Genomic DNA, 140,415 nt, shown 5'->3' with positions numbered 1-140,415 from the left:
CCGGCTCAGGTGCGCAGGGCTGTACCAGGAGATGTGAGGTCCTCCAACGGTTTATGGTGCCTCCTTTCTGTGGAAACGTGGGTCTTTGCAGCCACACTGGAGCATGGGTTTGCCACATCCCAGCTTGTCCCCGGGTGGAAGCTGTGGCCGGTGTTTAGCTGCTGGTTGACGCTGGCCACAGCGTGCCATGAGGGAGGGGGAAGGTGTGCACAGGGTTATTTCTGTGTACGTACACGGGTTTCCCTCGTGTGCATATGCAGAGGGATCTGTGTGGGTGCAAAATGCCCCTAAAATGTCTCCTAGGGCAAGTATTAACTGCCAGGCTGGGCTTAGCTCCAGCAGGCAGGAACAGATGAATCAGACACTTAATGGTAAAATCAAACCTCTCAAAGTATTAAAAACAACCCAGCTCCAGCGGGCTCCTCTCTGCCATCCAGGGAGCCCCAGCAAGAGGGAGCGAGGAGGGATTTTAAACCAAACTGGGATTTTTTTGGGGGGCCCCCCCCCCCCGCCATATCTCTTGGCTGCCAGCCTCTCCGAAGGGGAAGTTTTACCCCGCCTCCCGCGGTCTCGGATGTCAGGTTGGCAAGAAAAATCCCATCTGTTTTCAATCTGGATCCGCACTTCCATCCACCCAGCCTTTCTCCTCCCCGCGCTCCCCCGCTCCCAGCCCCCAGAGCTGGCGTGTGCGCCAGGCAGGCCTCGGTGACGCTTTTTTTTTTTTTTTTTCATTTTTAAAGTTTTTTTATTTTTCCTTCTAAAAATGTATGTGGCCTCCTTTGCCCCCCATATCCCCCTCTTCTCCCAGGCACATGCTCCAGCGCAGCCCTCTCCGTGCTGGGGCCTGCCAAGAGCCACTCTGCACTCAGCCCCTCTATGGTTGCTGGCTCCGAGAATTCCCAAATGACCGAGGATTTTCAATCCTGAGCTTTCAACAAAAAAAAAAAAAAAAAAAAAAAAGGAAAATATCTCTGTGTGAAAAAAAAAAAACAAATAGGCGAAATCGAGAGGGGAGGGAAGGAATTTTGTTGTGTTGGTTTTTTGTTTTTTTTTTTTTTTTTTTTTTGTTTGGAGGTTTTGTTTGGTTCCAGCTTCTTGGTGTGATTTGGAAAAGAGCAAGTACAGGGTGTTTTGTTCCTGCCCAGAGATAACAGAGCTACTCTGAAATCCTATATAGAGTCAATGCAAAGATGTATGCGTAGCAATCGTGATATCCTAATCTGTCTCTGAAGAAACCCTTTCATTGCGCACCCCCCCTCGCCTTTCTCTTCACTGTCCTCTCTTGCTGCGTTATGTCTTATTTAAACTGTAAAGTCCTCAGGCTAGGAATTACCTTCTCTCTTTACAGATGGCTGCAAGAGCTTTGCATGTCTGTGGAGCTCCATGAAAAATAAATGAAGAAGGTTGCGGTTTTTGTTGTTGGGTTTTCTTTTATTTTTTTTTTTTTTAAGTGTTTTGAGGTGAGAGTTTATCTGATCTTAGAGGCAGGCCCAAGGTAGCAAGGGCCCCATGAGTGGTGTTGGGTTTTATATTGCCGAAAATCTCAAGTTGGGGGTTATCCCAGCTGCACCCCATCCCTTTCAGCTCTCTGCGCCGGGCTGCCCTGGGACCACTCAAAGTGCCCCACGTCTGGGGTTTTGCTCTCTGGCTGGGGTTTGGGGGGCTCAGGGAGCCCCGACTCCTGCTCAGATGGGATCTGCTGAGGGAAGAGCCCAGGTGCTGCTGGCTGAAGGGGATGGGGCATGTGTGCCAGCTGCAGTGCCTCGGTTTTCCCTTCGGGCAAGCACTGCCAGCCAGCGGCTGCCCCATGGGGGCGAGTTCATGGTGGTGTGGCCGGGGGTGCAGGGGGGAGCAGCGGTGCTCCCCTGGCATGGGAGGGCTAGGGGGGGCTTTTGCTTTTTATTTTGGGGAGTACTGTGTGAGTTGTGGGGACAGCGCTGTGCGTGAGGGGACCCCCAGGGCCCGGCAGGACGCCAAGGGCGGGCTCGAGGAGACCCTGAATGACCAGGCTAGGGTGATCCCAGGGCCAGGATAGAGTGGGGGGGGACCCGAAGGTCAGGCAAGGGGGCACCCCAAAGGCTCAGCTCCAGGGGTACCGGGGGGAGGGATCCCGGACCAGACGGGCAACTCGTGGCCGGGCGCCCTGAGGGGGCGCAGGCGAGGCCTGGCGGGCCGCGGCGCTCCCCCGCCCCGGGCCTCCCGCCCCCCTCGGGCGCGCTGCCCCCCTGAGCCTCCCCCCCGCCCCGCTCCCCCGATCGGGTTGGGCCCCGCGGCCCCGCGGCCCGGCCCCGCCCCGGCTCCGCCTCCCTCCGCCCGGGCCGCGGCGGGCTCCTCGGCGGGGTCGCGGCGCCCGTGGGCCCGTAGGCGCCGCGGGCCGCCGTGCCGAGGGCGGCGCGGGTGGGACGGCCGCTCCCCTCCCGGTAAGTGCCTGCCCCAGCCCCGCGCCCCGACAAGCCCCCTCGTCCCCGGGGACGCCGAGGGGCTCCTCTCGCCCCACACCCTTCCCGCAGCCTCTCCGGCACCGAAACGAGACGCGAGACAGTCGGTTTGATTTGAATTTTTTTTTTTTTTTAACCCATTTTTAAGACGGAAAACGCCACCCCCACCGCCCTCCCGCCCCGGTAGCACCTTTCTGTGGGCAGCATCCAGCGCGGCCGGGTCCTCCCGGCGTCGTGTGTGGGACGGGCGGGCCCGCGGCTTGAGGGAGCAGCGAGGAGGAACGGGGGCCGCGGGGTGCTGGGGTGACGGCGGGCTGCCTGCCGCCCTGTGGGCTCCGGCTGATGGCTGAGCGTTAAAACACCCGTTTCTGTCCAGCTCTTCTCGGCCGGGCTTTATCTGCGAGCTGCGGAGCGATGGGGAGGGTTGCCGAGATGGAGGGGGAGCGCTGGCTGGGGCTGGGGCGGCGTTTGGGAGTTGGGAAGGGGACAACCCCCCCCGCCTCGCCTCTTTCTCCCCCTTTTTCTCCAGCCAATGGCTCGTGGGAGCGTTTTGCTGCAAAATAAGAGACAAAGTATAAAACCCACATCCAGCACCCCCCGATTGTGCTGGGGGTGCTCAGCTGCGTTACAAAGGGCTCTGCTTTCCAGCTCACCCGTTTCTCAAAATTACCCCTTTTACTACGTGGGGTTTTTTTTGTACTGGAAATGCCTTTTGTTTTTTAATGAGTAAAAGGCAGACCAGGTCCTCAGCCATCACCTCCTCGATGCTCTCCAGAGCTTGGGGCAGGACACGGGCTTCAAGCGTTTGAGTAACGTACAAAATTTATTCACTGTAAACATTGCACAACTTCTGTGCTCGGTTCCCAGGATTAAATATAATTCGCTTTTTCGGTCTTATATGACTTGCTTTCTAGCCATTATACTACTGCTCAAGCTCGAGATGCAGATTTGTCTGAAATGTGTAATTTTAGAAACATAAGAGGGGAAAAAAAATGCTCCATTTTGTTACAGGAACTGTATAGCTGGAACTTTCTTGAGAAATGGCCTTATTTTATCCCTTTATGATTTCTTTCTTAGTTTGGCAAAGGCAAAATACTTTTATGTTATAGGTAACTTTTACGTCAAGGCTCTAACTTTGAATTCACAGCAGCTGGTCTGACTGGAGGCAGTTAAAGGAACACTTGAAATTAAATTTAAATTTATATTGTTCGTTGGCGGAGAACTCTCCTGCAGTTAAGGAAAAAAATGTAAAGATTAAGCTGATCATTGCTGTATATGAAAAGCAGTTTCAAACATTAACATTATGGTCCCTCTCTTGAAAAAAAAAAAAGGATTCTCTAGTCTGTGCTTTGTATAGCCGCATCTCGCTATCCTTTCATTTTCCTTTTCCTGAAAACGTCACTTAGTGGAGGAGAAATCACAAATTCAAGCGCGCTGGGATCGCCACACACAGAAGAGAGGAACATCTGCTGAAAAGAGACTTTCTGAGAATAACAAACCACCTGCACTGAGAAATTTTTCTTCTGTCGTAACGAGCTCAGCGTTCATCGGGTGCACGTCTATAATCCACCACTGCTCTGTTTCTGGCTGCAGAGGTGCTTGTCAGCCCTGTTATTTTACAAGGCTAATATTTGTTATTTACAGACTTACACTGTTGGTTGGGGCTTGTTTGTTTTTTGTTTTTGTTTTTGTTTTTTCACCAAAAAGGAGGAAGTGAAAAATCTGCATTTGAGCTAATTGAGCTATTTTAACAGTTTCTTCCTGATTTGCATTTTCTATAACGTGAGGAGCGTCTGGAGTTGATTGGTTCCTTTCGGGCCGCCCTCTCCTTTCTTGTGGAGGAATGTGTTGGGATGTGGGCTTGAAGATGGTGAGCAAGGCTCACTCAGTCAGCAGCTCTGGCCAAATGAGGTGGAGCTGCACCTGAGACTGAGCTGGAGGAGGGGTCTGCACAGGGCTGTGCTTCCCTCTTTCGCTTTTCATCCCTGGAGTAAAAACCATAGCGCTCGCCATCCTTTCATGTTATTGCACCAAGAACCCGCCAAGTAGAAGGGAAGGTATTGGTGTCTTTTATCATCTTGGGAGCGTGTCCCGCGTTGATCCCTAGTGCAGAAAGAAGTACGTCACCTCCAGAAGTGCGGATGCTTGTTCCAAGTCTTTCTGCTGGTCAGAGTAGAAACGCAGGAGTGGGGGAGCGATGAGGCTCCTGCTCTGCGGTCCAGCTGTTCTGCAGCCTCCTGCAGCCAAAAGGCAAAGCAGTGATTTTTCAAAGGCATTGAGACCAGAGAAGGCCCAGTTATGCGTCTGACTTGGAGGAGATGCGTGTCATTTTTTTTGGAGGTGGAGGTACCAGAACAAACCGTCTGAAGATTCAGTGTGCAGGCAGAGAGCGAACTTACTGTTAGGTACTAAATTCCTGCAGAGGTGACAGTTGCAGCAGGTATATGAGGAAATCCCTCATTACCCTGCAGAGCTGGAAAAGCAGGATATGGTGTTTTATTATGTTTCTTAACCTTGATCACAGCAAGTTTCAAACACCCTCTTTACCCTAGCTGTTGAATCTGGCCTGTGGGCACAGATTCTTGTACAGCAAAGCTATTTCACTAGATTTAATCTCTAAGGAGCGTGCCAGAAAAACAGCCTTGGGGAAATGGCAATCTGCTGGCTTCCTTGTCTGTAAAATGGGAATAGCGATGCGTAACTCCTTTCTGCAAAGCGTTTTAGGGTCGACCAGTGAAAAGCGCTGAAGTGACACTGGTTGAATCATTCGGCCAAAAAGAGATGAGGCAGAAGCTGTAGCGAGGCTTGCCCAGGCTCCCGCGGCAGGTCGGCAGCGATGCCAGGAATAGACCCAGTATCTCTGATTTCTGCTCGAGCGTCCCTGTCTGCTGCGTGTGGGCTCAGGCCAAAAAACAGCAGCAGTGCCAGTGTCACCCGGCTACGTGCGAAGGAGAAAATTGAGGTTGCATGATCCCGTCCTGGGTGCCTTTTCAGGGGCTGGCCCGTGGTGCCAGGTGTAGGAGTGACAAGTTGTCTGACACTGGTCCGCAAAGAGCTGGATTGAAGCCACTTGCTCATTTCATGCTGGCTTCTGTGCAGCCCTTGTGTAGTAACGACTTTGTAGATGCTGCTCACCTGGGCTGAATTTTTAACGAGTCACCTAAAGATGAAAGGTGCTTGACCCCATTACCACTCCCCCCAAGCCATCCTCTGCCCTCTGTTTGAAGAGATTTTGAACCCTGGGTGTATTTTATTCCCGTGCGAGGCTTTGCTGTTGAACTCGATGGAGGTTGCAGCGCATCCTGTGGGACCGGGGAAGTGTGATCTTGTTACATTTGAATTTGTTTCAGGCTGCGTTTGTGTGCGTGAAGAATGAACTGGTAAAATTAGGGACTGTGGAAGGTGTGAGGCGCTGTGTTTGTTCAAATGCTGGTGGTGGGAGAACATCTGTTGGAAGCTCCCTTTGAAAGAGTAGCTGCCCTTCCAGAACTGTTTCGTAGGAGTAATAACTATTGCGGTAGGTGAAACCTTCTGAATCAGGAGGCACCTGGGAGCTGTGAACGTGCACGGGCTGATGCAGGGATGGAGATCTATCAGACTGAACCCTACAACACCTTTATTTTTCCTACGCATCTTGTGTCATTTTCGAAGTGACTGCTGCCTTAATTTTGCATGAGCTCCTATGTGCTTGGGTGAGTTTGGGTTTTTGAAGAAGCTGTTCTGCCCTTCCTTTTTGTTTATGGATAACTCTTTTACGGGTTTGTGAAGGTGTGTTTCAATTTCTCCGTGTATTGATTAATGCTCTCGTTAGCACTTAGTAAGTGCGTTGCAAAAATTCTTTATTAAAATTTGTGCAGAAGTAGGTTTTATTCGTGTGAGGAAGCCACACGGTGCTCGGTTTCATCATCAGCTCCCAAGTCACAGGATGACTTACCTGCTAATTTTGACTTGCTATCTATTTACGATAAGGCAAGAAGCAGCGCCTTGCAGCTAAGGGAATTGCAGCTAGCCCCCTGTTTATGGTAATTCTTAAATAGTTCATTTGGGCGTAATGCCTCTTTTTACAGTTGATTCTCTATTACAAACAGATTTTCTGATAATGGCACCTGTGCCATTCAGATGGGATCATTATTATAATAGCAGCAAGTATTGTTATGGAATTGGTATGTGGAATTTATGTAGGATCGTTATAATGACAGAAGTAATACCATAAATAAAATGATGCTGTAACGGCAGCACTAAACCCGGGTGTAATAGGGAAAATGACAGTTCAGATTGCCCCCAAGCCTCGGCATCTCGAGCCTTGCGAGGATTTGTCGCCTATGGTCCCTGCCTGCAGAGGAGGTGGGAGCCTGGGCGGGTGGGGAGGGCAGGGGCTGTTCCTGGGGCACAGGGGTGCGGGAGGGAGGAGAGGGGCTCATCCTGCGGTGCCCGTACAGGTCAAGGAAACCGTTAACTGGAGCTTTTTCAAAAGCCAACCGGGGAGATTGTTGCAATCAATTAGTTGTAGAAACGGGGTGTTGCTCTTGTTCAACAGGGCGCTGGGTTCTGCTCTGGGGCTGGCTCTGTCAACACAAGTTTTTTTGGGATGGTTTTCGGGCAGGGCTTTTGCACGCGCAGCCTGTCCCTTCTGCGCGGTGTTGGGACGGTTGTGCCTGCCAGCACGTTGCTTCTCCCGTTTCTCTGCGGGAAATGTGGGAAAGCTCAAAATTACATTTGTGAGATAAGGATGGGGCTTGAGACTATAAAGTGCCCAGTGGGACTTGACAGAGGAGGCTGATGTAAGTAGCGTGCCCTAATACCAGAAGCAATAGTACCAACCCCCCACAAACAGAAGAAAAAGGGAAGAAAGGGTAAAAAATCAGTGCATTTGAAAAGTTACTGGGGATGTGAAGTGGAGATTATCGCTCCCTCCACTTTTCTTTCTATGAACAAATCCCTGGAGATGGGTGTGTTGTCTTAAAGGCCAGTCTTGCGGTCGGGTTTAGCAAATACAGATAATCCAGATGGCTAATCTGGAGCGTGGTTTGGCTAGCAAAATCCTTCTGGCAGGCGATGAGGGGGATGCCGGGAAGAGGTTTGCAACAGTCATATCTAAACAGAGTCGTTGCTAATGCTGCTTCAGCCGTCGTGTGGACAGAGCACAGATGTCTTGCTTGGGTTTTGGTGATTTTTTTTTTCTTTTTTAAATAAAATCCCTTTTATTTTCCATCAGTGACCCCTGTTTTAAATCCCTCATCCAAGAGGGGCAATTGTAACCCCTCGTCGGACTCAGATGCCGTTTGAATTTTGTCCCCATGTCCCCAGCGAGGGATGTCACCCCTCTCTGGTGCACTAGTGCCCAGGGTGTGCAGCAGCAGGAGGATGCTTGGCTGCACAGGCAGGTTGTTGCGCTTTGAACTCGCTTTTTGCCCAGGGGCCCCGTCGGGACAGGGGTGATGGGGCGACTGCTTTTTGATGCTTGGTGCTGCCTTTGTCAGTGGACATCTGGTGCCAGGATTGCTGCTGTCGGGGCTGGGGGTGGGCTGCAAGGCCAGGGAATTTGATGGATTAGTGCGGTTGGAGAGCTGGGGGAGGGGATGGGTAGGGTTTCGGCTCTTGCTGCAGGTAGAGAGAGAATTTGGGGATTAGGGGCACTTTTCTGCAAGCTGCAAAGGGGGGAGGATTTGGAGAGGGGGAAGGGTTGGGAAGAAAATAGTCTTTCCAGTTTTCCCAAAGAAGTGACATTTGTTTGTTCTGTAAGGCAGCACAAGGGAAATGTGTGTGTGTCCTGAGCAGGGGATGAAAAAAATCCACAGCAAATCTGGTGCCGGTCTGTCCCCTCCCAGCTTTGGAACCCTTGGGAATCCCGGTTGCTTGTGCCTGGCCTCAGGGTCACTTAGTTCATTCCCTGCTGCTTCCTATGGGTTCAATAACCTCCTTCTCTCCCCAGAGATCAGCTTAAATTAAAACTTTATCCTTTACTTAAGGAAGCAAGCGACAGCCTCTCCCCATGCTCTGTTACAGGATCTGGGTAGTTTGCATGTCCCTGTCCGTGCGTCTTTCCCCGTGGTCACCAGATGGGCTGCGCCTGGAATCGGCAGCTTTTGAGCCGCTGGAGCCGGAGGGGGGGGAGATGTGGGATGTCTTCTGCCCCTGATCTCCTTGAATGAAGGAGTAGGAAGGGAAATCCTGATTTTTAAAAGCCTCCCCTGAGGGCAGATATTTCAATATGCTCCTGTCTGGAAAGGGAAGAATTGCTATTTTTCTTGGGGTAGGACCAACCTCCTGGGGATGTTGCCAGGATGCATCACACGGTCCTTCCCTGGAGCTCTCTATGCCAGCAAGTGTCTGTGCATGGGTGGAAATACCCTGTCCCTTGTCTGCCTGCAAGAGCAGGAGGGTTTGCATAGTGGTGAGGGCCCCTGGGAACTGGCCGAAATGGGGACCTCGAGGAATAGCCGCAGTGAAATCCAATCTCTGACCAACGCCGTGTTTGAGGATCAAATCCACATGTAAAAACTGCCCAGAAGATCTAATGTCTGCTGGCTTTGCCTCCTGGAAACACTACTGCAAGGAGGTCGGCTCTCCAGGAGGCACGCCTGGGCCTTTGATTCGTATTTTGGGGCTACATGTGCACATGTGTGTGTCATAAACATCGTTTTTGTTCAGGACCGGATTTGTTTTGTGCGGGGAGGGATGTACAGCCGCCCTGCATGCAGCTCCTTTCCATCTGAAAGACGTGGGCAATGTGCAGCAGAGATACAGCCCCGGCCAGGAAGGGAGCTCCGTGCTCGTGCTGTAAAATAAGCGCTCGTGGGTGATTTTTTTCCCCCCCCTTTCCAGCAGAAATCAAGAAAATTGGAGGTGGGGAGGAGCAGAAAATTCGTGTGTAATGAAGGAAACTTTGGGACTGAGATGAGTGAGATACTGCAAAACATGAGAGATACCTCAGGGGTGCTGCAGGGTTTGGACTGTGGGATCTTTTGTCTTCCGTTGTGTTGCTGTAGCCATAATGTCAAGGCTATTGAACTGCCTTTTGAGTTTTGATTTCTTCTCTGTGTTGAACAAAGTGGTGGCTAAGGGCCGTGGCAATGCAGCAAGTCTTGTGTCTGCAAGGCTTCTGAAGTCGGAAAGCCTTAAAACACTGGTCTGGAAAAAGGAAAGTGAAAAATAAGGGATAAAGTTACAACTACCATCCTGAAAATATGTTTATTTGAACTTTAGGAGCAAAAGGCAGAAGAATTTGGGGAAGGGGGAGAGAAGGGAAGCCCTCACTGTAAAAAATGTGTGCAGGGAGGTGAACAGCTGTAGTGTTCTGTGAAATGGGAGCTGCTCGAATTCAAAGGATTATTTCACTAACCAAGACCTGGTGTTTGCGCTGGGGCTGAAGGCTGCAGCCCTGAGCATGCAGACAGAAGGACACCTTGCAGAAGTTCAGGCTCCTTCAGGCTTTTCCCAGGTGGATTAACTCCTGCTGGAGGTCGGCCCCTGTAGTCAGGAAGGCTCTGGTTTCCCCAGCCCCTATACTGCAGTATCGTACGGGTCCTGGTCTCCTTGGAGTGCCTTCATGCCATACATGCCTCGTGCCCGGTGCAGTGAGTATGCATCAAGGAGTGAAAACTTGGGATTTTGCCGCTGTTTCTCCAGCGTTAATGGATTTGGTGTCTTGGATGCCGCAGGATGCCATAGGTGGCAAGCGCTCCTCTGTGGTCCCTGGCCCACCGGACTGATCCAGTCCTGCTTCAGGTCCTCTGCCAAGCGGTGGTGGCTTGGAGCTAGGAAAAAACTTCACCCAGACAGTAATTCCTCTGAAGCGTCTGCTTTTGGGTGCTGCCGGCGATGGTGTGCTGGACTAGATGAATCACCATTGCCTCCAGCCTGACGTGTTTGATGGTTGCAGCGCTGCCTTCCTGGAGGGGAAGGAATTGTAGTCCATTACCAGGAGTCCATTTCTCTTTCCGAAGGTGGAGCATCGCACGAAGCACTGAGTGCTGCTTGCTGAGTCCTCCCGGTTCCTCGCAGCGAGCCTTGCTCGTGTGCCATGAAACACTCGCTTGACAGCGCGTTCCAGAGCAATATCCTGAACTGAATGATGGGCCCACGCTGTACTTTATGCACTGCCCTGAGAGGTGGGAATGTGTAAATCGCACCATCCGAATGATTTAGCCCCAGGTATAGTTGTGATTCAAAATGAATTTCTATCCCTGCTTCTCCCTTGTGCCAGCACTGGACTAACTGCTTGCTATAAACCAGTAGAAAATTGCAACAGCCCTTGTGCAGGGGAGGTTGTACAGGGCTGGGCTGGGAGGATGCGTGGCTGTACCCTCCCGTGCCCCTGCAGCCGTGGTCTTGATGTGCAAGCGCAGGGAGGGCTGCAGGGTGTCGGTTTGATACCAGTCCCTCTCTGTGTCTGGGCGGCTCGTCCGAATCCATGTCTGTCCCTGAGCGGGGAGCCGCGCGGCACAGTTTCCATTAGGCTTAATAGGGAAGATGAGTGACATGTTAAAAGTGGCTTTAGGTTTTATGCAAAGCCAGTGATGCTTAAGCTGGCTGGTGGATTTTAGGGTTTTCAGCAAGTTTCATTGGGCAAAAAAATTTCCTTTGGAAAGTGTCTCAAGTCCGGTGTGAAATTTTGGTGGAGATCAAGGCGATGGGAGTTGTGGGTGGCTCATGTGGTGCTTCACAGCTCACCCCTTTGGGAAGTTGATTGTCTTCCCTCCTGCTTTGGGGGAAAAAACGGCAAAATCCTGAGAAAGAGACGGTTTTCTTTGTCGTGAGGAATGAACATTAATATTAAAACATTTGGGGATTTTATTTAAAGATTAGTTTTGCTTCTTGGCTGGTACACTGGTTTAGATCTCCTGGAATAGCTTTGGCGATGCAAGTCTAGGCAAATACATAGAAAAGACGAAGTGTGGACTCCACTCTGCTGTTTTCCTCACGATTTGCAGAGACCTTCCAGTGCTTCACTGCTCTTCTGGCACTGCCTGATGTCCAGGAGTCGATTGTTTCTCAAAATATAAAAGTCAGAAATACTGGAGGAGGGATGAACCCCAAAGACTTGATGACTGTTTAAGGCTTCAGCTGTCCTTCTAAAGCAGACACAGCTTGGGTTCTTTCTTCTCAGGGGATTCTTAAATCTACCTGTATTAATTTCACAGTTTTGAACTCTAGAAATTAAAGCATGCCTGTAATTTCTAGAGAAAAATACGGATTTGCTGCTCTTTGCCTGTTATGAAGCACAGTTTTGTGGATAGCCAAATAAAATTCTTGGTTTGAAGTGTTTCAGCAATGTATTAAAGTTTATGGAGCATTTAACAAACTTTTTTAGTGTGCAATAGTTTATAGTGCCAGCAAACAGCCGAGTGTCACATCAAAGTTGTAGTCTTTTCTCACTTAATGGCACAATGTTTAGTGCTTCTTCGGTTTATCTTGGGTGGCTTTTCAGTGCACAGCTCAACATGGCTTTTTTTTCCTTTTTTCCCCCCAAAAACTCTAAAAGACAGATTATGAGTACTCATTTAGGGCCCACAATTCAAGCAGAGTGGTTGGATTTATTTTTATCTTTAAAGGAAAAAAAAAACCAAACAAAACGACAAAACCAAACAAAAACCCAAAGGCAAATAATCACAGTGACTTCGGTGGTGTTCTCCCTGAGCAGTTCCCTGCTGGGCTGGGAGAGCAGAGCAGTGAGATGAAATCCCCTCTTGTTGAAGGCAAGGGGAGTTTTGCCATCAACTCTTACAAATCTGTAAGGGTTTTCATTTTAACACAGGAGCTGGGCTGTGTCTCAGGGATGGTCTCTGCAGGTATGGTCGAGTCAGAGCCCACTGACGCCGGCATCAGTGAGGCTGCAAGTCTGGCGTGTTTTGCCCAGATTTTGGAATTTGCTTCTCTTCTGGACTGGAAGAAGATGATCTTTGGGGAACTCTGGAAGCGCTCTCCTCTGTCCCGGTGCTTGGGATCGCAGTCACATAGGAGAGGAATGAGGAGGGAATGTACAGGGAGTTAAACCTCCAAAAGCGTCTGCTTCCGTCAGGAACGTCCTAGAGTTCAGGGTTGTCATTTCTACTAAATTTGAACTAAATAGGTGTAAAAACTCCGTAACAGTGTCTGGATAATGCATCATAAACTGTCTTATTTACTTTATTGTGGATTTAATTATGGTAATGCCTATACATATAATTATGTCCGCACACAAGATTTATTCAGTAGTAAAGGTTTTATATAACGTTATAAATACTGAAACCTGAGCTGTATCAAGGGCTCCCTGTAGCATCCTTCATCATATCCCAGCTGAAAGTGGGAAGTCTCCTCTTCCGTGTGAACTACGCATGGTTGGGATTATTGAGCTTCAGCCGTTTCGAAGGGGTTGGGTTATATGGCACGGGGTGTGATTTTCAGCACAGTGCCAGCGTTTCAGTCGTAGTTTGCTTTGGAAATTTCCTGTAGAGTGGAAGACAGCATAAAATGTCTCGTTACTGTTGATGTGATCTGTCATCAGCATTAACCAGTGAATTGGTATATGAGAGGCATGTAAACAAATTTGAAACCAAAATAATGTGACTGTGTATTATTAAAAAACAAGCCAATATGAAGCAATATAATATGAGGAAATTCCATTTTGAGTTTCTAACAACAAACCTTTTGCATGTTCCTCCAATGATTTATATAATTGCCGAATCACTTTGATGGCTTGATGGAATTATAGCTCTGCGCTACACGATGGATAATCAATCAAAATAAACTGTGTTTACCCCTTTGCTGCAGCATGTGTATGAAACTGATACGTTAGAGTGTGAATTATTCTTTAACACTGGTATTCGTACTGAGTTTCGGGTGTGATTTCAGGATCTGATATCTGCATGAACCTGACCTCACCTTGCAGGCTTCAAAATCGTGCTGGCTTAAGCAGGGGCTGTAGTAACTTGCTCTTTCTATAGTGCATGTAGGAACATTTCTGCCTAAATATGCAGTGGGCTTGTTTGTTTAAATATCATAGAAAATAAAACCGCAGCAAGGAGGCAAAAGGTGCCAATGCCGGCGCTCTTTGTAGGGGCTAGGTAAGGCTTGTAGGTTGAAATTCTGCCTTTCTAGGCAAGCTTGGGGTTGGTCGTGTCTGGTATTTTATAGGCTATTCCCTGCCTCATTTGCTGCACAAGTTATTTGAGTTTTAGGCTATGGCTTTAGAGGAATTTCTTACCCTATTTACCAAATGTGCTGCTGTGAAATGTGGGAACCCTTTTTCTGAGGGAGTTGCTGGAGTAAAAATTAAAACCAGTCTTTGTAGCAAGCGATAGCTGGGGTAATGTATTAAGTGGTTAATGGTTGTAGTTCAAGAGATGACTTTGGCAGGAGATGATCCCGTTTCCTATAGCATAGAGCACGGTCGTATCCTTCGGTGGGCCTTTTGCTATTGCCTACCCCCGTTTTTAGTCCGTTTACCTAATGGCAGGGCTTTTTTAGGGAGGTTATGAAGCACAGAGTTTGCTTAAATGGCTTCTGTGGTATTGCAGACCCGGGGCTGTGTGTATGCAGCGTCCCTTCGGGCTCTCCTCTGCGTGTAAAACCTGCCAGATTCTGATGAAAGGGAGATAAAATGGACGGACTTGGGCAGGGCTGCAGGCACAGCGCCTCGGCGCTCGCCCCGCTCTCTTGTTCCTTGCTGCAGCATCTCCATCTCCGGCTGGGGTTTATTTTTGGGTCTTTCTCCTGCAGGAAAGCAGCTCTCCCCATCGCGTCTCCCCGGAGAATCCCTTCTCCTCTCCCTCCTCGCCTCGCTGTAAGGGGATCACAGCTGCTGAGTAAATGTTAAGATAATAGTGTTATTACGGAGTAATTATACTGCAAGTTATTGAATTAAAAGTGATGAGACTGCCTGTAATGCTGAATGGGGAGAGGAGGGAGAGGCTGGGTGGGAGAGCGCGGAGCCGGGAAGGTGGAGAATAGAGAAAACCTAATAAATTTCCTCTTGTCGAGAGCCCCTCGCTGCCGGGACTGGGACTGAGAGTGAATGAAAGGGAAGCTCAAAGAGCTAATAAATAAACCATTTCCCTGAGAATAGAGGGTATAATTAGAAACCATGGCCCTGTGGTTTTGTGTCTGCCCTGGGGTGGAATCTGCTCAGCGCTGTACTGTGGCGATAAAACAGGGAGACAATGCAGAGATGATGTCGCACAGTTGTTAACTTTTCAGGAAGGAGATGCGTTGTTCCTCTCCTTCTCTAGAAAAATAAAAATAATAATAAATAATTTAAGCTTTATGTTGCAAAACTTCAATAACTGACTATACCCTGGAGCCTCTCCATCAGTAACTTTGGCTGATCTTGCATTTTTCTTTCTGTGTATTTTCTTGGGGGGAGGGTAGTTTTTGGTGTAGGCCTCAAAAGACTTTACTCTTTTTTTTTTTTTTTTTTTTCCCCCCCATTTTTCTTTTTCTTCCCCCAAGAGGGCCAAGTAAGACTGTTTCTTTTTTTTCTTTTCCTCCTATCTCAGGCTGAGATTTACCTACACATTTAACATCGCTCATTTCTCTCCTGCTCTAGCATTGGTGTCGCTGTGCTTTTCAGGATGGTTTGCTAATGGATGGTTCGCTAGCTTTTGTTTTGCCCTTACTAGCTCAGCCTGTCTCTGCCCTGGAAGATCCCACCATCACAGCTGTCGTGTATTGGCCATGGGGCCTCCCAGCTTGCAAGTACGAAGAGCTAAAATTTGCCCCAAAAGGAGGATAACAGTGTGTTAAACTGAGGTTTGCTCTCGAGCCTCCGTCTCCCCCTTATGCCACAGGGATGCTCTGTGAGCTTGGACAAGCTGCTGCCTCCTCTGGTCCTTCTGTTCTGCGTCTTTGGGGTGGGGATAACGAGTGCAATGGCAGATGCCTAAACCATCGTGGAGCTCTGCAGTAAATGCAGCGGGAGGTGTGTGGCAGGGATGCTTAGGTGGAGAGCCACAGGACCATCGCAGACCTTCCAGTCGCAGGGAGCGGAAGGAAAGGGGGATGCGTACCGTGCTCTCTTTGGGTCCGTACAGCCTTTAACAGCCACAGGATTTTCATAGGTTTGACAGAGAAATTGCTGTCTCCTTCCTCTCCCGACAGAAGATGTGTCACTGTCTGCCCATGGCTGGTTCCTCGGCAGCCGTCTGCGAGGGGGTCAGGGGTTGGTACCCTGCTCGCGCTGTCGGGCGAGAGGCAGCCCCTGCCCTGAGCGCTGGAGCCGGCGTAGCTGCAGAGCCGTGGGCTGGTGGGAGGGTGCCTGCATGAGGGCCTGGGAAGCTGCTCCTTTTGTTTGTCATAATTTGTGGATCTTTAAAGAGAGGAGACAATAACTAGTAATGAAGGTCTGGGGGAGGAGGGAGGAGAGTGCGTTTTGCTGCTGTTCAACCTCAGAATGTCTTGGGTGGCTTTGGATGAAAAGGGGGATGATGCACTCGTATCAAAATAGGAAGGGTCCCCCCACGCGGGTGTTCGTGAAGCTTAAGTAATTATTTCTGAGCAGTGCTTTGGTAGGTGCTGGAGAAATGTGGAGTGTTTACCTTACTTTACAATCTAAAAAGCCGTAATAAAATACACAACAGGAGTATTAACAATGAAACTATTTTGAGGATTATTAAGCTATTATAAGAGAATGGAAGAAAATCTGCCTGGCATTATGTTCTATGCCACTAGATATTTAAATTAATGCCTTCCCTATAGCAGCTCCTTCAGAAATCTCAAGGCACTTAAACATCTTCAGTGAATTATATACTTGGTATTGTTAAATAGCTCTTCAGCATTCTCTGTTCATGTAGTACAGAGGGGAAACTAAGGCAGAATGATTTGGCCAGTGCTTTCACCATGGGAAGGGTAAAGTGGGGATCTGATTCATGTGGGTTTCCATGACCTTTTGGCATGATGTATGATGGAAAATGTCCTTGCCCAGCAGCACTTCCCGCTGCCTGGGGATGCCAGACTGTATTTCTTTCCTCTTCCCCATCTCGCCCGGCTGTTGTAGAGCCATGCTACGCTGTGGGCACCAAGAAAATCCTTATGGTTTTGGCTTTTGCCTAATCAATGCCGTTGCAGTATTTACAGCGCTGCCTGTGCCCATCTCAGGGAAGCCCATAAACCCTGATATAATGTTATTTACTTGTAAAAGGCAATTTGTAAAGATCTGTCTGGGGGCTGCTGTCACCATATCCATGGGATTTATTTCCTGTTTATTTATGGTTTATGCTCATGTATATGCGGTTCTTCTTTCCCATCATAATCCGAAACTTGATTGTCCCTTGGACTTTTCTGTCACTTGCAGTGTCAGCTGCGCAGGTCCCAGGGCTGCCTCTCTCACGCAGGTTGATTTTTTTAAAATTTTTTTTTCTTTTTCTGAGGATGGAGAGGAAGATCTGTAGGCATTACATCAACCTTGGTCTTGAAATCTCATTCAGGAGGAGAGAGAAGGGTGTGGAGCTCCTGGTGCAGTCATGCAGGGAGTGAAACAAACCTTTTTCTTTCTTGCTTTCCTTGGTCTGGCTGCTGGGTGATTTGCCCCAGTCTCTTTTATTTTCCACAGAGTCCCAAATCCTGGGCTTAGCAAACCTTTTTCCTTCCCCTTTTCGGACTTAGTTTTCTGTTGGAGGTGGGGAAACATAGTGAGCAAAGGATGGGAGATAGCACCTCCAGGGCAACGTGGGTCCTTCAGACAGCGGCTTTTCTGTGGCAGTTACCCCTGCCCAGAGCTGTCTGTGCTGCACAGTAGCTAGAATTATGGGCTGCTTGCTTCCTGCAAGGAGGGAGGATGGTGGCATCAACCGAGCATTGCTTAGCACAGGGGCATGTGTGCTACGGCAGCTCATTTCCAAGTGGTCTTGAACTGCATCTGGCTGGGTCGGGTGAGGCTGCAGCTGCCAGGCTGCTGTCAGTGGGATGAAGCCATTAACACGGAGTGGACCCCCCCCCCCCCCGCACCACAAAGATGGTGTGTAAAATTCTTGGCTTTAGCTTTGGGTTAATAAATGAAGGATTTCCTGGCTTTGGTGCACAGGCTGTTTGGTTCAGGAGTGGATGACTGATTTTAAGGAGTGATTTCTCCCCGATGTCTGCAATCTGCTCGTGATGGGGTTTGGGGACTCTGCTTTCTTTACCTATCCTTACAAGCACTGAGTGTGGTAGGTCAATACCTCGAGATGATAATTTAAAAATAAGGTTATAGCATCCAGTAAAAGGCTCTGATGCCTTAAATGTCTTTAATTGTCAAAGTTTGGTACATGCTCAAGATCTCTACTTGCTTTCACTCCTAATGATCCCACCCAAAAGAAAGGCTCAGCTCTTATCCATGCTGGATATCCTTGGTGGAAGACAACCTCTGCCTTGAAGGGAAACAGCCACTGCAGTGCTGCGGCTGAGCTGGGAATAGCTCCTGGATCTTCAGCATCAATGTGCAATCCCTCGTCCGTTGAGCAAACCTTGAAATAGATCCTGGCACAGCCACGGTCCTGGGCAGACATCTGAAGCAGTTGTTGTGGTAGCTGCTGACCCAGGGGTGCCTTCTTCAAGGAACAGTTCAGAAAAGGGACCTGAACTGGAGGAATCATTTGGTACATGGAGGAACACGCTGTAGATATTCTGAAAAAACAAAATCAAATAGGAAAGCTAGTAGTGGAGCTCTTTGAAAATTGTTCAAAGGTACCCTGTCAATGCGAAACTCCTATTTATGGTTTTTCTTCCTCCTCCTTTCTTCTGTTGATACAATCTTGGAAGTGGGAGGATTTACAAAAATGCACGTGTTTTTAAGCTGCTTCTTCAGACACCTTTTTTCCCTTGTAAATACTGTGTAAGAGGCTGAAATGAAAAGCACAGAAAACGAACACAGAAATTTCTTTATCAGACCCCTCCTCTAATCACTTCAGAACCTGAAAATCAGATTTATTGCTGGATGTGTTGTAAATGTATCCCCACAGCTTTGCACGTGTGCCAAGGGATAGACCTGTAATACCCATCGCTCGGACCCACCTTTAAGCCAAACTAATGACTCCTTTAAAGGTCTGGTCTGCCAGAGCAGGGATGCTCAGCACCACGGGAGCTCTCAAGAGAAGCACCTCCAGACTCATCAGCCTGAGGATCCTGCCTGCAGGAGCTTTGGTGCTTCTTCTGGTGGACCCATCCAGTCTCTGACTGGGAAGGATTACTTTGGTGTGTTCAAGGGCATCTAAAATAACCCTGAAGTTGAAGGAAGAGGAGCATCCTTCCGCCTGCCCTGTGCTGGAGGAACTTTTGGACCTCCCCTCTCGACGTTGGACCCCATCAGGGCATCTCCAGGGATGGCGATGAGGACTGCTTCAATGGAGAGAGAGCTGATGGCACTTCAAGCAATAAAAGTGAGTTTTCAGAAGGTTTTCTGCTGCTGGTTGCAGCAGCAGGACTAGGGTGGCATGAGTGATGTACAGACCTGGCACACAAAGCCAAGGGGAGCTGAGGAAACTGTGTTTACTGAAGTTAGGACCGAAGGCTCTGGGGATGCTGCTTTTTTCTCCTCCAGGTGGCTTACTGGTTGTTTGGAGGCTGTGTATGGGCTGAGCAATCTCAGGAGAAGGTTATATCACAGCAGACTTATATTTTCATGCGAATTAACAAGTGAAGGCAAAACTTGTGGGGTCCCTTGGCTTTTCACTCACCACCTAGCTCATGGGAACTCTGTATGTACTTTGGCTTCTGGGCAGTGCTCTAACAAGCTCATGCTAAAACTGTGCCAGCCCTGAGTTTGTGAGAAGCAGGTTTCTTAAATCAAAGTAAGTGTTTTTATTGGGGATTTGCATTGGTTTGGCTGAACTGTTTGCAAAGGTGTGTGTGAATGGGGGAGAGGGGATGGCAGAGCTTTCCTCCCTGGCCGGGGCTATGTGGCTTTGTGCTGGCAGGGCAGTCCGTGCGGCACACGCAGGCAGAGAACAAGAGCAGGCGATGAAGGGCATAATTACAGGGAAGGATGTGGAAACCAGTGCGCTGAAAGGCAAAATGATTTGCCCAAGGACATGGGGTGATGGAGCTGGCATTGGAGCTCAGCAGCTCCGTTTTTGTGTGCTGGAGTGCTCTGTCCAGGCTGGTGCTTCTGCTGGGAAGTGGTTTTGGGGTAGATTGCCAATACCTTTACCTTGATTTTTCTGGCTGTCGAAAAAACCGTAAAGGCCTGGAGGACTTGAGTTCAGATGACTGGTCTGAATGCCTCTCCCTGGAAGCTATGGAAAGCAATACCTGCAGTCCTGTTTGAACTTGTTAGTTGACAAGTTAAAAGGTTGTTTTGACCCTTCAGGATATTTTTTAAAAAAATATTTTTTTCACCATCCTTCTCCCAGTTTTATGAGCGGGTTGAGCCAAGGGCTTTGTATTCTGCAGTAGGAGTGTAATTACAGCAAGCCCGGGCGAGCGATTCTCCCCCAGGGCTGTTTCATAGTTGGTTTTTACTCCTCTTCCCCCCCACCCCCCCCATGTTATTGCTCTTACTCCTCCACCTCCCCACACACGTGCGATGCCGCAGCAGCTGCGAGACCCCCACTCCTTCCCCCAGAGCCCTGGTGGGAGCGGTCCAGTGTTACTGGGGGATGTGGCCCTTGCACGCAGGAAGCAGATGAAACAAATTGGAGCTGGAAAGGAGCAGCAGCCAGCGGGGTCTGCCGCCAACCGACCCCAAGCCATCGCAGAGGAACGGCTGGACGGGACCCAGCGCAGCTGCTCTGGCCGGGGGAGCCGGGCCCAGCTTTCAGCCCGCGTGTCTGTGCAGACTTGAGCAGGGCAGGACCAGCGGGCAGATGGAGCGCTGCCCACCCGGGAAGTGGCTCCCAGCTCCCCCTGCCCATGGCACAGCTCGGTGGGGTGGGCACGCTGGGTGCATGCGGCCGGCGGGGCTTTGTGAGCTCTTGCTTTGCTCGTTTGTGCCGTGTTTAATGAGCAGAGAGGGTTTCTTTTTGCTTCTCGCCTCTTGGAAAGAGCCTGACTCCTGCAGAGGCTGTGCTGCCTCGGTGTCTTGTTGGCCTGTGCATCCTCCGTGTGTGGGGCTCTCCCCTGGGAGCACGAGGGCAGGGGAGGCCCAGAGAGCAGCCGGTCTCGTGGCGTGTCTCCGTCTTCCTGCTCTGAGCAGGCGTGGGTCTGGTTATACCCGGCTGCTGGGTGCCCCGCTGCGATGCTGCTTGCGTTTTTGGGGGTGGAAAGAAGCACTCACCGTTTTTGTGGGTGGGAGCAAGTGCAATCAGCTCCATCTCCTTTGCCGCTTCTGCCAGCGGGATCTGAGAGGACTGGGGAAACTGGGGGGAAGGTGGTTGCATGGCTCTGCCACTTGCATGCTGCGTGACCTTGGTCATGCTCAGCTTTGGGTAGGATGTGAAATCATTATTCCATGGCATGCACCCTGCTGTTCATGCGTGGTACTCTGGCCCCCCCAGCTGCCCCATGGTTGCTGGCTCCTGCCCACGTGGCCACCTCTGGCACGTGTCTGTACGGCACTTCCCTGGGGTGCACGGGCACTTGTGGGTGCACATGCTGTGTCTGAGGGGGTTTTCTTTGGGGATGACTGCATCAACCCACCTGAGCGTGTTTTCAGTCAAAATGAGCCTGTGAGCAGGAGCATGGGGAGGGTTGGCGATGCTCCTGCCTCCGCTGCGTGGTCTGGCCTGGGCTTTGTGAATGTGAATTGAGCTTTGTGATGCTCCATTACAAGGCAGGATATTATCCCATGTGTAAAGGTGGTGAGGGGTGAGTGTGCGAGTCCCTGAGGTGCAGATGTAGAGCTGGGTGGCCGAGGGCTGCTTTCTGCCGCTGGCTGCTCGGGGTGGGTCAGGCTTGGGCTGGAGCGACACGGTGGCTGCGAACAGAGGAAGATGCCAAAAGAAATCATGAGTGCTTTGCTTCTCCAGGGGAGCTTGATTGGGCTGAAATGGGTGGCTGAGAGTCCCTTGCTGTGCTTGCTGCCTTTTGCCCGCTTTATTTAATCGCCCGCCTAACTGAGCCCTCTCCAGCCAAATAACAAAGCCGCTTGGGTGTCGTTGCCAGCCAGGTGCACGCAGCAGCACGTGGGGAGGTCGGAGGCGTGTGTGGATGTGCCGAGCTGTGAGTGCATTTGTGGAGCCGGGGTTCCTCCCATTCCCCAGCCGTGTCTCTCACCCTGGGTTTCCTTCACCTCAAGAGCTGTGCTTTGAGCTCTGTTGGCTGGTGGTGGTGGCTGGAGGGGCAGCAAGCTGTGCCCGAGACCCGCGGCATCGGCACCTCCTCCTGCACCTGGGAAGCTCCCTGGTTGGAAAAGGTCCTGAATGCTCTGCTCCACCTGGGGCCAGACTGCAGCCACGGCTTGATTTGTTGTTGTCGTCCAGGGAAAAGCTGGTGTCTTTGGGTCCGATATTCCCTTGTGCAGATGTGCCTTTGCATCTCATTTGGAAGGCTGGATTTATCCTGGAATAAACTGAATGCAACCCCAGATTGATTCTGATGCAAAAGCAATGATCATCAAAGTCCCTTTAATTCTCAATTAGTCTGTCTGCCCAAGGCTTTAAAATTGGTTAGATAAACCGCATTAAAAGTTAAATCTGAGTTACTCTTTCCTTGCATAGGCAACCCCTCGGAGCCCTGACTGCAGCAAAGCAGGGCTGGGTGCAGAGCACAGTGTTCCTGTTGGGGCAGCTCCTTTCTGGGGCCAAAGTGGGTGCTTTTGGATGCATTCGCCTCACAGGACACCCATCACAGCAGGGCTGCTCCTCTTTCCATGGCTCAGCCCTGCTGTGAGCTGACCCTTGGCACAGGGCTGCCATGCCAGGGTATTTTTAGAGAAGATAAGAGCAATGGCAGGAGAGAGGGCTCTGTTCCAGGGAGCTCCGACTCTTTAATTATGTTTTTGGTCTAGAAAATTATATGGTTCCTAGAGCGTAAATAGAGAACGTATGGAAGGTAATTGCACCTCCGGGTGCAGATTAGCTGGTAGCAGGGAGAGGCTGTGTGCAGGCTGGGATCAGGGGGAAGAGCTGGGTGGAGGGAGAGGGAGAGGGAGACACCGGCTCCTCGGGGCTGCTGGGCGTTGCTCTGCTGCGGGGTGGCTGCACCCTGCCTCGCCCTGGGCTCCTTGCACCCCCGTCCTCTCTGCAGTGCTTATGGGGGACCCCGCAGCAGGTGCCTGGGCAGCCCCCGGCCCCATAAAGGTGAGAACCAGCCCTGTGAGCCACCCCACTGCCATTAGTCCCTGTGTTTTGGGAGGCGGCTTCTGTCAAACCTGCCTCTGGGGGTACCTCGTTGGGACCTCCCTGGGCACGAGGCTGGGACGGGTTTACTGGAGAGGCTGGAAATCTGCCCCCTGCCTCTCGCTTGTGTGTGCCATGACCTGCATTTGACTCCATAGGGAGGAAAGGAATTTAAAATGTGTTTTCATGCTTGTGCCTTCTACCCTGTTCTGGAGTGGGGTACATGCAAGGAGACCCTCAATTTTCTCTGCGTTTTCTTTTTCTTCAGAGCAGCCCTGATTTCAGATGTGTAATCCAGAAGTTCATGGGTGTGGGGTATGGGGCGCGGCATGCATCCCTCGCCGCTGCGTGCTGCCAAAAATGATGCTCTCATTCTGCAGCAGAAAGGGCAAAAGCAGGAGCTTTTTCTTTTAAGTGCCTTTTTTTATATGGACAAGCTTAATTTTTGGTGCGTCCTTTTCTTTTAAGGAAAGCATTAAATTAAAAAACACCCAAAGCTGTGCGTTGGCGGCGGTGATTTTCTGCGTGGTTCCCTCTCCCCTCCTTCCACGAAGCGTGAGCAATTTGGATGGAGGATCCTGCAAACAAAAGAGAAGGGTGTGAGCTTGGGTTGCTGCCGTGCGCGCCCGGGAGGATGGCGAAGGGCAGCGCTTTGAATCTGCCCCACGCTGCTGAACGTGACTGGTCTTGCAGAGCTGAGTACCTGCAGCAGCGAGAGCTGAAACCTTCATTAGGTGCAGAAACGTGAGCAGGGACCTGCAGTAACCCTGTCCCTGCGGTTCCGCGGTTCCCTGCCAACAGAGGTAAAGAGGTTTTTCCAGGTGGGACCTCATTGTCCAGGAACCTCCCACCCCATCCCTGGAGTCCTGATATTCTTGGGATCTAGAGCCTGTATTCGGGGCGAGTCCAACAAACTCTTTGCTTGAGAGGAAAATCAGCGGTCTTGATGATGGGAGGAAGCCTGGCTGCTGGTGCTGGGAGATAGGAAGGGGACTCTGGAGAAAACAACTGGGATTGGGTAAGGAAATTTGGGCTTCAGTGTCAAATCCATCTCCGGCTGCAGTTTATGAGGCAGTTTTGCAGAGCCTTCCCCCAGCCTCCGTCCTCAAGTTTAACCCTCCACCTGGCCCAAGTGCTGGAGATGTGGGATTTTCCCCCACCTCCCTTCTTCCTCATAGTTCCCAGCATAAACACAGGGAGCAAAGCTGCCAGCTCTGTTTATTGAACACAAATAGAAGATAAAATAGTGGAAAACTAATTTTTTCATGCTCATTGGTGGGAAAGATTAAAATTATGCAAATCCTCGGCAGCGAGCTTGGTGCAGAGATAAGGGGATGTTCAAGTCAGCTGGCTGCCTGCTAATTCAGTCATTGAAAAAGAAATGAGCAGGAAAGCTGTGATCAGCGTCACCGGCCCCTCATGGCGCTCACGGGGCTGGGAGTGCTGTGCTGTGCTGGGAGGAAGCTGAACAAAGGAAACGTTTTTTTGGAGGCGTGCAGGATCCGTGCCGGGATGCTCACCCCGAAATCACGTGTCTGCCGAGTGCTGGCTGCAATTGCTGCCTGATGAGGTCTGGGATGCAGCACCTAGACCTTGTCCAGGATGTTTCTGCTGACCTCCAGCCAGTTTGCAATGAACTGAAAACCCTGTAAGTGGTGGGTTTTCTTTCCCCTAGCATGATGATTCTGGGGTGAATCAGGTGAAATCTGCCACCTTGATCGCTTCCTTGGATGCCATGAGCAGAGCGAGGCTGGGAGTTGAGTGGGAAACCACCGAAGGCAAATGATGCTGGTGCTTGGTGCTTTTTGCTGCACCGGTGTGGCTCTTGGGGGGCTGCAAGAGGCAAAGTGGGTTCAGCAGGAGGTTCGCTAACCCGATATGAAGGGTTGCGCAAGGCACGGGAGGGGCAGGTCTGTGCTGTGCGCTGGGTCTGGACTTTACCCCACGCTGCCGTTGATGAAACGGTGCCCATCTCTCCTCTGGAGACACCCACTTTGTAGTGGAAAGCAAGTCTTTAAATTCCTTGTATGGGCACATGAATTAATTTTTGCAAAGCAACAGTGCTGTGGGGGTTTTCCCGGGATGAAAGGCCTGTGTGTGTGTCCGTGAAGGATCAGGGTATGCGCAGATGTGTTTGTGGTCAGGAAAAAAGCGAGCGTGAAGCAGCATCCCATCGCCCCCCTGACGCTGGGTGTCTGACTCAGCCCTGCGCTTCGGCTGAAGGGAAGATTTAACTCCTTTAGACCAAACTGAGCCTGTAGTGCCAGCCAGCAGTGGCTGACCACCTCTCCCCTCCCAGAGAGAGGTTAGGGCAAACAGTGGGTCTTTTGGTCGTTGTGCTGCCCCCTTTTCCCAGCGTGGGCTTCCAGGCCGTCTGGCCCCTGCATTTATTTCTTGAAATCTCTCAAGACGATGCTGGTGTGCGATGCCCAGCGCAGGGGAGACCAGTACTGCCTGGAAACTGAAACCCTGCGAAGCAGCTCAAACTGCCGACCGTGCAAAGGCACCCATAAAATGATGACGGCTGCTCATCATGCTGGGAGAGGGACACGGTGCCAGCGTGTGTTTTTGGAAGGGTTTGCCTGACTTCCTGTCAAATCAATATTTATTCACAAATCTATTTGTTTGCTTTTGTCACTGAAAACTCTTGTGGATTGGGTTTTTTTGTGTGTGTGCGTTGTTTTGTTCCCCTTGTGTATTTTTGGCTGCGCAGTGCTGGCGAGAGGGGCTGCTACAGCTTTTGCTGGCTCCGGTCGTTCCAGCTGCTTCTCCTAACCCATGGTTTTGAGCTGCTTTTGTAAGGAGGGACTCGGCTGGCGGCTCTCCTCCAGCTGGGCACATCTTTCTCCATGCTCCCCCCACACGCCCTTGGGCTGGAGGTGACCATGCTGCTGAGATCCGAAGGGGTTGACCTTAGCGAACGTGGACTGCCTTTTCCCACGACTGTGTTATGTGTCGCGGTGGGTGAGGGATGTGGAAGAGATCAGCTGCCCCCCCCAGTTGCAGTGACAGTATCAGTGCTGGCTCTGGACCTGTGCGTTTGGTTTTCCTCCGTCTCCATAGCCATATCCAAAGCCATTGCTGGTTTATGGGCACGATGGGTCCTGGGGGGTGCAGGACAGCCCCTGCATCCATGCGAGCCCAGCGGTTGCAGGAGCTGCCTGGATCGCAGCGTGCCAGGCTGCACCCCCTGAGCCGTCCCTCCCGGTGTGCCTGCCCTGGCAGCCTGCCTGGCACCGGGGGAGAGGGCGTGCGCGAGCGTTTCCCTCCAGGCCTGCAGTCGCACTCAAGTTTCACCAGCACCGCTAACCTTCCCGTTCATTTATTTTTCCATTTTACTGTGAGTGAAACAAATAAACGGCTTCAGCTTCGCCCTCCCTCCGGCCACTCTCCCCCTTCCCTGTGCCTCCATCCCCTGACTCATTCCTCACTGCCTGAGCCCATCCTACTGGTGTTTGTTTTCCTCCTTACCCGTGCTCTTACTTTCTTGCTGGTTTATTTGCCCTACCGTAGTGCTTAGCGTGCAGACAGGGACCGTGGATGTAGCACCTCTCTTTTGCTTCCAGCTGGCGCAGGTCCAGCTGTTTGCAGAGCTCTTTACACCTGCTAAAAGCTGTGTCTGATGGAGATGGTGCCGTTGATGGAGGCACAGCCCTGGATCAGGGGGGCTGGAGCTGCACGTGGAATAAAAAAGAGGTTTTTTTAGCAGCCAGCTGAGGACCTACGGTGCTTCAGAGCACCTTGGGCATGGGGAGAGCATTGCCTCCTCCTGGGGTTGTCTGCAGAACCCCGTAGCTGGAATATTATTTATCTCCCCCTAGCCAAATCACGCAAAGCTAAATTGAGCTGTGGCAGGCAAAAGTGTGAAGCATATTATTAGGAACAGGGAGCTCTTGTTCCACAGCTGCTGCTGCTGCTGCCGTTGGTAATTAATGTTTGAGGAATTGCAGATCTTCATTAGGAGAACAATTAGATTAACGAGAGACCCGAGCTGAGACTGTAGTGGGAAGGGGTTGGGGGGAGGCTTTAAAAACAAAATAAATCCCACCCTGGCACCCTGCCTTGCTTCTCCAGAGACATGCCGATGCTCTTGGAGGTGTGCTGGGAGGAGACCAGTCATTTCTGCCTGAGCACTGACAGGCACTCACGGACTTGGGAGGGGGGCGGTGGTGGTGGTGCGTGTGCATGCAGGGGGATCATTATGGAGAGGAAAGAAGCCATCTATGATGGTCATAAATATTTAAGGCAGCACAGCACCCATCATTCAGCCACGGCACCAGGTTATTAGCAGAGAGAGCATTGGGCGAAGGCTGCTCGGGGCTTAGCAAGGTCCTGGGCTTGTATCGTTAAAAGCTTTAATTGGTGTCCTTGTTGCTGGAAACACTGACCCCTCCAAGGCAAGAGCCACCCTGGCCACAAGGTACCGCCTTCAGGGTCTGGGCTTTAATTCAGGCCAATGAACAGGCCTAAAGTTGAGGGATTTAAGATGCTTCTTAACACTTTTTCAGCAGGAGGTGTTTGGGGTTCCCCCCACCCCGTATTTTCTTCCCGGTGGGCTGCCCCCATGCTGGGTCGGTCCATGCACCTGCAGTGGGTTTGCCCTACACTGTGTTCTGGAGTAAGGTGCTGCACAACTGGCTGACGAGCGGGATGCAGCAGGAATTCGCTCAGGATAAATGAACCGTTTAGAGAGGTTGTAAAATCATAGAAAGTAATGACAGAAGGGAGGTTGGAAGGTCAATTAGTCCCTCTCGCTGGCCCAAGGCAGCATCGCGCGTTTGGAAGTCGTTTGAGGCAGATGCGTGCCTGGCCTCCTTAAAAACCTGCAGCGGTGGTGTTCCTGTCCCTGGGCTGTGCTCCCCGTCTGCCTGCGCTGCCTGGCTGTGGCCCCGCTGCTGCTCAGCCCCCTGTGGCCTCTCCCGTGGGGCACCAGTGATGTGCTCCCCTTGGGAAATGCTCCACGTCACCCCAGTGATGTGCTCCCCTTGGGAAATGCTCCACGTCGCCCCTCTGGACTGGCCACACTGTCCCCCACTTCTGGTGAAAGGGTTAGGGTGGGGGATTCTCATTTCTTTTTGTTTTAGGGAATTTAAGCGCAAGGAACTCTGTTTTCTAGCAAGGTGGAACCCCTGAGTGGTGCAGACAGGTCTGAGCTGGGATCGGGGAGGCGGTGGATCAGCTCCCAAAAGCAGAGTGTGTGGGCGCTCAGGGGGATATAAAACCCGAATGTGTTGCTGAGGGGGTTCAGCCCCGTTTCGCCCATCTCTGCTCCCCTTGTGCGGGAGCAAGCAGAAAGTTTTGTTTTCAGAGGACGGCAGATTTCTCCCTTCAGTAATTGATGGGGACAAGAAAGTTGCATTTCCCAGCGACTCCAGATGGTGCAGCGAGAATAAAAGCATTTTCTGCAATATGGTGGCTTCTGCACGTCCAAAGGAGAGATTTGTTGTTGGACCCGTTCCTGTTTGGCTTGGTGCCTCTGAAGATGGACAAGTCATTACCGAGTGCTCGTGCTGGCCAGGCGGGCAGGGGGGTCGTGGGCTCTGGAAAGCTTTCTGCAGCCGTGCTCATCAAGAGTGAAAGAATCTGCTTTTATGAAGCGGCGCTCTTCCTTGCCCTGCTGAAAATGGAGGACAAAAAGCATCCTTCTCGCTGGCCAGGCTTAGCCCGTTGCATGCTGATGGTCTTCACCTGCTGAGTAAATGTTATTGCATGTTTAATTCATTGCCCACTTCTCACGGAGGGGGGTGTGCGTGCGTGTGCCTATGTGCTGTTTGGCATTACAAAAACATTGTCATGAATACTCAGCCAGCCTCCTCGGAAAAATCGCTTTGCCTGGTTTCTGTGATGATTGACTGTTAACAAAGACACCTAGATGATCTCACCAGCCTGTCAAAAACCCCCTTATGTTGGTTTAAAGTAAAATACAAAATGACGTGCCTACCAGGTGGAGTCTTTTTGAATCCTGGGTAATGGGTAGGTTCTCCCAGGGTCCTCTCGCGAGCTCCTTCCCTACAGCCTGCTGTAGGAGGGATATTATCAATCTCCGAATGCTTATAAATGTTTTAAGCCGCCTCTGATGCATCCCTGGTGTGGGCAGGCTGCGTATGGGTTGCTTTATCTTAACCAATGAAACGCAGCTACCTCTGGGGTGGGATGTCTCTGAGCCCGGCAGGACTGTGCTGCTACAGCTGCTCAGAGCAGAAAGGGAGGAAAATCATATTTAATAGAAGTAAGCCAGCAGGGCGAGCTCAGGCTGTCAGGCAGGAGCTGGAGTACTGCGAGGATGATGTTACTCCCAGTTTCTGCTTATTTAGCAGCCTCTTAATTTTGCATCTCGTATGGAAGATGGAAATTGCAGCAAAGCCCTGCCTGACCGAGCTGCTCAGCTCAGGAGCGTTCCTGGCTTGCACCACTCGAGCGTTGCTGCTGATGTGTGTTGTAGGGCTTTGCTCAATGTATTAAGGGAACTCCTGGAGGCACCCACTAGAGCTGGGGCTCTCTACAAGTATGAGACAAGAGCCAGAGGCCGGAATTAAATCAGAGGGAAAGCAAGCACGGAGCATGGACGCAGCTTCCTAGCCCTGTTGCTGACCTTGAGCAGTGCAGCCTAAGACTGTCCAGTCTGCTGTGGTGTCTGCCGGTCTGCAGGGCTCCACCAGCCCAAGCAGTGACCTAGCATCCTCCCAGCTTAGCTCTTAAATTCAGATGAGATCGTGGCAGTGAGTGATGGATGGGGTTTTTTTCTTTCTCTCCTCCTTTCTTAATCTCCCCTGGCTGGTGGGCCTAAGACACAGGATTCCTGCCAGAGCAAGGGAAGGGATTTGCTCATCTTCTGTCTTGCAAGCTCAAAACCAAATCCTCTTTATGGAGTTTAACCCCCTGTGTTGGTTGGCAGGGCTGGAGCTCCTGGCAAGGAAATGATGGGGGGAGAGATACCGAAGGAAAAGACGGATTGAACTAGAGAGAGCGGAAGGACCAGGACCAGCATCCCTGTGCCCGCCGTGCCCAACGTGTGCACTCTGCCTTTGTGGTGGTTTTAGTGGCGGCACGCTTGATCCTGGGTGGAAAAATCATATATGGAGGGGTTGATGGGCCTGTGGCTGTGGGAGCCACATTGCCCTGTGTGCTGGCCAGCGGTGGGTCCTTGTGGCAGGGTGGAGCATCCCCGGTGCGCAGAGGCTGGGTGAACGTCCTCCCGAGCAGGCTGCCGCAAAACCCAGGGAAGACAGCACTTACTAATAACCTTGATTAGCTTTACTTGCTGGTCGCTAATCAGCAAGATGCAAGCTGTGGCAGCAAAGCCAGCTCTACGGTATAGACAAAGAAAGACAAGCCTCTATCCTTCTTACTGCGGATCAGGATCTCCATCCTCACTTGCTGGGGGATTTGCTGGTACAGTTGTGCTGTGCAGAGCATGGAGCAGCCAGACTCACCCTCCTGTTTCTGCTGCTGCTTCTAACCCTCCTAATTGAAGCACAACTGTACCTTTTTCGTGGGGTATGAGGAAACAGAACAGATCATCAGCTGCACTGTTGCTGCAATGATTTTCATTTACCACCAAGCAGTAATTAGGCTAAACTTTGCGCGTTTGCTTCACTACTTTTATTTCCTGTCATTTGTTTTTTTGCTGATAAGGGGAGTGTGTGCAGGTGGCTCCGTCCTTGCACGGGGACCACAGCAGACCTGTGTCATCTCCCAGCCTGGCTCCCAGGGATGTGCAGACAAGAGTGGCCAGGTCGCATACAGGCCATAGAAGGAAATGTATTTCTTTCCTTTTTTGTTTCCCAAGGCTCTTGGCTTGCCTGTATGTGGGCTTGAGCTGTTCCAGCCTCTGGGGTTTAATTGCCTCTTCCAGAATGAGAAAGCAAGGGCAGTCCCTCTGCAACTCTTGGCCATGAGGGACCTGAAAAATGATAAGCAGGGGGTTAAGTTTTCCTCTGTCTTGGTGTAAATCTAGGCCAACTTCATGTTACTCAACGGGAGCTTCTCTGGGTTTGGTGGGGTATGAGGGCGCAGGGTCCTTGCCTGGGTCTGTAGTGGTTAGCTGAACTTCTCCAGGGTGTTGTGTTTGGAGAGAGTTCTGTTTTTTGGTTTTGGCCTGAAGTGTGTGTGGTTTGGGGATTTTTTGGGTTATTTTTGTTGTAGCTCGTATTATTGGGGACGGTGTCTACCTGGGGAAAAAAAAAGGAGTCATGCAAAATCCCAATGAAGCCGGTGGTGTTAGCACTCCCCTCCCTGGGGCGATGCTGGTGGCAGAGGGCTGCCTGCACCGGCTGGTGAGCTCCTGTGGGAGCACCAGGAGGGTCCCACCACCACCCTTCCATGGGGCCCATCAAGCCGTGTGCTTGGCGTCGGGTTCAATGGAGAGCTCCGAGGAGCCTGAGCTCTGATGAAGATAACAAATGGAGGCAATCGATCAGCAATTGCCTGTAATGAGAAGGTGGTTCTTGTGAGAGGGCTGGTGACATCCTACACCCGTCCAGCACTCTGAGCTGGAACTGATAAAGTACCCCCACGTTCCTAATTAACTTTCTTCAATTATTTTTTTTTCCTTTCGATTTTTCATCTCTTTTCTGTCTTTTGCTTGGGCTGAAGGCTGGTGAGAGGTGCTTCGCTTGGACACAAACTCCTAGCAGCAGAGGTGGGCAGCATGCATCACCTGGCTGCGGTTCTGTCCTGGAGCGATGGACCTCTGTGGGGCAGTGACTGACCTCCCACGCTCCTGGCCCAGCTGCTGGGGCTGGGAACCCACCGGTTATCCTCAGGAGAGGGTTTGCACGAGGTTCTTTGGTCACAACCACCTATTTTGTGATAAAGCAGCTTAAGTTGCCCTCAGGGGGCAGCAAAAAACTGTAGGAACTGGAGGAAGGCCAGGCAGGTTTCTATCAGCAGCTGAGCTGCCGTCAGGGAGGAGCAGCGTTGTCAGCCCCAGGAACGGGGTTTGCGCGCCCACCCCCCCCCCAGCTTGCACCGGGTTTTTGGGGTGAAAGAGGGGGCTGTCACTCTCTTCTGCTGCTATAATGGCAAAGGGAGTCCCCGTACAGACCTGGCAGAGGGGCTGAGCAGTTTGGAGGGCGGAGAAGGATGCAAGATACAGCAGTGTCCAAGTTGCTATGTGAAGGGAGCAGTAAGCCAAAGCTGGAGGGATTAGCCTGCTCAGAGGGACAGAGGCCATCTGGATGGGCTCTTCCCAGTACGGGTCATCTTCATGCCATGCTGCAAGTCAGAAAAGCACCAGTTCCTCGTTGTTCAGTGTTTTTCTTATATGTTCTTAGTTGGACACACACAGAAGTCCAGGAAGACTTTCCTCCCCAGGAAGGTGCGGCATTGGTCTGAACCTTCATTTGATCTGGGGTGGAAAAATGCTTGTTCTTAGCTTTGAGAAAAGCTGTTTTAGTTTTGCTGGTGTTGGGCTGTTTGGTCGGACTCTTTGTTGAATTCTTTTTCTTTTTTTCTCTGCTTTGTCTGAGTGGTGCTTGATCTCTCCAATTTGGAAAAGGGCTGATTGATGATTATAGCTGTGTTGCCCAGGTCGGAGAAGGGATGGCTGTGTTGGGGAGAGGGGTTAGTGCTCCTGCAAGAACTTCAGAGCGAGGACTTGTGTAAAGGGACACAGACCTGCAGGTTGCTGGTGGCCAACATGACCATAAATGCTGTCAAGTCCCTTGTGAGGGATGTCGTGTATATGCTGGAACTGCAGTTTGGTGCATTTGCTGTAGGTCAGAAGTGGGCATATATCCATTTTCTGCAGACTTGTTCAGGAATCCCTGCCTGCTGAAAACATTTAGGCCAAAGAAAAAAAAAAAAAAAGATTTTGGTATTTTTTTAAAAATCCTATGTCATCTTAGTTGACAGTGTGCCTAATGTCCCAAAGGCCAAAGCTGTTTGGTGCTGGATGTGTGCTCCTTCGCTAACCTGTGCTTCCCCACCGGTCTTGAGCGTGTTGCAATAACCCAGCATCACCCATCTGCCCGGCTTGGGGTGCGGGTGCTTTGGGGGGAGGATGTCGGTGCTTTGCTCTTTAGCTTTGTTTTCTCACAGAAGATCATGTTCGTTCCCCTTGCGGAGGCTGGCTGGTGCGCTGTGCTGAGGGTCCTGTGAGATGAGGCTGACGGACGGTTATTTACCCAGCGCTGTCGGCGTGCGCGTGGCGAGCGCGGAGACGAGATGCAGTCTGTGCCCCAAGGAACTCCCAGTCTGTCAGGCAGCTAAGCTGGGGCTAATGATGAATGACTTCCTAAATAAATAAAAAAAGCTCCGAAGGCCTGAAGAAAGAAACGCAAAGTATTACCGTGAACCACAAGGAAATGTAGTTGTCGACAATCGCTGATGCTGTCAGGCGCTCAGCGGAGATCTGCGACGGCTTGTTGGTAAATGCTGAAGGATGGGGTGTGTTTGTGTGCCAGCGAAGGGAAAGGGATGGGGCAGAGGGGAACGTCGTCCTGGGTCCGATTCTTCCCTGCCTTGCACCTTCATGCATCCCAGAGGAGAGCCCAGCTCCTGCCCTGTGTGCACAGAGGCAGAGGAGAAGCCACATCTTCAGCCCGGCTCTGTGCTGGGCCCAGGATGATGCTTGTGGGATTTCTGGTCCCTCCAGCATTGCCTCCCTCTCGCTGGCGGTGCTGTGGTGCTGGCACTAGCACAGGCTTTTAGCTCTGCCTTCGCTGCAGCAGGAGTGGTCCTTCAGGATCCTCCCGGGGCTGCGACCGCAGCACCCCACGGCATGGGTGGGCTTGGGCTTAACAGGGGTGCAGCCCAGCCGGGAGAACTGTGCTTCCTCCTTCTCCTCCTCCTTGTCCCCTTGCTGCCGGTTGCCTCTGGCTGCGGCAACGTCCCCTCTGCCCCTGCCCGTGCTGTGCTGCACCTGCTGAACGCTTCCCGGCCGCCACAGATACATCACCTCTTGTCAGAGCTGTCACTGCAGGGAACATGGTGGGGGGAAATTAATTTCTCCTGACGATTGGAACCCAACTCAGAGCTCTTCTGTCTCATTTCTCCTGCAGTGACCACAGCTTAACCCTCACCGTGCCATCGTGCCCCTGGGCGGGGAGTAGCATCTCTTGCAACACCCACACAGCCCAAAATGCCCATTGTGCCTATTGCCTGGGGACGGTGCTGGACACTTTGCGTGCATGGGAGGACCAGAAATGCCGCAGGAAGAAAGAAAAAGAGTGTGTGTGCGTGCGTGCAAACACAGCGAGAGGCAGTATGACTTCATGCTCGGAGCGCTGTCTTAGTGTGCAGTTTCTTCTGGTTTCCCACATTGTAAAAAGGGATAATACTGTCATATCAAAGCACTTGGAGATCTGGGGATGAAAAGCAGCGCATAGGACCGAGGCAGACCTGATCAAAGCTCTTCTTTCTCCATCTGTGTTTGTTTCCCCATTGAAGATAGTACTCTGCCTCTTTCTTGTAAATATTTTTTTTAAGATCTAAGTAATTCCATGATAGATAAACAGTCATGCTTAGCTCTGAAGGATCTCTACTGGCTGCTCTAATTGTGTTTGCCAAGACCACGGCCTGTGTTTTGAAGTGGGTTGGGGAGTTATGTTCAAGTGTAGAGGAGGAACAGCGTCCGGCAGCTTTGGAGGGGAAGGGGCTGCTTTGGAAATACTCGGACACCTCATTTTTCAGGCAGGATCGTGTGTCTTTTGAGATCAGTTTTTTCTGCACAGCCCTTGAAGCTGAGCACCTAAAGGCACCAGTTAGCCTTGAGGTGAGCCTTGCTGGTGGACAGGGGTTGTATTTGTTTTAATAAGATGTATTAGAGCACTGGGGGGGGGGAGGTGGGTTGTGTGGGAGGCAGGAGCACGGCAGTCCCGTGTGCCCCAGCAGAGAGTGGTCCTCTGAGCAGCAACAGGCTCCCACGTATCTGGGGCGTCTTTGCTGAGATGAAATGGCCCAGAAGGCAAAATCATTTTGGGGGTTTTGCTGGTCTGAGGAGCATGATTCAGCAGGCGCAGGGAGGTCTGCAGAGTGTTAGGAGAGTCTCCCTGTTGTGGGGGGAGGATGTGCGTGGTTCTGGCACTGGGTTTCACTGGGACTTTCAGCATTTTGCTTTTGTGGCTGGCAGGTTTGTTTTGTTTTTTCTGTCCCCTGAGCTAACCCTCTGAGCAGCAGCAACAATGCTGTTGCTTGCAGACCCGGCTCTCTGGGTGAGCTTCCTCAGGGGGTCTCCTGTCTAACCAAGGTTTGAGGTTGAGTGGCTGCTTTTCGAGCAGAGGCATCAGCAGTATCTCCCTCTCTGCCCTGACACTGACTTTCAAGTGTTCGATAGGGAGCTACGGTGGCTGCGGTCTCTCCCCCAGTATTAAATAGGGCTTAGCTGGTCAGCACGTTGGTGGGTGGGAGGGGGAAATGCGTGTCAGAAACACATACTTTGAAACTCATGTCTTCACGCTCTGTTTCCCCAGGAAAAGAGACTAATACTTGCCAGCAAAGCAACCTGAGTGTGGAGACGTGGGCCACGTGGGCTTCCAGGGACAGCGTGTTGGCATCTCCTTGCTCCCCGGCACCCACAGGGAACGTCCCACAGCGGGGTCCTGGACCAGGTCCAAGCAGGCAGCTGCCCACACTGCACGAACCACCAGTGCTGACATCCCCGTCCCAGCGCTGGTGGGGTTGGGTTTGCCGAGGGCAGGGTGTTAGACAGGAGCGAGATAGAAACGTGGGGTGGCGAATTTAAATTTCATATCTCCCCTCCCCAGGGGAGGTGACAAATGAGGTAGTGGTTGTGCTAAAAGCTTTTCTTTCTTTCTTTAAAGAGGTTGCTGGGAGGAAATGAAGTGACCCACTGACCTTTGTTAATACGCAGCACAAACTGAGCCGGTGCTGCTGGAAGGAAAAGAGACCTCAGTGCAGCCCTCTGCCTGCAAGGTGTTTGCTTCGATTGATATGTCTAATGGGAGTAATTCTCCCACAGCAGCAGCTGAAAATGAAGATGTTTAATCATCTGCTAGATCTGTGCGGAACTTTTTGCAGAGAATTTCTTTAAAATTGCCCTTCTCCTTTTCACGTGCAGGTGAAACAGAAGAGAAGCCCAAATGCTTTTTTTCTGAAATTTTTTTCAAGTTGTTTTATTGTAATGAATCTGAAATGAAGGCATGATCCCTCTCTCCTGGATTTTTTTTTAAATGCAGAGCAAATGCTTTGATCACTGGCTCCATGGGGCTAAGAAAAAGTAACATATGGTAAAATACCTGCATAGCTCTGACCCATCCCAATGTCTGTAACTGTGCAGACACTTGTTCTTAGCAGCATTTCCCACAGGCTCCCTCTTTAAGCAGCAGGGACCAAGCTAGCCAAACTGGCCTGTAGATAAAGCCCCCTCCTCCTATATCCCCTCGGATACCCAAAGTAGCTTAAGGGAGTTAGGTGTCCAGCACCCTCTGAAATGGGAGTTGCTGGGAGGAAAATCTTCAAAAGCATCTTAGCAGCTTAGGTTAAGTCCCTTTGACTCTCAATGGAACTTAAGCTCTTAAGAAATGTAGGTGCTTCTGAGCATTTCACCCTTTGTGCCTCGCACCCATGGGTCCCTGGAGAGCCCTAGCCTGGTACTGGCTGGAGGAGCTGCAGTGGGAAGCTGCTTCTTGCAAACGCTTCTCAGTTTTATTATTCTTAATAATACTCTTCAAGCTCCTGTGCTCAGCGCTTACAAGATGCACACATGTACATGCTTAGAGCTAGAGATCAGGCAGTGCACAAGAATGAATGCCTTACAGGAGCTCTTTTACTGTAAGAATTAATCTTATTCCTGAAATGTGACCATATCTAGCACAAATCTGACCCCACTGGGGGCCACGGCTTCATTTAATTGCATTCTTTAGCAAGGATTGAGGTCTATTAGGTGATTTGCTTGGGTTGCAGGAGATCTTGTGCCAGAGAATTTAGTGAGGGTTTGCAGGTCTGTGGAGCAGCGCGGGAAAACTGCCATTATGTTTACTTGTATGGTGCCAGGAGCTTGGCTGGGTGCTCATCAGACAGGCAGGAGTGATGCAAGCCTGCTTCAAAGAGCATAGACAAGGTAAGGTGTGCCCATGCAGAGGAGGGGAGAGGATGGGTGATAGAGCCCTTGTGATTTGAGCATTCATCAAAACAATTCCCACTTGAATTCAGCACCACTGGGAGGGCAGGAGAGCCTTGTTGCACAGTAGCTGGTTTTCCAAATGTGTGTTCTGCACCGTAGGCAGGAATCGTGCAGTGGATCAGAGACTGTTTCCAGTCTCCCTATTGCCAGGGTGCTACTGAGAAAGCAGAGCAAACTCCTGTCCCAGTCTCTCCTTGATATCTGCAGGGGATCCAGGTGGGTGCAGGTCTTGCTGTCCTGAAAATCCCGTATCCAGGGGGAGACAGCCCGTGATGTACCTGCTCTGAAGGATGAGTTGCTGGATTGAAGTTGACGTGTCCTAATATCTCTGCCAGCACTTTCTGTCTCTGTCAAGGGCTCGGGAAGCACATTAGCACCGGAGCGGAAGTGTCACCCTCTGGCATCTCCTTCTCTAATCTTGGAGCTGCTGCTCTATCCCCTTTACCAGACTTTCTCTATCGGAGCCCATTATACGGCATGAAAAGCCGTGCCAGATGTGGGAGCGTGGAGCTGCCAGGCTCCTCTCGTTGTAGGAGGCAGAACATTTCCCTGACATGCCTGCATTCATCGGGGGGACTCTGGGGGCGTGCTGCATGGGGCAGCGCAGCCTCTTGGCTGCTCTGAGCTGTGGAAGGTCGCTGGTGGTGCTTTTGGAGAGCAGACAAGGCTCAAGGAGATGTTTGGTGGCATTTACTGGGACTGTGGGGAGGATATTGCTCTGATAAAGGCAAACAAGTGTTTCTGAAATGCTGGCTGAGTTAGCCCTGGTTTTATTTTTTTAATATAGAGAACTAAAATGGTTGGGAGGATGCTTGCTGTTGCCGGCTCCTGCCTTCTCCCCCTCCAGCCTTGCTGGTGGGAACTAGGAGCTGCATGACTGAAGCAGGGAGAAGGGGGAGCCAGCGAACAGCAACTCGGTTCCATTTGTTGTGCTGGCATTGATGCCACATCCCCAGTTTAATTAACAGTTACCATCGCAGCTATTCATAATGTTCCCGGTCTCTGCTTGCCTCTGACAACAACAAAAGAAACCCCAACGTGTTGTTCTGCGCCCTGGAACCCTGCAAACCCCACGTTAAGTCTGGCTGAAGCCTCTGTATGTTTCTCTAAGTGCGTCTAGAACAAACATTTGAAGAGATTCCCAGTGGTATAATCTGGATTTTTTCTCTTTTTTCTGTGATAGCGGTATTTTTGCTTGCTTGTCACAAGCCAGCACTGAAGCACGGTGGATCTAGACTAGCACAGAGCACACAGCAGAGTCTTTGTGATTCTCAAAGTGCAAGTCCAAAGCTTCACCCTGAAAAGTTGCTCTTTAGGGCTGAGTACACATGGGGACTTCTTGTTTATCCTGGCTTTTCTTTTAATTCTGTACAGTTCAGCCTTGGACAGTTAATGGGACAGAAAGATTAAAATGCCCCTTCACACTGCTTGTCCCGATGGTCTCATACCCTGATGTGTATCAGAAAGCTTAAACAACCTCACTATCCCCTTAGTCCTTTTAAAGCCTTTGATCACTGTACAATATCTCCTACATGGCTTTTCTCCAAGAGGTGATAAACCCCGGTTTTGATTTTTAATTGGGGTAACTGATAGCAGGAAGGAATCTGTACAGATCTGAGAGCATCTTTCACACAACTCTGGCCCATTATTCTGGTGCTCAGAGTCTGTCTCATGGAGGAACCTCTTAGCTGCCGACCCTACGGGGAGGTTGTGGCTGCAGTTTTCACTCTATTTTCAGCCCTTCTGGGGCAAAGCTTGCCTCTCTCACTGAAGGAAGCATTTGCCAGTATTGGCACACAGGACCGGGGTAGTTGCTAAGAATACAGCTCCCTTAATGCCATTCCAGCTTTGCAAAGGGATCAGAAGAAAGCTGTAAGCAGGCAGCTCTGTTTGGAGCCAGGAGTTGTCTCCATGGAAATGTGCCGGCAGGGCAAGGGGAGCAGCCTGGTGCTGAGCTCGCTCTCCCCCGTCGCAGCTGTGCTAGTATGCTGGTGCTGTCCTGCAGCCGCGTTCTGCCACGTCCAAGGCAGAAGCGGTCAGGAGATCTCTGCCGTGTCCTTTGGAGGCTGTGTTTGCTTGCTATGCCTTTTGGTTCCTCGGGATCAACTTGGGTAAATCCTGCTCCCGGTTTTGTCTCTTCCAGTTTTGTGTTAGCTCAGTAACGTGGTTCCTCTGTGTGTTGCAGATGGGGAAACTGAGGCACTGAGGGGGGTAAGGGCTATCAGACATGCAGAATAGCTGCTGTAATCCCAGCCATGGTAAGAAGCCTGGGAGACTCGCCAGCGTGCATTTGCCTTGCAAGAGGGGCGCTGGGACACCCACGCTGGTTCCAGGGCTGCGGTTCAGGCTTGCTGTGTTGGGGTGAGTGCTGCACCACACAGAGCCTGCCTGGGCAGGGCAGAAATCCTTCCCCCAACTGCACAGATCCTCAGCAAACAAAAGGGGACACGGGAGACATCTCCTGCTTCATCTTCCCTTGTGGGGGATTTTTTTTTTTCTTCCTTCCTGGGTTCTTCATCTGTGAGGTTTCGGTTTTTCTTCGCCCGCCCTGCGCTTTTGTGGAAGAATCGCCCTTTAAGAGGGTCCCTGGGCCCTGTCGGGTCAGATCCCTTCACACCTCATTGCTCGTGTGCTGCTCGGCCAGCGCTGCCTTTCTCCCGTGTTGAGGAGAAGAGAGAAGCTGACGGGTGTTAAACTTTAAACACGGGCTCTGCGCAGTTGGTGCCTCCTGATTACGCTTCTCTTTCTTGCGCCGTTCCCTCCCTTTGTGTGAGTGTGGGCACGGAAATTCGCCATTACCTGCCGAGGCAGGGAGGCTGGAGCGGGCTGGCCTCGCGTCCCCACCAGGCTGCTTGGCGATGGAGCTGGCCGAGTCCTTCGTGGCATCAAGGCGAAGGGCTGCCTGGCCTCCCCACGGGCACCGTGCACAGCAATCGCTTTCTCGGGACCCCGCTGCCTCTCCGGGCTCTGTTCGGCTACCTCCTCCCGCTGGGATGTCGGCTGCCCGCCTCCCTCTCTCTAAGTGCTCTCCCCTTTGCCCTTTGTGCATCCACAGGTGCTGACAACGCTGGGGAGACACTGTGAGTCCTGCTGACCCGGAGCCTTCCCGGCTGGGGCTGAAGGCCGTTGCAGAGGATGAGGATCCATCCCAGCCCTGGGATGTCTTCGCTGGTCTCCCTCGTGAACCTCCTCTCTGTGCTGCTGATGGGCTGCGTAGCTGAAAGTAAGTGACTCTGCTGTTCCCCTGCTCCTTTTTTTCACCCATGCTTCACTCCCCTGGAGAAGGACAGCAGGAGCAGGCTTTAGTGCTTAGAGCCAGCAAAGTATCCCCTGCTTCTTTTTAGCATTAAAGAAGTGCTCAGTACGTGATCATGTGCTTTAATTTTCTGACATCTTTAGCTTTCCACCAGTGCCTTCCTGTTGTTCCCAGTCCTGCCTCAAAGGGACGTAGGGCAGCTAGGTCCTCACAGCCTGCTTGGAAGCTTAGATTGCCCCTAAGACTGCCAAAGAGCTGGAGAGAAGGGGAGGGAACTGCTGACAGCTCTTGCCAGAGCTTTCCTCCACCTTCTCCTGGCCCCATCTCCACCCAGCTCGCCCATATTGTCCTCTTCTGCTCTTGGCTTTTGGGCATCTGTCAGACGCTAGTGACCGTTGTCATGTTACTTGCTGGGGCTGGATTTAAAAGAGCATCTGAAGAAAGAGTATTATGTTTCTCCGTCCCCTGAGTGAACCAGTTCCAGTTTTAACACAGTTTTTATCTTTGCTGCCTTTCAATTCTTGGTTTAAAAAATGAAAAGGGGAAGAAAAAAATGAAAGTGAAAATCTTCAGCGACTTGAATGTAATGTTCCTTCAACATGAAGGCTGATCACTTGGGATCAGTGGGGAATAGACTCTTCCAAGCTGATTGAATTATGACTTTTTTTTTTCCTCCCTGGCAAAGCTGCTTGAATCTGGTGAGAGGGCTGCTCTGGTCAGCGTAACCCTTGACAGCTTTTAACGTAATCGCTTCGTTATCAGGGTTTAAGATGACGTGGTCACTGGGGATTGAATGGATCCTCGACCTTTTGTTGCTGGGAGATTTTTTTTGAAAGGTGCTTTCTCTCTTCTCTGCAGTAGGTGAGTGGGGCTATGTTTGCCCTTGCCTCACTCCTGAGTTGTGTTCGGTTCACACTTAGCTCCTCTTTGCAGGGAGAAATGTTCATGTGCAGAAAGATAACGTTTCTTTTTGTTCTTTTTCGTTTAATCAGCTCGGGAAGCGTGCTGGGCTCCGGGGGGTTCACTGTAGGGCTGGTTTTTTGGTGTGTAGCTGTGAGTCAGTCTGTACCTCAGACAGAGCCGCCGGTGTTTATAAAGGCATACCCAAGCTTCGGTTTGAGCTGCCTGTCTTGAGTAGCAGGAGCAGTGCGGTGTTTGGCAGGAAGGAACCTGGCTTGAGCCTTTTGCCCAAGTATTTATCCAGGGTCCTATTTGGATGTTGTGGCCAACGCTCTTGTAGGTGGTTTATGAGCACCCCGGGTAGATGGTTAAAGCTAGCTGCTGTGTTCCACCGGGGCTCAGGGTGGCCTTGTGGCTTGCGAAAGTGGGCACTGGTGGTAGGTAGGCTGCTGCCTGCATTGGCTCCTGCAAAAGCAGGAGACTACAAGCAGAAATCTACGTTCCTGGCTCTTTGTGCAGTAGAGTCAGGAGGGGAGGGGATGCTTACAGTGGAAAATCCAACGTCAGGGCTCCAGGGTCCCATTCTTGCCAGTGGTTTGCTGTAACACTCCTGGCCAAATCCCTTTGTCCTCTTGTTTTCAAAGCAAGCCATGCAGCTTCGCAGGCGCAGATGGAGAGTTCATGTGTGTGTAAGTGCCTCTCTGTATGAGTAGGGCCCTGATTCATCTACTGTGATGTCTGAGTGCCTGTGAAAACTGGAGTCCTTTTTTCTTTTAAGTGTACACCAAGCCCTGTGTGCTCACTGCTGGGAGTGGGCACTCTGCAGAATCAAGGCTTCTCAAAATCAGGGCTGTGTAACTTCACTTTTTCTGTGGTTTTGGTTTTCCTGGGAAGGAACGAGCATCTTGTCTGTCCCTGTCTTCTGTGGGGCGAGATTTGCTCAGAGATTGCAGCAAAGCTGGGAGATCCCACATGCTGTCTGACTGCTATGAAGCACCTCTGGTGGAAATGTGCCCTCAGGAAGGGCTGATGCTGATCAGACGCAGAAGGCACCAGTTGTGTGGCCCAAGCCCTGCTGAAATCTGTCACTGCTCAGCAGACACCTTGTTGCTAGCAGCCAAGTTTCTCTCTCCTGTAGTTCTGCAGTGTCCTTGGATCCTGAACTGTGAGGTTTTGTGCTGCATTTCTTCTGGCTGCTCACAGATGTACGTACTGGAACTTTGCAGGACTCAGTGTCTGAGGCGGGGCTGCCCTTAACCTGCTTCATGTGCAGAAGATGTTGGTCCAGGCGTTCGTTGTCTTTTCTTCTAACCTGTAGAGCGTGTCAGCGTCTCCCTGGCCTGTCTGCCCTTGGGGATGCTCCCCGGTATGTGCCAGTTGTTTGAATTGTTCTGTGGCTGTTACTGTCTGCCTGGTGAGATGGGTTGATCACTCCTGATTTTGGAGGGGCTACTGAATTCTGCCTGGAGAGGCCTGGCCTGTGCCAGCCCAGTCAGTAGCATCCAAGCTGGTCTGCGGTGCTCCCCACTGAGGCATGCAAACAGCAAACAGCTTTGTCTGTCACAACTGCAGAGGCTGTGTGAGGAGCTGTCACTCTGTTCTGACAATGTCCTCTCCCATCAGATGGCCCTGGGCTCTGTCACACTGCCTCTCGCGTAATCCCTTGGCCGGCTTCCATTTGGCTGGCGCTTGCCACGATGCTGACCCGATTTCCTGCCCTAATTCACCAGAGGGGCTGCCAAGGCCTTGCAGCCCCCAGGGCAAGCAATGCCAGGCGGTGCTGGGGTGGGAAGCCCACACCACAGGTAGGAAACGGGATGCTGACTCTTGGAAGGCACCACCTTCGCAGAGGAGTGGCTCCCTTTGCGGCAAAACGTGGCGCTGAAAGCTTGAACTTGCCTCTTCTTCCAGTGCAGCGCTGGAGGAGCTGTGGCCTCTGCAATCAAAGGACCATTAAACTACTTCCCTTGTTTCCTAGGCTAATTGATCTCAGTCAGTGATTTAAATCTTTCTATGGCAGGAACATTCTATTTAAAGGAAACTGCTATTTAAATTAAAAAACCAAAGCACCACACTGCTTTCTGCCTGCTGTTTTTCCTAGTGAAGCTGAAGAGAATAATAATTGAAAGGTATAAAGCAGACCTGTTTCTTCTCTTTTCCTTCGGTTGCATATGGACACTTTCGTTGTTTCTTGTGTATGGTCAAGGGCAGCCGCAGAACTGGAAATTGCTAACTCCACGATTATTTCCAATGGCCTCTCATAAATGGAACGTATTATCATTTTGTTAAGGATTCAGCTGGTTGTACGAGTAACGTTAATAGGCATTACTGCAGTGAGTTAGGGGAGGCCTTCCCCAAGAGCTGCACCCTGATGTGCTGCACAGCCAAAGGGGCAGGTCTCGCGCGCCTGAGAGCTGATAGAAAACCAGGCAGCGCAGACAGATGGGGCCTGGATATGGGTCCAGGGAGGGGAATGGTGTCCCAAATTGCTGACATACCTTGGCACGGAACCAAGCCTTGCTGTTTCCCGGTCATGCACCCAGCCCGAGTCGTAGAATCTCTGCAGTGATCACCTTAAAACATCTCGTTTTGTGCACGTGCAAAATCAGCCTCATCTCGCTGGCTGTTGCTGGACGGGATGTTTTCCTGCCTGCACTGCGCAGAGCGCGGCGGTCAGGTACTCCTGCCCTCCAGTGCTACCCAAAGGAGCAACGTGCCACTTTAAGTGCTCCTCAGTTGCAGATAAAAAGCCACTTACTGTATAGAAATGTGGTAATTTTTATAACTGAAATCAGCATGCTCGCTGTTTTCAAGTGGATTTTTCCCATTGATTAAACCTTTGCGTTTTACAATAGTGCTTTGCTAATTGGTACTTTGCATACACAGAAGGCTGGTGTGTGGCTCTCCGCCCCAGCAAAGATTTAATAGCAGATGCAGTAGCGAACATTACTTATTACTTAGGTTTCCTTCCTTTTATAAATCACGTTATAGAACGCTTAGTAGCACACTCTGAAGTATTACCATAAATAATTAAATCTAAATTGCAATTGACAAAATAAAAGAATAAAGCCCCTTTTATGATGCATTACCCTGGCTTTCTTCCCTTTTAATTGCCCTTGCTCCATCGTTAATTTGCAGAACACGGTAATTCATGGCGAGCGCAAGCGTGCGGTGGGCTTTCACGCTCCGTGAGCTGCAGTGCATCCGTGGAGGCTGGCAGCAGATGGCAGCAAGGGTTGCACCACGCGCGCGGGGCGTGCGGAGGGGCTGGAAGATGTGTGCAGTGGGTTGGAAGAGCAGCTCGGGTAGGTCCGTGTTCAGGCTGACAAAGCGACGCTGCGTTTCTGGAGCTGGTGCAATGACAAAAGATGCGTGGGTCGCGTGTGCTCCGTGCCGCGAGATGCGGGAGCTGGTGGCTGGCTGCGCGGTTTGCCGCGCCGAGATCCAGATCACAGCGACTTACAGGTGTACCTGACTCCTCTCCTCTGAAGGGTCCCTCCCGTGCTCTTATCCACAGAGGATTAGCCGCTGCAGCAGAGCTCACAGCTTTTAGCTCAGGAGGTCCTAGCTTTGATCTGCTGTTGGCCAAGACAGCAGTTGTCAGATAAGATGGCAGTAAAAATCAAGGAAGCTCCATCTTAGGACTTGATAGACACGTTAAGACGACATCAGTGGGAAGTGAATCTTTCTCCACCGTGGGAGAAAGCTGCTCCATTTGTAAGTGTTTGAGACTGATTTGTGACAACACAACAGCCCTGTCCCGAGAGAATCATAGAGCGGAAGGAAGATGTTGAAATGTGGTGAGGCTCAACTGCCGCACAAGCAGTTCTGGTACATGACAGTGTTCCTGCTGGGGGGTGAGGAGCCAGGGGGATGCTGCAGGAAGGCTTTTTCCTCTTGGTGGGTGTAGGCTGGAGGGGTAGCAGAAGTTAAGGTGGGGACATACAGGAGGTTGTGTGGTCAGTTGGTAGGTGGTGGAGTTTCTGCTTGGTATTGCACATTGTTCCTTCAGTGAGCGGAGTCTGATGGTGAGCAGAAGAAGGCAGCATCTGAATTGCATCCTGCCAGAAGGCAGAGATCCCTGCTTCCCTCCCCCGGATCCACTTGCTGCTTGTGTTCCCCATGCACCAGTTATCTTTGTAGGCAAGGAGACACCTTGCTGTCCTTGTTTCTGAACTGCCCTTTCCTTTGCCGCCTTCTCCGTCTGCCAGCTGTGATCCGTTCTGCAGTTGCTGAGGGTTCTGGACTAGTTGTTGTCCCACTCAAGGACACCAAATTAAGCTTCTGTGTCACCTTGTTTAAGTGCCTGATTAAATTAAACCTTGCCTGCCTGGATCGAGTGATGTATCTCTCTCTTTTTTTTTCCTTCTTTTTTTTTTTTTCCTTTTTCTTTTTTTTCCAGATAAGTCAAATTGGAAAGTTTGTGTCTTCTGTAGGACCCAGAGAGGAAATAAATCATCTTTTGAAAGAGCTTCCTTGGGGGTAGCGGGGGGTGTCACCTCCCAGGTCTCAGCTGTGCCCCACACTGTGAATGCTGATTCGATTAATCTCTGCTGAGGAGCACCTGGGGACAGCAGCAGCCACGGGTGTTTGGGACCCAGTCATGGGTGTCTCCTGATAAAGAATCTTTCCCGACCAGAGGTTCTTGCTGCTCAGCTTCATTAGATGGCTAAGTTAGGGGAAAAGAGCATCTGCTTGTTGTATAAACAAGCAGCTTGTGTGAAAATGTCATCCACATAACCTTTGTGATAGAGAAAATGTATGTCTTCACTATACCTGGATGCCAAAACTAGGGCTTTTACTCTGTGTCAGGCTTTACCAGGAAGCCAATACTTATTTCTTCGTGACTTTCCCCTTTGGCTGCCCTTTTCACCCAGACAGTTCTTGCACATGCTGCCAGGAAGGACAGGATCTTTCTGGTATCTCACCAAGACCCCTGATCACATCAGCTTTTCATCTGTCTGGCAAGGTCTGTGTGGTTATGTCTTTTCAAGACCAACTAGATATGAATCCTCTGGGTCACTAAAGGCGATCCACGAAGGTATTCCCAGCCGTTTTGGGGCCTGGCAAGCCCAATATTATTCTTAGAAGGCAAGCAGAGTGTTTTTCAAGGGCGCCTGACCAGAGGAATGTTGTTCTTCAGTGTGCGTGGGATGGAATCTGGGCTCGAATTGGCCTGTGAGACGCAATCTCCAAAGAACAGTTTTATTTACTCTGTGCCACTCTTCCCCTCGAGTCAAGGATGTTCTCTTGCAACGTAATTGGTCCCAGTTCCCGCCTTAGAAAGCTGCGATGTTCCCTGCACTGCAGCTGCCTTTAATATTTTTGAGATTGTTAAAGTTCATGAAAATAGTCACGTTTTATGCCATCTGCTGCATGTGGGGGAGCTAACCGTCATACGGACTGCGGGCTGGGGACTGGAACAGGAGTCAGGGGTGTCCGCGCTCGGTGACTGCACCTTCTCAACCCTCCTTCCCTCCTTTTGCTTGTCTAGATTTGCTTTTTTGAGCAAGGACTTCTCTTGCCATGTTGTTGTCCGGTGTAATTAGTCTCAGTCTTGGTTTGGGGTTCCCATACTGCAAACGCTAAACAGTCGTGTTACGGTTTGGCAGAGGAGCCGCCTGTTCCGTCCAAGGACACAGCAGATAACAGCGTGACTGTGGAAGAGATCACAGCTAACCTAGACCTGCAGATTGCCAGGAGAGAGCGTTATAAATATAATTTGGGCGTCTACTGCTAAGACTTTGAAAGGGGATATTGCAATGAATGATTTAAACAACTGACATAAGTGTGGATTGACTTGTTCTCACAGTATCGTTGCATAGAGAATTTTTATCATGTCCCATCTAGTTTGTTGCAGACATGAAACATTGCTGCTTCATACGAGCTTGGTTAAAGCCAGTGCTGCTAGTTTCATCAGTAATGCACAGAATCATTTCTGTTTCCTTTTGAGGCTGAGAGGAAAAGCAAAGCTTTAAAAAAAAAAATAAATAGAAGGAGCTACAACTGGTTTAGCATTCTACAAAGTTTCTCTGAGTCCTCCAAACCTTTAATTGACTCAGGAGCATAAAATTGAGAAGGGGAGAGAGTGAGGGAGCGTGCGGAGTGGCGCGAGCGATTTGAATAATTTATTGTCCTTTGAAGTTTCAAGAGAAATTTCAGCTGCCTTGGGGAGTAATTTCTCCCCATTCTGAAAGGGTTTCTCCTTATTTTAAACTCATTCAGAGCATGATAGTTTTGCATTTTCTGCATAATTAATGAGCATCGCTCTCCCCACTCTCACACAACCTCTAAAGAGTGGTGGGGTGATGAAACTTGGTGGTTTTTTTAATTAATAAAGTCAAATTAATTTGGCTATGTCCTTTTCCTCCCTCACCTCCGTTAGAATTCATGGATTTATTCATAAATTAGCCTGAACATGCTGTTAAGAGTGCCAACACTTACAAATCTCTAGCCTGGACTTTGATTTGTTTGAATGAATTTCTAAAAAGATGGTGTAGGGGTTTTTTTCGGTTCAGCTATTAAAGATCACCTTGAGACTGGCTCTCATGTGATCACCCAGTGAGCCAGGAAGATCCTTCAGCTCTGGTTTTTCTTTGTCTATCTGTGTGCATAGTATCTGTTTGGTTTTGAGGGCTTTCTGTGTGTTTTTTTTTTCTTTATGGATGCTATGATACTCCCCTTTCCTTACAAGATCTGCTAATTGTGGTTAATTCCAGTAGCTGCCACTTGAGGGACTGCCTTCCCCTGAAAGGGGAAGGCATCTTCTGCCCTGGTGCCTGGAGGGATTGCGTTACAGCCTTCTCATAAGAAGCCATCTCTTGGCAACTGTCAAACACGAACAGAAACCTGTCCTATGGAAAAAAAAAAAAACCTCGCCTTCCCCAATTACTGTCTTTGATAGAAGGATTTAAGGAGTCCTTGCTGCTGCTTTTCCATGTTTCCATTTCTCTCTCGCTCATGTGTTGCCCTGTTTTTCTGGCTCACTGAATCTCTAGTTATCCCAAAGCTGAATTTGTTAGGTTCCCACTGCCGTCAGGTCTCAGCACTGTTGTTGGATTCTCTCTTTTTTTCTTCTTTTGTGTTGATGTGTCCACTACAAATCTGAGTGATGGGTATTGTCGTTCAGAGACAGAAATTGTAATGACTTGTGCGGTAGGAGTCGAAGTTCATGATTGCGAAAGGTTGTGTTCATCCATTAATCATGGCTTTGTTATGTTTTGCTTTCTTCTTTTCAAGATCTCTCATCCTGAGCTCCCTTGACATCCCAGTCCCAATACTGATAAGCAGTACAAGCTCACAATACAGTGTTAAGACCCAGGGTAAGGTGTTTCAAGCTTGTATACCCAGAATCTCCTTTTGTTCCATGGAAAATGTAGGCTGAAGTCTCTTACCAGAGGTTGAATAGGAATGATGTAAAAAGCTTTTGAAAATACACAAAATTCTGTGCTCTAGGAATTGTACCTTGCCCTTTTCCTGTAGACCAGGAGAATTCCTCTCTTGCCTGAAAGAAAGAAGCAAACAACAGCTAGTGAGTGGAAGTAATATCGCTTTTCTTTGCAGGAGGAAAAAGGCAGAGTTTTATCGGACAATATTTTATTTATCTGGTGTGCCTTTCATCCCCAAATGATCCCTACATGCATGTATTAGCTAGCAAGTCTTATTTGGGATCATTCATCTACTGTAGTGCTGCAGAGCCTTCTGAGCTGGCGATGCAAGACAGGGGACCTAGCTATGTGTTTACATTTTGCAAAAGCCTTTGTCATATCACTAAACCGAGGATCAGAACCGATCTCCCTGATCACATCCTCGGGGCTTCTAGCACTGTGCTTTCTCTGAAAGACCATGAGATGCAGAAGCTTGTAGCAGTTTGTTTTCCCCATTGCTGCTGACTCTGCTGTCACTTTTCAGTGGCTCAGGACCTCTGCTGGGCTATATTAAGATGGCATGGTCCCCCGGGAGTTGGGATCCTTGCTCATTAAGCTTTTTCTTCTTTCAGGCTTGTCCCATAGGAGGTGGGTTTTCATGTTCTGGTATCCCCCATAGACTCTGGTTCCTTACTGACTCAGAGCAGCGGAAGTTGAGTAAAGAGCCAAGTCCTTTCTAGCCGTGTCTTTTCTAGGTAGGGGGTGAATCGAGCTTCTCCAGGGTGCCAATATCAGTGGTACGGCTGGAGTAGAAGCTGTCCTAGCAACATGGCAAGGGGAGGGAGAGCTCCTTGCCTTAAGCTTCTGATTGCAAACAATCTGGGATTGCTGTCATGACATTGATGGACAAGGGGCCCTCATTAAGTTGCCAGGATAGCTCCTTGGGTTTCTTGCTCTTGCTCTGCTCTGGGTTATTATGCCTTGTTATAGGACTTGTGGACAAATATGGAATGAGATGCTGTTACAGTTGATTGAAAGCGCTTGTGTACCCCCAGGGTCCTGGCCTGCCACGTTACTGCGGCTGCGTGTCCTCCTGTGCTTGCGGCCCTTCAGCGGCTGCTCCCAGGGCTGCCATCTTACATGACAGCATTGCTTGTCTGCTTCAGCTCTTGCTGGCCACAAGAAGCAACTTTCTTCCTGGCATTATGTTGTAGTGCCAGAAGGTGAATGAGGATCCTAGCCAGAGGTCCATCTGCATTACCACCTACTTGCTCCTTTGCCCCTCAGTTTGATTTGTACTGGGGAGGGAGGGGGGAACCAGCATGTGCTGGGTGCAGGCAGTAAGCAGAGCGAGAATCGGTTAGTACACCTGAAGTGCTCTCTGTCTGAATTGGTTAGAGAAGGGAGATGGGGAAACTGAAGCACGGGGAGAGGATGCTTGTGGAGTGAGGCCACAGAATGCATTGAAAAGCAAACTCAGTCTTGTATCTTCTACATCCCATTCCCTCATGGGCATACTCTGTATGCTGCTAAACGCTGCCTCTTTTCCATCCTTCTTTGTGTTACGTGCACAGTCCCGTTCTGATGCTGGGCACCAGCTGCCTGACACGTTTGCTGTCCTTTACTGCCAAAATACAGATCCCTTCACCCCTATTTCTCATTCCGTAAACTGAAGCCCACATGGTGCTCCAGGCTTCCACCACGCCACAGCTCTCACAGGGTGGGTGGTTTCTGGTGTGTGCACACTACATGGCGTGAGGCACCAGATGTCAGTTTGCCTGTGTTAGGGAGGGAGGGAGGGAGGGAAGAAGAAGGTCCGAGTACCATCCCACTCTTGTAGAACAGGGACAGCTCTCTGTCCTGTCCTGTAGAGCAGTTTGCAGCCTGTATGTGTGTATCATTACAATGTGCCCTGTACATTTGCATAAATCACAGTCGGAAGAATGCTTTCCTTGGCTGTATCAGGGTGCCAGTCACTAGGGCTGGGACTGGTTTGTGGCAGTGACAGATACCCGTTGTGCTCTGGGGAAAGGTGGATCCTTTCCATACATACGGATATGCGATGGTAGCCTGGAGAAGTCTTGCTGAAATTGGATGACTTCATCCTAGCTGCTGTTCCCATGTGATAAGGTACGGTCCCATCCCTGAAAACTAGCAGTTTAAATAGACCAGAAGGAAGGATTATGCTTCCCCTCCAGCAGGCAGGATAATGTGGTTTTTCTCACCTTGGGTGTCAGAACTAGGAATAGATCTTTGGTAGCCTCAGACTCATCCTGCCTCCACGGCTGCAGGCTCGTACCTCCTCTTCCAAAGGGTCTGTATCTACATGCACTGCAAATAGGAGCCTGAAGGCTGAATGGATGTGCCAGATCCTCAAAATTGCAAACCTCATGGCAAGAACAGCTTGGCATGGTGCTGGCTCTGAAGGGCCTGCTGCCTCATCCTGGCTGAGGGGAAAGGTGGGAGCTGGCAGCACAGGCGGGAGTCAGAAAGGAAGCGGCTGTTGGGGTTGTTGGACAGCCAGTGTAGCAAAGGTGTGTGAAATGAGTCCTTGGTCTTTCTCACCCATTCTCTGCTTGTATTAAATCCTGTGCTGGGTTGCATCCTTCACTGCTGTCCTTCCTTCTCTGGGGCCTTGCAAGAAAGGAGAGGGGGCCAGTCTTTCAAGTGACATTCCCCCAGGTCCAACAGGGGAAAAGCCTGCATTCACCTATGTACAGCCCAGCTTTTCTGTGTCAGATAAGGGCTTTGGTGGAGCAGGGGAATAGCAAGGTGGAAGTATTTCACTTCTAAAAAAACGTCCTCGATATTTTTACCCTCCTTTCCCCAACCTTGCCAGTCCCATCTCCCTGAAGGGAGCCAGGAGCTGCTGACAGTAAGAGGAAGTCTCTGTCTGAAGCCTATAATTATCCTGTCTGCCTTCCCAGAAAAGGCCAGTTGGGGAGTGAGCGTGCTTCTGTTTCATGGACCAGCCCTGTGTTCTACTGCCTCCCCAATTACTGCTTAATGGACTTTTTATGATGATAAGACGACTGGGTTGGGGAGAAGTTATTGACGGGGAAATGGAATATAATTCACTCCCTGTTTGTTTGTTCTGTCAAAAAACCCTCATTTTAATTTTATTTGTGAGGCACTAAGAAACAGCCCTCGGGGAAAAAAAAAAGGTGCAAAATCTGTCAGTAAAACCTTGGATTTCAAGGGGACCAGAGTCCTGCAGGACCTCTCCAAGGGGTGTTTTCAGTCTTGTTGAGTGACTCCATAGAGACCCTCCCCACAGCCTGCATGAGTCCTGCTCCCAGTTTGCAGCTCTCACTCCTGTCATGAAGAAAAATGTAAATTATGGAGCCATCTTTCTTGCCTCTACTCCTGTCGCAAGCTCCCCCGCTCCCTAATGCTGCTGCTTTGAAATACGTACCCATTCCAAACATCGCATTCTTGCTCCCCACTCTCCATCTGTCTCAAATTTGGCTGCTCTCTCCTGTTTTCATCTGCTCCGTGGTTTGTCTCCTCTATCTAATCTTCACTTCCTTGCTCTGGCTCTAAACACCTCCCTCCTCTCCATCTTGCTCCAGTTCTCTTACATTTTCCCTGTTGATCTCTTCTCTCCTTATCCCCACTGATTTTCCCGTCCTTTCTACCCTCTGCTCCCCTCTTTAGCTCCCCTGTTCGTTGGTGTGACAAAGCTGTTCCTCTGCTCCTCTGGCCGTGCTGCCCAGGCTGTCCCCAGCTGCTCAGCCCTCCCATCGGATCCCTCAAATGCAGGACATGCATCTGCTGCATGCAAGCAGACTGCAGCAGCGCATGTGTGTGAAGCACGTTTCCTAAACCAGCAAACAAACACTCAGTGCATGGCCAGACCCGGATGACACATTCCTGGAGAGGTCTTTAGGAGGGGAGCTGAAAGCGCTGCTGCCCAGGGCTGTAGTTGGGGGAGTACCTTGTGCTCATTCTCTGATTGCGAGCCTGTCAGCAGTTGAGGAAAACGGAGATGGAGTTTCACTAGATCAGCAGAAATTGTTAGCCCAAAAACCAAAGGGAAGGCAGAGGAGGAAGAGGAGGAGGAGAGTTGGGGTTTAACCCTTTGCATGCCAGTGAATGCCATGGGATTCCTTCCTGGTTGCTCTTGAAGTGAGTGTGGGGTGAGAAATAGTGAAGAGATGTAATGAAGAGTTCAAGCTAACGTGACCTGGTTGTTGGGAGACTGCAAAGCTTTTATCTGGATTGTTTTTTATCTTCTTCTCCCACCAAGAAGTACACGTGGAAGAAGGTCTCCGAGTTTTGTCTCCAGTGGTTTTTTTGGTGGTTATTTTGTTTTGTTTGTATTACAGTATTTAGAGGCTGCAGTTGTGTGCAATACCACCTAGGGTGTTGAGTACTGAACAGATCTGTTTGGACACCATCCTTTGCTCCAAATTGCTTGCAATGTCTAGACCAAGACAGGCAGGCAGGTGTGAGAAATGAGGATTGTCACCTCCGCGCAACGGGTGGCAGACTGAGGTGCGGAGAAGGGTGAGTGCCCAAGGTCAGCCGAATTTGCGTCAGAGCCAGAGATCTGAATCCCGATTATGGGAATGATCTGGAGCCCGGACGAGCAGATTGAGGTGTGCTAACGCTAACAGCAAAATAACATTGACCGTGAATGGCTTCATGGTGTCATCTTTTACCTTTGTTCTAGGAAGGTAGAAGTGCATATATGTGTGTGTGTATATATATGCATAAAAAAGGGTGAATTTCCATTTCTTTGGTATTTTTGAGCTAGGATAAAGGTTGCAATTGGCTAACATGCCCTGAATCTGTCTTGTAGCGTGGGCATGCTCTCACGGTGGGCAGCTCCACAGGGGAATGTTGGGCTCAGCACCACGGGGCCGTTTGTTGAAGGTTGACCGGGAACGGTGGGTAAAAGGACGGCTGCCACATGCCTTTAGGAAGGCTGCGATAAGCCGGCCAAATGGCAAGAAAATGGCCTGCCTGCTGTGCCCTTGCTTTTGCTGTAGTTTCTGTGGCGGGTCTCAGGTACAGCAGAGAGCCTCCTCCATTCCCCAGGGTGGGGATAATGAGTGTTTATTCACCGGCGAAGGAGGAGCTGAAACCCGGCGCTTCGTGTGCTGGCGCCGCGGGTCAGCAGGACCAGCGCGTGGGCCTCCACCAGAGCGCTGACAGCGGGGACCGGGGACACCAAAAATGGAAGCAAAACCTTTTAAAATAAGCGTTTTGTAGCTGGCTTTCTTTTGTCTCCATGGATTGCTGCTGCTGTGGGCGAGGGGCCCTTTCAGCCAGGCTCACACTGCTCTCTGTGCTGGGGCCAGATGAAAGAATAAGTGGTTTGTCTTTTTTTGTGGTCCATTGTTGAGGAGCTTTCCTGGGGGTGGCAGGAGGGGGCTGCAGAAGGAGGGGAGTGTTAAGCACAGAGGTGAATTTTGCCATCTAAAATCAGCAGCAGTCCCTGCTGTGGGGCTGGAGATGAGGGGAGAGAGCTGAGGGGGGTCAGAAGGAAGCAGAGATGCGGAGGTGCCTCTCTGCAGCCTGCTCAGGGGAGAGCCTGCGGGGCGGAGGGGCAGCTTACACACACGCTGCCCATTCCCTCCCAAAACTGGGGCAAATGATAAGGTAATGTGGTCTGGGACCGTCCTCTGGCCTTTTACTTGGTGCCCGTGAGGCCTGTTACTATGGCGGTGGCACCTCCAGGCCTCCCCTGTGGGGAGCAGATGGAAGAGGACGTGGTGGATATGTTGTCCCTCTCCCTGTGGGAGCAGCTTTCTGTCTCGGACCTGCCCCAAAGCTCGCAGGCTGTAGCTCAGGAGGGAGGAGCAATTTTTAGGTCACAGTTGGGTCTCCCAGTTTGGCAGCAGAGTGTGTGGGGTCTTCTCTTCCCCCGTGGTGGAGCGGTGGAAGGCTGTGTGCCGCTGGCCGGTCCCCTGCCTGTCAGGACTGAGGGTTTTACCTCAAGAGCTTCACAATGTAGGGCAAGTTCTGGTCGTATGCATGTGCTCCTGCAGGCCTGGCTGGAGGGGCAGGGGACTGTCTTCAGTCTGTTCTTGTTGGCCAGCCCTCTCCATTTCCCAAATTGTCCTGTATTCCTGAGCCAGCACCAATGTGTTTTGGCTGAGGGCGGCTGGGAGGATGTCAGGGTATTGATCTGGCAGGCTGGCACAAAACGCTTCAAGAATTAATTTAGTCTCGGAAAGGGCCAGGGAAGTCAGTATTTCCCCGCTGGGACCTGCCTCTCTCCTTCCCCTGTTTGGGCTAACTCTGGTTGGGCTTCCCTGATACCACCCGGAGAGCCGGGAAGTGGGCTGGCAGGTGCCATAGCGGTTTTACACTGCCCTCTGCACTGCCAGGGCTTCATTCAGCTGCTTTAGCTGAGCTGGTGTGAGTTTTCCCCTCAGCTTTTCAGGCTGTCTCTCCCATTTTGAGGCTGGAGCATAGTGAGGTAGCGTAGAGAAAGCTGCTCCTACCCTGTGGCGTGTTTTGCAAGGCTAAATGCATCCCCAGCCTCCTTGTCCCTCCATAAACCCACCTGCGGTGCTGGCCGGAGGGGCAGCCAGCTCAGTCTGGAGACCAGGCTTACAGGAGGCAAGGAAGGAGGATCCATGGTGCGCGTTCATAACTGTGCTTTTTCTTTTTCTCCCCTCTGCACCCCGCTCCCCTTCAGCTGTCAGCTCCGATATGTTAAGCCCATTTGTGCTCCTGCTTCTCTCCCACCCCTCAAACCACCTCTGGGGTTTCCATCCCTTTCTCTGTCTTTGGCTTTTGATGTTTCAGACAGGCATATGGTGGCCGGCCTGTCTCCCTCGCTCCTCGTCCATCACCCGCTATTCGCTATGGCAGCAGTTCCTGAGGGACATTTGGGTTTAAAGGGTGAGATGTCCCCTCCTTTTCCCCACTCCTACAGCTTTCAAGCTTCCTTGCTGTAAAGCTTCTCGGACTGTTTTGTCATCTGTGTGTCATTAGCAGGGAGATATTGGGGGTTCTTTTGCATGACTGCATTTGAAGAACTTTTTCTGCTTGGGTCTCATGTGAAAGAAGGAAGGAAGGAGAGGTGAGGCAGCAGCGTTTTCCTCTTCTGTGAGGAAAGCTGCCTTAGTGTGCAACCCTTGAACGTGGGCTGATGTCGTACCGTGCTCCTCTAGTGTGTGTGCCTTGGGAAGAGTAGGAGTCCCCACCCTTATCACCTCGCAGCTTCTTCTCAGAGTCTGCGTTAGAATTCACAAAATCCCAGCAGCAAATGTGCGTCATGTCCCTTCTGAACAGATGTCGGCACCACAGTGTTTCTCTCGGCCTGTGCTTTGGAAAGGGAAGCCAACTGGAGGTTGACTGCATCGGGGTGACTGGGAGGGTGAGCGCGTGATCTCATCAGCTGCCATTGACGGCACTCAGAGACACGGGGCGGGAGCAGAGCTGTCTGGAAGGGGTGGCAGAGGTTGGGTCGGGGGGCAGACAGTGTGTGTGCTGATCGTCTTTGTGGATGCAATTAGAGAGCATGGGATAGGTGGTGAATATGTGTCTCTTCCTTACAGTCCGTGGCAACTGTCCAGCATGTTGCTTGCCCTGGCTGTTGCTTTTGGGAAGTGCGTAGGTGGTAGGCAGGAGTAAAAGGTTCAGTTTGACTTGATGGCTTTCCATTAAGCTGTAGAGAAGAATCACAGGTACGCAGCAGCCATCCGGTCTTTTCAACCTTTTCCTCAGAGACACAGACCCCGCAGGAAGCCTCTCATAGTAGGAAAATTCTTCTCAGCTCCAGGTTTTTCCATTCCCGTTTTGATACTGCAAAAAAACAGGTTCCGCTACTTCGCAAGCAGAGAAAGGGAAATAAGAAAAATCTCTTGTGACCGCTAGACCTAGGTAGAACTCAAACTCAGTCGTTCCAAGACTGACTTGTTCTCAGCTCTCCACGAGGGATGATTGGTGAAGTGATATAACATCTCCTGGATTGCAAGTATGTCATATGGAAAATGCCTGTCTCTGATATTTGTTTATTTATTTAAAACTGAGGTCCTGCAGTCTTCGCAGATGAGGGGAGACACATAAGCCCCTCTGAGTGGGCTGCTAGTGTTTCGCTTTCATATGGCACCTCGTTCCTGCTTGTGGAGCTTTTCAAAGCAATTTGCAGAGCTGAAGACTGAATTCTAACTGCATGTTTTACTGCAAGCTGGACCTGGCACGGCAGAGCTGTGGCAGTCCTACGCAGCACGTAGGAATTTGTTTCAGCTTTGTATCATCACCACCTTGCCTGCGATAGCGCTGGCTTTCTCTTCCCAGAGGGAAGAGGGTTGTTCTGCGATTGGCGTGGGCTGGAGTGACAAGTGCTGCAGTGACTAGGGGTGCATAGGTGGAGAGCGCGAGGTAGGGGAGAGAATCAAAGTCTGGAGCTGGGAGGCTTGGGCAACTTTAAAATCAACAATTTACCTTTGATTTTTCACTGATTTTTCCAAGTGAGTAGCAAAATCCAATAGATTGTTTGACAGAGATTTTTATTTGGTTTCTTTTCGTTTGTCTCCTGCTGCCTAGGAGTGGGTTTATCATAGGCAGTTCAGCATCGCAGTGAGCTCAGGAAAACTGTGTTCACAGAGCAGCTCAGCTTCCCCCTTACCACACACTGAGTCAACAGAGGTCCCCAAAAAAGGATGCTGAGCAATGACTCCAAGTACACTATTTTTTGGAGCACTATCCCTTTCTTTAAGACAGAAATAGAGCCCTATTTTTCTCCTCAGCTGTGCTCTCATCATACTGCTTGCACCCATTTAAATGTATATGTGACATTAAGGATTATTAGGGACTTTTATTTTAGGAAATGAACTTGCATCAATAAAGTGTTCTTAAAAGCCCTGGATGTTTTTGGCTGTACCTTCAGGATCGACTTCTGCAAACTCTTCAGATATTGAACTGAGGAGAAGAGAGGAAGGAAGTCAGGTTGTGGGCAGAGCGAGCATTTATATTTTAGCCTGAAGCAAAGTTTTGGTTTTGCCTTTCCCAGATGGAGGACAGGTCCCCCAGTGCCAGTACCTCCAGTGGGACTTGCTTGATAACCTTTAGCTGTAACATTGCGAAGAAGACTCTGACCTCTAAATATAGATTTGGATATTTATAAATCCGATGCTTTGTACACACAGCATTCGGTGCGACGTAAACAGCTCCAGCAAATTGTATTTACCTCCAGCATGGAAACAAATGCTTGATTGCATCACATGAGCTTGCTCAGTGGCTTTTATTTATATACTGCTGGCCGTACCAGGCAGGGAAGGGTAGAATGCTTCCTCTTGTCTTTCAACCCCTAAAAGACCCTGAGATTTCTCTTTAGCTACCATTTGCCCTCTTCTTAAGCTCTTTGGTAGACTGTTTACGTCTTATTTTATAGACTCTGAGTATGTACGTATAAATATACACATTTCAGAGTCATGTGGTCTGCTTTTCTCAAGAATAACAGACGGCAACTTTATGATCTGAGTGATTTTATTTGAACACAGCTGTGGCCTTGTGATTTAAATATTTCAATAAATTTTAAACTAACTAGATGAGAGGAAACTGTGCAGGGAAAACAGGTTAGAGCATGGAAGGAGGATTCCCTGACGGTAGAGGCAATCTGGGCTCTGCACAAACACTCCTGGCCTCGTCTTCCTCACATGAGAAGGCCTTTGACACCTTCCTTGGTCGGAAAGCCCATCCCAGCGTCCTCTCCCCTCCTTGAAGGCGGTCAGGCAGGGATGGAAATCAGTGGCAGGGGGTGAGGGAGTGATGCTACGAGCTCAAGTGTTGTTCCTTTGGGTCCAGGCTGGCTAAAATGCAGCCCCAGGCTCTGAATGTGTTTGTTCAGGCATCACTGCACCTTTGAGCGTCTGGTTATGAGAGGAGTTCGAGGAGGTTTTGGCTTCTTCCTTCAGCAGCGTGAATTCCTTGTTTTTCTCAGATGTCTCATGATGAGAAGAGGGGAAGGGGGAACTGCAGGAGCAGACTGCAGACTTGGCTGCCATGCTTGTGGTCTCCACAACTGGGTTGTTTTGAAACGATCACAGCTCTTGTTTGTTGGGCTGTACCTGTGGCAAAGGATGGCATACCTGTTACTGTGTAAATGTATCAGTGAGGGCCGGGTGAAAGATTTGCAGATGAAAACACAGGTACTACAAGCCAAGGAGGTTTCACATCCTAAAGCCACCAGCATCAGCCTGTTTCACACCATCGTCCTCAAGATCTCTGTGTGCCAAGTTCCTGCTCCATTGATTTCGTGGTGGTCCGCATACCTTTTACCCCTGCCTTGGGTTCCTGTAAATCTCCTCCATTCCTTGGTGTTTTGGTCATCTGGGGAGTGCAGTTCAGTGTTCCTAGATGTTGTTTTCAGCTCTACCAGCTTTTATTGATGATCACTGGATGGGCTTTGCAAGGGCAAATTCCCCTATTCAAAACAGCTTAAAAGTCCACTTTTCAGAAGTAAGAGAGGCTTTTCAACATCATCCCCTTGAAATTTCTTTGTAGGATCAGGCCCTTAATCACTCTGTGCTGTAGCTTCTTCATATGTAAAATGGAGGTCAAGACTGTTTGTTCCTAAAAGACCAAGTGGTTTAATTTCATCTGAGATCATTAGAGAATAGCAGTGATAATGCTACTATTAATTACAAACAGTGTTTATTAGAGTTTTTCTTTCCTTGTGCCAATGATGGTATTTCTTTTTTACTTAAAGGTCCCCCTGTGTTCATTAAAAAACCTGTGGACCAAATTGGTGTGTCGGGAGGGGTGGCCTCATTCGTATGCCAAGCAACTGGAGACCCAAAGCCACGGGTCACCTGGAACAAGAAAGGGAAGAAAGTGAACTCTCAGAGGTTTGAGGTAAGAGATGTCCTTGAAATCTGTCTCTGCGTGTGTATGAAGAGAGAGAGACTGACACAAAGCAGCTACTGCTCTTTGGTTATTCTCAGACCCGATGATAAAGGGAGGTTTGGAAGGGGAGGAGTTTTAACAGCAGAAGGAGTGAAATGCAAGCTCTTGGCCGTGTCAACAGCTGGGGTTGTTCCAAAGCAAGAGAGAACTTGGCTCACATTATTGTAGTTTTTTCTTTTGTTTTGTTGTGGGTTTTTTTTCCCCCTCCTGGGATATAATATAAAGCTGCCTTCTTCCTTCCCTAAGAAACCCCAGCTAAACGGGTGGTACTTCAGCTCTGTAAATGCACCTTTCATACCCATCCATGGCCCCTTATTTTAACCCTGGGACAGCCTGGAGTAAACATGAAGTTGCTGGCAACGAGACCCGAGCAATTGGCATTGTTTAGATAGAAATGAGAGTGGAGGAACAAGGACTAGGAGGTCATCCTGTGGAATTTGCTGTGGGACTCAGCCCTGCCAGGCAGCTGTGTGCTGAGAGGGGCTTTGTAGTGTCAGCTGCCCGTGCAGATGGAGGAAGAAGGCAGGGGTTCATTTTTTTTTTGTTTTCACTTGGTCCGTTTCCTCCTCCTCCATCACAGTTGTATTCTGAATACCCGCCCCGCACACACTGTCACCATGGCTCGTTCTTTCAGAGAGTTTGAGATGTACGAGGCAGTTTCGGTGGGTCAGTGCTCAGAGACAGGGTTTGGCATGCGACAGTGCTCTGTCACCTTGAGGTTGGTGGAGAGACAAGTTGACTGTGTCGGTTGTGTGTAGGGGATTGTGGGGCAGCTGCTGAAGTACGTTTGTGAGTGTGCATGCTTGTATATACGCTGGTGCCTCCTTTAGAAGCAGGAATGAACCTTCTGCTTGCAACTCAAGGAGGCTTACTATGTGTGTGTCTCTCTTTTCCTTTATCCCCCAGACAATCGAATTTGATGAAAGTGCAGGTGCTGTTTTGAGGATCCAGCCCCTCCGGACTCCCCGGGATGAGAACATTTACGAGTGTGTTGCTCAAAACCCTCATGGGGAGGTCACTGTCCATGCCAAGCTCACCGTCCTCCGAGGTAAGCAGCATGCCTGCCTGCCATGTGTCAGTGGCACAGGGGAGAAGGGACCCTTCAGTTTTTCCCTTCCTTCAGATGAGTGGGAAGGCTGTTAAAAAATGCGTGGCCAAGGCACAAAGTCCTCCTTTTTTTTGGTTTGTTCTGACCTGTCAAATCTGTCTGCTGTTGTTACGCCAGAGTCATAAAATTGCTATGTAAGAAACAAAGCTGAAACTGGACCGTTTTAGGAGATTTGACTGGATGATGTGCTGAGATTCCTCCCAACCTGAATTATCCTACGACTCTATGATCTTCCTTCCCCTCCAATAAAAATCCTTTCCCCAGGTTTATGAGCAGCACCAGAAACTCCCATCATTCTCCTCAGAAATGTGGCACCATTCATCCAGACACCCAAGAAAACCTTCACTGAGGAATCATTTAATGGGCTGAGGTTAAGATGGTTATGCATCTGCATGGGCTTTCACACCTCTGGTGGCAACGCCAGCCCCTTCCCTTGCGCAAGATACCTATTTTGCCCTTCTGGGCATCTTCCCTCTTTCCACAGGTCCTTCGCTCTGTGCACTCTCCAAGAAGACAGTTTCCCTCTCCATTTTGTTCTGATTCTTTTTTTCACTTGTCTCCACTATAGAGGATGTTTACATGGATGCCTCCTTCATGTCATCTGTTTGAAATATGCTCCCTGAACTTGATGTGGGAGAGGGAACAATATGCTTATTGCTCTAAATGCCTCTGGATGTTTAGTGTTATTACCCTGGTGATCTGTAAAATCACTGTGTGAAACACTAAGCTTGGTAAAACTGACCCATTTTAGGGGAGAAGATGCATGGTGTTCTTGGTTCAAACCACAGGGCAAGTGATCCTGGCAGAAGAGGCCTGGTGGATATCTGCTTGAGAGCTCCTGAAGGGAGTTCAGCTTGGAAGCATTGGCTAGTGGTGAAGCCGTCAGCAGGAGGTGCTATAGAAAAGCCGTGGGCTTTTGAATAGGGGTGCTTGCAGTGAGAGCCGTTATTTCTGCAGTGAACATGGCTAACAAGAGTTTTAGGTGCTCCAAGGCAGTGTGTGATCCTCATAAGGCCAAGTGGTAGCTCTGCTTATATGCCAGTTGCTTTTTCTTCAGCAATTTCAGTGGTCTCTCCAAGAGCATCTTAAATCCTTTTGTTTGAACAGACAGCGAGTACATCCTTAACAGTGCAGAGCGAAATTTGTGTGCAAATCCCTGATGTACAGCGGTAAATAAAGACCAGACATAAAGGGCACATGGCAAAGCCCTTGACCTGCCCTTGTAGCAAGGAATATCCCTCCTGCTGCCCACCTGCCAGGCTTTGTGTTGTCAAGATGCTGGCTGCCTTTGAGCGTGCGAGCCCATGGTCCAGTCATGCCTGACAGATTTGTGTAGGTGCACTTAAATCTCTGTGTAGCTCCTTTGCCTGGCACGGCATTTAACCTTCTGTTAGCAGTACGTGGTGGGATGTATCTGTCAGGAGATTGGAACAGCGCTTTGTGACAAGAGTGTGTCTAGCTGCAGTTATCCCAGAGGGCTGGGAGCCTTGTTCTTCACACTTATTCCCATATATTCCTTGGAAGCTGTGACAGTTTGGGAAAAGTGCCCCTGCAATCATATTCAAAGTTTCTACCGCTTGAATTTAGCTACAAGCGGTGGCAAGAGGGAAGGTCGTCCTCCAGCTGCTGCCCTCACAAATCCACTGGATTCTCACAGCGTTTTTAAGGCACTCTCCACCAAAAGAAAGCTGCAGCGTATGGGAAGGGATGAGCTGAGCTCGGTGACTATCCTTAGGGACCAGGATTCTTTGTATGTGTCTTTCTCCAGCTCTTCCTTCCAGCAACAGCATCATACACATCAGCTAGAGAGACAGATGACAGAACAGGAGCTACATCTCCCCACCACCTGACTAATTATGCACTTTGCTGATCCCACCAGAACATTTTATTGCTGTGTGCTTTGCTCCTGTGTTGAGCTGCTTTCACAAGCGCTCCTGCTCTGTTTGCCTGATAGGACCTTGTTCGGTAGCTTTGTTAACGGCCTCTGCAAGAGCAGCTAGGGTACCCAGTTCATGAAATCTGGGGGAGCAGTAATTAGCTGCAGGGCTGGGCCAAGACGTTGATGAAGAGCATCAAGGAAGCAGTTTTTCTAGGATACCCTCCCCTTCCCTGCTCAGTTGGAGTTATTCCACTCTTAATCTTTCCTTAGCGTTCACATAGCAAAGATTGTCTCCTCTTTATCTGCATTTCTAAGTGCTGGGGAAGTTAAAAGGACCAAGCACAAATCCACTAATCTCCACAATGACAAAGTTAGCACGCTGGCATCCAGTCCTCTCGTTTTTCCTCCCCGCTTCTGCATTCGTCCACTCTCCTGTTTGTCTTTTCTCTGTCTTCCCATGCAAGGCCTCCTTCTCCTTTCTGCCTCTCTTCTCTCCCTTTCAGAACTAATGCTTAGCATAAAGATGGGAGCTGCTCCACAGCTTGGAGATGAATGGGAGCTGTCATCTGCAGAAGCTGTCGCCTTGACATACTGTGGAGTGTGGAAACCTGGGTCCCAGATGTTACAAACTCTGCGGGGTGGGCTTTGTAGTAATTCTGCAGCCTGTTGGCTCAGCTGTTGTGGTCACAGTTAGACATACGTGTGTGTACCTTCATGCTATACACATGCGTGAGCAGTTACAGGATTTCCTCAACAGCGGTGCAGACAGTCTCATGAACAGAAGAGAAAAAAATAAGTTCTTCCCTACTAAATGCAGCTGCTGAAGGGATTGAGAGTAAAACCCCTTTTTTGCTTATGCACATGATTAGTCCTGGATCAGACCCTGATAGAAATCCACATGCATTCACTTAAAAACAGGAAGCTGCAGGAGAAGAAACCTTTGGGAGCTTCTGAGAAGCAGAGCTTGTGATGGACACCGTTCAACTTACACAAAGTCTCTTAACGCAGCTCTGCTGGCTTGTTTGTCCTTCCTGCTCTGATTCTCAAGGGATCTGAGTTTTGATAGGGCTGTGGAGACACGCTGTTCCTTCAACAGCTGGCTAGACATAGTGCCTGCAAACCTGATTCCTGCAGAGCCCAAAGAGAAGGAAAGAAGGTGCTTTTGGGAAGCATTTTCCAGTTATTGTTGGCTCCAGCTGCTGTCATTTTTGGTTACAACTTAGGCAGAAAGGAAGCTAGTCGGTACAGGCACCCCAGCTCCCAATTGGGACAGTTTCTCTAAGCTCCACACTCCCAGGAAAGATAAACGTATTTTTTATTATTATTGCTTCCTGTTTACAGATTATACTTTCCCTCCACTTCTTTAGTAACCTGAGACAGAGGGTCTCATGCTGCAAAGGAATGTCCTAGGCTGTCAGCAGCTGAGCGAGCTGAGAGTACAGGAGAGCCTTGCTGCAACTTTCTGCCTGCATTGCCTCTGCTGCTGCGAGGCACAAGCTGGATTTCAAGCAGGGACCAGTCTGGCTCAGTTCTTTGTTGAAGCTGATAGAGAGAGTGCCATGGAGGTTGCCCTTTGTGAGTCATTAGTAAACGCAGCATGAACCCATAAAAACCAGTGCTTGGTCCAGTTAAATGTAATGGAACAAAATTTACTGTGCCCTGATATATCGCTCGCTGCATACTGGCCAGTGCTATCTTTTCCTGGCGATTGCTGCGCTCTGGGAAGTTGAGGAAAACTGGCTATTAAATGTGTAAGAACTGTGGTACTTAGTACCGGGTATGATTCAGGCTGCTGTCGACAGAATTTCAGAACTTCTTTTTCTAGTGATTCCCTGTTGATTCCTTTTCATGAAGGATTCCTACATTTCTCTAATAATTCTGGCCTGAAATTTTCCTCGCACATTTCCTACTCCGAGAGGACACCTGGTGTGGGCATGTATAAAGTTCTAGCAAGATCCCTGCTGTTTTGTTGGTTTTTTGTAGTTGTTGGCTTTAGATCAGCAAAAGGTAAACAAATACCAGTTCTAGATGCTCAGCAGATAGCTCGAGTCCCCCTGGAGCGCTTCTTAAAGAGAAGTTGGCCCCTCTGAAATGTTACCTTGCCACTTGAAAAATTCTTGGCAGTCTTTCTTCGAACTTGACCTGTTTTGCTTTTCTTGTAGTGACCTGAAAAATCAGGCAATGTTGAAAGCAGATTAGTTCTGTAGCTTATGAATAATGTCAGAGTGATTTTAACTCAGATGCATTTATAAGGAGGGTACATAAGGATACATTATTGTAGGGCAGACAGTGTATTACCTGCACTGTTATGGGGTCCAACACACATACCTGAGTGTGTAGGTTTTGTCTGTAAGCCTGCACATTTTTAGTAGCACATAAAACTTTCAGAGCGTGTTACTGAGACTCCTCCATGTATTCAAATTGTCTTTGGCTGTGAAATAACAGTTAACTAAGACGCAGGGACATAGATATTGATGGAAATAACTTGTTTGTGTCATTTCACAAAGTGCATAATGCCAGGATAACTGTTGGGGAGGGGGCAGCTGTAAGTGTTCATAAACTTAATGAAAAGAAACAGGATTAAGTTTCAGGAGTGCTGGATCTTGATCCTGATTCTGCTTAAAACTGGTGTCGCTCAAGCTGCTTCTTCACTGTGTTCTTGGATCTTCCACCCCGAAGTGAGGATAGTTGACTGCCTAGAGACCAGCCAGCATCCATAAGCTGGGCCACGTTTCTCCAGAGAAGAGCAAAAATTTACTCCTCCCCTACACTTCAGCAGCATCCTCGTTGTGGCTTTCTGTGTTCGCTACATAGCGCGTCTGTACACGCTCACACCCTCCCTCTCCTCTAAATTATTAAACAGCCCTGCACACCCTGCGGGGAAAAAGAGCAGCAGCAACACCCGCTTTGTCTTTCTTTATCATCCTCGTTTCCAGCGCAGCTAATTATCTTAACACAGAGCTGCCACCTTCTAGGGCGACACGGAGGCAGCGAGCGCCGGTGGCTCCTTGGCTGTAGCTGGCGACCCTTCCTTTTTCTGTCTGACCATGTGTGTGGCAGCGCATGCGCCCGGCTTGGTTCGAGGCCTGTCCCCCAGCACAGAGCGTGTCCTCTGGTAGGATTTATTATAAATGAACGCTGAAGTGCTCTTCTCATCTCTTCCTGCCTCCCTCCATCCCTCCTCCCCTACTCTGTTCAGGGGCCTTGAGGTGATTCACCAGCTTTTCGTCGGGGCAGAGGGGGGGGCCTTTGAACAACCCAGTCTAAGAGCAGGTATTGGGGATGCTCTGTTAAAACGGCAAGTGCCGCACGTGAAAACATTTCCCTGCGTAAGCTGGTGCCATTTTCAACAGCAGGCAGCTGCCCAGATGTGCCCTTGAAGCATCTTCAGCTTGCGTCTTGGTTCTTTTGTTCTGGCAGTTGCCTGGGCTGCTTTTAGAGAGAGGATTCACAATCCGAACCATTCGTTATTGATTTATTTATTTGGTAACAGTTTTGGGGTGACGCTTGGGGGTGGATGGGGAGGGTGGCAGGGCGTGCGTCTGCGTGTCTTGTGGGGATTGAGTTGAGGTTGTAATTGCATTATTATAGGGAATCCAATTGTTAGGGGATGAAGGCAGTTTCACTTTCCTGGCAGGAAGGAAATCTGAGCACTTGAATCAGTGCAATATGTGATGTTCAGAGATGCTTCCTCCGCTGATCTGATCCTCGAATCTGATCACGCCTCTAGTCGCAGTTGTTTTAATTAAACTCAGAGGAATTCTGCACATTGTGCTGCAAGATTAACATTTTTGTTTAATTAGAAACACTCAGTAATAATAGTTATACCCGGCCTCCCCCAACACACAACACACACACGTGCACACACACGCACTCACGCACACCCCCTGCCAGTGAAGAGGGTTATTCTCTCTGTGGATTAATTGGTTCATGAAATTAGCGGCCGCGGGTTTGAGCCAGGTGGAGTAGCATCGCCAGGGAGCAGGATAAAAGCAGTAATCAATAATGATGTCATCTGCAGCCAATGCGGCAGCAGCTCCGCGGCTCCTTAACAACACACCACCGCCTGGTTAAATAGCAGAAGGGAAGAGAAGACGTTAAAAGCCTGGCTGAGAGCTGTGCAAAGGCAAAGCAATTCCCAGGGTCCCTCTGTCCTGAGCTCACTCTTGGCGGGGCTGGGATTCTGCAGCACACGTGATCTGCAAGAGCACACGCTGTTTGGAGACTTCTGCAATGCCCAGGCACAGCCTGGTGAACTGAGAACTCAAAGGTTTGCTTCAGTCCCTAGTTAAAGATGTTTGTGTTTCTAATTTAGAATGAAGTACCCTGCTTTAGAGGTGCTTCAGATGCGCTGAAATGACTACGCCTTTATCCAACTGCAGGTTTGTCCATAGTGGGAGATCTGTGTTACTGTGATGATACGAAATGGTACGTGTTTTCGTTTGTGGTTGAGTGCCTTTGATACATGAGGAGAGGTGTGGTTAATACATTTCACTCTCCAGTGAGTCACAATAGATCCTTTATAACTCTCCAACAATGGTCAGAGGAAGGAAACAATGCACATTTTTAAACACACAATTGAGGCATTTAAACCCTTTTCTTCTCTGCAGTAGCGGTGCATTCCTAATAACAGTATTAGGCAAGAGTGTCTTGGCCTTGGGTATCAGAGCACCACACAAACCTTTAGCTCTGCCTTCATCGTTTCATAGATTTTTAGAAGTTGAGCCTGAGGCACAGCAGCATGGAACAGCTCTTACCCAAGTCATGTTTGTTCGGAGCTCGCATAGAGCAGTACTGGGTTCTGGTGATTCTGCTTTGCTCTTACAGGAAAAGGCACCCACCGTGGCAAGGCCACTGAGTTTCTCTCTTATTCCACCATCTCTAGGTTCAGCCGTACGTATTTTGGCTCCATTCCTTCTGATCCGTGGTGTGCCAGCAGTAGGAAATGAGCTCTTGTTGTGTTTGCAGTTGTCAGGGATGTTTCCCATCCGAGGCAAGGGTTTCCAGCCCATCGCTGCTGCCACTGTGAGAGCTCCCGTTGGTGTCAGTGGGGGGCTGATTGTGATGTATGTTGCTTTTTTAAAAATCCCACCTTTCTAAAATCCTGTATGTTATTTCCCTTCTGTTCCCTCACCTGCTTTTGGGATGGTTTCAATGCCATAGATTCCCAAGGCTGTGATTCCTCAACAGGCATCATTTGAAATGATGGAGAATCCCTATAAAGTCTCACCCTGGTGCCAGCATCCTCCTTCCAAGCTGCCCTCCCCCAAAGACTGATTTTCCGGGGAAAAAAAATGCCGTGTCCCTGAGCTGTATCGGCCAGCGTAGGACACCTCTCTTCCACATGAGTTAGGAGGCCGTGACAAAGATTATGGGGGAAGCGCTGGGGGTTTGTATTTGTTACCACAAATTAGTCAGCATCAGTTGGGATTGCCCTCCTCACCCTCATTAGTGAAGGCAAAGGCAAGACGGAGAGGAAGCAGGGAGCTCAGCTGAGCCTGTCTTCTAGGTGCTGCTGCCACATCCCTCTTCTTCTAGGACAGCAGCACTCTGCATTAATAAATCTAAAAATCACACCCCATCTGACAGCACTTGGCTTATTGTTGTTATGTGTGTCCCCTCTGGTAACTACAGCTGGATGGTATTTTCCTCTCCTTTCTCTCCTAGTTTCCTCTGTGTCTTTGACAGGCCTTCTCACCACGTAGTTGCTTTCATTATTTCTCTTGTGCAGTTTGTTTCCTACTGGGGGGTTCAGAGGGGGCAGATGAACCCCTCCTTTTCAGTGTGACTGTATAGACCGTACTCTGCAGTGCAGGATCTTTGCCATATGTGTGCACAGCTTCTGCTGTGAAAACAAATAAGTGCAAGTCACTTACCTGACGGAGGGGTTCAGTGCAATACCTGGAGAAACTTTGAAATGGCTACTCCCATGCCCCAAAGGGTTTTGCTAGATTGCATTGAAATGTAGAATCTTCTTGTGGGACTCTAGAATAGTCACACAAAATGGGCAAGCTGGTAAATTTTACTGTATAATGGGTTTTCACAAACCATTTGTGGACCATTTACTGTAGCCTTGTTTTAAATTGAATTGCACAGACTACTGGGCAGCAAGTCTGCCTGATGCTTTCTTCGGCGTGTTCCAGTGAACAGCTCCTTCAGCTGCCCCGGTCCCTCGTACACGTTTAACCACTCTTCCTTTGCTCTCTACCACCAGAGGACCAGCTACCTCCCGGCTTCCCAAACATTGATATGGGGCCCCAGCTGAAAGTGGTGGAGCGGACACGAACAGCCACAATGCTGTGTGCGGCCAGTGGGAACCCGGACCCAGAGATCACTTGGTTTAAAGATTTCCTGCCTGTCGACCCCAGCGCGAGCAATGGGAGAATAAAACAGCTGAGATCAGGTAAGGTCTCTGTGTGAGATTAAAGGAATTGAGACCTAGATAGAGACGTGAAGAGACTGCTCAGAGGCTTCTGAAGCAGAAGGGAGGGCTGATAGATACGGGTACACTGGTGTTGATTTGGGGCATTAGCTTTTCTTTGGTTTTGGGACTCATGTTCTTGCTCAGGGAGTGGTTGGAGTATTTTCCCCGCCAACCCATCCTCCTGGCCTTCCCTACTGCCTAGCTGACATAAAGGGAATCACAGCAGGGAAGCTGGTTTCCATCCAGGCGCCACAGTAACTAGCTCACTGGATAATGGTGCTCTTCCAGCTCAGGGGGAACTGGGGACTGGATGGGAGCTGAGAGTTTCTTCCTCAGACCAAGAACTGGGTAAGGAAGAAAGAAAACCTCTACAGCAGATGTGGCATTTTAGGCCACATGCATCTGGTATAGGGTCCACAGCTCAGGCAGCCTCTGACTGTCAAAACATGATCCTGTTGGTGTAAAGTGAGTCTTTCAGAGCTGGCCCTGAAGAACAGCTCTTGCAGGATCTCTCCAGCATCAAGTCCCTGCAGTCATCGCCGGATAGCGGTTGTGAGCATTCTGGAGTGACCCCTTGGCGCTCCGTGGCACTGCCCATGGAGTGGATCTCCATGAACAGATGCACCCCAGCTCCATGGCTCTTGTCAGTTTTCCGTCTTTTCCCATCTGCTTGTCCATCTGTCTCTTGTTTGTTTTAAGTTTGTTGTTTTGTGTGTGTGTCAATGTGACTTCTCTTAATACTCAGGTTTCAGGAGATGTTTTATTCTTGTTAAATCTGCCAGTTCACTGTGTGAGAGTGTGTGTGTGTGTGCATGCACGCATGTGTAAGGAGAGCACAGGTATATTTATTTTTGAATACTACTGATAAAGCACTTCCATTTCTCAACTTAAAAAAAAACCCTGATTTCTCTCTGATAGCTGCAAATACGAAAAAAGCTTTGGAAGTTTTACCTTCTGACAGAAGCTAACCTGAGGAATAAACCTTTTCAAATACTGCTTGGACTGACTGCTTTGACCCAGCCCAGAGAAAATGTGTCTCTGAGGTTGGACCTAGCAAGCACTAGTGTCACTTCAGCTACTCAGGATATTCCTTCGGCTAAGAGAGGTGGAGCATTTTCAAGAGTCTTTTTTGGCAAAAGAATGGCATGATTGCAGGCAAAGGGAAAGCAGAGGCTTCAGTGAAGCAACTGGGGTTGCTCTGTTCATACTAGACATTTTACAAGGCAGCCAGTCAAGTGACAGCCAACTACTTCTGCCCAGGCCTCTGCTGGCTCTGAAGAAATCAGTTGTGACTACTGTAATGCTGGATCTGAACATCAGAGAACGGAACCGCCTGGTTTTTCTCTTGCCTTGTTTGGCAAAGATTCTGTATAAAGATCTTTAGTTCTGTGGCCCACCAGTGGAAAAGATTCAGTATAGTTCCAGCTCAGTGTAGCTTTTACACACCTGCATAAATGCATCCTTATTCAGCAAACTTACAAGCAGGTACTTAAACTGCTTTGCTGAATTAGAATGGACTGATGAATCCCACAAACACAGATGAGATTGACCTCCCTGTTTTATCGTAACATCTGAGGCAAATGCAAATAAAAGAAAATCACTCAGCATAAATAATGAGAGGTAAACTAGAATTATATCATGCTCTGTGACCATGATCTGTAGTGTGAGTAATGCATAGGCAGATTATTTTTAATACATTTATCATCTTGCTAGAATGCCTTTATACTCTTTAACTGGGCTTGATCTGGTTTTTCCCTTAAAGCCACCTGAGTGCTGCATTTTTATTCCGGTGAATTGGTTAGCCTCAGAGTGAACTCTTGGCCTTTCTGATAAATCAGAAGATACCTGCTGAGAATTAATCTCATTTACAGCTGCTTTGAATTAGTAAACCAGGGAAACCCTGAAGCATCCCTGTTGTCCTTAGGGGCGGAAGCCTGTTGCTTGTGTGAAAGGGAGTGCAGAGTCCTGGACAGCCAGGACTTCTGAGTTCTCCTATTCCATCTACTTTTATGGCCTTTCAAAACTTGCGTGTTCTGTGATGCAAAGGCCTGTGAAAATGCAAAACATAGTAACATTAGGGTCATCGGTACTGTGTTAGTATTTTGATCAGTGGAAAGGAGTTCTTTTAAGACCAAGGCAGAGCAGATTCACGTGTGTATTTGTAACCGGAGTGTGATGAGCAAGGTGATGCCTGTTTGAGCACTGATGATGCGAGTGCTGCTAAAGTCAGAACTTGATTTGATACCTTTGTCTTTCCAGAAAACAAGCTTTGCTGCCAGGAGTGTGGCACTAGCACACGTTAGGGCATTGGATGCTTCAGGACACTGCTAATGAGCTTCAGTGTCTGTTCAGGCACAGGTCACCAGCGTGACTCCAGCCCAGCTTCTTGGGGATTAGCAATTACACCCAACTACTGGGTGTTTGACAAGCCCTCTGTGAATAGGAGTGCAGGAAGGAGGGGAGGAGTGACCCTGGTGCTAAATCGCACCTTCATCACTGCACTTGGTGCTAACAGAGCTAGCGTAGAAGCCGGCGACTGTGTTGTTTCTGAAAACTTACCTGTTGTTGCTCCCTGATGGAGACTGGGACAGGTGAGAGAGCGTCAGGACAGGACAGTCACCTGGATTCTGCCCTGGAGATGAAGTCAGCAGGATATCAGCCGCCTTTATTAACGGAGGGTGTTAAGAACTGAACTAATATCAGTGTATGAGTTAGTGGCAAACATGGAAATTAGCTCATTGAAGGGTACAAGTGAAATGTCATGCACAGAGCTCTGCAGAGTTGGGTAGCTGTGTCCAGATTTGGTTCTCACTTATATTAAAACTAAACGTTTTGCTGGCAATATAAATTGATGTCCGAGACCATGGTCAGTATCTTCACATCGTCCCGGGGACCCATTTATGTTATGGGTCTCCAGTGGAATTGAGCAGCAGGTAGTATGTGATTAACCGTAGAGACTTCTCTATCCAGTATTTCTTCTTCTCCTTTCCATCTCTGGATAAACTTTCCAAGCGATTGGAAATCTTCTTAACGCTTGGGGGTTTGACTGAATGAAAAGCTGCATGGTCAGTCAATGGGAAGAACCTCTGACTTAGGATCCTGCTTCCCTTAGGCTTGCATGGACATCTCAGCCTTAGAGACCCAGGTCGGCTAAGAGTTTAAGTGGTCTTGGTGGTGGAAGAGAGAGGGGTATTTCTGCTTAACCCCGGTGCAAGCAGTCTCAGGACGTTTAAAGTAGCAGCCAATGTCCTTTGCTCAGCCGTGCCACCTAGGGGGCATAACGGGAGGCAGCCTGCAGCCACCTGCTTACACCGCAGAAACACTAAAACCTTTTGTGTCTTGTGTGTGTCTTCTGTTTTCTGAATAACTGGCTATAACAACCTTTTTTTTCCTTTTTTTTTTTTCTTTTTTCACTTATTTTAACACTCAGAGACCTTTGGTAAGTTTGTTCAATTAAAAAAAAAAAATCAAACCAAAAACCCCCAAACCTGCTAATGTCCAGATTTGTAACCCTTGCCCTGTAAACTAATTCCTTTGTAACAGCTTCTTGAGAGGCATGCTATGCATTTCTTCTACTAACTCTTTCAGTAGGGGTATTCTGCCCTCTTAATGAATTTCTGCAGGGGTATTGCAGGCTACAAAAAGAATAATCATCATCCTAATTAATGTATCTGTATAAAGAAATAACAACTAAATATGAACCTCCTAACATTGGATAGATTTTTTTTTTTTTGTCTCTTAGCAACAGTTGTCCTGGAATTCCCCAATTACACAATAGCTTGTGCCCTGGAACCGTGATAATTGTGTTCACACCTGCAGGAGGTCTTGGAGTTTCACATCTAACAGGGTTATTGGCATTTTCAGAAGGGAGAGCTGGGGGTGCAGTGTTTTCAAATTGAAGCTGTAAATCGCAGGCCATCGGCTATGGGAAAGGGTTGAGCAAAGCAAAAGCCCCCCCCCCCCCCCCCCCCCCAGATCATCTCTGCCCCTTGAGAAGCCAGGGGCCTGTCTGCAGAACTCACGTCACATTTCCTCTGTGTGCCAAGTCCCCTTTTGTTACTGGAGATGTAGCAATTGCAGCTGTCAGCCAGGATCCGGCATTTTAAAATTGCAGAAGACCCTTGATGATTGCTTGCTTGTTTAGAATAGAAAGCTCTCTCCAGCCCTCGGGAGAGGAGCACAGCACACACATGTTCTCACACGTGGCCTGACAGAAGGTGGGGCTGTGTTTTCTGTCATTACCATGGCAATGGTGACTGTCCTCCTCTCTGTGTTTTCAAGGCTTGGAGAATCCGTAGGCAGCTTGGTGTGGGGGAAGTCAGAGGAAGGGATAGTGAAAGAGCAGATCCCATCCTCTGTGACAGAGGGGGACACCTGTGTGTGGTATTCTGCCTGGCACCATCTTGGTCCTTCATAATCCAGAGGCAAGTCCTTTAAGCTGCCTTTTGCCTCTGCTGCTGAGCGCTAGGCTGGCCATCTGGGCTCATGCAGCCTCAAAATTTGCCCTAAATAGGCAGATCTCCAGATCCTGGGAGGCTGTGGAAAGCAATATAGTTTGCACGTGGCATCTCAAAACCAGCTTTTCAGTCAGAAAGTCGGCATCCAGTGGGAGTTCTCCCTCCTTTAGTTTTCCTGCAAAGCTTATTCCGCCCTGGACAGTGGTTCGCTTTGCACGTTCGCTCGTGCACTGTTTAGGACACCAGGCAAGCCAGTGAATGCAGGTGCCTCCCCTCCACCACCACAACCCCGCATCAAATCTTACGGAGTTCTTCAGAATAATTAATCTGTTTCATACCCTCTTCTAGCTGCTGCCCCTGTATTGAGTATGAAGCTGGTTAGATGTGAAACTCCAATAGTGAAAATCTACCATCTGTGTCCCTGCCGCCGTTCAAACTGCTGTCCTGTCCTTGCAAGTTGCTTGATCTCGTTTTGATTCAAATTCTGTCCTCTCCATCCCTGGTGTGGGGCATCTTGCAAAACATGCTTTGCTCCTCACCTCCGTGTCCCGTGTGCCAGAGTTAGAACTGGAAAGACCAAGGTGGCGTTGCTTGGCTTATCTTGCTCTCCAAGAGCACTGTCTCCGAGAGCTGCTGAGAGCCTGTTTCCAGGAGCAGCACTGATGCTTAGAGGGAACAGGGAATAACTAACCTACAACGACACAAGGAGGTAGTGGCTGCTGTTGTATCTATCCTTACATAGCTCTAACTTCCAGCATGTTTCTCCTGTCAATTAGAGTGAACCTTTGCAGGAAATTGCCAGGCTTAGCCAAGGCCAAAGAAGCTTTATAGCGGTGGGTGATGTTGGGGTCTCTTCCCCTCCTCTACCCTTTTCCCATTAGCCTTGTTCCAGATTTGTGCCACAGATGGCAGATTTTCACTCCAGTTTTGAGACAGAAGGATGTATCAGAGGCTGTTTTTATTTCCACTGAATTGAACTATAACCCTTTGCTGCTTAGTCTCTCTCTCTCGCTCGCTTTTTAAAACCTTCCTGCCATCTCCTGTGTGGAGATCTGCCCAAGTACACGCTCCCCCCACCTCTTTCTCTTTCTAGTGCTGTCTCTCCAACCTTTGTCCTGATAGCTAACCAGCCTGCTTTATTAACCTTAGCTAGTTCCTAACCCTAACTAGATGCTAACTTTTCTCTAGCAAATAACCTAACCTCTTAACTAGAAGCTGAGTGTAACTAGAATCTAATACCCTAACACGGTAATACCTCTCTTCCCTCATCTCCTTTGAAAAATAAAGGTGGACTGTAATCAGTATCTATATTTTTTTACCTTCTATCCTGAAAATGGAGGATTGAACCGCAGCACAAGAAGGATGAGCAGGGCTGAAGGATAAGGAGGGAAGGGGTTTTCTTGTAGTTAAGGCAGAAGATTGGTATGCAGGGGGCTTTGGCTCCTGTTCTCGCCTCTGCCACAGAGTTCCCTCTGTGACCTTGGACAAGTTGCTTCACCTCTACCTCGGTTTCCCCATCTGTAAAGCAGGGGTCATAATGCTGCTGTACCTCACTGGGGGAGAGGAGAGAGTGTAAGGCTGATGTTTATCTTGGAATGTGCTATTCAAGCCCTGGCTGGGAGGTGCTGCTTTTCTTTGTTACCATTGCAGAGAAGCCCTTGCGTTTCTCCCTAGTAAGAGGCGATGCTTGCGATTGCGGAATCTGCCCTGTTCTCAGGATTGGGGTAAAAAACCAACCAACTAAACCCCCTTCTTTGATAAGCTGTGTGACAAGTTTGAATGCCACTGTGAGCAAAAGGACCTGCCGTGTTTTCAAAGGAAGATGGTTGCAACCTCAGGAGGTCAAACGGGGGGACAGTGATTTTACCATTGACTGTGGCATGGTTCACCAGCCGCAATGTCACTTCCTCTCATCTGTGAGACTCACCTAGGCAGAAGACTCATATTAAGCACTTAAGAGGCAACTGGAGGGGGTTTGAATAAAAACAACCCAAGGGAGATGCAGTCAGTAGGCAAGTGTAGCAGGACTCTTCTCTCTCCATACAGCCCCCTCCTGCACTGGCGTTAGGGAGGCTTCCAGACCAGTTACGTGAGGTAGCCTTTCACTTGTACAGTAGCACGGCCTTCTTCAGTGCAGAGCATCTGGTTCCAGTCTCTGTGCAGAGCCGCTGAAGGATAACTGGAGGTCCTGACAAGGACATGCATCGAATTTCTCGCACATCTGTGCCAGTAACTAAAGTTTGGAACTGGGAATTTGCTAGCACAGGTGGGGTCAAACCTGCAACTCTTAATGTGATGCAGGGTACCTAGACGTCCCTGTCCGTGTCTGGGCTAACAAGGCCATAATGCCAACCCTTTTACCCAGGAGTGATGAAGTTAAGTCCAGGTTCATCATATGTTCTGCAAGTAGCAAACGATGATGCTAGCTGAGAGCTTGAAGATTTTCGTTGCGTTCTTAGCAACAAAAAGGAGCCAGTCTTAAGACATTTCAAGGCAAGTGCCATGGAGGCTCTGAGAACAGCCAGCTGAATTGGACTGCTTTAAAAAGGGCGTCCCCACCTTAAGTATCCTGAGCCCTCTTCAGTCTGTCCCTGTAATTTAAGGTGAGGTAGAGCAGGAAGTTTCCTACTGGGAACTGTCTTCCTTGACTCAGGTCCTTTTCCCACGGGCGGTCCAGGTGTTTGGGGTTTTACAGTCTTTTCACTTATTTTCTTTGTTTTCTTTGCAGAAGGTACACCGATCCGAGGTAAGACACCCCCAGCTCACTCACTCACCCACTCTCCAAACACTTCTCTCCACTCAGTTCCTGTTTCATTGACCTGTGCTCAGTACAGATTCTCGTTGTTGTTGTTGTTGTTACGTTTTCTTGTCCCGCTTCACCTCTGGATATTTCTTTTTTTTATACCTGTCTTTATTTTATATATGGTTATAATGTCCTTTTTTGTTTGCTGGGTGCACTTGGTAATACTGATACTGTTATTCTAATAATGTCTCAGGCTGTGCTGCCTCAGATTTATGGCAGAGTGTTAAGAGCTAATCTCTCCAGGACTGTGAAGGACTGAAGTTTATCTTGAGCATTAAATGCTATCGAAGCTTGGTAAATCCTTAGGAACTTCTCTTGATTGGTACAAAGTGCTCCTGAGCCACTGGTGGTGATGGTGAAAGTTTTCTAATCCTACGCTCAGTCAGACCTTACCATCTCAGCGTACTCATTTGCTTGGCTTCAGAGCCTTCTCTCCCCTTCCTCCTCACTCTCTTACCTTCAGGTTTCTCTGGGAAAGATACCCGTGGTAAGTATCTTCTGTGCTGTCTCTTTAATGAAGCCAAAAAGATGCTAGACCTCAAGCTGTCATTGAAAGTCAGCAGGAATTGGATGTGCACCCCTTGGAGGACCCTTCTTTGGTTTTGTCTACATGGGCAAATGTAAAAGTCCGTAATGCTCTGCTGGTGAAAGCAACAGGAGATGCTGTAGGTGAGATTTATTTTTCCACAGGTCATCTCTGTTGGCTCCTGACAAGTGCTGAAAATTCATTCGTTCTCTCTACAGTGTAATTTCCATGGTTGCGTTCACCAGCAAAGCTGCAGTGGTCAGGATGGAAGGCCTGAGTCCTTATTCCCCTGGCGAAGCTGCCTGCCTGCAGTTCATGGTTCTGTTCCTGCTCTGCACTGGGGCTTCGTCTCCCCTCGTGTACGCTCAGTCAAGCAATGCCCATGAGTCGCACAAAAAAATTGTCTGGAACCAGTGGAAGCAACCCACGGATTTGTCCAAATTAACCGAAATTTCTAGGAAAACTCGCTGACCAGCTCTGCCCCGAAGTGGAGCTTTCTGATAACAGAGCCTGCTCGAGCTGTAATTCAGTATGAAATACGCTCAGCTGGTGTCTCAGTGTGAAGCTTCAGTCTATTTCATTTCTAACTCCTGTTATGCTGAAATTCCCACAGATTCTTTTGAAATTAATTTAGTTTGGTTTAGTGGCTTGGGTGGGGGTTTTTTTGCCTTTTTTTTTAATTCTGTCTGTTCTGCCTTTGGGAGCTAGCAGGCACAGCGGATGCTGGCGGGAGTCACACTATCACACTCCATTCCCTGTCATAAGTGCTCTCACAGCCTCACGTCTTCCCACGCAGCATCCTTTTTCACCCATGCACACACAAAGGAACATGAGCTCCGTGTCCTCCTCATGTGAACACATTGATTTTTCCTTCCTGAAGAGGCTGTATCTGCGACCAACAGTGATATCATTTGCACTTTTCTCACTTAAGATTTTATCAATAATATTACGCTGAGCTGGAATTGTTTGGTTTTCATATTTAGGTTTTTTTCCAGAGATGGGAGTTGATTCTTACACATGAGCTCTGTCCATATCTGTAGTATAATCATGTACTCCTAATACATAAAACATTTGATAGCCTGTTGAATTATTTATGTAGTATGTATTTTAACTGGAGTTTTGCAGGGATGAAGCCTTCTGAGGTAAATGAGGCAATTTTCTTCCATGTAGTTACACGGTGCATATCTCTGCATGTTTGCTTACAGGAGTGTTTAGTATGGGCTCTGGGTATGTTCTTGTAGGCTGCAATAATGTACAGGTTTAAGAAAAACCTTGATCCTTTTGGCCTAGTTGGTGTAAACCACGCAGGCAATTTTGACATTCCGATGCAGTATTTACAGGGTTTTCCCTTGGGAATAATCGCTATCAGTGAGGTGCTTTTCACACTGACTCTTATCTCCTGTAGGCTTCCTGTGAATGAGGTATTTAGGCACAAAACAAAGGCAGCAATGATAAAAATGCCCCGGGGATCCTAGGCAGTGGGTGACAAAGCCTTTTGCTTTTATGGTTACTGCTTTAAACCGAGCAAGGGAAAGTCAACTGCCTTCTGATAGATTTCTGGGGGTCACGGTAATATGGATTACTGAAGTTGATTTCATGAGCTCTGGTGCAGAGTGTCTGCATTGCAGAAGCCACAAAAGTTGGTACTTTTGCTGATCGTTTCAGTAACACTGATTATGGAGGGGGTATTGAATTTTCTCTTCCTGTTGGGTCTGTGTCCAGCTGTAATGCTGAGCACAGACATTAGCTGGCGTTGGCAGAGGGCTTGGCCCTTCCAGAGCTCGTAGCCCAAGATCCCCAGGCAGCGGCCCAGTGGGTATTAGCCCAAGGCAAGGAAAAAAGCAAAACATTGACACTATTGCTCTCTCTTAAAAAAACAAAACAAAATGGTGATGATCGTGTCTTTGCTGCGGTCTTCTTCTCTCCTCGCAGGTGGTCTGCAGATTGAAAGCAGCGAGGAGACAGACCAGGGGAAGTATGAATGTGTCGCCAGCAACAGCGCCGGGGTGCGCTACTCCTCCCCTGCTAACCTTTACGTGAGAGGTAGGGAGCGCATCGGCTCACAACACTGGCACATATCTCCCTCCCCGTGGCCTTCCTTTGTCCCCAGCTGTTTGATTCGATCCTGTCCCTGAGCGCAGGGGAAGCACTGGTGTTAATCGGTTGGATCCTTACGGTGCGCTGCTGGGGGATCCTGGTGCACCCTGACTTCCTCACCGTTGCTGGTGGCTCCAGCTACCGCACCAGAGTTGCAGAGCAGCGAGACCAGGCTGTGTCACCCGCAGCAAAGTCAGGTGTGGCCCAAAATAGCGTGCCCAAGAATCTGCCAGCGTCAGCCCGCAGAGCCCAGAGGGGAATGAACAGCTTTGGCTGCAAAGAGGCCGTAATCCCCTTTTCTCCTGAAGGACCCCTGCTCTCTGGATATGGGAGAAGGTTTCAGTTCCACTGGTGTGGGTGTGAGAGGAGGGGAGGACCCTCTCAGCCCCCTCCACTGAGCTCTCTGTCCCCCAGATCTTAGCAGATTGCGACAGGAGGGTGCCTTCTCACTTCTCGTCTAAGTCCCAGCTGGTTTTCCCTTTGCCAGCAGTAATTTGTCACTGGTTCCTTGGGCATTAATGCTGCCCGTGGGCACAGACTCACAGAAAGCTGGAGACGGCCAGCAGACATCTCTGCCACAGTGACAGATTCCTTCACCCATGTAGCGTGGGGAACAGATGACAGGGGGATTGGCTTCTGCTTGATGCCCCCTTGATGTTCTCACACCCAGTGGGGCAAGAGCCTTTCTGCTTTCTTTGCTGATTTATTTTAATCTCTCTGACCTGTAATATTTTGTGTGTAGCTTTGGTTTAATATCTTTCCACAGCAAAACCCTTTTGGTAATGAGAAAGCAGGGCTGGTCCTTCTCGCTTTTTTAAAAAAAAAAAAGAAAAACACCATTGGGAGGAAAAAAGAAAAGTTACATCCCAGCAAACTGTTCCCATTTCCATCCCATCGACAGAGGAAGCGCCTCCCACCTACACTCACGTTAACTCTGCAGTCAAATGCAGAGCCATGCTCCTGTGTGACTCCTTTCTCTCTCTCTTTCTCTCTCTCTCGTGTCTCACGCTCACTAAATCACATGCACATGGAGAGAAGGCTTTTAATAATTTAATGTTTCCAAGCTAAATTTTTAAATAGCCTTTTGTGGCCAGCTGGAAAATTGCGTTTGGAATTTGCCCTGACGTCTGGGCATGAAATTCTTCTTTTGGGAATGTAAATCTGGATCTGATGCTAATTCAGGGTTAAATCCTTTGCAGACAGCTTAGCTGGAATGTTTTGGGTTCTTTAAAAAAAAAAAAAAAAAAAAAGAAGAAAAAAAGAACCAGGAAAAAATGTGGGGATTTTTCATTATTCTTTTATTTATAAATTTCCTCTACCACTTTCTGGCCACTCGGAAACTACCCAGGAGACAAAGGTTGTAACCGTGGAGTTGCTTGTCTCCGCACCTGGAGAAGAGTCGGCTCCAGGTGGATAGCCCTCTTTCTATCCAAGTTAGCCTGTGTGTACCTGAGGCCTGCCTGAAAAACAAAGCCAGCATTAGCCGGCCGAGAGAGTGCAGAAAACGCCGTGTAAGCAAGCTCGGCCTGTGGTTTGGGTGTTTTTCATGCTGTTTAATTCCTTGTTTCTTGTGTGTTAATATCGTGGAAAGGTAACAAATTTCTGAAATGGATTTGCTTTGGTGGGAGGGAAAGTTCATGCACATTTTGCTTCCCGTTTTTTGTTTTAAAAGAGTCTTGAACACTCTTGTGTTTCCAATTGACTTGTTTCTCCCATAACATGCTTGTCTCTATAGAACACCTGGGATAGGAGTTGTAAGTTTTAACATTGCAAGGAAATGTTTTGATTTTGTTTTGCTTTTCTTTTCTTCTTCTAATTATTTCTTTTTCCTTATTCAGTCCCATTGTGGAGTTAGAGCAAGCAGAGCCGGGTGTGGGGGCTGGTGGGAGCACGGGCTGGGGGAGCGGATTTCCAGCTTGGGATCTCCTTTGTACCGGGTCTTCTCTGCCCGGTACAGGTTCCGCTCCCCCTTCTCTAAAGAGCAGACGCGCTTAAAGAAGTGAGAACTCCTTGCTGGGGTTGGCACCTCTCTCGGGTGCTGATTCTGAATCAGGGTTGCTCACAGTACAGAGCCTGGTTGTTCTCCAACCAAAGGTACCTAGCTGGACGGGAGGGGGAAGGTCAGGAAGGCAGGAAAGAGGGTCGTTACTATCTTCATTTTTTTTCCTTTCTTTTTATTTTGGTTAAGAGAAAAAAAAAAAAAATCAATTTGCAGCTGACAGCCTTGAGAAGGCCTTTTTTTACTCTCTCTGTGTTTCCCCTATTTTTCTCTTCTCCTCATGTCATTGTGTTCCGCATCAAACCCCCTTAACATCCCTCAGAGCTACGAGAAGGTTGGTGTGGTTTTTTTCTTTTTTACTTTCTTTACCCACATTTTTACATTCTTAAGAGAAAAAAAATTAAAAAAAAAAAAAAAAACAATAAAAAAGAGAAAAAGCAAGAAATCTTTAAGATGAGCGAGACCCGCCCGTTCCCGGGTCTCGCAGAGATGAGTTGAGTTGCATTGTGGGCCTCTCTATGCATCCTTTGGTAATGTTGCTGAGTTCTTGCACTTTTTTGTCGTCATGGTTACCTTGCCGTTTGGACATTGGGCCTGATGCATGATAGGAGAATGTAACAATCTTCTTTGCATGCCACTTTTTAAATTAATTATGAATTATTTTTTCTCTATATAAATATGTATAGTTTTTTTTTACGATTTGGTTTATTTGAAGTGGATTTACTCTTACTTTCTAAATTTTGTGTTCTGTTGGGTTTTTTGCTTTCTCTTGATTTCCTCTTTTAGTTTTGATTGGTTATGCTGTGCTGTAGTTTATTCCAAACGCATTGTGAGAAGCCAGTGTTCCTGCCCACCCGGTGGTAACTGAACTCCTCAATCCCTCCAGGAGGAAAGGAGTCACACAGCTCTAACGCCTGTCCATGGAAGCCCTGCTATTTGGGTCCAGCCTTTGTTTTGGGGGGAGGGAGGGATCTGGGAAGTGGAAAAGATGGTAACAAACCCAGGGTGTCGTTCCAAGAGTTAGAGCAGACCCTGGGTCACGTTATTACTTACGTATTTCTTGGAGGTGTGGCTCTTGTTCCACATCCTGCAAAGAAAAACCCTGATCCCTGCTCTGAAGGGCTTCCCCAGCGAGACAGAACTCACTCACTGGGAACTGGCCGTTTCCCTCCAGTAATCACCAAGACGCTGCGTACAGGAGCTCGTCTGCTGTCAGCCCAGGACGGGCAGAGACAGAAAGCTTCTTGCTGTGGTACTGAATCGCACGCAGTTGTCTTTCCTTTAGCGCCCACGTGCGCGTGGAGAGCCCCGTCGTCAGGCAGTGCCTTGTCTCGGCAGCAGAGCTCGGCAGATTCCCTTGCAGGAGGGTGATGCCTCGTCCTTGCAGTGTTGGAAGTGAAGGGCAGCCAGCCAGCCGCCTTCTGCAGAAGGGGAGCTGGGTCTCATGGCTCTGCCTCTCCCCATTTACTCTCTTTCTTCACTGTCATTGAACCGTTTTTGCCTGGCTACAGGCACCTTGAAAACCAGCCGGGTCCGTAGAAGGCAGAGCCCTCCTTTCTAAAGGAGCGGGGAAGGAGAAATGGAGCAGTGGTAGACGCTAAAAGAGGCTGCTGGGACGCATCTGGCAGCTGCATCTCTGTTGTGAACAGCAACAAGAAATCTGACAAGTTACATTCTAGCTGAAAATGCCTCTTTTCCCTCTTCTCATCTCCCTGTTTATCCCCGTTAAGCTTCTGTTGCCTCCCATGTGTGCATCCTGAGGGGGTGAGCCACATGGGACAGTAAACAGGTGGGTTTTTTGCAGTGTGTTAGTTGTACCATTGGTGCTTGGTGCTTTTGCCCGTTGCAGAAATGAATGCCCGTCCTTTCCCTGTTTATGCATTTCCCTCTGCCCGTCAGTCCTCACTACTCAATAATCTACCAAAGGAGTGGCTTTCCTAGTGTACAGGTATTAAAGCTGTGTGATTTTTGAGAAATCCAGTGCAGTATTGACACAGTATCTGTCTCTCTCTTTCTCTCTCTCTCTTTTTCTCTCTGTCTGTCCTTCTCTTTTTCTTAAAATGCTGAGATTTCAGTGCTCGGACCCTCAGTGCTGGTATTCTCCCCTCCCCCTTTCAAGTCTCTCCCCCTCTCCCCTTAGATACAAGGGTACCACTCCAAAATGCTGCAGTGTTGATAATGTCTTTCTGAAGTGGCCAGCTGTGGCTCTTCTAACTTTGCTGCCAACAATAGCCAAAAGACATACCCCAGCCCCAATGCTCTATTTAAAGAAAAAAAAAAAAAAAAAAAAAAAAAAAAAGGAAGAAAACAGGCTTGTTCTATTTAAAAAGAGCAAGAGAGAAGGAATAGTATTTGAAATGAGGTGTTCCCATCCCACCTCCCTCCTGCCTAGGACTAAAAGGTGATAATCACTACTAATTACAGGATTTTCCTTCATGAATAGGAGTTTGAGTTTCAGGATTTAGATGCAATTAAAAAGGGATTTATACACCATTGGTTTTTATTATTTTATTTTCTCTTTTATAAAATATTTCTAACATGTCCAAACTGCACGGCTGCTGCTAGAATCTCTTGTGATCTGAGAAGGTTTTAAGTTCAAATTCTTCCTTAAGAGCCAATAAAAAAAAATAATAATATCAACAGCAATAAACTAAAGCTAAATTGCATGTAGTCATGATAGGCTGGAAAGACATTGGGTGAGGAAACAGAGACTTGATCCCTGGCTAAAAGAGCTCATATGGTTTGCTAGAAGTTGCGGGCATGGTCTTGAAATTATTGATTAAGGGCTTGCCTTGTTCATTACTACAGATCAGATCGTGCCATGGTCCAAAATAACAAGAACCTGCTAACGGAATTTCCGAGGTCAAATGCAGAAATATCTTTGTGGAGACCCACAAAAGCAGACCAGAAGTAGGTGGGATGATTTCTGCCACCAGCCTAGGGTGTATGAACGTTTCTCGTCTGAGCCAGCTGTCCAGATTTCACCTGTAGTCAGTGAAAAGAAAAACAAGTTCTAGTGGGGAAGTCAGCACACCTTAAGATGGGGCTGCTGATTTTTATGGGAGCTGTGCAACTCACCTGGCTTTCAAAAGTCTTGTTGGATTCTTCTCCGTATCCCTAGGGACACAGATACTATCAAACTTCTGGCCCATAGCGATTGCAGGAAAGGACAGACTCAAAGCCCTGTCTCGGTGGTGGTGTTTGAGACCTTCTTGCCTCTCCTTGCACAGCGACAGGGCCTTGCTTAGCCCAGGGGGAGGCTGGTTTGAGAGCCTGGCAGTTCTCACAGCTAATCAGAAAGCAAATGTCTGTGTACGGCTTCCCTGCAGCGAGCTGCCTGGCCTTCTTTCAGCTAGGGTGGAAGGGAAACATTTTTGGCCTTTTTAAGAGGCTTTGAATCTTGCCCAAAAGGGCTGGGGTGCTTACTCCACTGCGGTATTGAATCACTCGTACCTGACGGTGTTTTTCTTCAAGCGTCGGTGAGTCAGCACGGGCAGGGGCCAGACTTTGCCCCAGAGGGGGCAAGTGTCGGCTTGTCCGGGATCTACGGCTGCAGCTGGTTTGCCCCCTTGAAACGGAGCGCTTTGTAGCTCTCCTCTTCATTTTGAAAGCTTCAGACTTCCACCTCGATGGCTGTGTTTTGATCCAAACAGCCAGCTGCTTGGCTCAAGATAGAGCACTGTATGGAAGGACTGAGTGTCTCTGCACGCTCTTCCATTTTACAAAGGAAAGGAAGAAGGAACAATGCACCGTAGAACTGTGTGGGCTGGGCTTTAGCAAACCTCTGAGCATGCAGAGCTGCTGCTGTTGGTACAGAACAAATTGTCGTGGTTGAATTTACCAGAATTAAAAATTTCCCCCTGTTTCACACAGTGGTGCCCTGTCAGGAGTTACAAAAGGTAGCAGTTATGATGCTGCAGGGATAATCCTTTTTCCCCCTCCTCTTGAGCTTCTTGTTGCTGTGCTCTTTGCAAGCCCAGGGAGTTTTAAATGGTTCAGCAGGCGTTTAAAACAGCACCGTGCGCTCGCTGTGCCTGCTTAGGCCTTGCCTCTTCTGCTGCAGGAGTCAAGTACAGTGCTTAGTCACCCAGAATCAGGTTCTGCAGCCCAGGTTCTGCTGAGAACTTATCAAATATTTTTCAAGGATCTCTGGAAAACCTCAACTCATTGAGGGACCAAAGAGGAAAACAGGCCAGGGCTAAACACGTAATAGCAAAACTAGTTGAAATAAATTAAAATAAAAAACATAGAGAATGCAGAAATAGTGTGCCTAGGACCACAGGAAATAAAGCTTCAAAATATATTAAAATGTGACTAATTTAACAAATAATTTAGCCTGTAGCCTGCTCCTGGGTTGAGTTTGGCTCATGTGTGATTTGACCATCAAACCAGAGCTGCTGGTTGCTCAGCCCGTCCCTCAGTAGGCACATGGAGCGGTTGCTAAGCTTTTGGCTTTCAATGCCATTTAGAGGTTAAAAGGAAATAATTTCACTTGCGCTATAGATTTAATAGCTACAAGGTCAAAACAATGATATTTTAAAATGTAGGCATTTTAATACCTTTTTAGACTAGCATTGATAAATTCTTAAATAGAAAAAAGAGGGAGGCAGAAGCACCGCTCGTTTGTACAGCTGCCCCTGCAGTGCCATTTTCCAGGCGCTGGAGTTTAGGGAGGGAGAATTTTTAAGCATTTAGGGTGACAATTTTTAAGCATTACGTTAGCACTTCCGTGGGTGGGGGAGCGCCCTGTCCGTGATTGGGGTGTCCTCAGCTCTGAAATTCTAGTTTAAAACCAACCAAACAAAGCAAACAACAACTTTGCTGTGTTTCTGCAGAAGGATTTCTCAAGGGTATCAGGAAATGGAAATGGATACAAAAAGCCACCCCCCCAAAAAACCACCCAAACCAAAAAAAAAAAAAAAATCAAACCTGTATATATATGTATATGTATATCTCTGTATAGAGGGCACTTTGCAGGAACACTGTGCTGTACTGATCTCGAAATCTCTGCCTGCCTGTGTCTCTTACACCTTTTGCATCGCTGTTCTCTTTGTTTTAGGGGAAAAAATTAGATTACACCTTGTCAAATTAAAATAACAAAAATAAAATAGTAAAGTCTGTGTTTAATGTTACAGAGCTGCTTGAAAAACAATTGGGTTCCAATTATTTCATATTCAATCCTGTAAGAAGCAACAGAAAAAAAAAAAAAAAAAAAGAATTACAAAAGACCAGAGATGTTCAGCCAGCCTGTCACTCGACTAATGTGTTTTTTAAGTGGAAAAGTAACAATGATTGGGAAGGTAATGGATTTCCTCCAGACCAAATCCAAGCCTTGGTCTCATTCTTTATTTGTCTACCTATTTACTTATTTATTTTTATTTACTGTGAAGGAAATTAGGAAGGAGATGGGCATGAGGAGGGAAGTATCTCGTCCTCTGGAGGGACGGAGGTCGGAAATCCAAACCCGAACAGCGTCTCGCCCCAGCGGAATGAACTTGCAATTGGAATGGGAGAGGGAGAAGGCAGAGGCGGCTGCACGGACAGCACAGGGGCAGGGACGGACCACCTTTTGGGAGGGGAGGACAGGTGTAATCTAAGCTTCACTAATAATGTAGAGGCTGCACATTATTTTGGCACCCTTTCCCCTACCCCCTCCTCATTTTGGAGCAAGACGGAATGACTCCTGTCTCACCAAAATGGCCAATAATGTCCGCCTTCTCACCTCATTTGGAGCAGCAGCTTGCTGAGTGTCAAAATGTTTAATACCATTTGGTTTTGTTTGGTGCTTTCAACCAGTCACTTCACTTTCTTTTGTTTCCTTTTCAATTAATTTCTTCTTTAAGATATAAAATATGTTTATCTTTTAGTTGGTTTAATGTGAATCGGGGTTTGAAGTGACGGGTTCTTGTCTGGTACGTTCTCCTTTCCCCACATCGCTCCTCCTCCAACGTATTTCTCCCTGAGCTAATCTGGAAGGGGCTTAAAAAGTGGAACCGGTGGGTTTCCTCAGCACAAACTGGTTGGTTGGTCCTCAGATTTCTCTCACTAGCAGCGTCCTGGGAACACATTTTAAGGATGGATTCTGGTGTTGCAAAAGTCAACCCTGGATCTCCCAGTGTCTCTTCCGATCAGGTCTGTAAATCTGTCCCTTTCGAGAACATCTCTCACCTGGTGGACCCCAGCTCTCTTTTTAACTGAGTGGTGGTGGTGGGGAACCTTAGCAATGTTGATTGGAACCTTCTTGTTGGAAAGAATAATGCACTGAAATGCCACTCACAGAACACAAACTGGGTTAACTTCTCTGCATCCGTGAGCAGCAACAAAGCCAGTTTGCTTTACAAGGGTGTGAAAAGTTATGGATCTGTTCCATTTCTAATGAAGGTTACGTTAAGCAGAATTTGGGGGGCAGATTTGCCTGTGTGAGATACTTATCCAACAGATAATATTAAACAGACTCATAACAAACTGCACTTAAGAAATCTCTCTGTGCCTCAGAAACGGCTTCTCTGCGTTCAAGTAATTTGACTTGCGTCACAAATGTCCAGCTCCAGTTGTAAAATCTGGTTCTGTCAGTAACAAGCTGTATCCTTGTTTGAAAAAAGCTCCTGAGAGTTTTTTGGCCATTGAAAATGTGTGTTTGTGTGTGCCTGCTTGTGTGTGTATACTGGGAGATGTTGCACATGCACATGGAGCATGCACATATGTGTATGCATGCAAGGTTGGCTTCGTAAAACAGGTCTGTCATGGAAATCAAACATCCCTGAAACTCAGGGAAGGTGCGTCTTGAAACCAGAAATTGGTAAAAGTATTAGATAAGCATCTATGAAGTAGAGCCCTGACTGCCCCATCCCAACTTTTCCTTTCCAGAGAAGGCAGTTCTTCTTTCCTTTCTGGTCCTTTGAATGTGTTGGATAGCAAAATGGAGGGAATCTCTTCACCACTTTTTTTTTGCATGTAAAATTTCACTCTTTCATCTGCGATGTGTGAAAGCCAGCTGGACCCAGAGCTGAAATTGTTCTTGATTGAATCTCTAGCTGCACTTCAAGCTTTCTTCTCACCACCGCTCTCCTCCTCCTAGGCCCTGACCTAAACGCTGACCCAGAGATTCTCAGCTTGACAAATCTCATGTCAACAGCCAAATCAGAGTGGTATAGCAATTAAAATAAACAGCAGCGTGATGGTTCTTGGTGTCCAGAGATGAGCTCTATAAGTATTTCCTGAATACAGTAAATGCAGTTGTCACAACCCTGAGCCGTAGCAGGGATGGATCTAGGGACTCTCTGAGGTCTCCAACGCTTAATGTTGGAATTAATTTTCACGTCCTAGACTGGTGTGTGGATGTTTGTATATTTGTGCACACACAGGAGTGCGTAGCTTTTTTTAAACCAGGATGCACAACCGAAATGCTACTGCCTGTTTTGGTCTTGCATTAGCCTGCCCCTAACCCTAATCCAAATTCTCCCTTTTCGCAGAGTGCGCGTTGTTTTGGGCTGGCGTCCAGATGGGCTGGTGGCTTCCCGTTAGTTAACTGTGACAAATGCCCTTAAAAGAGCCAAAAAAGTAATGCTGCCCTGAGCCCCCACAAAGCTGCCCTAAACCCCTGGGGGCTGTGAGGAGGGTGGGAGAATTGCTTCGCAGTTGTTTGTGAGCGTGTTCTGCCCAGCTCCAGCTCCATGGCCCTGAGCTTGTGTTTTGTGAGTGGATCTCTTCCCTTCCCTGCTCAAAACCACGCAGACAGCACCAGTCTGTTCCCTTCAGACTCCGATTCTCAGCACTCCACCATACATCAAATGATGCTTTTCGGTTATTAAATTCTGGTTTGTTCTTCCTTTTTTATATTTTTTTTTCCCTTTATCTTTTAGTTCAGTTTTATTTCTTTGTGATTAGCCTCGGTTTGAATAAATTGTCTTGTTCTGTTTCCATGACAACTCAGTGTTTGCATCCCACCTGCCGTTGTTTGTTGCTGTTGATGCTGTTTGCTGACCGGATCTTGTCCGGCATATGTCTCCCCATTTCTCCTCACCTCTTCCCACCTTACCTCCCCTCTCCAGAAGGTTACATATCAGCCCCTCCTCAAAAGAGCCATCCCCACCCCAGATCTGTCTGCATGTTGACCCCACTTGTTTCTTTTCAAGTTCTCTCCATCTTGTCTCAGATTGTGACCGGTGTGGTCTTCACATGGCTCCATTTTCTGAAATGCGGTACCTCCTGAAGCAGACAGTGGAAAGAAGGATGGAGTAGGCAACAGGGACGTACCCTTATGTCTAGGGCTTCAAGTCTTCCGTAGCGGTGTGACAGGAGGGAGAAAGGAGCATGTTGCCTGGTCTCTTGAGCTAGTGCTGGTGCCTGAGGTTGTGCAAATACCGTGGTACTCTCCTTACCTTTTCTCTAAGCAGAAGGTCATCTTCTAGTGTTAGTGTCCAGGTGAGTTTGCAGTCTCTCCTTCCACACGCCGGTCCTTTCCCCAGCTACACGGAAGGTGAGGGCATGCTGCCCGTTCTCTTTGCAAATCCATGCATGCAGGAATTCTCCTTTGACATCTCTGAGCTCCTAATGCCGCAAATCTGGAAGTCTTCTCTTCCTTGCCTCTCAGTACTGGTTCCTGGGTACTGCTAACCATGCACGATGGGATGAGCACACCTCTCTCTGAAGACATCTCCCTGTCAGCTTGCCGGAGGAGGCCGGGGCTATACTTGGCTTTTGTTTAACAAAGCCCCACTAAATGGAAAGCAGCCACTACCTCTCCTGGCAGCGCCCTTCCCGTCTGAAAAGATCCGTAATGTTGAGTGGCAGCCAGGGAAATGGGCTGGAAGATAAATACTAGAAAAACCCCAGACATCAGTTCCAGGGGACATCTGAGGGCACGAGGAGTTGGGAAGCGCGATGGCGGGCTAAGCTCTGATGTCCTTTGCATTGCTTGTGCATGGATGCAATTGCCACTGAATTTTGGAGAGGTTGTTCAGAGAGGTTACGTGGGAATAGGACAGCAGAGTCCCCCAGCACTCCTAACGCTCCTGCCCCCTCGCTCACCCTACCTGAGCGGGGGGTTGACTGCATGGCTGTCTCTGAAGCCGGAGGAATCCCGCGCTCCTTTTCTCCTTAAGCTGCTGCTGCTCCTGCATCTCCTGGGGGTCTGTATCCTTTTGTCTTTGCTTGCGGGATGGGACCTTGCCCTCAGCTCCCTCCCTAGGGCCCTTCTGACATTTCTCCTTAGTCCGTTCTCCTGCTTTCAGCCGTAAGGAAGAGCACCCACCTCGGCCAGCCGGCCAGCCCAGTTAGTTCAGAAAATGGAGCCAAGGAAACCGTACCCTCCCCTTTGCGTCCATGTTCTTATTGTGTAAGGTCTGGAAGCTGCATCCACCTCTCTGCTAAGGAGATGCACAGAACATGTCACTGTTTTCTCAACGTTAAAGTTTCATTACCTTGTTTTTCTTATTAATTCTATTCTATTTATTATTCCGCCAGGGCTGAGATGTGACAATGTGAGCCACCACATTGGGTCACATCAGCTAGAAAAAGTATGCAGCATTAAAGTGGGTTTCCCCCTCCCCTCCCTCTCTTTTCTCTCTCTTCTTTCTCCCTTCCCCTCCTTGTTCTCCTTCTCCTTGTCTTCCTTTCTTTCTCTGTCGCTCACTCTCTTTTCAGTATCCATGTGGGCATTTGCTAGCCGCCCATAAATTATATTTCTCTGCATTTTCCTCTCTCTTTCTCTTTCTATCTTTTTCTCTCTCTCTTTTTTACCTATTTTGCATGATGTTTGTGACTCTGAGAGCTGCATCTATCGATGGAACCGTGTCAGATCTTAAAGAGGCTTCGTTAGGGTTTCTATACCCGAAAACCACAAAAATTTCATTAGAGTTTCTCATCTTTTCCACACTCCTTCTCGCTCCAGGGGGACTGCCTCCCCCTGGACGGTTCTCACACACACACACCAACTAAATTCTGTCCCGCTCCGGGGACTCCCTCTCCTCCCTTTTTTTATATTTTTGCCTCTTTACTTTTCAAGTGGTGTCTCTCTGGCATTTGGGGATGTGATACTTCTCTCTTGTTGGATTCTCTGGGTCCAACAAGGCAAAATCTTGAGAAGTTTCCGTCTTCATCCCAGCCTTCTCCTCGCCACCACCCCACCTCTGCAGCATCCCTTAGGCACAGGTGGGAGAGGACCCCTCTCCGGAGACTGGGGAGGCACCTGGACCATTTCAGGCCGTGGTGGTGGAGGGGCTGTTTCGTTTTGATGGGGGAGAAGGTGATCTGGGAGTCGGACTCCACTGGAAAAGGGGAGGAGCAGGTTTCCCGGGGCATGGAGCGGGGAGCTGGGGGCCCCAGCGGCTGTGGAGGAGATTTTTCGACGCTCGCCATGCCAGCTCTTGCCAGTAAAGATGAGAAATTGCTAATAAATTTTTGTGTATTTATCTGTGCTGTGATGGGTCTAATCTTGATCAATGGAACCCTGTTGCTATGAAATACCGCTTTTATGTCTATATTCTATATATTGTTTGTGAAGTAAAAATTTATTTGAAGTTTAATTTTTTTGGTTTTTGGTTTTTGATTTTTTAATTTATTTGTTTTTTGTTTTGTTTTTAATGAAGGAAGAAAATAAATGATGACAAACCCCATCTATATTTAAATTATCTTTTGCTCTTCTTTCTTTTTCTCCCTTTTCTTCTTTTTCTTTTCTTTCTTCCTTTTTTTTTTTTTTTTTTTTTTGGTTTGGTTTGGTTTGGTTTGGTTTTGTTTTTTTGTTACCTCTGTGCGTCTCGTCCACAGTTCGCCGTGTGGCCCCTCGCTTCTCCATCTTACCCGTCAGCCATGAAATCATGCCCGGTGGCAACGTCAACATCACCTGCGTGGCCGTGGGTTCGCCCATGCCGTACGTCAAGTGGATGCAGGGAGCGGAGGACCTGACGCCTGAAGATGACATGCCTGTGGGCCGCAATGTCTTGGAGCTCACGGATGTCAAGGACTCAGCCAACTACACGTGTGTGGCCATGTCCAGTCTGGGAGTCATAGAAGCTGTTGCTCAGATCACGGTGAAATGTAAGAGAGTGTGAGCACGCCTGCGTGAGCGAGTGCGTGGGTTCCCCGGCTGCATGTTCGTAGGAGCGTGCGTGCACGAGCGTGTCAGCTGCCGCATGGGTGTTTATACGTGCAAGGCATGCGTGGGGCGCACGCGCCTGAGCGTGTGTGCAGGCCAGATGTGGGCACGTGGCGTGTTTGTGCGCGTTTGTAGATACGTGGTCGTGCCTGTCGGCCTGCAGCGGGGCATGAGTGGGAACGTCACCGCCTGACCGCGGGGGTACTGGTTTCTGCTTGTGTCTTTGTGTGTCTGCATGGGGTGAGCCTGGGCCTGTCTGATCTGCACGTGAGGAGTGTGGGCACACAATTATGCATGTGACAAGGTAGTCGTGCATGAGTGTGTGTGCATGGGAGAAGGAGCAACGTGGCTGTACGGGCATGTGGGTGCTTGACTGCATGTATGTAAGTCCGTGTTGTTACAAGCCTGTATGTACATGCACAGGTGTGTGAGCAGGAGCAGAGAGTTGTGCACCACGAGGGCCGTGTGCTGGGATCGGTGCATGCGTCTTTGGGGATCCCACGCACAAAGTAATCCACAGTGAAGGGGAAGCTGGTGGCTTGAGATCTTTCCTCGCTTTAGGACAACTGAGCTGTTTGTTATGAAGAAAACTGTGATTCAGACCCCTGCATGCTTGTTTCTGTCCTGGGATATGAGGCTGGCTGGGCAGTTTGCAAGGAGCCTTGGATGGCTTGGAGCCTGCATGCCATCCTGTTCCAAGGGTAGAGATTCAGCCAAGGCCCTGAGGATCTCTGGCATGTGTGCCCTTGTAGTACAGCCTAGCTCCAGCATCTTAGTGGCTGTTGTTGCCTCAGCAAGAGGGGGAATAACCCCAGCTTCCAGCTAGCAATTCCCAAGAGGAGCATGGGTGCAATCTTCAATCTATTCTGTCCTCAGCAGGGGAGTATTAAAACCTAAGCGGGATGCCCCTGTGGTTGGGTGAGTGTAGAGCTCTTCGTTTGAGCTGGTGTCTGCTCTGAGTGGTGGCGTTGCCCACGAGGGATCTCGGGAGAGAGCGGGTGGGAAGGGATGCGGGCGGGTCGGGGAGAGGAGGAGAAACACTTTGGAGAAGGGGAGGGCTAAAGAAGAACAATCATGTTGTATCAGCCCATCTGACTAAGGAAGGCCTGACGATAGAAATGAGTAGGGACTAGTGAGTCCCGACAGGACACTCGTCCTGAGCTTCCGCCCAGGGAGTGGGCTCACGTGCTAGCAGAAGGATGCCTGGGGCTGGACTGAGATGCTCTTTGTTTTCCTGAGTATTTTCTTCCTTCCCCCTTTTTCCCTCTCTTATACTATCAGTTTGAAAAGCTGCTGTGTAAGATACGTTGCTTCTGCTTCCATCTATCCTGTCTCCTCAGATGGGGAATCTTGCCCTGCTGGTACCTTCTGCCTTTTGTCATTTTATTTGTATTCTATACCCCCTTATGTTCCTGCATGTAAGCATCCTCAGTCTTTCCCTGTCACAAGATGAAAGGAGAAGTTAGAGCTTTAGAGGTGCTCAAGTCTAGAGAAGATGAGGTTGGAAAGGGTCTAAAGTGTGTAGTGAGGAAAGGACGTAAAGCTTGCTGTTAAAGGTGTCTGACATTTAGCGTGCAGTCTCCAGCAAGCTCCAAAGGTAGTCTTCTGGATGAGGGACAGAGGAGATGAATATTAACACACATTTGTGGCTTGAGAGGAAGCACTCCAAGTATTTATAGCTTTTTCATTCTGGAGAACACAGTCCGCAGTATACCGTTACCTGCACGCTAAACGAGGAGAGATTCAGCAGTGCCGGAGCCGGGCTGCCAGCGCTGTTGCAGAAGACCTGATTACGTGCTCGGAAGGAGCTCCTGCAGAACTGCTTTTCCTTACTGCCATGTGAGCCGGCGGATGTGCAGCTGAAGTCTGTGCTAATGATTCCAGATGTTTAGCTGAACACTTTTCCTTTTGATGGAGCAGTTTAAGGAGGATAATAGAGTGTATAACTAGGTTCATAATATTTCAGCAGCACTTTACTGAACTGCCGCGCTGTGATTGGTACTGTGCCTCTGGCTCCTACAGCCCTAACTAGCCCAATTAGGCACCATTTCAGCGTATGTGGATTTTTTTTAAATGTCTGTTCTTCCTGATTCTCAGCACTCCCCAAGGCTCCTGGGACGCCAGTGGTGACAGAGACAACAGCAACGAGTATCACCATCACCTGGGACTCTGGAAATCCAGACCCTGTGTCCTACTATGTCATTGAATACAAGTCTAAAAGCCAGGATGGACCGTATCAGATCAAAGAGGACATCACCACCACACGCTACAGTATTGGGGGTCTCAGCCCCAACTCTGAGTACGAGATCTGGGTCTCTGCAGTCAACAGCATTGGGCAGGGGCCTCCCAGCGAGTCAGTGGTCACTCGCACTGGCGAGCAAGCTCCTGCCAGTGCCCCCCGTAATGTGCAGGGGCGAATGCTGAGCAGCACCACCATGATCATCCAGTGGGAGGAACCGGTGGAGCCCAATGGACAGATCCGTGGCTATCGTGTATATTATACCATGGAGCCTGATCAGCCCGTCAGCAACTGGCAGAAGCACAACGTGGACGACAGCCTCCTGACCACAGTGGGCAGCCTTCTCGAGGACGAAACCTACACAGTCCGGGTCCTGGCCTTCACCTCCGTGGGAGATGGACCTCTTTCTGACCCCATCCAGGTTAAGACGCAGCAAGGAGGTGAGCACGGGTATCGCTAGCCTTGGATGCCCTGGGCTGCAGGAGGGAGAGGTGTTGGCTTCTAGCATTAACCAGCTGTGGCTGCTGTGTCACCAGAACACTTTTTCCTGTATTGATTCAGTTTGGTTAAAATAGAAGTAACCTGGGAGGAAGCTTGGTCCAGTGGCTGGAGCCGGGGAGCCTGGTGCATGATTTCTGATCTGTTTTTTTCTCAGAAAGGTTGTTGCTTAAATGAGTGGGGCCAGCAATTACGCAAAGAGAATCCATTTCTGCTGTGCCATATTTCAAAGTGGGTTATCTTCTTGCTTTCAGGTTCTAAATGTCTTTAACAAACCTAAAAACACTCACTGCCCAGGCAGCGGTAAAGCTTAACTCTTCTTAAAGTACCCAGAAACTGCCTTCTGAGAGACGAGCGGGGAACGAGCCTTATTTTGCCTTTTTCTAAAAGGGGAGCAAAACAAAGCCCTAATTGTCACAGCAGATGTGTTGAACTGAGAACAAAAGATGTTTTATCACAGGTTGTCACCCAGCATGCTTTCAGGTGCTTTGCTTGTGGTATGGGGTGCTGACGAGGAAACCCTGCATCCTCAACGGACTGCTCATGGGCTTCCCACTTCCACAATCTTTTGATACTGGGGATTAGCGGGAAAGGCTGTATTCTGCATTGCCATAAGGAGGCATATGATCCAGTAGGACTCTTCTGTCTCAAGTGCTGGACGTGCTCGAGTGCTGTGGTGGGATTTAACCCTCCACTACTTTAAAGGAAAGGCCTGCCCACTCTGCAGCGTGGCATTTTGCTGATGATGTGCTCTTCACACACAGGCCTTGAAGAAAGCAGGGTAGGGTTTTTCTGATTAGCCAAGTTAATGTGGTTTCTCCTGTCTCTCATCTTGCCTCCTTTGCCCCATCGGCTTCTTCTCTGTATCAGTTCCTGGGCAGCCGATGAACTTCCGAGCAGAAGCCAAGACAGAGACAAGCATCGTGTTGTCGTGGAGCCCTCCCCGCCAGGAGATCATAGTGAAGTATGAGCTCCTCTATAAGGAAGGAGACCATGGCAGGGAGGTGAGTCTGGACAGGAGGAGCGCAGAGGGTTGGGGCCCTGAGGAGCATCCCGGCCCTCCGTCCCCCGAGGTGGCTGAGAGAGGGGAGTAGGGCAGGTGTCTCTCGGCAGGGCTCGCCTCTGCTCCTTTTTTGTTTGTTTTTATTTTTTTCTTCCCGCTCGCCCATCTCAGGTGCCGAAGAACTTCGAGCCAACGACCTCCTTCACTGTGGAAGGCCTGAAGCCCAACACTGAGTATGTCTTCCGGCTGGCCGCCCGCTCGGCTCTGGGCCTGGGGGCCTTCACCCCGGAGGTCAGAGAGCGCACCTTGCAGTCTAGTAGGTGTCTCTCCTTTTCCCACCCTTCTCTGAGGGGAAGACAGTCAGGGAGCCAGAGATGGTGGGCACAGGGGTACGGAGCTGTGGGGCGGACGTTTGCGGTGCTGCGGCGTTTCTGGGGTTCCCCTGCAGGGAGGGGGGCGGTGGGGGGGGGTGGGGGGGTGGGGGTGTCACCTTTGGGACCTGCTGCCTTTTCCCTTTGCTGCCCCAGGTAGCTGAGATGTGAACGAAGAGCGGAGCTGGTGCATGCTTTGAGGGGGGGGGGGGGGGGGTGATGGAGGGCCAGATAGCACCATCCACCTGGTGGGGTGGGGAGCAGTGAAGAGCTCGTGGATGGGCCGTGCTGGCCCTTGGTGCTGAGCATGCTCAGGGAGGACAGCACCCCACCTCGCCTGTCCACCAGCAGAAACCGAGCAGCAGCTGTCTGGAAGGGGGGCACAAGCAATGGAGCAAGGGAGACTCGGGGAATTGGGAGGAAGAGGAGATGGGAAGGTGATTAATCGAAAGTCCCAATATTTCCACCAGCCTTTGGGGAAGCAATCCTCCTGCTCTTTTTCCATGAGCGACTTCGTAGCCGCGGGGAGGAAGGCCTGCTGGCCCAGCAAGAGCTGGGAACGGTCCCATTTGGGCTCCAGCAGAGCAGGAGAGAGAAGAGTCATGTGGAGGCTGTGGGGAGGGATATTAATGACACCAGGATGGAGCGTATGCAACCAAAATGTGCTGGTTTTAGTTTAATGGATTGTCTCCCTTCGCTGTTGCCCTGGGGACAATAACCCTGGATGGCAATATTTCAACCTGGGCTTTTCACAGATCTTTGCTTTTAAATGAGGTGTTTTTTTCACTGCATGAGTGGCTGTGGCAGCTGTTCTTTGTGTTTTCTGTCTCCTCTCATCTCTACTAAATCACTCCGCTGCAGTTTGGAGTAGCCGGGAGCAGAACTAACTCAGAAATGGCTCTGGTCACCAGTGTGAGGAGAGTGAGCGCCTGCTCCCATCTCTCAGAGTCCTTAACAAGGGAGAGCAGTGGGCTCTCGGCTGGGCGCCTGCCCCATCTTTCTGTTTTAATTGTCACGTCCTGCTGTCTCTCCCTTTCTCTCTTCCCCTGTCTCTCTCCTTCTCTTTCTCTCCCCCCAGGAGTGGGAGGAGAGGGGAGTCTGTTTCTGCATAGACAGAATTCCTTAGTGAGGCTTTCTCAGGCCTCCAGTCCATTCAAAGATACTTTGTTTTCTTCTTTCCTTCAAATGTTTTTTCCCCTTTTTTCCCTTTTTTTTTTTTCTTTATTACTCTCTCTACGTATCAAAAGAAAGTCCTTTCCTGACTCTGCTGCAAATCTGCTGGTTCTGATCCCAGTATGGTACTGTCAGAGGGAGCGTCACTGTGGGGTGGGGGAAAATGAACTGAAAGGACCTGAAAAATAAGTGTCAAACTTACACTCTGCTTCTGTTTTCCAAGGGGTTTCTCTCCTTGAGATTTGTGGGGATGGGAGGAAAAGAGGGTCTGGGATTTGTACTTGCTGGTTCTATAAAAACAGACTGGAAGAGAGGTGTGGGAGCTGATGACAGTAGGGCTTAGTGATGCTGAAAATTTTTCCCTAAAGGGTGAAGAGAAGGGGATCTGGGAAAGGGGAAGGCTTTGGGGCTTTTTCTGACTTGGCACCTGCCCAGAATGAGGCCTGGTTTATTTCTCTGTAGCTCAGCTTTCATAGGGATAGTTTCATTAATTTAACGCTCTTAAGAACATTAGCTGGGAGCTGTCAGTGTCCTGTAACACGGTGAAACATTTTTTCCTGGCTGGCTGTTGGAGGAACGAGTCAATTCTCCCTGGTCCGGGCGACATCCTTCGGCTCACAGACCTTCTGGCTCGGGACAGGCTTTTATGTCTTCCCTCTGCAGCTCCTTTTCTGTTCAGCTCCTCCTTGGCCCGCTCCATGGCTCTTCTTTCTTTTCTCTTCTGCTGTCTGCTTGCCTGCCTGCATGCTCTCGCAGCCCAGCGAAACCAGCTCCCTGCTCTCTGTCTGTCTGTCTCTTGCTGGGCGGTTTCACACCACGATGGCATCTTGTCTCTGAAACGGCAAAGCCTCCTTCATCCTCCTGCAGCCTGCCGAGGCGTTCGGTGCTCTTCCCCTCCTAGCTCAGCTGGCAAGCATGTGCCTGCATGCCGCAGCCCTCCCTGCATTGCACACCTTTCTGCACAACACCCTCCACCTCCCTGTCAGGGTGGCTCCTCCTGAGCATCATAACCAAAGTAAAATCCATTAAACTAAAGGTAAAGTATCTTTTTCTTCTTGAAGTAGCTGGGTTTTAACTCTTCAAGTACCAGAGACATAGATTGTAAAAATAACAGAATCTTACGGTTGGAGAAAGCTGTTTTTCCCTTTCTAACTAGCCATGACCTTCCCAGGGCTCCTTGGCAACTCTGCTACTCAGAAATTTCAGAGTGCAAAGCACGCATCAACAGACAGGGGTGGCAGGGTGGGTGCTGTGAGGCTGCATGTGCAGGTGTAGAGGAACAACGGGGCTTTCTTACCCTCTGTTCCTTCCTGAGAAAGGATGTTTTCCCCCACCCATTAGCTCTGCTCTCCTTCCCCTTCCCCCTTCCTCACAGTATATGAAGTGAACAAAACTTATGCAAAGTCTATGGTACCTAAAGGGTTAAAAAACATCGTATTGTACAAGATCAGTAAGGGTCATTCTTGTGGCTTGGACAGTCAACTTTAAAGCATGTAAAAGATGCAGTTCAGGTGAGTACTGGCTGGTCTCAAGCGCATTCACAAATACAGTCCACCCTGTTGCTGCAGGCTGACACACACCTGCGTGGATCTGCACACACTCACGTGTGTCCTGGAGCCCGTGGGAGGGCGGGGACGGGTTCCCAAAGAGCTGTCTGCCTGGTAAAAACAGAGGCCAGCAGACCACGGTGATGATCTCCTCGCTGGGGAGCTCTTGCCTGTGCTGCGGCTCCCTTTCCAGCAAAGGGGCTTGTTGCAGAGGTGAGCTCACAGCCTCCGCTTCGGGCTGCGGTACTTCGCCTCCTGCATACAGCTCCCGCCTTCTCGATGCTGTCCCCACGCGCGCACGCACGTCTCCAGGGTCACACAGGTTGGGCTGGATTGTGAAGGAAACTCACAGTGCCATGATTTCCCCAGATGCGTCTCCAGTATGGCCAGCCAGCACTTGGTGGCTGTTTTCATCCAGGTGCTGTAGTCGATGAGAGTGATGGGGAGGGGGTCCGGGTGGGATCTGGGCCTTCTCCCCCCATCACCCACCCACCCCGCCTTTTTTGACCAAAGAAAGTGCAAACCATCCCAAAAGGAGGCCTCACTCCAGGGCCTCTGAGTAGGTCCCTGTGCTGGAGCGTAGAGGGTGAGTGAGCAAGCGAGCGTGACCACGCGCAGCAGCTGCCAGTGCAAACAGTGAACCCAAGTGCCAGCTGGAGCTCCGGCTCTGCTTACTGGGGCTTTCATAATGAGGTTCAGGATGGAAAGGGTAGGTCAGGTCAGACCCTCTCTGCAGTGGGTTTCTCAGCTGTGGTGGCTTTGGCTGGACTGCTAAGCAGGAAAGGTGGCTTTTAGTTCTACCAGCCCCTGATGGGGAGAAAAAAGAAGCAAACAGCATCATGGCAGGCACTGGAAGAGGGTTGAGTCTTCTCCTCCGTACCCTGAAAGGGACTTGAGTTGCTTCGGGGGTGTGGGAAGGAGCAGCGCACCTCCATTCTGGAGATGTTGGTGCTGCATCGATCACAGCAGATGGAGAGAGCTACAGGGGGAAGGAAAGCTGTCAGTGGGACTCTGCCGCCCTTTCTGGTCTCTGTGCAGGTAGCAAAGAGAATGGATTGGGGTCCAAAATTGCCCTGACTGCAATAGCTAGGGTTCTGCTGGCAGAGCGGGGAGTAGTTCAGTCCGGGGAGCTAGCAGTGGGGCAAGGTGGCATTTTAAAAGCCAGTCATGTGCAGAAACCCACCAGGAGCTTGGTCTGGCCTTGTAGCTCAGTTTCTCTTGTTCTCTCGTAAGAAAGTCTTATAAGTTAGCAGTTGAAGCGTGGAAGGTAGGTAAACAGACTGGGAATGTTCTGGAAGGAGTCACTTTTTATATCAGTATTATTTTATTATTATGATTTCCTTTCTGATGTTTTTTTGTTTCAAATTACTGGCTTGATTTATATTTTATTTTCCAGTTTGTTCCTTTTGGTTTTGTTTGTTTGACATATTTTGTATTATTTTGCGTGGCTAGCCATGGCTGGGGATCGTCACCCTCTGCAGTGGGATTTCTGAGGATAAGGGTTTCCTTCTGACACTTAAAATACAACCAAAAGGTAGCAATAAAGCATGAAAGTAGGAGGACAACACCTAAAATGTCCTACTGGACAGAATGCTCAGCACTGCAGTGTAAGGACTATCTTAACCCTTTCTGTAAAACCCACTTAGTTCAGTTTAATGCAGGCATATGCAAAGCATGAGGCTTTCACTCCAGCGCAAACTGGGCAAAGTGTGACGTGATTTAGCAGAGTCCTCAAGGCAAGCTGGGCCTGAGCATCTGTTTGTGACTCAGGGATGGGAGTAAGACGTTAGAAAAAAATCATTCCTCAGTAAAAGAGCTTTTTGTTGATTAAAAAGCAGCAGAGAAATGAGAAATGGCGACCAGCATTTATCCACTCCTGTGCTTCTTGCAGGTGATGCTCTGGGGGCTTGTGAGGACACCCCAGTTTCTGGCAGTGTCTGCAGCGAGTTAAGAGCTATTTATTGCAGTATGACTGTATCGCGTGAGAGTAGATTTGCAGAGATGCCTTGAAAATTTGTCACTCTCTCTGCTTACCTGGGCTCATTGATTGTAATTAGTGATTGAAAGAAGTCTGGTCTAAGATTTCCCAAAGTGACCAGGTTACAGTTGGGGTACAGGAGTGGCAGGCTCTGTCCGGATTTCGCCGAGGTCTCAGACCCGTGTCATCTCCGTCAGCAAACCTGTGTTTCTTGCCGTTCTCCCAGGGCACGGCCAAGGCATGGCAGTGTGTGCCCCGGCACATAGTGCCTGACGGAGCTGGTGTCAGTGTCCTGCTGAGCAGAATGTGCTAAAAATTACCTACTGCAGTTCACAAAACACTGAAGTGAGCCGCCCCGCACTAGAAAGCTGTGGTTTACACCTTCCCCATCTCTTGAAAACCAGCTCTTAGACAGTTGACTGCTGCCACCGTGAGAACGTGCGGCTGCGTAGGGCCACGTTTCCAAAGGTGTCCTCCTGGGGCTTTCAGAAATACCTTGACATAGTTCAGGCAGAGAGTGCAACAGGAGTTAGACCTGCTGCCACCTCTCAAAACCCCACTGGGTAACTGAATACCTTCTCAAACCTTCTGTCTTGCTCTTTTGCAAGTCTTTTCTCTAAAATCCTCCTATCTAAACGTATTGTGGGCTCATTGCTTGGCAATATTTGGGCTTTACCACCATGATTTTGCAGCTCCTTCAGTCTGTGGACCACTAATAACTTCCGTCTGGAGGTACAGACTCTTAAATTTTAAGCCTCCTGGCAAAAGATTTGCTTTTCTTACTTACTTTTCACAGATCCCTTCAAAGAAATTCAAGATCCCAGAGACTGCTGTTTGGAAACAAGTGCTTTACCAGCCAGGGCAGGGTTTGCCAGAGAGCTGGAAAACAGGGAGCGAAAGGAAAGGTCTTTTATAGGGTAAAGCTGGGTGCTTAGTTTTGTGCCAGCTACACTTAGTAGAAGCGGCAGGACCCCTCTTGGCTAGCCCGCTTGCTGTTTTAGTCCTTTGCTTTATAACATCTCAGTTTTGATGTCCCATTGCATTTCTGTTGGCTTTTTTTTCTTTTCATTTAAAAAAAAAAAAAAAAGACAACAACAAAAAGCTCTCTTCTTTTTTAATTTTATCTTCCTAAACCAAATTTTTGTACGTTTTATTTTAGATTTTTTTGTTATCATTTTCCTTTTTTTTTTCTTTTATCTTTCCCATCTTTTGTTTTTTCCCCCTTCTTCCCTTTCCCTCCTGAATTTTCCCCCCTCGTAGAACCGTCTGCCCCCCCTCAAGACGTAAAATGCGTCAGCACCAGATCCACCGCCATTCTGGTAAGTTGGCGGCCGCCTCCGGCTGAAAGCCAAAATGGCATCCTGGCTGGCTACAGCGTCTACTATCGAGCGCTGGACTCTGAGGACACGGAGCTTAAGGAGGTGAATGATATCCCCCCAACCACCAGTCAGATCCTACTGGAGTCCCTGGAGAAGTGGACAGAGTATCGCATCACTGTCGTGGCTCATACGGAGGTGGGGCCGGGCCCGGAGAGCTCGCCGGTTATCGTCCGGACAGATGAAGATGGTAATTGCACTTTTTCTGGTTTTCTCCTGAGTCCCCTGGTGAATACATGTTCCTGGCGTGGGCTTTTCCCACGCTGGGCAGGACACGTCGAGTCCTTTCTTGTGGCTCGTGTGGTGCAAGACCAAAGCCTGAACGGGGCCTCAACGCAGCCTCCAGTCCAACGTGCAGCATCCTTCGCTGCCGTCTCCCCAAGCCCCTCTGAGAACTGGGGTCTGCAGGGTGGTCCTTCCCTGCTTTAGGGTGGGTTTTTTGAATTTCTGGGGGGTTTTTTGATATCAAGCCTCTGAGCCTGGACTGCACCACTTTTCCTGAAAAGATGCCCTTGCTGAGCAAGGAAGCAGCTGAGGCAGCAAGGAAATTAAATCAGAGAAGAGGAGACTGTTGCTGCCAGAAACTGTTTTAAAATATTAAGAGTTCTTCCCACACGTTCCTTGTTAGTAGCTCCTCTTTAATTCAAAGTTTTGGAAGGAAGAATCTCTGTTAAAGTTTAAAAAAACCATCAGTGACGAGCAGTTTAGACTCCAGTTCAGTGGCTCAGCTCAGGGACTTCTAGCACAAACAGGAACAACAAGACTTGAATTTCCCTGGTATTTCTACAGTAAAATAAAACCAGGAAAAAATGTGAATGTGTGCATGAAGGGAGAGCACCCTCACTGTGAGGGGGAGGTAGGACTCTCAAATAACATAGATCAAGTAAATAACATAAGTAAACTCCAAACTTCTCAGGCTTTCCTCCTCCATCCCAAATAAAAAGAATTTTTAAAAAAGCAACAGGTTTGTCCCCAGTGTGGCTCCCATCTCCCTGAGCGTCTCCTCACATCCGAATGGATAGGATACCTTGCTCAGAGAAAGTCCGGTTTTCTTGCAGATGAAGCCCTGTATTACTATTATTTCCAAAAATTCAGCCCTAATACCATCTGAAACATCTCTTGTTTCCTGTCTTGAGATTATGCAGTGGCTGTAACCACCACCCCACCTGCCCTGCCTGGGAGACAAGGGAACTCCAAGGGCAAATCGCCCTCTACATCCTCTCCACTCTAACATCCAACAGGCAGGACCAGAGCTTTTGTGGCTCATTAGAAATTAGCATTGCCCTCAGAATGTGATCTTGAACTGTATGGTTTCTTCCATCTGAGCAAACTGGGGACAAAGGAGCCCGTGGCAGAATGGCTGGACTGTGAGATGGACCTGTTTCCATGCATATCTCCAAGCCGTGCAGATTAGATCTTGCAGAACTGCTTCCCTGTTCCACTGAACAAAGGCCATGGCAGGTGATGGGATACCTAGTTTGACTGTTCAGTCTCCCCCACCATTCAGGGCTGTAGATTCAGTGCGTGTCCGCCCCGTAGGTGAAGTGACAGGCTCCAGGTAGAAATCCCCAAGTGACTCTTACCCCTTCCTTCCCTTCCTCGCAGTACCCAGTGCGCCGCCTCGGAAAGTGGAGGTGGAGGTCCTGAACTCAACTGCCATCCAAGTGTTCTGGCGATCTCCAGTCCAGAACCGCCAGCATGGCCAGATTCGCGGCTACCAGGTCCACTATGTCCGCATGGAGAACGGAGAGGCCAGGGGGCTGCCCCAGATCAAGGATATCATGCTGGCTGACGCCCAGGTGAGGACTCGCCTCCTGCTCCAATCTTATCTTCTCTTGCGGAAGGTTTGAGGGGTGGGTTCTCCAGCTGCCTTGTCTCATCCCAAGCAACATAACGCTGGAGAAAGTAGATGAGTGTCTCTATGACAAGGTGTATGTTGTCTTTCTGCAGTTCATTTGCACTCCCAGACAATAGCTATTGTGGAAGAGTACGAACTGCTGTCCCAGCACTGAACTAAATACCATCCATCCTCCCTGTGTCTGGGAAGTCTTTTAAGACAGGCAAAGGCCACAGTGGAATCTACTAATTTCTCCCACTCTACTTCTTCCTTCATGCTGGCCTGGTAACTTCTGACCTTGTGTGGCTGCTTGCTCAGGGACTCCTTCCTCATGCTGTGTCTCTGTCTTTCCCTTCTTTCCCCTCTTGTATTCTCATGTGCAAAACCTCTCTTGTTCTCTGCCCAGTGGGAAACAGATGACACTGCTGAATACGTAAGTAAAAAGTAAAATCCTCCCATCCTGGTTCTGTCCCTTCCCTTCTCCCACTTCCTGTTGTGGTGTGATATTTTCCTTTTCCTTTATTTTTTTGCGGTGCCAGTGTGCCTGTTTTAAAGCCTGTTGTTGGTGTTCCCATGCATTGTCCCTCCCCTGTTCACTCTGCTCTGCAACCCTGTGTGATTGTGTAGTTCGTCAGCACGCAGCAGTACTGCAGGGTTTTCCCCTCGGCTCTGAAGGAAAGAGGAGTCTGCTGCTCCTCCATGGGGAAGCAGATGGGATGTTGAATTTGGGGCTACCTTGAACGTATGCTTAAAGATGGGCTGGGCTGCAAACGCCTCTGGCTTGTGTCTGAAAAACATAGTTGGGCTGAAAAGCATTGGGTGTTCAAAGCCCTGTAAGTCCTAACCTGTCAGAGAGGGACAAATGCTTTGTGCCTTTAAAGGGCCAAGATTCTTGGTGATACAAAGCACTGAATCGCTATTGGTGCTTTTAACTTTTAAGTAGACCTTAAAAGTCAGCTTGGCTGTTTGGCATTTGCTACTTCTGCTAAAATGCTAAACATTTTTCATGATCTTGCAGCTACAAAGCAGTAGGAGAAAGCATTTCCTTCCTGGAATGGCAGGATCCCAAGATAACGCACTACTAAATTGAACGTATTCATGTGTCGTAGAGATCGCCAAGTGCCCTGCAAAAGCGAGGGGCCTTTCTTTTACAGATGGAGAAACTGAGTCACGTGGAAGGCAAAGCCTCGTAGCTAAAATCTTAATAAAACTCGGTGGCAAATGTGAAAGCAGAACAGGTTTCTTGACTTCTAGAAGACAGACCTGTCTCTGTAGCTAATGGCTTCCAAACTGGTTCAAAATCCTGCTGCTTTGACGTTCTGCTGTTCTACTCCCTGCTCAGCTTTGCGGGCAATACAGATATTTTGAGGACGAGCAAATTCTTCCTGAGTGCTGCCCTGAGATTAATATTGAAAGCAAAAAGGGGCAGGGGGGGTGAGGGGAGAGGAAGACCGTAAAACATGCACAACATTCACATCTCCCTCCTTTTCAGGGCCTTGGAGAAAACCCTGCTGCATATGCACTCATCCTGTTTGATTTAGCACGGGTATTCCTTTACAACACAGCCCTTTGAAGGGCTGAATACTTCCTGGGGAAGGGCTCTTCTTGAGGCCAGTCTTCTAACAAAAGCTCTTGGGAGCCAGGTGTGGTGAGGCTGATAGAGGATGGAGGAAGAAGGGTGTTGGGGATTTAGCAGGGAGCTTTAGCGTGCAAGCAGAAAATGTCGTCCTGCACTTTGCGTTAAAGCAATCCCTTTAATATTATGAAGGCATTAAAAAATATCTCTGAGGAGAGAGGGGAGGGGGGTAATGGCGAAAAAAATGTAATCTCCCTGAAACCGCTGAGACCTCCTCTGAGACTGCATAGTGAAGAGGAACTCTTTGAAGAGCGCAACAGCGTTTTGGTGGCTGAAGCAGTTTGTGTTGAGGTAGGGAATGTGCGAGAGGTAGATCTGGAAGAGAACACATTGAACCAGGGCCCTGCAGAGACATGCTGTGTTTACAGAAGGACTGTTTGCAGCCAGGGTGTGCGTGCCTCTCGCTAAGGGAACGTGGCTCTCGTCCTCCTGCCAATTGCCACATCTACCCAGTTGCCCGAGAGTGTCTCGTGGTGTCAGATTCAGGGAATGTTCCTGCATGCTAGAAAAGGGCTGAGACTCCTGCAGGGAGATCTACCCGCAGGTATGTACCTGAATATTTACGTGATTTTCCTTTGGAATCTTGCAAACAGGAAATGATCATTGCTGGGCTCCAGCCTGAGACGGCGTATTCCATCACTGTAGCCGCCTACACCATGAAGGGAGATGGTGCTCGCAGCAAACCGAAAGTGGTCACCACGAAGGGTGCAGGTGAGAGTCTTTTCCTGAACCGCTGGGATTCACCAGTTTCCTAAAGCTGAGAAGCTCTTTCTCCAGACTCGGCTTTTTTCATCCCGCTCCCTTCATGAAGGGCAGACTTGGAACAAACGCCATGCCGCCCCGAAGACAAAATTATTTCTAGTAATGCGGAAACCACTTCATTCCTCACATGTAGCCTCACTAAATGACATATTTTCTGTCCAGTGCTGCAGAAAGCCCAGATACACCCAGAAATGCAACAGAGGATGAATTCATTGCCTGTAATCTCTTGTGCTGTAAATTCCATGCACCAGAAGTAAAGAGAATCCCTGCCTGGTCTGACACTGTGGAGAGACTGTGTAGCTTTGATGGCTGGCAGGAACCCTGGGGAACAGGGGAGCCAGAGGTCTGCTGTCATGGTTTTGACTTGCAAAGATCTGAAAAGCAGCAGGAAGACAGTGGTGGCTTATACTGCCCACTCTTCTCTTCTGCTGGTATCGTGTCTGAATATATGTGCCCTCTTTGCTCAGGACTAGTAGAGGGAAAAGTACTGACAGTATTGACCTTTCCTCACTAGCATTTCTGGGACCTGGGCTCTGTCTGCACATACCACCCTGATTCCTTCCTCCCTTTGACCTATTCTTCGTGACAAAGTATCTGTCAGCCTCAGTACAGAGGATGTGGTGCCAAGCTAGGATGGCAGAACTAAGCAGAGGAATGACAAAGAGCAGTAGGGTGTCCCGTGCTCCTCCAAACAGCTGTGCTGCAGGCAGAAAGGAGAGGTACACGCTCCACCTCAGCGTCTGCATTCCTGTGGTTTCTGCTCTTGCGGCTAAACTACTGCTCTGCAGGATGGGGAAGGGTTTCGTGCAGCGGAGGGAGACTACAGTGTCTAGACCTGGAGTTGTCCCTGACCCAGCCCATCTCTTGTTGCGCTGCCGTTACCTTCTCTCACCCCGTTTTGCTCATGCTCTTTCTTTTGCTCCTGCTGTCAGATGATGGCTTTCTCCCCTTTTAATTTCTTTTCTTTGTCTACTAACTTCCCAACCCTGGCTATCTGTTTATTTTCTTCTTAGTTTGGGGGCAGGCATCTTCACCCTGCCTGTAGCAGCTGCATAAGCTGGCGTCATCCCTTGTTTCTGGAAGAACATTGCTCTCTGCCTCTGCAGGGATCGAAGGCCTTTGGTCAGCACTACATAATTAACCTGGAAACCTCTGCTCAGGCTCAGGAGGCAGCACAGGCACTCAGCAGAGTGCACAGGACAGACAGGGCTCAGGAGCCCTGGCCTGGAACACACAGGGCTGGAGCCGTGGCTGCCCTCCATGCCCTTGCCTTTCCCCTGCCCTAACTCACATCTTCATCTCATTTTATGTTCTTGTGTTCAGACAAGTGAACAGGATTTCAGCCTTTCTCTCCCCTCTTGCCTCGCCTGCCTAGTGAAGAGAATGGTACACAAGAGAACAAAGCTGCTTTCCAAGACACCAGCTCTTGCAGATGTTACAGCAGGGTATGCTTGGGTGTCATCATCCAGACTCCTGTCCTCATGCCATGTGAAGTCAGTGTGCTGTCCGAAGCCTTTTCCTTCGCTCGCCCTCTTCTCCTTCCCCCTCCAGCTTTGCCCATGTTTCTTCTCACTAACTCCCTGGTTCTCTCCTCTCGTTTCCTTCTTCCCGAGGCTCTCTACCCTTTCCATTTTTCTCTCCCAGAGCCTTTCTCTGCCTCCCTCCCTTGTCACTCTCTCTTGTCACCCTCCCTCGTCACCCTCCCTCATCTTTCGCCATTAGGATTTGCAGTGCAGGTGATCAGTCACAGAGGGATGTTTTCTCCAGCACAGCAGCTATTACCCAAAACTCAATTTCCCCCAACTTGAAATAGCTATTTTAAAAAAAAAAAAATCTTTCAAATGGCTCTGTAACATTCTTATCTTCTTCGCAGCGTTGAGTCAATATACCTTCTGAGAGGACAGATTTCTTTCTTTATTATTCAGGGCTAGGGGCTGAATTTAAATACAGTAATACATCCAATTTTCTCCTTTAGTGTCCAAACCAATTGCAAAATAAAACACTTCCCCCCGCCCCCTCCTTGTCTGCACTTTCTTCTCACCTTTCTTCTAAACAATATTTGTTGTGAAAATGAATATTTTCAAGCTCAGCTGATTATAGTAACATTTGTGATAAAAACCGAAACATAAAGGTAATGGCATTTTTTTTTTCTTTAATGTGTTTCTTAGGCATTTCCAAGGGAGGCTGTCCCAGCACTGCTCCCTAGCCGTTCTTTGGCAGCTTGAAATGAGTAAAGCATTTGTTTCAGAGACAACCCCTCATCCCTGTGTTCAGATGTCACTTGGTGCAGCAGGGAGAGTGGTTTCCCCAGTTTGACTCTGCCAGGATCCCTGCCACGGGCAGCATCCTTCCCTGCTGGCTCTGTTAGCCACACTATGGCTTTCCAGCCTGCCGACCCTCGGTGGGCCTCGTGCTGCAAGAGTGGGCCGGGATCTCTCCTAACTCCGTTCTCTCTCCTCCTCCTGTTCAACCAGAAGAAATACCAAGGTGGAGAGAAGGAAATTAGATCTGTAATAGTGGAGTTGAGTGTAAATGATGCGTGAGCTGCTGGAATTAATGCTCTGGTTTTTCCAGCTTCAGGAACCTCTGGGCCTACACATGTCGTTTAACTGTGGCTGTGGGCTTGCTTAGCAGTCGGGCAGTGCCAGGGCTCATTAGACTGAGGCACGGCACTGCTGAGCTCCTGCAATATCCCCCAAATGTGGAGGAACTAACTGACAGGTTAAGGAGGGAGCTAGCTGAAAACACACCAACACTCATCTGTCTTTTCCCTTCCTCCAGAGGAGAGAAACTGCACAGAGTAAGCAGCAACTCTCCCTACCCTGTGCCTCGCACCGATTTTGGGCTCTGTTTCCACTATCTGTGTGTTTCCTTCTTTCTGTACCCAACTGGGCAATCAGATGCCTGCCAGACTCGCTTAGCTGGCCTTGTGCCTGCTGCTCAGGACCTGGGGCTGCCCAGGCTTCCTTTCCCATCCTTCATTACTTCACCCTCAGCTGCTCTGGACTTCCCAGCCTGAGCCAATCTGTTCCAGTCTCTTTCTGCATGAGTTGTGCTTTATAATGGAGAGAGAGAGGGAGAGTATGGGAGTCTGCAGGCCTCCAGTGTTCGTTCTTCCCTGCCCTGGGAAGCAGTGTGCTCAGGTGATTAGGAGAGGAGGCTGGGAGTCAGGACTCCTGAGTTTCTTCTTCCGAGCTGTGGGAGAGTACGTGGTCCAGTGAGAAGCGAGAAAGATAAATCCAGAAATATGTCAGAACGTTGCTGCTGACGCGTTGGCAGTGCACCTCGTTTCCTAAACCTGATAAAGACCATCCACCCGTACAGCGGGTGGGTGGCAGCTGCTCAGTTCACAGGGGGATACACTGAAGTACACCGAGTCCACCTGAAACCTTACCACTGATTTGAGGAACCTATTGCTGCAGCTCAAGAGTCTCTGCATCTCCTCACCAGCCGCCCTGTCCCACGTATGACTGAAGGTGTCTCTCTTCTCTCCCAGTCCCAGGGAAGCCCATCCTGTCTGTGCACCAGACAGAGGAGAACACTCTTCTGGTGAAATGGGAGCCTCCACTGGATGCAGAAGGCCAGGTGATGGGCTACCGGCTCCAGTTTGGCCGCAAGGATGTCGACCCCCTGGCTACCTTGGAGTTCACGGCCCTGGAGGATAAGTACACCGCTCCCAGCATCCACAAGGGCGCCACGTATGTTTTCAAGCTGGCCGTGAAAAGCCGGGCTGGCTTTGGGGAGGAAGCTGTGCAGGAACTCACCACCCCTGAAGACATCCCCAAGGGTTACCCCCAAATCCTCGAGGCGAGCAACATCACTTCCATGTCGGTCCAGTTTGGCTGGCTCCCCCCCGTGCTGGCTGAGAGGAACGGAGCCATCATCAAATACACCGTGGCCTACCGGGAAGCCGGTTCTCCCGGCAACCCGCTGGAAAAAGACCTGCCCCCCTCCCCAGAGAACTCGTACACCCTCAACGGCCTCAAACCCAACACCGCCTATGATGTTAAAATCCGTGCTCACACCAGTAAAGGCCCCGGGCCGTACAGCCCGACCGTCCAGTATCGGACGTTCCAGCTGGATCAAGGTAGGACTTACCGGTTTCTCCTCCCTCTCTCTCTCCTTGTAACCGGGGCTGGTGCCGGGAGGCAGAGAGCTGGAGAGGTCAGGCCAGGCTCAGCCAGGCTCGTGAGTAAATGCAGAGCACTCTGGTTTCACACTCAGTCCCTCAGCTCTTCTGCCTTGTGCCAGGTAAGTCCCTTTTACCACTTTCTTCTAAGTTAAGTCCGGACACCCTTCTTTCACTGGCACCTGAAGTGGGGGGCCAGTCGCTGTACAGGTGGGAAGAGCGTTTTCTTCAGCTTTTGCAAACAGCCAAAAGAAAATAGAAATTTAAACAAAAAAATAACCAAACGAACTCAAAAATGTGACCTGGGATGGGTTTCCTTACCTGAGCATGCTCAGAAAGCCAGCACCTCGTTCCTGCAGCAGCCACCCAGACCCATAAGTGTGTGGGCAAAGCCACGCACCCTCCCTCACCCCTCCCTGGGGTTAGGCATGGGGACAGGGAGCACTGGGAGATGGACCTTGGCAAAACTCAAGCAAAGTGTGGAGGAGGGAGCAAGCCCTTCCATTCCTGCAGCAGCAGCCAGACCCACACTGGCAGGCCCTTTTGCCAGTGCCTGACATTCTCTTCCTTCTCTTTCTTGCTCTTTCTTCCCTCTGCTGCCTTTTCTTCTCCTTTCTCCCCTTCCTCCTCACTTTTCTCTCAGCAGTTTTACCCAAAAACTTCAAGGTGAAGATGGTGACAAAGACATCTGTCCTTCTGAGCTGGGAGTTTCCTGAGAATTACAACTCTCCCACCCCATACAAGGCAAGTGGAATGGAGGAGTCAGAACTGTGTTTCGTCCCCGTTCCCTGGTAGTCTTGTCTGATGGGTTCAGTAAGACGTCACAAGAGACAGGAATGCTGGATCCCTGCCTCAGATATGGGCACGAAATAGTTGATCACTAGATCAAGGAGGTGGGCTGAAAATCAGGGCTGTTGGGTTGCATTCCCACCTCTGTTACCAAGTCATTGCCTCCCTAGGCAAGTTACCCCAGTTTTCCCATTTCCAGATAAAAATTTGTCTCACCAGAGAAGTCTCAAGGCTTTGGCCTGCATCTGCCTTATGCCTGGGGACCCTGCAGTGGGCGCAAGAGATAGACAGTTCCCCACTCAAATGCCTCATTCCTGTGTTTGCTCCAGCTCCGTCAGAGCTGGGTGGAGCATGGCAGAGCCGAGTGCCCCATGTTCTCTGGAAAACGAAGCAGTGGGGAGGCAGAAGGAGTTTGGTTGCTTAAGCAGTATCAGCCTTGCTCACGGTACGACTCTGCTGCCTCTGCGCCTCCCACAGATCCAGTACAACGGGCTGCATGTCGATGTGGACGGCCGCACCACCAAGAAACTCATCACCAACCTGAAGCCCCGCACGTTCTACAACTTCGTTCTCATGAACCGGGGCAATAGCATGGGTGGCTTGCAGCAGAACGTTGCAGCCTGGACCGCTGCTGACATGTTATCAAAGAAGCCAGAGGTGACCCACAAGCCTGATGCTGATGGCAACGTGGTGGTGATTCTCCCAGATGTGAAGAGCTCTGTGCCTGTCCAGTAGGTTTCTGTTAAGCTGCAGATGTGGGGTGCTCAGTTCATGTTGCGGAGCTCAGCCCTGATGGCAGGAGTCCATGGTACTCCAGTGGCAGGGGGGGTGTTCCCTGCAGTTTTAGCCGCCTTTACTGTTGTCTTTTGGAGCCACTTCCCAGAGCTGACAGGGAATGCTAAAGAAATGCAAAGGGAATAAATAAGGAGACATGATGGCGCTGCCACTGAATCCAGGCTTGTTCCAGGAGCAGCGATATCAACTGTGCTAAATTAAAAATAAGGGGCTTGCTGGGTTGGGCCAGGGGCTGTTGGGCCAAGCCTAGCCTTCTGCATCAGTGTGTGCGCTCTCTTCTTCTGTGCCTTGTAGAAGGAGATTAATTCCTTTTGTTTCTTCTGACTGTTCCCAACTCTTAGGGCTTACTACATTGTGGTGGTACCTCTGAGGAAGTCCCGAGGAGGACAGTTCCTCAACCCCTTGGGCAGCCCTGAGGAGATGGACCTGGAGGAGGTGAGTGTGAGTGAAACTGAAGGCAGCCGTAGGGAGAGAGCAAACAGCTGTAATGGATGGGATGGTGACCTGAGAGCCTGGGAAGGGTGGTTTTGGGGTATCTGTGCTCCACATTCTGAGTAGCTAAGGCCTGAGTGGGATGGTTTGGCTCTCCTTCCTTCCTGCTCCCTTGATGGTTCTGAAGGCAGCAGGGCTCACAGTTTTCCTTTGCTTCCTCCAGCTCGTTCAGGACATTGCCAGGCTCCGACGCCGAAGTCTGCGTCACTCCCGACAACTGGACTTCCCCAAGCCCTACATTGCTGCCCGCTTTCGCACCCTCCCCTCCCACTTCATCTTGGGGGACATGAAGCACTACGACAACTTCGAGAACAGAGCCCTGGAGCCAGGGCAGAAATATGTCATCTTCATCCTGGCAGTGCTGCAGGAACCTGAGGCCGTAAGTGCTCCCTGCTTTCTCTTGCCCTCTCCAGACCTTTGTGCCCCTCTGTCCCCATTATGGACCCGAGACAGCGGCTGCTCTCTTGTGAGCTGCCAGCAGCCCTGGTGCCCTCCTGGCATTCTCTGTAACTCTCTCTCATCAGATACGGAGCTTGAGGTTTTTTTCTTTGTAAAGAACTTCCAGTCCAGCTGTGGAGCTTTTGCACGTGGCCGTTGGAGCTGTTTGTGCTTGTGTCTGCATGCAGCGAACGTGCTCGTCCAGGCAGACAGGCCAATGACGCCGGCATTTGTGCAATGCTTCTGCGTTTTGCCAGCCTTCACAGGCAGGGCTTGCTACGCTTGTGGCTCCAGATTTGAGTGCAGAATGGGGAGTACTGAACTATCCACTCAGGACAACACTTAAGCTCAGAGATCCCTAGGTCAGACACCTTTACAAAGAGTAATTTCTTGTAAAAGCTGTCCTTTGGCTCCTCAGAGCAATGACCTTAGACATCCTGCTTTGAGAGCAGCGTGTCACACACCCTGGTCATTACTAAGTTCCTTGCCAAGCAGAGAGGGGAGCATTCTTTTCTGGAAAACTGCATGTGCTCTCTCCCACTCAGCATCTCTGCCGAGTTCAGTGGTGCTGTGTTTGGCTTTACAAAAACAACTGTTTTAATATTTACCTGCCTCCTCCCACATGTACAATAGGAAGCAGTCTAATACTTTGTTGTTTTTAAATCCCCCTACGGAATTGTAGCAAGGAGCTCTTTGAAATTAAGGGTTTTCAGAGGTTTTTTTCCCAAATAAATATTTAGTTGTGTATTTGATATTAAAGGATTAGGCTGACACGCTTCTGAATGGGTTTCTCAATCGGATTACTGCAGCTTGTGGTAATTTCTGCTTTAGAACAAGGTACTGCAGACTCGCTCACAACAGCCTGGATTCACAGCAGCTCCCAAGTATGTAGCAGTATTTCGGTCTTGCTAAGGGCTGAGAGAGTTCAAGGGCGCAGAGCCCAGACCTCCTGTTCTTCTCCTGTCCCACACTTTTCTCTCAAACCAGGCCATGCCAGTTCTCCTCTGTGCATTTTGGTTTCTGTGGTTTCTGTGTAAGATGGGAATGTATCCTTCCTGGGATGGGGAGATCGTAGCACTCATGAGAACCAGCGGGCAATGCCCATTACTTAGGATTCTGGTGGGTCTGAATGTGCCTCTGATTCTCCTCAAGAGCCCAGCTCACTGCAGAGGGAGCAGAGGAGACATATTGCATTTTGTTAATTTATATTTAATTGTAAGGGTTGGGGTTTTTTTAGTCACCAGACCAGACTGTTTCTAAGCGTTAATTCTTGTCTTAATCCTTCCCTCTTTCTCTGTAATCCCATCTGACTGTCAAAATCCAGATGGTTACATGAGAGCTTGGAAAAAAGTGTTTGTGGCAGTGGAGAGGGCTCAGGGATGTGGCAGAACAGCGGCATAGTCGGCTGGTTTTCTAAAAGCACCTTGCTGGCTACAAGGTTAAGTGAACCATAGGCACAAGGCAGTCTACAGCTTCATTCAATGGTCTGTCTTGCCTGGAGCGTTGGAGGAGGAAGATACCTGTGGTAGGGTTGTTCACAGACAAGAGCTTTTTCTGTAGGTTGAAGAGGGCATTTTCTCTGTTACTATTTGCTTTGTGCTGCAGGGAGCTCACACCCTTGCCAGCAATGTCTCTTGTGGAACACTGTGTGCTTGCCCATTGTTTTCAGTCCCCATTCCATCTCTGAACTGTGTCTCACGATCTTTCATGTCTTCCAGACTTTTGCTGCCAGTCCGTTCTCTGACCCCATCCAGCTGGACAACCCTGATCCACAGCCGATCATTGATGGAGAGGAAGGGCTGATCTGGGTCATCGGGCCCGTCCTGGCCGTGGTGTTCATCATCTGCATTGTCATTGCCATTCTGCTCTACAAAAAGTAAGAGATGCTTCTTGCCCAGATCTGTGACCACTCTGAGTGTCCCCAGCTCTAGCCCCTAAAGGGAATTTCCTCCTTGGTCCTGTAGTTGTCAACTGAGGGAAAATCCTTCTACCAGCACCTGAGAGAGGAGCCCTGAGGCACAACTGCTGAAGTGGAAGGGTCTGACTGGCACAAGAGAGATGAGCAGTGGGTTGCAGGGACTTGTGCTTCAGAGTCTAACCCATGGCACTCTCAGTAAAGCTGTGCTTGTCTTACAGACAGTCTGTTGTGGCATGCGTGCAATGAGTTGTCAGTTCTCTTGCCTGTCTCCTCCAGAAGAGCTGCTCGCGGCCACAGCCTTGGGCTCCCCTTTCTGTGCTCTGTGTGTGTGTGTGTGCACAGCGGGGGGGATGCAGGGAAGGCACCTTCGTGCTGTGGATCAGCAGAGACCTCCATTGTTCTCCAAACTGGTTTTCAGCTGGAGTGGGGAGATGAGAGCAGGGGTGTCATGTGAGCCTGCGGGAGAGAGGAGGAACAATCCCTGGAAATCTCTCCCTTTTCCTTGGCTTTCTGAGCAGCTCACGGTGCACGGATGAGAATGGGGGCCCCTTGAGCACACCTAGGCCACACTGAGCAGTGAAAGAGGACAGGAGAGGGAGCAGACGCTGAGCCAAATAGATCAAGAAAAGGGGCAGGATGGCAGCTCTGGCACTGCAGGGGCGTCCTTAGCTGGCACACCTAGCGCCCGGGGTGGAGGAGCTCTCTTAACCCTGCCCCGTCTTTCATCTGCACAGGCGTGTTTGCTTATGCCCATGGGCGTGTGTCTCGCATCCCAGCATGAGGCTGCTGGACAAACAAGTGCTCTGGGGTCAGGGGCTCAGGTGGTCTTTGTTGGTGTTCGTTACCGCTGCTCTAAGTGGGAAATCTTTGCTGCTCCCACCTCCCACCTGTGGGACCGGGATTAGAGCTGAGCACATGCTTCCCCTTTCCTCTGCAAGTCCTTTCTAACCTGAACATTTGTCTTGTCTTCTCTCCACTTACTGCTTTCCTGGACAGCAAGCCAGACAGGTAAGAGCACCGGATTTGCCATTTACTTAGGTTCTTTGTTGCTGTGTGTTAGGCAGCGTTTACTGTCTGTGGTGATGGGGCTTTGTTGGTACAGTTCCTACCGTAGATCTGTCTTAACAGAAGCCCTGTGTCAGGCTAGCGTGGGACCATGTTTGAATTGGGGCAGAAAAAGCAAAAAAAGCTTTTTCTTGCTTGTCCATTCCTAAATATAATGACCCTTTCTCAAGCTGAGCAGCAGTGACAGTAAACGGCTCATAAAATGTTGGGTTAATGGAGCAGAGAAACACCCATTTGTGTGGCAGTCAGAGGTGAAAGTGGGTTTTCTCCATGTCTGGCCGCTCCGTACAGGCTGTCCCTGAGCCACTGGCATACTGGAAGCAGAATCTCACCAGCTGAGCTGTCCTCGCCCCATTGCGAAAGCTGTTCTTGCCCCATCAGCCAGGGGCTTCTGACAGAGTTTGTTTATCACCACAAAAATGAGTCTATTTCAAACCATTTCCAAGGCTGGGAGAGCTTTCACTGGAAGTAACCGATGGGTTTAGCCAATGAACTTTTATCAGCGGTTTCAGAACTGTGGCAAAAACAAACTGCTCCCAAACTGCAAAGTGTTGTAATTCCAAAATGCTGCCCCATGCAGTGCTGGCAGGGCTCGCACCACTTCTTCTAGCTATTAATGACATTAAGAGACAGCTAAAAGTACTGAATAACCTCCTCTCTGCCTAAGTAATTGCCACTATTGCTGCAGGCATATTATTAGAGGTTTCTGTGCAACCCAGGCAGGAGAGGTGAGGAGCTCTACAGCCGCCTTGCTAGAAGGACTAGGACAATGTTTGCAAGCCTCAGGGTGTGGGGACACGTTCTCTGCTCCCAGCAGCTTGTCGCTGTTCCCTTGCCAGAGGTTATCACATCTTCAGATCAGCACTGGGCTTTGCTTCCAAATTCTTTTCAAGGAGAAGGAGCCAGGTCAGCAAAGACTTTACAACTGCCTCGGCTAACCTAACCCATTTTGAGCAAAGTCTATTAGGAAGCACTTACATGTGCAGCTCAGCTGGCAGGTTGGAGCGGGCTTCAGCTTCTGGCAAGGAGGTGAGACAGATCTCAGCAGGCACAGCTGTGATGGGAGAGGATGTGTCTACACTGCTTTTTGAACCCAGATTTTTAGGGTTCTGCAGATCAAAAAAGGTTGAAAACCACTGCTCTGACTTCTCTGCAGCCAGGCACTGAGAGCTCCTAAACAAGGCAACAGAGCAATATCAGCACTTTACATCCAAGGTCACAGGCCAGGAGATTCTGTACTTTTCCAAATGATTATGTTGGCTCTGGTTCTTTCAGGCTGAAAATGGCTTGGCCAGAATTGAAAGGTTTCTGCTTGCAGAGCTCTGCAGAGTTCAGTGGAGGCTTGTCTGTGCAGGGAGGCTGAGGTGTGAGTTCACAGCACTTCAGCTGCTCCTTGCTGCCTGCCTGTACTTCTGCTGTGAGAAGGGGGAACTTCCAGACTTGTCTGGAAGCTGCTGAGGGGCTACTGGGCCGTTGTAAACACAGCAAATACAGCACTGACAAAACGTTCCAAACCTCATTCCTTTTCTGATGCATTTTATGTAACTTACATCCTTGGCTGCATCTGACCCTGATTTCAGTGGGAGCTACGCTCAGGTCTGAACACGGCCCGAGTAGCTGAAAAGACTAAAAGGCCCATAAGCTAAGCTGCTTTGTCTTTCTGTTTTTTCATTTCTTTTTTTTTTTTTTCAAAAAAAAAAAAAAAGCAAACGGAAAGATTCAGAGCCACGGACGAAATGCCTCCTGAACAACGCTGAAATCGCCCCTCACCACCCTAAGGACCCTGTGGAAATGAGGCGCATCAACTTCCAGACTCCAGGTAACCGGCTGCTAACCAGCCTTTCTCACTGGGAAGGCAGGAGTGGAGCAACTGCCCTTTCCCTAACCCCTTCCTGCCTGCGTGAGGGCTGCTGCAGTGCTGCCTTGGCGAGCCAGTGCTAACCTCGGATGCAGCCAAGGAACCTCAAGGCTCGTCTATGCTAAGCAAGACTGCCGAAGGAAACCTTTGCTGGGAAAGCTCAAGCACCTTGCACAGGCTCTACCCAGTGCTGGCAAGGCAGGAAGAATGCTGGATGCCCAGCTACATTGGTGCATCCTGGGCTAAGTACGCAGCTGCAAGCGCCGTGGCCGTGCCGAGCTTGCCAGGCCACCGATGCTGCCGCGCAGCGCCGTGCCTCGCGCTGGGAGGTCCGCGGGGCTGGTGGAGGTGAAGCGCGGCAGGCTGCCCAGCACGCAGCGCTCCGGCCACGTCTCTAACTGGCGCTTGCTGCCTACGTGCCAAAAGGCTCCTGTGAGGAGCCAGGCCTGCCCCGTGGGCTGGGCGGAGAGAGGAAGGCAGCTGGCCGCTTCGTGCGGACGAGGCGGCGTCTCCTCGCGTAGTGCGGGCGCCGTCACTGTCAACAGCCGCTGAGCCAGCGTGTAACTGCACTTAACTCCCAGGCAGAGAGGCTCAATGCACCCCCCTTTCTGTACACGTGTGTCCCCATGAACATGCATGTCTAAGCTGCCTGCATGGCACCTCTGCAAGCCACCACTGACACGGACCGGCACGGGCACGTCCTCCCGCAGACAGACACTTGGCGATGCTGAGCAGTGCCCGCGCGCTGACACACCCCTCTGCCTCTGAGTTGCCGGTGCTTGAGGATTTGGAAGGAAATTTATCGTGCTTTATGGGGGCTGGCTGTTGTTTTCAGTTTGTTTGTATTTTTTTGCTGTTTTGTGCTTGTTAGTAATGTTTTTGCAGCTCCTGTTTCCCCTTCCCATCCCAGTCCTGTCCTTAGCGTTGTCTGAGTTTTCTTAGGGTGAGGCTGGCGAGTCAGCAGGTGCCCAGAGGGCAGGGATCTTTGGGGAAGCACAAAGGGAACACTGAGCTGAGGGTTTCATACTGAAAAGAGTTAGGAACACTCCTTGGGAACGATTGAGTCGCAGCTGAGGGATGGAAGTGGGTTCGGTCCAGCCTGCAGGGACTGAATGCAGAGCAGTTCAGCAGCAGTTAGGTCCCTGAACCAGCTCTTCCTTAGTGGTGCTCTTGCAGGAGAGTCTGAAGGTGTTTGAGATGTTTTGAGTGTCCCCAGCAGCAGCTCAGCAGCAGTTTGCCTTTGTCTGGGCTCAGTGTTACGTGCACTGGGCGCGAACAGGAGCTCCCTATGGGAGCATTCAGGTTGGCTTCGGGCCGCTCCAGGTGGCGGTGTGAGACCCAAAAGGAAGAGCTGCAGTTCCCCATGTGAAAATAAAGACAAAAGTTTGTGGCCATACAGCTTAGCCTGGGTGCTCAGAGGCAGCTGGACGTGCTGATTCATGTATTTCCCTTACTGGGTATTTCTCCCTGTCCCCACAGGATAGCAGCGTCAGCTAAGAGCACTTCCGAGCTTCAGTTAACGTGATGGATAGATGAGTGAGTCTGTCTTCCGTTGACCCTGCTGTTTTGGTCATGCTGTTCCTCTAAATGCTTGGTCTGAGTGGCTTGTAAAAGGTAGCTTAGACATGCAAACCTGCCGTTAGGGTTCTGCGAGGCGAAGGTTTGCAGATCTCAAAAAGCTGCCTGGCTTTGTCTGGTCTAGCTTTAGAAAGATGCTGCCACCTTTTCTTTGTAAGTTGATCTAGCCGAAGAGTTTATCTAGGTAGTTTATTCTGATACATAGTTTGTAAAGCAGTTAAAGGTTTTTAAGGCTTTGGGAGAGTTGGTCACCTGCGTCCCACAGAATTTTGGAAACGGGTGAAAATGGAAATGGGTGGAAAATCGGAGCTCGGAGTGTGTCGGTGATGACGGAGAGATTGTGGTGCAGTTTGCAGGGGAAGGCTCCATAGGTGCTGTGAATTAAAGTCACGTGAATTAAATACACCGAGGTTTAGAAGAGGGCCTGTAGGCTCTTCTCCAGCCAGGTGACCCGGGCTCCGGCGAGCAGAGTCTGTCGTGTCCCCAGCAGCAAAACAGAGGGGGGGACTGGGAATGGGAGCGTGCGTGAGCAGCTGTGCAGCTTGGAGAGGGGAAAGCACAGCACATCTGAGGTATCCTGTCCTAGCCTAATCAGCACCAAAAATAACTTTCTTTTCCTCTTTAGATTTACGTTGGTTTTTTGGTTTTTTTTTTTATTAGCATGAAATTTTTAAAAAAAGTGTATATTTTATTTATTTATTTTTTACTGTTTTCTGCAGATTCTGGTCTGAGCAGCCCTCTCAGTGACCCTGAGTTTGACTTTGAAAGTTAGTTCCTGTGTGTTTTTGTTCCTGTTGGTTTCATTCCCCCCCCATTATTATTTTTTTCTCTTCTGTCGCTTTCCTTTCCAATTCTGTTTCGTTCCTGTTACTTTTTTTTTTTCTTTTTGCCGAGTTCTCTGTATTCCTGCAGTGTTTGCCCATCTCATCCCTTTTCTGTGCCATCTGTTTGTCTGAACTGCGCTTCCAGTTTTACAGTATCAATTAACAGGCCTTTTGCGAGACAAGGGTAGTAGCAGCAGAATAGAGCCCCTGGTAGCAGCGTGGGACACTTGTCTGTCCTTCTGTGTCTCTTGTGCTGTCCCAGGAGAAAGACCTGGGTTTCAAGGCTTCCTTTTCTCCCCATTGTCGAAGATGTTTCATTTCCGAAGCTTGGCTAAATGTCCCTTGTACTTACTCACAGGCAGGAAGCGATCCTTTGTGCACCGGTGTGTGAGCGTTGTGTGTGTGCGTGCCCGTGCTTTTGTGTCCGTTGCTTCACGTAGGGAAAGAGAAAATGGGAGCTGCAGCTGACGGTGCCCTCGCTCTTTGGAGGGAGCTGCACAGGCACCTTTTCATGTCAGACGAGGAAAAGGGCCGTTTCCCATCTGTGGCAGGTGTCTGTTCCTTGGCACCGACTTGCTCCAGGAGCACAAAGCCCAGAGGCCTCTCCATGGTCCTCCACACCCCCCGGGTTTCATACCGAGTGCCATCCAGCCGCGGTGATTTTGCGAGGATAAATGGGCTCTGGCCCGTGTAACAGATGTTAGGGTGACGTTTCTGGCGAGTTGGCTGGTGCACAGAGAATCAAGTCTTTTGTGATAAGATTAGAGAGATTCAAGTGATTGAAATGTTAGATGAGACTGGCTCTAAAAGACTTCATCCCCATTAGAAGCCAAGATCCCAGCTTTGCTGGGTGGGTTTGGGGTTTGATTTTCTTTTTTTTTTTTTATGCTGGGCAGGGAAGTAGATGTGAGGTTTTAGCTGACAAATGTGAAGAATCACAGATGCCGCTTGTGCTAGGAGATGTGAGGGCTGCGACATTTTTCTGCACAGTTTAATCCCGATGTTGGTCTCTCCGGTATTGACTGCTCTGCTCAATACTGTCCCAGTCCACCTGCCGCCTTCCCCTCCGCTCCTGTACTGTAACAGGGGGGGGTTGTGTGTTTTTTCCAAGCCTCGCTGATCCTTGGCAGGACCTCAGCCCACAGCAGCGCTTCCTCTGCCACCCCTACCGCAGCAGGAGGTCTCCCTGGGTGACAGCCCCGCAGGTAGCCAGGGGGCCGCCAAACAGAGGAACCTGCGAGCCGTTTCCCTTCGTGCCGAAATAAGAGTTATTGACTCAAAGCGGACAAAAGAGAAGCTGCTGCAGCTGACGCGGCAGTGCCAGCTGGTACCGCTGGGCAGTACCACTCCTGGCTCATTTAATAGCAAACTCCTACTGGATCTTAATGGGAACCCTGATGCACTTGGCATTTTGACCAGGAAAGTGTTTATCGCTGCAGAGGTTTCCGGTCTTCTTTTATTATAAAGAGCCCTAGAAATCGATCCGACAAGGCTATTTCTGTCTTAAACAGCAGCAAACCAAGGCGAGTTCCCATGTGCTCTCAGCCAGTGTCTGTTTACAGCGGGTTGGAGGTGGGGGCAGGATGTTCCCCAGCAAAGACAGAGATGGTTTTCAGGGGCCGGATTTTTCTTGGAGCTTTTATGAAGGAAACTTCTGAAATGCCTTCAAGGGGAATGTGACTTCTCGTTCCAGATTGGCACAGTGGGCCTTTCCCATGCAGCCCACTTGCTCAGAGGGAATGACACATACTGCTCCGTGACTTCTAAGCCAAGGAGAATCTCGCTTGCTTGTTATTACTGGGTTTTCTGATTGTTTTATTTTTTTTCCTTTTAACCTACGTGTTCATCATTTGGGATTTCATTTACGACACTGTGTTTCTAAGCACGCTTCAGCAAATTATCTCTGGCTTTTTGCAGCAGAGGCAGGTGGTTGCAGCTGGGCCGAGAGCTGCCTGGCTGCCTCCCAGCCCAGGGGGGGAAGAAGTCAGTGAGGGGTGGACCCACAGAGATCTGGAGATGGTTTATTGAGTTGCCAGAAGTTTTTCTGAGTAGGGTTTGGCTTTGCTCTAATGCTACAGCTAAAGGTATGTTTGCTGCCCTCTTCAGCCCTTACTTTCAGGGGCAGAAGGACAGACACTGAGAAAAGGGTTTAATGGTGTTGACTTGGTTTGGTCTCTGATCTCTAAGATCTTGGCCAGTGTGGCCTTCCTGTCCCACGCAGGCAGAGAGAGGACCAGTTCCTCCAAACGCCCCTGGTCTGCATCTGTTGCTTGGTACTGGGGTGGATGGCAGCCACCTTCCAGTCCAGGGTGGGAAGCAAAGGCGAAATCCTTCAGGTGCAATGGCCTACAGGACAGCAAAAGATTAACTAGGAGCGTCTTCTCCATGAGCTGAGAGACACTTTCTGCCCTGATCCTCAGCAGAGTAGAATGGAGCCAGTGCAGCCTCCAGAACACTTCGGGGTTATTTTTGTGAGGTTTTTTCAGTCTATTCCCCTCACCCCCCTTTTTATTTTCCAGCCAGACTTGTGCTGAAAACAGATGTCTAGTTAGCTTAGGAGAAACCTGTCGGAGTGGTGGCTCAAATCCCCGCTCTGTGCCAGGCTCGTCCTGTCCCCAGGCCTGGGGGAGGCAGCGTCTCTCCAGAAGTCACTGTAAAACTGAGGATGTCATGCTTGCTTTGCCATCTCTGTGCCGAGTTTTCAGAGTATCTGACCATGCCGCTGCCACCGCCGCTGCTTTGTCACACACCAACACCCACGGGGCTCGAAATTCTCCCTGGCTTCCATCTCTTCTCCACTCCTGTCCTTCTCATGGGGGGCACTGCCCAGGGCTTCTCGGTGTGCTGCTGTCCTTGCCTCTCCGCTGTCGTTCGTAGCGGGATCGGCTGGCAGACAGCCTGGGAAGCCTTTGGAAAAACATGATCCAATGCAGATGAGCAAAGCACGGAGCGCTTTTCCACCTCCATTTGTAGCGTAGCTATTGGAGATGACAGGATGGGAAGGATCCCTGCTCTTTCCAGAGCTCCAGCTGCCCCCTCTCAGAGCAGGGTGTGCAAATCAGACTGAGAACCAGCTCTGCCTTCGCTGCTCAGCCCCGTTCGAGGCTGAGATGTGCCTTCATCTGACCAGTCTGATGCAGCATAGCCCTCCCACGACCAGTACATCTCGGAGAAGATCGAGTCTGTTCCCTGGCAGTTCTGTGTGCCTCAGTACAAGCACAACTAAGTGCTGGTGAGAATGGCAAGGGCAGCAGGTGAACCAGGGTCATGAGGCATCGGTCTCCCCAGCAAGTTGTTTCCTATTCCCCAGACTGAGAAGGAGCAACAGGATCTTTTACCTCTCCATCACAAAAGGTAATGACCCCCCCAGCGGGCCACGACGGGGTCGGTACAGCCTGCCCCGTAGGTGGAAGAGGCAAGGACAGGGTGGCGCTGGCCATCTGCGGGCTGTGCTGGAGAAGGAACGTCATCCACCCGCCAGGAGCGGGAAGATGAGCCCAGTGCCTGACACTTCCACCCCTGCTTGCGCTCTGGGAGTGGCGAAGGTTAGACCGCTGCGTCCGTGAGCTCACCAAGAAGCTGACAGAGGCAATGCTGTGCAAAGGACAATTCCTGAAAAGCCTCCCCTGCTTCCCCCCATCTGCATTCCCTTCCCCTGCCCCCCATCGCCATGGTTGGCTGGATCCCTGCCCCTTCCCTTCTTTTGTGTTGGAGTTTGTTTATGATCATTGCGGGTGCTGTAACATTTGCTGCGTAGGTTCCTCTGGCAGCGTTTGCTCATTTTAAGTCCACTATTGGAATTGCTAACACGCATCTGCTCTTCAGATTTTTCTTTTTGTTTTGCTCTGATTTACACATTGAAAATGGGGCCATCACGGGAACACTCTCATTTTACTGTTGGTTTGGTTTTTTTTTTTCCCCTTGATTTTTATTTTTTACTTCCAAGGACACAATTTCGAGCCCTGAATTCTTCTCTTCTAACCTCCCTACTTTCATTGCAGATCTTACATTGTAATTTTTTTTCTTTTCTTGTTTCTTCTTTCTTATAAAAAATGTAATGGTTGTGAATTTTAGTTATTATTAAACGAGATTCTTTTCCTGCTGTCTTGTCTTTTAGGTATGCTCAGCCACCCACCAATCCCTGTTTCCGAGCTGGCTGAACACACAGAGCATCTCAAAGCTAATGATAACCTGAAATTGTCCCAAGAGTATGAGGTATGAGCAAGAGTGAGTGCTGTGCATGGGTTTGCAGAGCCAGGGAATGAGGAAATTCAAACAGGCCCTCATGCAAATAAACACAGCTTCGTTTTAAGGATCTGGTTAGTTGAAATAAAAAAGCTATTTACATAGTGAAAATGAAGTACTTGCTCAGTGCTTTGCTAGGTTCATTTCCAGATCATAAAAAAGAGGCTGGGTCCATGAGCCACTTGTGTCCAAAGAGTTGTGGGCGTCTTGGGCAGGGCCTGAGCTCCCTTCACGAAGGGGAACGCGGTTCTGGAGGATGACTGCCAGGCAGATGGGATGGGGAATTGTCCTTGGGGGTGCCTGTGCCGAGCTGCTGAACGTGGAGAGGGCCGAGCCGAGGACTGTGCCGGGCAGGTTTAGGTGGGTGAAGCTGGGCAAAATGGACAGTAAGGCCTCCACAGCTGATGTGCTCGGCAGCCACAGAGCTAAAGCTGAGAAAACAGGATGAGTTGTGCCTTTCTCGTCTAGGGGGTTTGTGCTCTTTTTTTTTCTCTTTCCTGCTAATGTTTGGTTACTCAAATGGGTTCCTGCAGGTGACCAGCCAGGCAGAGCCGTGGCTGCTGGCCTTGCATTTCAAATGACTATCCCAGACTGTAAAATTCCTGCCTTGCTGGGACTGACGTGTCGGCCCAGTCCCAGGGCAGACTGGAAGGGGAAGGCAAAGAGCAGCCGAGCCCCCACGTACCCGCTACGCAGCGTGGCATCCCTGTCCCCAGACGGGGAAGGGCTGTGCGCTTGCACAAACCTCCTCCTCTCCGCTCGCCGCGCTGTGGCTGCATCAGCACCGGTTAAATCCCAGTGCGAACGCCCAGTGCTGCTGGGGCCATCGCTGTGCGGGCTGTGGATTGAACATAGGACCGAATTTTTTTTTATTGTTGTTCAAAGACATGAAATTTTTATGATATTTTTAGACTAATAACTAGTCTAGACTGTCTAGTTCTGTTTGGAGGCAGAGAGCGAGGGGATGTTTTCCGAACAAAGGACTGGTTCTGGGGTGCTTTCTCCCTGGTCCGGCTCGCAAACGTCGGCGTGCGCGAAGCAGCTCCGTACTCGCAGCTCCGCACCCGGGGAGGGGGGGGGGGGGTGTTGTGCGTTGGAGAAGGCGCCTTTGCTCTGCTGGGGTCTTTCACCCCACGTTGGGGTGCAGGGGGAGCAGCAGCCTGTTAATATGCTCTATCCAGATTTCAAAGACTGATTTGCATAACGCAATATCCCAAGTGCCCTGGCTCCGTTCCAGCCCAACCTCCTCTAGTGGGAGAGCCAGAGCTAAACAAACATCGCTAATGAAATGAACGCGAGGCGAGATTAGAGGGATAGAGAGCAAACAGACACATTACAACAGTATAAATACCCATTAGTTAGAAATGCTCTGCAGCGAGAGTGCAAGAGGGCGTTTGCGCTGGGTGGTTTTGCCACGACCACCGGAGCTGAGCTGGGCCCGGGGGGGGGGGCTCTGGGGTTGGCACAGGCCGGGGAGGGCAGTGGGAGTGGGTGCCTGGCAAGGGCTGAGCCCGGTGAGCTCAAAGGGACGAGTCCAGGCGGGCGTGTGCAGGACCCTGTCCCCACCGGCCGGGCAGGGAGAGGGAGAGCGAACAGCGGGAAACGCAGTTGGCACGCTCCTGCCAAGCCTGCAATTGAGGCAAACCCCTAGGGCCCTGCAAAATGATGAAGGAATTAAGCCGTTGTTTTATTTAATTCTCTAGCTGAGGATTTAGAGGTAAACATAATTAACCTAATTTCCATATCTGGGACAGCTGGACTTTAGGAAAAAAAAAAAAAAACACCAACCACCAAACCTGGCATAAATCACCAGGACAGGCAGAAAAGGGTTTTTCTCTCCAGTGCATTTCACTGTTTACTCCTTCATCCCTTCTAGGAAAAAGCCATGTTGATTCAGATTCTTAGGGGCAGGGTCCTTACCCCTTCTCTGTCCGGGGCGAGCGGGGCAGGTGCCTGCCCTTGCCAGACTCCCGTGGTGCTTTCTCCCCACCTTGGCACGTGGGAGACCTTCAGCCCTGAGTCTTCGTGGTCCCTTCCTGCTGCCCAGGACAGCAAGTTTTTTTTCCCTGATGTTTCATATCCCGCCTGAACGCGCGGTTATAAACCTTGTCCTGGCTTAAATATCTTTTCCCCAGGTATTAGTACTCACCAAGAAACTGGTATATTTATGCCCTCTTAATCGTTGTTTAGTTTAACCATGCACAGATTTAGCCTCTTCATCATTTCATAAACACATCCTGATGTGATTGTTCCTGTTGTTCTCTCCCAATTGCCGGCCATTGATCAGTGTCAGTAACGCAGGGCTGTAACTAATCCAGCGCAGCCTCGGCAGAAGCGCGACCCAAGGCCGCTCTGTTGCAGCCTGCAACGGCGCCGAGGCCGTTGGCAGCGCGTTGCGCCGCGTCGTGCCAGCGGGGGAACGATCTCGGGTCTCGCTCTGGCTGCGCTGGGGGCCGAGGGAGCTGGGACAGGAGCGCGCTGTGCCCCTGGGCTGGGGCTTTCCGCGGCAAACATCTGTTCTTGAGGGAACACGTGGGGAATGCTGCCTCCCTCGGTTAGATCTTCAGAGCCACGGGCTGTCCCACGCACAACAAGGTGTTCAGAGCTTGATGTGCTGCTTTTCTCCTCTCTGACTCTTCCGTTTTCTTTCCCAATTCCTCCAGTCCATTGACCCTGGCCAGCAGTTCACCTGGGAGCACTCCAACCTTGAAGTGAACAAGCCCAAAAACCGTTATGCAAACGTGATTGCCTACGACCACTCGCGTGTCATCCTGCTGCCCATCGAAGGTACTGTAGCGTCTCTCCTCCTACACGTTGGCGCTAGGCTGAAGTTGCTGCAGGGAAACATATTGCACACGCTCTTCTCCCTTCCCTGTTACCCTCTATTTATATTCTTCTCTTAACATCTCCCTGGGAGTTTATAGCAAACAGGAGATACCTCTGTAAACCAGGCATTTGTTAAATCCTGGTGACTGACATATTCCCTGGAGCTGCAATCTCTCATTTCAAGGGCTGGTTTATCAAGAAACTGTCTTCCCTTTATTTGGAGATCCCTGCTCGATACGTGTTTGACTAACGGGAAGAATTCAGACCACATAGTGCTTCAGAGAGAGCAGGAACAGGGCGGTGGGTGGCGGTGGATGCGGAGTGTGTCTGTACAGCTGATAAACGAGGAGGGAGCACAGGGCTAATTGTACGTACGTGCGTCTCAGCAGCACTGCAAAGAGGCGGTTGCCGAGTTGTACCGGTGCAAAGATTACTTGATCTGCAGCTCCTACTGCAGTCCTGGCCCCTAAAAGGCTGAGAATAAGGGGTTGGTGTTAGCCTGGTGGGTCATAAATTGGTTCCTGAGCTGCTTACGTGAGCGATGGCGCAGTCAGAAAATTTACATTACAATTCACAACTCGTGGCTCTTGACAGAGTCGCTCTGGTGCACGCTAGGATAAGAGGGGCTCTTGGTGGAGAGGAGATGGCGTTTAACAGGGCACCTGCTTTGGTTGCTGCTGCGGAGATAATATTGGAGTTTCGTCATCTCAGGTTGTGCGTGGCTGTGCTGGACAGATAAAGCATTTAAGGCAGTCTGGCATTGCGAAGAGCTGATCATCTGAGCAGAGAGGATACGGGATGTCCTAATAACCCCCTGGGGAATGCAAAGGTTAATTCAGAAGCCTTCGTGACAAGGGAATTGCTAGAATAATCTCCCTCCGCCGAGGTAGCTCTGAGGGACGTGGGGAAGTGGAAGAGCTGTTCCTGAGGTAACAACGGATCATGGTGATTTGCCAAAAAGCTGCACAAATCTGGATTGGTCTTGTCTGCCATTAGAGGATTTTAAACATTTCTCATTGTGAAGATGACTGTGTTCTGGCTTGTTTTTCTTCAGAGATTAATATTGTATGAGCCAAGGAAAGCAAAGTCTTTTAAAAAGTTGCCTTGTCATTCAGGAGAAAAGAGAAGAGCACAAGTGTAGAAATGAAGGACACTCGGGGCTGGCGTTGGCTCTCAGGAAGCACAGGGCTGGATGCAGGCAGCAGTCCTACCTCTGCCCAGGCGGCATCCTGAGGGACCGATGGTGCCAGTATGATGGGCCAAGGTTAAATTTTCAGGCATCTCGGAGGTTCTGACATGTCTTGGCTGGTGTGTTCCTTCCTACCAGGCTGTATTTTATGCTGAGGGCTGGAAGATGAAAGGAGTTGGAGGAATTAGTTGTTGCTTTCTCTTTGTTTTAAATCTAGATTTGTCAAGGCTGCCGATTGTCACTGTCTGCTTCGTCAGGAAGAAGCAGTGGCTCTAATTCCGTGACTTCTCTGTAACTGGGCCTGTCACACAGCAAAACATTGCAGGAGCTCATGGCCACCATTTTAAATTACAGAGTGGACCCGAGGGGGCTGGAGAGGAGATTAATTCCGGAAGCTCAGCCTTGATCACGTTCCTGCTGCTGCTGCACAGCCACCTTCCCTCCTGAAATTTCAGATTGGGAAGGAATGGGGGCAGGGAACCCTCCAGAAATTTAATCAAAAGCCATTTCTACCAGCAGCTGAAATTACCAAGTACCCTTGAGGACTGGCAGGCAATTCAGCGTGGATTGCACCTCGCCAACAGAAGCAGCAACGTCTATTGCTACAGCAGGATGAGGACTAGCAACCCAATTTCATATTGGTGCTGCTTCCCACCCTTGGCTCCCCCTCGAGACAGGAGTTAAGCGTTCTATACCGAGTTAATCATAGGTTAGCAGAAACCTGCCAGCCTTGCCAGCTGCTCTGCTGTAATTAGGAACGGGCCAAATCACCAAACAGCGCGGGTCCTCCGTGCCAACCCGAGAGGCTCTCTGAAGCCGAACCTGAACATCGGTCCTTGCCAGTGTCCATTTTAACTTCAGAGCTGTTTTCTCCTGCCACGTCCCAATCACCCTCTTCACTCTGGCAGTACCTCCTGCCACTCGTACCAAACCCCTCAAGCAAGGACGCAGGCAAGCAGCTGTAACTCAACAGCCTGTAACTCCTGTGAATAGGAAAAAAACCCCGCTCCTAAAAATGACAGTGGACAATTGAAAGCAAGTCAAAGCCTGTAATTTCAAAGCCTTTACTGGCTGAATCAAGCCTGGTTTTATTCCTCACTCTGTCCAGCTGTAGCTCACTGCCGGGGATTAGACCATGGGCTGCGCAGTGCATCGACCAGGTGCGTTTGCTGGGTGTTCTGGGACGAGGACTTGCTTTTGTCCTGCTTGAGACCCGTGAAGCAAGAGCCCTAGGCCAGGACTTTTGCTCCTGTTAGCAACACCAGTAAGACAACCATGGTGTCAAGGCTTGATAGTCGGTCTCTGCGATACCTTTCGAAAGATGCTGTTTGTCTCCTTGCAGTGCAGACCTTCGAGGCAGGAGCTTCAGCTGGGAAAAACTCACAAAGAGCCTCTTACTCCCAGCTGTGATTCTAACCCACCAAGCCATGAAGGCTCCGGTGGTTTTGCAGGGGAATTATCTCTAACAACGTTCCTGCAAAGGTCTCCTCGTGCTCCCAGCTGTGTAAAGTCCTGTGCAATTCACGAACTTGCTGTTGCTGGTTTAATGCAGGGATTGTGGGCAGTGACTACATCAACGCCAACTACATCGACGGCTACCGGAAGCAGAATGCCTACATTGCCACGCAGGGGCCTCTGCCAGAGACCTTTGGAGACTTTTGGAGAATGGTGTGGGAGCAGCGTTCAGCTACTATTGTTATGATGACTAAGCTGGAGGAGAAGTCACGGGTAAGATGCATGAGAGGGATGACTAGTTAGTCATAATCCTGGGGGATTGGAGGGTAGGGTTGGGGAACAGCAAATCCCTTTGATCTGCAGCCCACATCTATGTCAGTGGGGGATTTCTGCCTGCTTTGCCAGCACCCTGAAAGTTCAGTGATTCATTGCTTTTGAAAAAACAAACCATTCACCCTGGAAAGCTGCAGCCTCCTTTGCAACTCCAAGAGAAGAGGACACTCAATCCCATCCCATGCTTTGTAGGTCTGTCTCGGAGTTAATCATGTGGCAAGTTTCACATTCAGTTCTCTTGTTTAACAAGCCCCAGTACATTCACTCTAATCTTCAGGATCATTCCAGTCTATTGTCTGTGTGACTGATGTGGTGCATCAAAGCCTGTGCTTAGTCAGTAGGAGCTTTTCAGACCGGGTCTGTCCCTATCGTGGCGCTCTGGAAGGACTTCTCTTGCCCCTTCCCTCCCCTTTGCCACCTGGCCAGCTTCGCCTGTAACAACATCAGGGCAGTTCTGGAATGAGCTGCCCCTGCGGCGTAGGGTTTGTTCCGGCATCGAGCAATGCCTCCTGTCTTCCAGATAAAGTGTGACCAGTACTGGCCGGGCCGAGGGACAGACACCTACGGGATGATTCAAGTGACGTTACTCGATACCATTGAATTGGCCACGTTCTGCGTTCGAACGTTCTCCCTTCACAAGGTGACCTTTCTCCCGCGCCTTTTTTCCCCCCAGAGAAGGGCTCCAGCCGTCCAGCCCAGGCAGGGTACGGCAGGGTACGGCAGGGTGCCGGTACCTCACGTTACTCTTGGTGCCCTCTTGTCTTTGCAGAATGGCTCCAGTGAGAAGCGGGAGGTCCGCCAGTTCCAGTTCACGGCGTGGCCTGACCACGGCGTACCCGAGTACCCCACCCCCTTCCTGGCTTTTCTGAGACGGGTGAAAACCTGCAACCCCCCTGACGCTGGTCCCATCGTGGTGCACTGCAGGTACCGATTCCCTTCCCCCAGCTCTTGCAGGGGGCCGTCCGCAAGGGAGGCAGCAGTTGAGAAGGACGTTGATGTGCGCCTGGGAGACGTGTACAGTCTCCTGGCGAGTACCCAGCAGGTGAGAGCTGTCCTGTCAAGTGGGTTCCCAGGCAGCGTCTGAGGAGAGAATTTGGGGTTTTCATTAAGTGCAGAATTTCCCAAGGCGATGAGGGGTTTAGTTCGCACCGAATCGCTCAGGTCTTGCTCCCGACGGGGCACCCCCTGCGCTGTACTGGTGTCTGGTTCTGGTGTGGGGGTTGTTTCTTGTCACAGCGGTACAGGAGGAAGATGGAGTGCGACCTAGGAAGCTGCCTCGGATGTTTGGGAGGCAGAGCTGCCTCAGCTGTCAAAGGCAGAGCTGACAGTGATTGAAAGAGGGGTGTGGGGTTTGGGGGTTTTTTGAGTGCTGCAGCCATTCTGATAATGACAAAATGAAGGCCCCTGTGGGCAGGCAGCGCTCCCTAATTCAATTTACAACCCAACGAGGAACGCTTGCAGCCTCAACTTCGATAAATCCCTGTGTTTCTCAGGAGGGTGTGGAGGAGCCTGCGGGTTACTCGGCACTGAGGAAAGACATCTGAATTTTACAGGCTGCTGGGGGAAGCTAATCCTGCCTCTCTTAGAGGATGCCATTTAAACAGTCTTTGTAAGTGGGCAACTTATCGCTAACCTTGCAGATGGCAATTGGTGCACCTCTCAGAAAATGAATAAAGAGAGTTGTCAGCTCACAACGTGCAGGAACAGGCTCCCAGATCAGCTGCTAAATTCTTGCCAAAGCTCCAGTCACCTGCTTGGTTCAGGTGTTAGGCAGTCTAATTAAGAGAGATCAAGGGGGCTTTATGAAAAAAGGGACAGCACTGGAATAGTAAAAGGAAAGGCTTTATTAGCAGCGACAAATGCATAGACCCACAGAGCCCTACTGATTCACAAGTGCCATTACACACAGGTTTGATGTTACCTCAGTGCACAAAAACATTTAGGAAAAGAGGTGACGCATGTTACTCATTCCAACATCAGTAGCTTCTCAGCTGCTGAAAGATCTGTGTGATTAAACATGCTTTTTAAGCCCTTAGATCGGGCCAGCCTTTTGTTCGAGCCTAGAGCCCCCTACCTAGAATTGTCGTAATTGTGTGTCTGCCAGGAGAGCTCCGGTCCTGGGCATGCCGCAGATGAAGAGGCAGGAGAAATGGGGCAGATCAGTACGAAGGGGCAATAGGCACATCACCAGAGGCAATTTGTCATCTTCCATCCTGTCCTCGGGTGACACGAGACCAAACTTGGTTTGGGAAGGTTTTGCTAAAGTGAGCTGAGCAAAGCAAACCCCTGCACGCTGCTCTGGGGCTAAGCCCGAGCACTGGTGCAGACTGGTGCAGAAGCTGAGCGGATGCTTGCCCTCCGCTGGCTCCGACCCAGCGGCCTCTCCCCGCTGTTGTGGCAGCGCTGGCCCAGGTGGGGTTCAGGTGAAACAGCTCTTTAGGTTCCAGTGCAGGCGTTACCAGCCTCAGGCCAGCGCTGGGCTCGCTCCCGAGCGTGACTCGGGGCAGCAGTGACGTCGGTGTCATCGCTGTCCTCCGCGGTTCAACTGCCCAAACCCTCCAGCGCGGCGTTTCTAAACTCTGTCAGGAGCAACACGCTGAGGGGAGTGGGCAGGAGCACTCGCCAGCACCAGTCCCAGTAGGCAAGTTCCTCTGGTGCAACAAGATTCCCGAAAGGGCTGGGCCCGCACATCTGGCGGCTTCACCAACGTGTCCTGTGCCTCGGTCCATCCGTAGCTGTGGTTCCTTCCCACTCGTGGAGTCCATCTGTGGTTCACTCTCTGCCTTGTGCGCCTGTTGCTACCCTGCGGTCGCTGCTGGTGGTGGCCGTGGAAAGAGCCTCGCTCGCGGGGGGCCTTCTGGAATCTCTTCAGCGGCACAACAGTCCCTCACTTCATCTTTTTTCCCTTTTCTTTCCAGTGCGGGCGTTGGACGGACCGGCTGCTTCATCGTGATCGACGCCATGCTAGAGAGGATAAAGCACGAGAAGACGGTGGACATTTATGGGCACGTCACCCTCATGAGGTCACAGCGCAACTACATGGTGCAGACAGAAGACCAGTACAGCTTTATACACGATGCCTTGCTCGAGGCTGTTGCTTGTGGCAACACAGAGGTCCCAGCTCGGAACCTCTACACCTACATCCAGAAACTGGCGCAGATTGAAGTCGGAGAGCACGTGACAGGCATGGAGCTGGAGTTCAAGGTAATGGTAGAGGCTTGAACGGGGACGGGAGTCACTGGGGAAGGTTCGGGAGTCCTCACAGGAGCTCTGTTCTGCCGGCACTCGTGTGTGGCAGACAGGGAGCCTTTATAAGGCTGATGGGAACATTTTGATTCCATGTTAGAGAAGTAATTACTTTTCTGACTTAACGCTACTGCAGTTCCCAGGTGAGACCTATCTGTCACTGCAGGAGGCTTGTCTGGTCATTTCAAGTCAAGATTGAATTTGCTCCCTCCTTAGATTAGGTTTTAAACTTTTTTTTTTTTACTTTTTTTTTTTTCCCCTCTGAAAGTTTTCCTTAGGGAAAGGTCTCAAACTCTGTCCCCACCCCCCAAAAAAAAAGAGGGCGCGCTAGGCAGAACAACGTGGTGGAACATGGAGGGCAAGTTCAGTGGGCTGGCACAGGGCTCAAGCGAAAAAAAAACCAAAAAAAAAAAAACCAAAGGCAAAAAAAAAGCTGAACAAGTGGTTGTGACTCTGCTTTTGCCTCCAGCGACTCGCCAACTCCAAAGCCCACACCTCCAGGTTCATCAGCGCCAACCTCCCGTGCAACAAGTTCAAGAATCGCCTTGTCAACATCATGCCCTACGAGACCACGCGGGTCTGCCTGCAGCCCATCCGCGGCGTGGAGGGGTCGGACTACATCAACGCCAGCTTTATCGACGGCTACAGGTAGGCGGCCCCGTGCTGCCCCGCCGCTGCCGGGGGCGTTGCCGGTGGATGAGTCTAAGGATGCGGAAGCACTGAGGGCTGGGCTGGGTCCTCCAGAGGTGGTCTGTTGTGTCCCATCACCTCCCTCTGCCTAGTGGTAAAGTCCCTCTCGCTGATGGCCGGCAACCCCCTCCCACACCCAAACGCAGCCTTCTGGTAAGCTTTGTTCTTTGTGGGCTGAAAGCAAACCAAACCCTTCTCCAGCTGCCGGTCCTAAACACCGAGTGTCATTGAGGGGTGGATTTTGCTGTTGGGAGGTTGCTAAAAACAGATTCGCCTTTTTTATTACTTTTGTGATTTGGGGATGTTGCAATTCTGACAGCTTCCCACAGGCACTACCTGCCACGTGCTCCAGCCCTCCGCTGGCGTGCTCACAGCCCGGCCCACTAAAGCAGAGCCCGAACTGAGGGAACAAAGCAAGCCCCTGTGCACGTCTCCTCGCCTCCAGGCGCCCGCAGCAGTCCTGGCCGGGGCTGTGGCACCAGGGTTAGGGCCTCTCCACGCCTGGCGGTTGAATTCTTGGTGCTACTCGGGCCCAGAAAAACGTGGATTCTAATTCTGGGAATCTGGGATGCAGCATGTTACACCTTCTGCCCTACAGGGCATGAGGCTCCTCTAGATTTACCCCTTGGAAAGGGTATTTAGAGGAAGCTTCACTATTGGCTTGCTGGTTTTTTTGACCATTTGCACCAAAGTCACCTCCCACCCCTTTAGACCTCGCAGTGTTCTAGTTCTTCCCCAGCATTTCCATTTGTTCTCCTGCTCTCCACCCTTCGTGTGCATTTCCCAAAGCTTCTGTCCAAGCAATTCTCCACACCCCCTGACCCACCCCCGGCGTCCGGGCTCTCTTTCAGGCAGCAGAAGGCGTACATCGCCACTCAAGGCCCGCTGGCAGAGACCACTGAAGATTTCTGGCGGATGCTATGGGAGAACAACTCCACCATTGTCGTGATGTTGACCAAGCTTCGCGAGATGGGTCGGGTAAGCGCGCGCTGCGGAGAAGCGTGGGGGCAAGCGTGCAGCCCGAGGGCTAACAGAGACCTTTCCTCCTCCTCCTCCTCGGCAGGAAAAGTGCCATCAGTACTGGCCAGCGGAGCGCTCTGCCCGGTACCAGTACTTCGTAGTAGATCCCATGGCCGAGTACAACATGCCTCAGTACATCCTGCGGGAATTCAAGGTCACCGATGCCAGGGTACGTGCCGCGCCGGGCGTAGCCGCTGCTCGTGAGGGATCGCTGAGGCTGGGGTGGCTGAAGCCCACGCCGTAGGGAAGGGAGGTCGGTGTGCCTGAGGTGTAAACGCTTCCCCTGCCCAAAGTCTGGGATTGGCATCAGTGGAGGAGGGCTCAGGGGTGGTGAGGAACAGAGCACAGAAACAGAGTGTACCTGGATAGATCTTCTTACAAATGGAAAGTAGTTTTCTGACCTCTGCTCGCTAATCACGGCAGCGAGTCACTTTGTTTGGGCCCAGCTTTTGGTTTTACTTGCAGCTTATTTGAGATGAAAGCAGAAAACAGCATCTCCCCAGAGAGCTAATAAAAAGCCCAACCAACCAAACTTGCACTGGCCACTCTGCACCCTGCAGAAAAGGTACACTTCTCCTCTGGCTTTAAGAGGAGCCACTGTTACTCCTAGTCAAAGGGGCACATTTACTCAAATAATCTTAGATCCAGTGTCAGATTGCTCATCTGAAGGAACATTTTGGTGCCTCCTGAAATTTGTTTAGCAAATGTAACCCTCGCTCTCGAAGTACAGTCTCCTGCTTTGGGGGTTGCCAGTATTATGGAACCTGATAGCTCCATTTGCAAGGCTGAGAAGGAGGATGCTCATCAGTCCGGGTAGGACAAGATTTATCTTCCTGTCAGCTGTAATTCTGACACTATGGCAGCTCTTTCTGAAGATTGATAGAGAGGCCATAACCTCACCTTGAATGTTCCTTTGCTGAAGACTCCATCTGTGCAGCCTTTGCAGGGGCCAGGGCTTTCAGCACGCCTGCCACGAGCCTAGATCTGTACTGACAGGCGACGCCAGAAACGTCAGCTGCAACATGAGCAACTTCATCCTTATATATATATATATAAAAATACACCTGGTTTCACTTGATTGTAACACATGGTTCGTGCAACTTTTTGTGCTCCTTAATGCACTAGCAACAAAATGGGGTGGTTTTTTTTTTTTTGCCCTTTATATTCAGTACCACAAATCCAGGATGTTTTAAATGTTCCTGTTTTCTCCCCCAGGACGGTCAGTCACGAACCGTTCGTCAGTTCCAGTTCACTGACTGGCCAGAACAAGGCGTGCCAAAATCAGGAGAAGGTTTCATCGATTTCATTGGACAGGTACATAAGACCAAGGAGCAGTTTGGCCAGGATGGCCCCATCTCTGTCCACTGCAGGTAGGCGTGCACGAATGGAAACCTCTAATTCAGCTGAGGATGCAAATGAGCAGAGGGAATTAAAATCCCACGGATATCTCCCTCCTTTCCCACCCCATCTTTGCAGGCAGATTTCCTGAGGGTGGCTGGAGGGTGGGGGTGCCAAAGCCTGTTGCTTCTGCCAACCAAACTCATTGCCCTTCAGACCTGGGCACTGCTGACAAGGCCTTTGACCCTTTGTATCTAGGGGAGAGGGATGAAATGCTGGTACCCTGAAGGAGATGGGAACCACAGTGTTAATCAACATTTAACCTGCAGAACCAGAAGTATTTTTTACCAGACTTAGCCCAGTTCTGCACCTCTAACACTGCTGGGTTGTGTTTGCTGGTAGCAAGAGCTGTACCTCCCTACCCCTGGGCAGCAGAGGATAATGCACTCTTCAAATTATTTCATTTAAAAAGCTAGTGGTACATATTAGTAATAATTTTCACACCGAATGCTGTTTACCACTACCCCGAGCTTTTGATTTTTTTAATTTCACTTTCTCAAACATGCGGCTGGGTCGCACACTCTGGTGGTTTTTCTGTTTCCTACCTCCTGGAGGACTCCAGGTCTAACATGTTCGTGTTCATGAGACGCAGCTCAACCCTACCATAACCTCAGCGTTCAGAGAAGCATTTGACCGTTGTAACGTACAGGTTCCTTCGTTTTTTTTTCTCCCATTCCTGCAGTGCTGGCGTGGGCAGGACTGGAGTGTTTATCACATTGAGTATCGTCCTGGAAAGAATGCGTTATGAGGGTGTTGTAGATATTTTCCAGACAGTAAAGATGCTGCGAACGCAACGACCTGCTATGGTGCAAACAGAGGTAAGGGGGAGCAGGGAACCCGTCCTCTGTCACGTTTAGAGGGGCTGACAGCAAAGCACCGCGGCTGCAGCCCAGTCCCTCACCTGCCCCAGTGTCCTTTTTGCCGTTCTAACCGCTAGCAAAACCTTACCTGAGCGTTACTGAGCAAGCCCAGGCTGCACTGCTGCTTTTACCTCAGCAATCGAAAAAAGAACCATTCAAAAATCCCCTTGTTACAAAGTCTCTTAAAGATTTCATCCCAGTCTGCCAGCCCTGGTTCTTACCTCATCCCTGCCTCGGAGGTGGGGGGACTCCCTGCCTCTAAACGCGGTGTTGGCTGCAGAGCCAGCAGGGGACTGGGGGGTGATGGAAGAGCTGCACAAACCCGAAAGGGGAGGGGATTCCCCTTCCCAGTAGTTCGCAGCTCTTTGAGCCTAAACAAGTCTGCGCGTGGCTCCCGCCCGAGTCGGCTCGCTGGGACGCAGGGCCGGGATCCCGAGGAGCCGTTTCAAACCTCTGAAGCGGGTTCTCTTTGCTGTCTGCAGGACGAATACCAGTTCTGTTACCAGGCAGCTCTGGAGTATCTGGGAAGTTTTGATCACTATGCAACATAAAAAGCCATCCGTTGTGCAGACTCTACCAACCACTTAAGTCCTGGAAGGCCTCTTTTGACCCAGGAGGAGCGCTTGAACTTACAAAACTGAATCAGAAGAAGTACCTTTTCATCTGGACAATGCATTGGGGAGCAGGGGGAAGGATTGAAAGGAACACCCCTTCAGGAACTCCATGTTGTAACCTGGACCGTGAAGAGGCAGCTCAGGAGATTGCTGAAGGACTGCTTTAAGTGGTGAACTGCTCTTGTTACCTCAAGTGGTGTTCGCTGTGGAGGACGTATGGACATCATGAAACAGATCCAAAAGCTAAAACACACCTTGCGAAACGTTACTGCTGGAGAAGGGAAGGAAACCGACTTTGGTTACATCATTAGAGTTCAGTTTATTTACTAATATAGTTGGCAGACTTTAAAGGAAGTCACTTGCAGAATTGAAGGTGTTCTGTAAAAGATCAGAAAAGGAACTAAATCTCAACACTTAGGCAAACTTAGGGTCAGGAGTTCTTCTAGCTGGAGTCTTAATAACCTCAGTATCAACATTGGGATGATTCTGGGCTTACAGGCACCTTGCAAACAGCATTCACTGAATGCCCCTGCCACGCGAGAGGTTTTATAGCTCACGTTTTGAATACTTGGAACATTCCTCATTTCTTCTAATTCCAAAATTTATTTTTTAGGGTATTTAAAATTCTAGAGAAAGAGAGAAAAAAAAAAACACCAGGCCTGGCTGTGTAGTGTGGCCCCCTCCCCTTGCACCCCGGCGGGACAGGCCGAGGTGGCAGCTCCCCTGGGCTGGGTTTGCTGACGGCTGGTTCTGGTCCCCCCCTTCCCAGCACATCCAGTGAACCCAGAGGCGTTGATTCGAGCGGCGGTGGGATGCCCTGCCGGGGCAGGTGGCCCCTTTCCCGTTCCTGTCACACCCCCCCCCCCCTTGTGCTGGGAGCTCTGCTGCCCCCCCAGCTCCTGCCGCCGGAGGCCGGGAGCCGCTCGCTGCCAGGAGCCCCAGAAGCGCCCTTAAGACATCCATCTCCAACAGCCAGCGGCTTCTCGCTGCCGCCCCCTCCCCTCCGACCCCAGCGGCTCTCCGGGAGCGACCAGAGACTCTCAGGACTGTCCCGGTACCACCAAGCCCACTGGCACAGCTACGACCATGCCCTAGCTGTAGAGATAACTGGGAGAGATCAAGATGTGTTCAATGGCATATACTGTGAGTGGCTTTCTTTAAAGTATCGATGTAACTGTAACAAGTGACATTACCTTTTTTTTTTTAAATAGTGTATTTTTTCCTTTTTTTAAAAAAAAAAAAGACAAAGAATATCAGTCAATGAATTTAAAAGAAAAATTTGCTTATTTGTTCATATTATGTTCAAAGACAGTCTATTTTTTCACTGTAGAAATGTTACGTGTAATGGCTGTGATATATAAAAATGCAGTGCAAATTGCTACTTCTACATATTGCTTTTCTACCATTTAAAAGGTTTAACTTGCTCATGTAAGAACAAAATGTCCTTTCTGGATCTTTTTTTTTTTTTTTTTGGGTTCTTTTGTTTTCAATCGCAGACATATCATGTGTCTCTGGAAGGGTGTGAGACGAGCAGGCAGGCCCAGACCCGGCGGCAGTGCCGACCCGCTCCCCTTCAGCTGTGGCCGTGTTGCCCCGTCTTAACAGGGCCAGGGGTGAACTGGGAGATGAAACAAGACCAGTGTCTTACGCTGACTGGAGACAGAAAGACAGCGATGTCGGAGCCGTGGTGCCGTCAGCCCGCACGGGATTCTGACCATCAAAGGTGTCTTGTCGGTGACGGCCCCAGCCGGGCTGCAGGTACGACGCTCTCGCAAGTGCACGGGACGAGAGGTGTCTCGCAGAGGACGGCAGGTCTTGGCGCAGACGCGCTGCCCTGAGCACTGCTTGCCTGTGACTTTCCCTTTTTTTATTTTTCTAGAGGGGGGTAATCATGGCCATCAAGTGCTACCCAGAAAACCCCACAACCACCTCTTTCCTGTCTTTAACTGAAAAAAAAAAAAAAAAAAAAAAAAGAAAAAAAAAAACACCCGAAAGGCTTCTTCAAGATTTTACTTCTTATTTGTGTGAAAGTTGCCCAAATTTCTAAGTATGTTGCCGCAGAAATCTTACTGGACAAGTTGGGGGGAGGGGGGAGGTTTTTTTCTTTGTATGAGAGCAAAGTGCTGTTGCTTTCACACTGTTATTTCAAACTGAAACAGTAAGTGGTTTTCATACCACTGTGTATGTAGATATATTGACTTTGTATTAAAGGAAGATTGTCTGAAAGGCCTGACTGCAACCCCGTTTGTTGGTAGGAGCGGGCAGTGGACGAAGCAGTTGCTCTGTGTGACGCAGCGACTGCGGGAACCTTTTTGCTGGCGCCCACGGCCAGGTAGCAGGTTGCTCCCCCTCTGCCTCCTCCTAAAAATAGCCCACCTTTACAAGCCAAACCTGTGGTTGCGAAGAAGCACGCTCAGGGGGAGAGCTTTTGGCCAAGTGGCTGCAGTGACACGGGCAGAAGCTGCTCGTTCAGCTGTGGACGGCGGCACGAGCGTAGCCAGGACCACGGCTCAACTGAGAGGCCCCGGGGCCGCGCGCCTCGAGGTTTAAAACCTTGGGCGAGCTCCATTCCTGCGACTCCGTCTGTGTTTCCCATATGGGGGGGCAACGGCTTCCAAAGCAGCAGCTCCCGTCCCCCTGCCCCCTCAGGCTGGAGCCCAGCAGGGAGGAGGTTGCCAGCACCCCCCGAAGCTGGTCCAGGTGCTGTCCCAGCCCTGGAGGGCGCCCCAGGCCTGCAGGCAGGGAGTAAAAAAATCTCAGT

The 140,415-nt window shown here is 49.8% G+C and overlaps 1 protein-coding gene across 1 annotated transcript; it reads left to right on the top strand.

Annotated features, from left to right (window-relative positions):
• The first annotated feature begins 53,881 nt into the window (after positions 1-53,881).
• On the top strand, positions 53,882-137,591 carry PTPRS (protein tyrosine phosphatase receptor type S). Its single transcript, XM_086477752.1, has 38 exons — positions 53,882-54,033; positions 55,733-55,794; positions 58,888-59,033; positions 59,991-60,132; positions 68,286-68,474; positions 71,926-71,934; positions 75,681-75,698; positions 78,214-78,324; positions 80,700-80,711; positions 91,145-91,414; positions 93,570-94,151; positions 95,080-95,213; positions 95,384-95,528; positions 101,542-101,847; positions 103,263-103,456; positions 103,901-103,927; positions 105,724-105,841; positions 109,389-109,979; positions 110,668-110,765; positions 111,288-111,541; positions 111,947-112,040; positions 112,261-112,476; positions 114,254-114,411; positions 115,450-115,461; positions 117,225-117,337; positions 119,674-119,721; positions 123,896-123,993; positions 126,687-126,810; positions 129,591-129,766; positions 130,347-130,466; positions 130,596-130,750; positions 132,745-133,030; positions 133,542-133,720; positions 134,614-134,740; positions 134,826-134,951; positions 135,998-136,152; positions 136,863-136,998; positions 137,523-137,591. Exons 1-38 carry the CDS (start codon positions 53,882-53,884, stop codon positions 137,589-137,591), a joined length of 5,952 nt encoding a protein of 1,983 aa, XP_086333878.1.
• Positions 137,592-140,415: the final 2,824 nt, after the last annotated feature.

Source organism: Leptosomus discolor, chromosome 24, assembly GCF_034619465.1.
Source record: "Leptosomus discolor isolate bLepDis1 chromosome 24, bLepDis1.hap2, whole genome shotgun sequence".
Lineage (NCBI taxonomy): Eukaryota > Metazoa > Chordata > Aves > Leptosomiformes > Leptosomidae > Leptosomus > Leptosomus discolor.
This window is presented reverse-complemented; position numbering and strand designations above follow the sequence as displayed.

Excerpts from the sequence above, each read along its gene's own strand:
- PTPRS (XM_086477752.1), top strand. The coding sequence starts at position 53,882 with ATGGCGGTGGCACCTCCAGGCCTCCCCTGTGGGGAGCAGATGGAAGAG. Across the intron at positions 117,338-119,673 it reads CATCAACTTCCAGACTCCAG|ATTCTGGTCTGAGCAGCCCT; the intron begins GTAACCGGCTGC and ends TGTTTTCTGCAG. Across the intron at positions 119,722-123,895 it reads CCCTGAGTTTGACTTTGAAA|GTATGCTCAGCCACCCACCA; the intron begins GTTAGTTCCTGT and ends CTTGTCTTTTAG.